The 144,179-nt window shown below is 40.9% G+C and overlaps 1 pseudogene; it reads left to right on the top strand.

Annotated features, from left to right (window-relative positions):
- The first annotated feature begins 114,965 nt into the window (after positions 1-114,965).
- LOC126485816 (5S ribosomal RNA) lies at positions 114,966-115,083 on the top strand (annotated as a pseudogene).
- Positions 115,084-144,179: the final 29,096 nt, after the last annotated feature.

Raw genomic sequence — 144,179 nt, 5'->3', positions numbered from 1 at the left:
ATTCAAGTATTGCTTTTGCTGTACATGGTATGCCGTGTTTGAACAATATTCCCGTTCCACATTCATTGCCTATGTTTAAGATCGCCTCATATCCGTACACATCCGCTATTTTGGTCGTAACTACCTCTTGTAACATCGCTATGTCAATGTCGGCGGCATATAAGTAGTACTTCACAGATTGTAACTTTACTTCCGAAACTATTCTGTTTACATTGAGCGTGGCGATTTTATACGCCTGCGTCATTCGGTAGTCCAACTACGCGCATTCAGTGTCGTCAGACCATGCTGTCCCCGTATCAGTTCCACAGCGGTCAACAGTGTCCATTGGTTCTTCAATTGGAGGGGCGAGGTTCATCTGTACACCCTCATTCGGGTTGGGGATGTCTGGTTTTCCGATGTCTGCCACGCCTTGCTTTCCGCTTCGATCTGTTTTAAGGATTTTTTTGGCACGGGAGAGTTTTTTTTCCAATTCTTGAATCTCTTCAGGGCTCTGTTTCGTGTTTGCCGTTTAGGTTTCACCGGCTGCTGTCTGATGTTGTCTTCCTCAGCATTCTTCATATCTTCTAAGCGGGTGGTGTTTCGAGCCAAATTGTCGACCGTGCTTTTGGTGGATGACGGTGTCAATAGAGAATTCGGTTCACTAAGAGGTTGCTTATTCCGGGATGGTTCTTGCATGTCATTCTCAACGGCGGAGGAATCGGAGAATTTGTTGTGGCTACCAATATCTTTCGGTGTCTGTTTTGTTGAAACCGTTACAGTTGTCGCGATATCCTTAGGTTCGGGTGGTCTAGCTTCTGTTGTGTCAGTAGTGGCAATCTGGGCTTCTTCTCGGGGTGGATGGTTCTCCGTGTTCACATCAGGGCTTGGGGTCAGGACTTGGCCGGGGCAGCCGTAGCGTAAGTCGCCGGCAGCGCAGTCATAGCCGGCGGTCGCGGCGCCTCGCCAGCCGGCAGCTGCACCACTCGCCGCTGTAAACACTCCGCGCGGACGTGGCCGGGAGAGTTGCACGCCGCGCACGTCCTCGGCTGGCCGTCGTGTATAACGATACCTCGGTATCCACACACACTGATGTATGACGGTACATGTTTGTGCAAATCGACCTTTAATTGCCTCACTCTGTTGAGAACTTGGAATTTGCGTGCGTTGGACCACCGTTCGGCAACATTGCTGAGAACTTTACTGTACGGCGCTATCACTGCGTTTATTTGTTCCGCCGGTACTTCGAATGGTAGTTCGAATATCCTGATCGTTCGTGGTCCAAACCCAGCATGTGTTACGGTGACTTCGCCTACGTTTCCATCACAATGTTTAAACTTCACAATTCCTCCGCAAGACTCAACTATTTTGTCACATAAGTTTGCGTTCTTCAATTTCACAAATACAACACTGCTCACTATCGAAAGGTGCATTCCAATGACATCCTCTGAATCAACTCTCACTTCAAATTCCAACAAATCTTCGATTTCGTGTAGTTTAGATCGGGCGTAATTACGATCAAACGAGAATTTCAAAGTATCTTGTCTGTTCAAGTGGGCCATCACGAATTCATATTTCAAATTTCAATATGCGTAGAATTTCTGCAACGATGCAAGAAGCACTGCGACTTACCACGCCGAAACACAGCAGACCGCGGCGCACGAAACTTAGCACACGTCCGCACAGCACGGCTGACGCGGCGAGACTATCCTTTGCTCATTACGCTCTAGCGCCACACTACATCATAATTCTGTCACACAGGCTCCCTGTAGTGGTTTGCAGCATGTTCAGTACATTCATTTACTTGGTTGAGCGAATCGCCATGAACTAGCTGCCTCAGTTACCCAGTTCGACTCTACTTTGTAATCCCCGAAAAAAAATCACGTAACTGCCTCCTACACAGAGCTGCCAAGAGTTTAGGATGGAGATATTTAAATAGGAAGTGTTCCATTCCACTTGAGCCACCCTACTGCGCTATCTGTTTGTTGAAAACGTCGTGCAGTGCAAAAGAAAAGCTGTAACCGTCTGTCTATCAGATGTCTAGATCCGGTCATATGCATTATCTCACAGCACTGTGGAATGCGGAAGGACTGGAGGACTTGTTATTCACTTCTGGAGGAGCTGTACCAACGTGTCAGATAGTAGCGTAATGGTAAGCGCCGTGCACTGTGGATGAGCTGTCGCGAGTACAGTTACATTCACTGCTGCATTTTTTAATACGCAATTCTGTTGTCTGCTGAAGTTATCAATCAAATGGAACTTTGAACATAATTCCCTTCACTTCTCAACCCAAAACAGTCGCATGTGGAAAAAGGGCTAATTTCTGCGACATTTTGTTCTTTTGAGGTTTAATAGAGGCCAGGCAGTAGATGCATCTCGAAACTTTTATATTTTGCATGGAGAGAGCGCATCGTGCCAAAATACGTCACAAAAGTATTTTGTACATTAGCTGTCGTGTGGTAGTGGCATTTTATACTTCTTGAAACCTTGTTTGACAGCTTTAACTCAGAACTAGTTTCTACGTGCATGTAATCAATAAACTGCATATGCATTGTCAGACTGTTATAGATAATACCAGAGAATTCGCATATATCGTTGATGATTAATTTCTCTCTCATCTTTACTATTGTTTTAACAACACTAAAAGGAACCTTACGCAAACTGTGCACTGTACTATAAAAAATGAAATAAAACTACCCATGATAACCCTACGACGAAAGTCTGTTTTAATAAAACTGAGTATTTGTACATAAGCGTGCCTCTATTGGCACGAATTAGTAAGACACTGCTCACTTGGATTTCGATTGTGTGTGTGCTTAATCGGTATGCTGTATCATACTCAAGAGGTATGCACATGTGGCACTTCATAAATAAAGTTATGTATTCCTAGAAACCCTAAATTTCCTTGTCAGCAGCGGAAAGAGGCGTTGCCTGTAAGTTTTTCACCATTTCACTATGAGCCGAAAGTATTTTCTTGTGATTTCCTTATCGATGTTTGATCTGACTACTTGTAGCTCTTTCACAGAGGGGATAAAAACGTTACTGTCAGCGAGACTGGAACCGCGAACCATAACAAACGCTTCTTCATGGATTAGCCCGTAACCACACAGCTAGGGAAAAGATTTGTGCTTTGGTTTCCTATTACATGGCCTATAGTGACTAAAACTTGTAAACAGCTAATTAAATGACGAGATTGGGTGCGACTTCCAAGTGCTACCACTCTGTTGGGCCGAAAACCTTAATATTTCAATCATCTGTTACACTTCAAGCGATAGTAACTCAGACTATTCAATGGAAATGACAGGAAAAAATCAAGTGAACTTTGAGGCTTAATTCCGTGCATACCAGGAAGTAACTAGTCGATCACAGAGTTGCCAAACATACCTTGCCGTGTTACCAAATCTCAGTTACAGTACCAGCAGGAAGAAGACCAAACGATGTGAACCTTCAGCGGGCAGGGAAGTGACCATAGCTGGCGTCTCAAAAACGCAGCTGCTATGGCCTGGAATACGTAATGCGTCTGATTCGCATTTCTGTAACTAGGTTTAGGGACTGGAGCGTAGTTACTAATAATACTCAGAACTGAGTGCAAACTAAGCATCATAAATCAGTAACTCTCATACTTGTTTTTATACTTCTTTCGTAAGAGTAGTCAAAACTAAGAAAATCATTCACAGACGTTTTTGTGCCTCACCAATAGTCGAGCACAAGAAACAAATAAAAAAAAAATACGACGTCAAAAAAAACCAAAAAACAAAAAAAATAAAGGGTTTCGGTGGGTCTGTTGGGTTGATAATAAGTGCATATATATATGGTCTGGGTTCGATTCCAACTTCTCCTGATGATTTTTGATAGGGAGATTCTATTCTCTTCTGGCTACGCCAAGTGAAGAAGGTGTAATGGCATTGTGGCCTGAAATTCACATTAATCATGATATTCCTTCACTACCAAGTAGACGTTATGTTGAACTACAATGAAGTCAGGAATGGCGACATGTAGACTTTCTATCACCAATTACCTTTATTATACTAGTTATTTATTTCTAGTGACGAAACAAACGCTATGTAGGGTGCAGGTCGCTTATTCCATCTCCTATTTGAGCTTCTGTATTTCGATAAAATTGGTTCTGAACTGGGAATGCAACTCAGACCGCCCTTAACGCGGAATTTGATCCCTTCGTGACAATACACCTCGACTACAATTTGTTGTTTGTTCAAAACTGCAGATTCTTCAACAGCTCCACGTTTGGCGCGTGATTGGGTTCGAATCCTGACCCACCACAAAAGTTTTCATTACGTATTATCAAGCTCAAACATGAGAACACCTATCTGCTGGTGGATAATGATTTTGATTATTAATGTATTTTCATTCGTTGTCAACACTAACGGTATCTGACGTTTTTGACTCCCAGTGAGACACAGAACTATTTGCGAGGTCACTGTAAGTTCAAGGATACTGGTGGAGAAAAATTCGGTAGCTGACGTCTCTTTGTGTGTAGTCATCAACGATATGTGTGGCGTTCGATTCCCAGTCAGCACTGAACTCTTCGTCATATTATTTCTAGTTCAAACATGCGCACATGTCGCTGCAGGTGTAACAAATCCACATTTAACGTTCGTTTTCTCTAGAATATAACAGCGATAGGTGTCGGGTTGGAGTCCTGGGAAGGAAAAAATTAATGTTTCGTCTCGTCATTTCAGTTAAAAGTCTAGCTACTGCCGAGAAAATCCGATATGCACAGTTGATTGTGCTTCGATAAAAAGTCCGATTAGGTTCTGTGTTCGAATCCCTGTCCAACACAAAGCCTTACCTCACGGCATTCCAAGTAAGTTACTTGTGAAGAAGCAATATTTAACATCTCTCGTAGTTCGTTAACAGGGACAATAAATGTAGGTTAGGAATTCCTGTCCGTTAAAAATGGTCACGTTGTGCAATTTAAAGTTGATATTTGCTAACTGATACTGCCTAAAACCGTGGTATATCACTCTTTGTATGCATAGTCAGGAATGACTGTTAGTTTCCGTCAGTCACGAAATCTTTGCTTAATCTGCATGACCTGGGTTTGAATCCATATGGAGAACGAGACGGTTCGTCGTTTCATTTGAAGTTCATACATATTCTCAACTAGCTGCTCGTGAATAACAAATTTTAATGCCATTTTGTGTTAAATTATAAGTACGGTATGTTACTTTGAAGAGGAAATCATGAATACGACGAACTTACTACGTGCATTACTTATCTGGCGCAATAATGAGAGTGGTAACATTTCAGGTATGTCATTTATTGTAATAAATGTTAGCTTACAAGCCTTAAGGACAGTCTTATCTGTGTAAGGTGTTCCCTGATATTTGTGGTATCGTGGTGTAGTTTTACATCTTGAGTTATTGTGATACAGAGAAGTGTTTTCTAGTGGTGACTTGTTGGAACCATTTTCAATAGTCAAACGACTGTACCGAGGAGTGATTAGAGGACCTGCTAGACAGCTGCGTTATGCGTTTTGCCTGCGAATCAGGCGAAATGCAATTCAGGTCGTTCGGATACTTTTGAGCACAACTGTCCCATGAAATACTACATTTAGCTTTTGTACATAGATTGCAAAAAGCCAAAGCAACAAGAAATATAAAACCATTATAAAGCCACCACTCGATGGTAAAAACAACAACAGCAGCAACGCTGACGACATTGTCAGCCATCATAAAGCAGTGAACAATCGAATCCTGCAGTATACAGTCTCTATTACGACGACCCCAATGAGCTAATAGATGAACTACATCTGCTCCTGGCACCAGCTGTGGCAGATAATACATCTCATTCGAATGAGGCTGTGTTAGAAATCTCCAAGCTTAGACAGAGAGGTATATCCTATAAGTATGGAGACAGTAGTTTGAGAACTGCGCAAACCAGCACTCAATACATGCCCTCGTAGGCATATTATGATTAAAGGTTTGGATGACTTATGGCAGGCTGATCTTGTAGACATCAGGGAATATTTGCATGAGAATAATGAATTAAAATACATTTAAATGGTCACTGATACCTACTCTAAATTTACCTAGGCATTACCTGTTAAAACAAAGTTGGAGAGAAATGACTCAGAAGTGTTTCAGCCTTTGTTGCAGATGGGGATGAATCGATGCCTGGACAACCTCCAAACTGGTTGTGGTGGAGAGTTTTACAACAGGCATTTTAAGACCATGATGGAGCGGTATGGAATACATCACTACTCAACATTCATCCACCTGAAGTCGAGTAACATGGCGCCTCTGAACAGAAGAATTAAAGGTAAACATGAGGATGCTTTTCAATCTTCACAGGTCATACAAATGGACAGATATTCTCCCAAAAATAATTGCACAGTATAATCTAACAAAACATATCACAATCAAAGAGAGACTAATCGATGTTCATGATAATGGACTCACGGATGCGGTATACTATCGTATTAAAATGCTGGATCCACATAAACAGAAATTTAATGTAGGTGATTTGGTACATATCTCAAAACGCAAGACAGCGTTTGAGAAATCATAGCTACCAAACTGGTCAACAGAGATATTTATAGTTTCAGATGTGCAAAGAACGAATCTACATCTACATCTACATTGATACTCCGCAAGCCACCCAACGGTGTGTGGCGGAGGGCACTTTACGTGCCACTGTCATTACCTCCCTTTCCTGTTCCAGTCGCGTATGGTTCGCGGGAAGAACGACTGTCTGAAAGCCTCCGTGCGCGCTCTAATCTCTCTAATTTTACATTCGTGATCTCCTCGGGAAGTATAAGTAGGGGGAAGCAATATATTCGATACCTCATCCAGAAACGCACCCTCTCGAAACCTGGCGAGCAAGCTACACCGCGATGCAGAGCGCCTCTCTTGCAGAGTCTGCCACTTGAGTTTATTAAACATCTCCGTAACGCTATCACGGTTACCAAATAACCCAGTGACGAAACGCGCCGCTCTTCTTTGGATCTTCTCTATCTCCTCCGTCAACCCGACCTGGTACGGATCCCACACTGATGAGCAATACTCAAGTATAGGTCGAACGAGTGTTTTGTAAGCCACCTCCTTTGTTGATGGACCACATTTTCTAAGCACTCTCCCAATGAATCTCAACCTGGTACCCGCCTTACCAACAATTAGTTTTATATGATCATTCCACTTCAAATCGTTCCGTACGCATACTCCCAGATATTTTACAGAAGTAACTGCTACCAGTGTTTGTTCCGCTATCATATAATCATACAATAAAGGATCCTTCTTTCTATGTATTTGCAATACATTACATTTGTCTATGTTAAGGGTCAGTTGCCACTCCCTGCACCAAGTGCCTATCCGCTGCAGATCTTCCTGTATTTCGCTACAATTTTCTAATGCTGCAACTTCTCTGTATACTACAGCATCATCCGCGAAAAGCCGCATGGAACTTCCGACACTATCTACTAAGTCATTTATATATATTGTGAAAAGCAATGGTCCCATAACACTCCCCTGTGGCACGCCAGAGGTTACTTTAACGTCTGTAGACGTCTCTCCATTGATAACAACATGCTGTGTTCTGTTTGCTAAAAACTCTTCAATCCAGCCACACAGCTGGTCTGATATTCCGTAGGATCTTACTTTGTTTATCAGGCGACTGTGCGGAACTGTATCGAACGCCTTCCGGAAGTCAAGAAAAATAGCATCTACCTGGGAGCCTGTATCTAATATTTTCTGGGTCTCATGAACAAATAAGGCGAGTTGGGTCTCACAAGATCGCTGTTTCCGGAATCCATGTTGATTCCTACATAGTAGATTCTGGGTTTCCAGAAATGACATGATACGCGAGCAAAAAACATGTTCTAAAATTCTACAAGAGATCGACGTAAGAGATATAGGTCTATAGTTTTGCGCATCTGCTCGACGACCCTTCTTGAAGACTGGGACTATCTGTGCTCTTTTCCAATCATTTGGAACCCTCCGTTCCTCTAGAGACTTGCGGTACACGGTTGTTAGAAGGGGGGCAAGTTATTTCGCGTACTCTGTGTAGAATCGAATTGGTATCCCGTCAGGTCCAGTGGACTTTCCTCTATTGAGTGATTCCAGTTGCTTTTCTATTCCTTGGACACTTATTTCGATGTCAGCCAGAGTTTATATCTTGGAGGATACTAAAGGTGAAGAAAGTTCGGGTCGCTTCTAGACTTAAGAATTTCACAAAAGCTCAGAACCATATGCGTATCTCGCGGAGAGAGATAAAACGTCTAGGAAGTAGAACACTAGTCAAACGGCTTGATTTTCCTGGAGCACAAAACAGTTGAATTAATGCCAACGATTTGCTATATAATGGGGTGCGGAGTCCACAGCAACTGCAGTAACATGACATGCATGCTAGGAGATGCATCAGAGGAGGTGGTGGTACACTAGACAAACTGCCAATGCAATTACACTTTCCAGGATATAGCTACTGTGGACCTGGAACAAAACTTCAAAAACTCTTGGCGTGAGGTGATCAGGGGATTAATCTGATCGGCAAAGCATGTATGGAACAAGACATTGCATATGCTGCAAATAAATATCTTCCAAGTTATCACACTGCAGACAGGATTTTAGCTGATAAGACTAAGGCGAAGCGTAGAAGAAAGGATATTGGTATAGGTCAGCGCACTGCAGCATTTGTAGTCGATAAAAGCAAGTGTGGAAAAGTTAAGTTGGGTTTAGGAGTTATCAATTTCAAGAGAGTTAAGAATGCTACACGTTGGCACTATAGAAGAAGAAGAACAGGAAGAAAAGGTGTTTGAAGAACAGTATCCTGACAGTGATGTACGCAGATAAAAACGCTCTGAAGCAGAAAGGACCTTAAATTCTACAAGTACCCAAGACATCTGGTGGTTTCCTTCCATTCCTCATCTCTGCCGTTTCCACTCTCTCGTTGGTGGGGTGTCATGCTGGTGATGCTGCAAGTATTGCTCGAACAGTAAAGAATTCGCAGAATTCCCAAGCGCAGTTACAAGAAGGATGGAAACTGCACCCATCGGAACGGACTATACTTCAAATCGTACAGGGAAGGGCTTGCTCTATTCATAAATAAGAAACCCATGAGCAGTCCTAGCACATTGGGCACTCACAAATACTGATCTACCTACGTGTGTCAGAAACGGGGGATACGTTACTGAAGACTAGTGATCGTGGTACTGTGAATTTAGACGTTTCTGGCGGTCTCGACAACCACTGGGCGTCATACGTTATGAAAATGCAAATATCGTCTACAGTTTCGACTCATTTGGTGACCTGCAGCCGCCAGAAGAATTGCGATGTCACTTCATTCGCAGAAGACGTGTGTTCTGCAATTGTCTACACTACCAGAACTATAATACTCATTTCTGCGGGCATCTATGCATCGTGTTTCTCTTGACGTTTACAAAGAAAAAGAATATATAAGGAAGGTTTCTTTAAAAGAAAGATCATCTGTACTACATGCAAATTACTTGCCACCAACGATTTGAACATTGATGAATAGAGTGTTGCATTTATTGGACTAGAGACGTACAACTGCATCTCAGATATCACGGATGCTGATAACGAACTGCATCTCGATATTAATGGTGAAAAAGGCGTTGTGGAAACAGAACCTGGTGCATACGGTATCGACGATTTAAAAGTAGCCTTAGAACAGTCTGGAAAAAGTATTAAGCTATGTCAAAACATCAGTACACATTAATCAGCGATAAGGACTGTGAGTGCAACGACTGGCTTTAACGAGAAAGGTTCAATAGGCTGCCTTCTGGGTTTCACAAAACGACAGGTTTTGAAGAACGGTTGTTGTAAATTGTACAGGTCGGATCAGACCGTGGAGATATTGCTTGTCGGAGCAATGTGAATCGAGTGTAACTTTGCAACTAACTCCTATCTCAACGACAGTCTGATTCATACACTTTTTGGGTTCCTCCCCTTATTTGCAACAGGGTATAATACTGTTGAGACTCGCACTAATGGAATACACTTCCCAGTGAGAGTTTAGACATTGGACTATTTGGAGTTGCATATTGAGGACCAGAATAATAAGATTGTTGACTTTTGCAGTGCGTAAAGTATTATTTCTAAGGCAGGAGGGTTCTAAGGTACAAAACCAATCAACAGCATGCCACTTCACTGCCGAATTGCAAAGTGATAACACGTGTGAACTACGAGTTTCTTAAATCAGTTGGCTTGAAACCTCGTTCTGACGTCCTCGCTCAATATAAACAGTCCAGCAGAGTATGATGAGCGAATTGTAGGTCAGGAATATGTCTCGCATTAACCTTATGCTTGAACCACACTTAACAAGAATGATGAAATTAGGACTGCCGCCCAGCACAAAGACGCGCCGACCCTTCCATGTAAGAGTTTCATACATTTGGTAATCATTCAAGAAAACCGACAGCAGCGCTACAGTGGGATACAAGCTTACATGTAATGCTTTAGCATTCCTGTTTCCTATAAACACAATGGGTCTGTGATTGACCGTACGTGTAACGTTGGCATAGCGTCAACTTTTAAGGACGTCTTTGCACACCCTTGGTTCTGACTGGTTCAGAAAATGCAGGATGGTTCATAGACGATCCTGTGGATACAACAGTTGCAGAGCACAAACGATTTACTGCATGCATATGAATGCCAACAGGAGTTCATTCTGGTATGGAGGGCGAGGATAATAACTTCACATTCAAGGAGCTGAAGAGGAGACTATGATCACAATCAGCGGATAATATGGAAAATGTCACACATCACGTATCAGACGAGGAACGATTGAAGCTTTTCAAAGTTCTGACTTCCAGCACATACCCAGCACTAACATTTCGCTCTTGGGAGGTTTTCAAGTACCCAGTGCCACCGACCGCAAGCAGACAAACATGGACTATTAAAACCTCCTCTCAGATAGAGACACCTTGATTCAAAATATTTGCGTTTCAGACAGACAGAAGAGGGAATATAGCAAATGATTCCACTGTATTCGACAACTGCTAGTTAACTAACGCCAGAATGTACTAGGGAAATAATTTGACTATCACACGGTACGTGTGCACCCCTAAGGAGGATAACAAAAAAGGCTGCCGCTTGTTACCTTGAATTTTGTAGGCGGCGAGATGGAATCCAAATTGGCGTGACCACTCCTTCCAGCTTTCCAGTGCAGCATCAAAAGGACGAAATGTTGGTGCAACTGCGTGTTGTGGCTGCGTTAGCGGTGGAGCGGCGGCTGCCGCATCGTTTTGCATTGCACGTTGACCCTGGACAAGCTGTCCAAGGGCATCCAGTAAGGCCTGCATCTGCTGATTCTGTAAGCGATAAAATTCGGACAGTACATCTGGAGATGGTGGCGAAGGCACGACACAAGTAAATCAGGGCAGTATAGTTACGAACGCGATCCCATCCTTGTCGTCAAATGTTGTGGATTGCCAGGAGAGCCAACACCGGGTACTAGAGGAAGCCAAAAGGCACGTGTTTTAGCTCACGCAGGCTGGCGTGAGGTCTGGAACAGGACAAGGAATTTAGACTTTACAAAAACGGATGTAGCTGGTGGAATACTTGACTTTAATCCATCATTGATCAGCGTCACTCTTGACTGTACATGACTCAGTATCAATGGTAACTGGTAATGGCGCCTTGCTAGGTCGTAGCAAATGATGTAGCTGAAGGCTATGCTAACTATCGTCTCGGCAAATGAGAGCGTATTTTGTCAGTGAACCATCGCTAGCAAAGTCGGCTGTACAACTGGGGCGAGTGCTAGGAAGAATCTCTAGACCTGCCGTGTGGCGGCGCTCAGTCTGCAACCACTGATAGTGGTGACACGCAGGTCCGACGTATACTAACGGACCGCGGCCGATTTAAAGGCTACCATCTAGCAAGTGTGGTGTCTGGCGGTGACACCACACTACCCATACGACAATTAACACCTGAGATTAAAATGTACACAGTCTAGCCACACGGGATTAGCCGAGCGGTCTTGGGGCGCTGCAGTCATGGATTGTGCAGTTGGTCCCGGTGAAGGTTCGAGTCCTCCCTCGGGCATGGATGTGTGTGTTTTTCCTCAGGATAAGTTAGATTAAGTAGTGTGTAAGCTTAGGGACTGATGACCTTAGCAGTTAAGTCCCATATGATTTCACAACATTTTTTCCACAGTATAGTGTAAGACATTATTGTGAAGTTCTATGCTGCTTACGACGAAACTACTGAAGAAAAAGAAGGAGGATGTCCACACAGCCCATGGAAATTCCAGGAGCTGGGTCCAGTCATCGAAACAGACTGCTCAAAACAGAACGAAATAATTAGGTCTGTAGCTATAGATGTAGGAATTGAAGTTGAATCTTCGGCAAATTTCACGCAATACACTGCAGTATATGTTCTCGTTCTACATGACTATGTGATTAACTACTAACCACTCGCCAGTGTTGTGGAACGAGCTATATAAATGAACAGGTGCTGAGCCATACCAAGAGCATTCCAGAATGGTATCTCGAAGTGTGAACAGATTTGCAGGCGATAAGGGTTTCTATGATGATGAGGATAGACAATTCATATTTAAAGATGTTGCATTCATAGCGTACACAGAAGATGTCAGAATAATAGAGACATTCTCAGCAAACATTGCATCACCGAGGTCTTTCAAGGATATGAAGTGTGCTAAAACGGGAAAAAGTGAAAAGTGGTTAACACATTGGGACATAACATCGGAGGCCATCAGTCCCCTAGAACATAGAACTACTTAAACCTAACTAATCTAAGGACATCACACACATCCATGTCCGAGGCAGGATTCGAACCAGCGACCGTAGCGGTCGCGCTTTCCAGAATGAAGCGCCTAGAACCGTTCGGCCACTGCAGTGGGTATCGAATCTTCGAATTTGGTGCTATTCAAGACCTGGAATTCTACGGTGTCCTGCTCTCCATTGACTCAAAATGTGTGAAAATGTTGTTGCTGCGTCTGATTATGAAAAATGTAAAATTACTTTTAAGTTGTCTGAGAAATAAAAGCATTTTTACTTAATAGTAATAATATTTATGAACTTTTTACTGATTGCACGCTAATGCGTGTAGTTTACCCTAGACCCTGTGCCTGTGATTTTCCTCAGGTACTGGCAATATAACTTTAGACATCTTTCCTGTACGTCTTTATTAGTGGACACAGTCACGTGCTATTTGATCCCTTAACCAAATACAGACACCGCGATGGCAAAGTCCCACGTCACCATTTCACGTATTTTTGTTCTCCTCCAACCTAACAGTCACCCTCATGACGTTCTAAACTAGTTCCTTGTGCGTCTTGCACAGCCTTTAAATGCATTTGTGAGTGTAGGGATTTGTGAAATAACAACAGAGACGTATGGTAGCGAGTAATTTTTTTTATTCAGCCATAAATATTCAAAACAGTAATACTGCTTTACGTTCACATATCTTGTTTCTAGAATACACGAATTAACACACACACACACACACACACACACACACACACACACATAAAAGCGTGACCACACACACATACACGCACGCTCACACATACACAAAATGGTTCAAATGGCTCTGAGCACAATGGGCCTTTACATCTATGGTCATCAGTGCCCTAGAACTTAGAACTACTTAAACCTAACTAACCTGAGGACATCACACAACACCCAGTCATCACGAGGCAGAGAAAACCCCTGACCCCGCCGGGAATCGAACCGGGGAACCCGGGCGCGGGAAGCGAGAACGCTTCCGCACGACCACGAGCTGCGGACACACATACACACACTCACACACATACATTCACAGTTCTTGGTTATGCTAATAATAGCTAAAAAAAATTTGCATTACGTTGCAGCACTGATTGAATATTCCTACATCACTGACGGACTGGGTGAAAATTTCTACATTACTTCCTAGCACTGATTACCGCTATTGCAGAGGTACAGTTTCTCTTACACTAACGCTATTACAATTACTAGCGAAATTCCACCCAAACATAAGACTTCATTTATACGTTGAAGTAGGTGGTTCTATACATTAACCATCTCAAGCAGTTGAAATAATTTGACAACATAATGAAGTGGGGTGGCTCTAAAATGACCGTGCCAAACAGCTGCACTAAAATGAACTGGGAGTATCTCACATTTAAAACTGGTATGACTGTAACAGCTAGCGGTAGGGGAAATTTAAAAGCTATTCTATTTACACATGCACTCACACAATCACACATGCACATGAACTGCAAAAGAGAGAATTACTGTAACATTATATCTTTTCTTCATTTACAATTTTTTAACTTTTCTAAAGATTTTCTACAATTTGTAATATTTTATATGTACTTTCCACACACTCTTTAAATATTTTATAATTTTAATAATTTTTTTAAAACTTTTACAGCACATGGTGTTTCATAGTATTCTACTTAATATGAAAAAATATGAGCTGAAATTATTTACATGCCGGCGTACGAGACGTGTATGCCAGAGAAAAAATTTTTTTTATTCAGACATACATACTCACATAGTAATATTGCTTTACATACACACAGACATATGAGCAATCACACATGCAGGCACACATCACAGTCATACAATCTTTATGATACAGGAGCCATAGTATTCGGCGCAAGCTCTCACACAGCCGGTCACTCACTCCCACTCTCTCTCTCTCTCTCTCTCTCTCTCTCTCTCTCTCTTTCGCACCGTCGCAGCTCCCATCACCTCTTGCGCTTTAAGTAATTAGTGTGAGTCCGACAGTGTTTCGATCCCGTTATCACAAATGCCTCTTTTATCATCATGAGGTGACAACCCAAATTTAAACTGCAGCACAGTATACACCTCACGATCTGATACTAGTTTGCAGTGCCATATGTGGAGATTCCGTGGAGCACCATGAACACCACCGTACAGGCGCTGAAAGTAGTCTCCTCCCATGAAGTCACGTGATCCCGTATGTCACACACCCTTAGCCTCTCTCGGTAGACCATCTATTGTACAATAGGCATACATTTTGGATTTTAGACCCACAAATTCCACAATCGACAATCAATTTGACTCATCTCCCTTTAAGCCAACAACCTTTTTCTTCTGAAGCACAATACGATAAGGATTAGCAGCTGTGTATCCAGATGCGTCGAATTCATTACCGTGACACCTCATAACGTTATATGAATCACAGTTCTTCACCCAATAGATGAAGCTATCTGTATCCACATAAAGAAACTTTGGTTCGGCGAAATGAGTTTTAGAAAGAAAATAGATTAGTTTCGCAAACTCAACTAAAATCTTCGATATATCCACAGAAACTTTAAAGTTATTATTGAAAATAGTGGCCCACTAAAATTTGGTCTGGTTACGGAATTTCGTAGGCCATAACGCCCCTCTCATTCGGTCCTAATCAAATTATCGCGTTAATTTCCCATATTCTGCGTGGTTTTACCGAAAGTGGAATTATTCATTAATATACAAAATTTTTATGCGAAAACACTAGTCGCGCCCGAACTCTTTTCGTTGGTTTATTTATTATACTCGTTCAACCAGGGGACTGATTCAAGGAGGTAACCTGGTGATTTTACCTAACCCTATCCCTAAGCTGAGGCACTGCTGGAAGTTACGATAGTGAATTATATACGTCTCCTTGTGTCCAAAAATGGTTATCAGTTTAGTTACAGTGCTGCCTCGTGGAACTTGTTGCTCTGGACATAACGGCCAGTCGCTTGTTCTTTCATGCATAATAAGTCTACATGAAATTTTAAGAGGCCTGTGCTCTCAGGCAGAACACTTGATCTTTCTTCATACCGAAATTAGACAGCTGTTCAGCTAGAAAGTGAGCGCCATACCCGCTTAAATTATGGAAGAAAATGAGTACGCGTCATGGTAACTCAAACTTGATATTGCATGCACCTACATCTACATCTACATCTACATGATTACTCTACAATTCACATTTAAGTGCTTGGCAGAGGGTTCATCGAACCACGATCATACTATCTCTCTACCATTCCACTCCCGAACAGCGCGCGGGAAAAACGAAAACCTAAACCTTTCTGTTCGAGCTCTGATTTCTCTTATTTTATTTTGATGATCATTCCTACCTATGTAGGTTGGGCTCAACAAAATATTTTCACATTCGGAAGAGAAAGTTGGTGACTGAAATTTCGTAAACAGATCTCGCCGCGACGAAAATCGTCTTTGCTTTAATGACTTCCATCCCAACTCGCGTATCATATCTGCCACACTCTCACCCCTATTACGTGATAATACAAAACGAGCTGCCCTTTTTTGCACCCTTTCGATGTCCTCCGTCAATCCCACCTGGTAAGGATCCCACAGCGCGCAGCAGTATTCTAACAGAGGACGAACGAGTGTAGTGTAAGCTGTCTCTTTAGTGGACTTGTTGCATCTTCTAAGTGTCCTGCCAATGAAACGCAACCTTTGGCTCACCTTCCCCACAATATTATCTATGTGGTCTTTCCAACTGAAATTGTTCGTTATTTTAACACCCAGGTACTTAATTGAATTGACAGCCTTGAGAATTGTATTATTTATCGAGTAATCGAATTCCTACCGATTTCTTTTGGAACTCATGTGGATAACCTCACAGTTTTCGTTATTTAGCGTCAACTGCCACCTGCCACACCATACAGCAATCTTTTCTAAATCGCTTTGCAACTGATACTGTTCTTCGGATGACCTTACTAGACGGTAAATTACAGCATCATCTGCGAACAACCTAAGAGAACTGCTCAGATTGTCACCCAGGTCATTTATATATATCAGGAACAGCAGAGGGCCCAGGACGCTTCCCAGGGGAACACCTGATATCACTTCAGTTTTACTCGATGATTTGCCGTCTATTACTACGGACTGCGACCTTCCTGACAGGATATCACGAATCCAGTCGCACAACTGAGACGATACCCCATAGGCCCGCAGCTTGATTAGAAGTCGCTTGTGAGGAACGGTGTCAAAAGCTTTCCGGAAATCTAGAAATACGGAATCAACTTGAGATCCCCTGTTGATTGCATTCCCTGCATTGTGAGATGCACTGCGAAACAACTTCATAAGATGATAATGATCTCTTCAGGGAGTTTCAACTTTTGTTTCTAGTGGCAGCCCACAAACATGACAGATAACAGTTTCATTGTATAAATTTTCATTCTCTTCCGATTCAGTCATGGGGATGTTGGTGTTGTAAAACCTGTCCACATCCCAATGAGAATTTTTAAAGTTCAGTGTGCAACCAAATCGCAGGAATGTTGCTGACATAAGATTCATAGTGGTTAAGACTGGAATCACAAGAGCATACAATTTGGTATGTACCCGCATACGGTACATGTTTTTGTGTGAAGGTGGTATGTGAACTAGTGGGTTTTCCTTCACCGAGGGTGGTACTTAACAAGGAGACAGTCAAAGTCAGCGTATACAACCAACGGACATTGCTCCTAATGGTGCGTATTCTTGTTTTCTGCTGAAGAAATAACAACATGTACTGATTCCTTGGCTTCACAATCTTTCTGATGCCTTTTCAGATACTTTAAACATAAAGATCATGCTCATCTACTTAGATCCAGCTACAGTATTTTGTCCTGTTCATCTTGCTTGCATTTCTTCTCCAGGTCATAAACATCAACTGATTACCGGGGTTACGTATCTCAAATTTTGATATGACATAAATCTTCACAGGGAACTTCATACCATCAAAGTTGTAACATCCATGAATGAAGACCTCTTCCATATCGAGATGAGCGCTGCAGATGGTTTGCATAAATTCTTTCGCAAGCCAGGATTGACTGCGCAAAAAAGCGTGATCTTTCTCGTGTCATTCCATGCCTTCTTCTCAGCTACATCCTTACGGAGCTTGGTATAACTGGACTGGTATTTGACTGAGTGCTTTAGCTGGCCCTTTAAGTTCCATTTTAGTAAACCAGGCCAGTACAGTGCCCAAGGTGGATTCATGGTACCACTCAGTGATTGATGTGCTCCGAGATATAATGCCATTTTACCCCAGATGATGTGCAGGATTTTCTCTTCAGCACCACCGTGCTATTGGTGTGGTTGAGTCAAATGTGTTCAAACGTTCAAATGTGTGTGAAATCTTATGGGACTTAACTCCTAAGGTCTTCAGTTCCTAAGCTTACACACTACATATCCTAAATTATCCTAAGGACAAACACACACACCCATGCCCGAAGGAGGACTCGAACCTCCGCCGGGACCAGCCGCATGGGTGAGTCAGCTTGCAGCAGAATACTACATTACATTTAATGACACTGTATCTTGGATCGTCTAGGGCTTTGAAGATTTCCATCTCCAGCACCGGGACGCATGCTCCTAGAAACCTGACTAGGCCACGATATCCCCCACTAGGATTCTCATTTCTAGTGATTGAGATACACTCCTCAAAGGCACTAGCAACCACTGACTATTCTAGAGAGATCATGATGCCACTGATCTGATCTCCTTCATTAAAATGATGGGGAGAGCACTACCACTGGCCACAGGTTCAATATCATTAACTCTATAACTAGAAGATGACTGTGTCCAACCGATGGATGATGGCGTTAGGGAGGAGGTGCCTGCTGGGGCGAAGGCTATGTGCCAAGGCAATCATACATTCTGTTGCTAGTGATGGCGAACATTTGGACCTGGAGTAGGATGAGGTGATGGTGGTCCAGTGAGAACACCCTGGTTGTGGTGACGGTGTTCGGCAAAGCTACTGCTGCTACATGCTGGAGCCTTCATCACCGCCAGCCTGGTGTTTTGCTCAGCAGCGGCAGCCCATTCTGCAGCCTTTGGCACAGCCACAAGTCGTGCTTTGCACAGATGTGCATGTCACTCAGGCGCATGTTTCGTTCCTGTCGCCACAACCACCACTCCAGGAGCTTGTGCCACATGTAGGTATTGTGGTGCTGTTGACGAATTTGGTGTCTCTGTAACAGCTGAGCAAAGAAACAATTAAGTACAAGATTTTTAAAAAAATGTATGCTGTAAACAAATAATGGCATCATAGAATAATAATAATAGTTGTATGCTGTAAGGATGGCGGTTGCATTATAATCACTTGTTCCACTCTGGGTCCAAGAATTGAGCAGTTCAGTTGGACCTTCTCGTAGTTCTCCCATGTAACCCAGTATTTAGTCATCCTCCTCCAAAAGGGCGAGCTTCCTCAGTAGCCACCAACTCAGGCATCCACCCTGGCATTTCAGCCTCGATTTGGGGCTATCTGTCTTGCTCACTGACACTACCTAGTACCATAAGATACTGAGCGTAATTATTTCTTGTAATGTTAGAGACATACACACAGAAAATCGAATTCCTTAGCTCACTGAAATATAAACTGGAAATCGTACTCTCTAGTTCACTGAAATTACTTATACATGAAACACACTGAATTTGAAAATCATATTCTGCTACTTACAAGACTGAATCGATGGTTCCTGTCTCTCATCTCGACATATACCCCTGTATCTCCTTTCTCGTCCATAGAAGCACCTAGAAAAGCAAACCAGTATTTCTTAAGCAAGTGAATGTACCAGATTACGAAAAGTAAATGTGTGTACATTCCACAGCCCTCATCATTAGAACCACAGTACATTACGTGAATTAAAAAAAATTCGCTAACAGCAACATATTACTAAAGCAAATGCACTTACCTTCTTGTTGCGCCGACTCGATTACTATTGCTGGAGGCTGTAGCTGCAGTAGTCTCAGTCTCCAGCTGCCGACCTAGATTGGCCATCTCAGGGATGAAGACTACAATGACAAGAAAAAGAAGAGCACAGTAGTACGAGCTCGAGGATAAAATCTCGTTACACACTAATAAAAATACAGCAGCAAACTGTTCAAAAACCCGGTAGTAGAGGTATGACTCTGTCGTCTATGACTTAAACAGGTGCTGTGAGGAATATTAAAATTATGTGGCACCCAGGTACACTGAATGATTAAAATAGTTAACTTAAGTGGCAGACTGTCCTAGCGAAGGCGTTTGCTGCTGCTATTGTTGCTGATGCTGTCGCTGTAAACTGTGCACGTCATTTTTTTCCAATTGGGACAAGAACACACAAGCAACCAACAGGTGAACTGACGTTGTCAGAATGAGAATAACTGCACCACTATGATGGTTTATGTAACCTTTACCCCCTCCATCCACCAATTTACCCAGGGAGCCAAAAGGAGTGCAGCATTTCTACCCATCTGCTGATGAATGTTGATCTGAGCTTGCAGGGCAGTTTGGTGTTGGTCTGCTGGCCAAACAGCTCGCGTGCTTTTGTTTGCAGGTTCTGGCGCACTCTGGACAATACCTAATTGTTCCACTGATCCATTCTTTGTGCTGGACACACGCGTCCATTGGGCCAGAGAGCCCACTTGCAGTCGACTCTTCACTCTGTGGGGAGCTGCAGCTACTGACAGATGGACTGCTTTGCAGGTCCCAGCTCACAGCCGTGCCTCGTGTAGCAAACTACTGTGATAGTGTATTTAACAACATTTTTACATGATGCAGGGTCATCTTCAGTTTTTCGATACATTTTATTTATGCTCATCTATTTTAGTTTCAATTTATAAACAATATTCCCTCACAATGTACTTTCGAGTGTATTTGCATTCATTTATTTTTACACATGTATTTCTGTACCAAATGCACCTGGGTAAAAAGTGCAGTGTTTTGTGTGCGTCAGTATTTGAAATAAGTTGTCTAAAGCAACATTGTCACATGTATTGAGGCGTCAACCACTTTACTTAATTTGTTGAAATATTCCAAAGCAGTGTCGATCTCTCGTTTTAATTAATGTTTCCTACTGTACAAGAGTATATTCAATTTGTGGAATCCATCCCTCCAAACTATTTACCGATTCATTTATGACACACTTTGAAGAAAACTACTGAGCAGCGATCTTTTTGAAATTGTATTTAGAGACATATTCAATTGATTTCAATAACTTCCGAAGCAGCTTATGCTCAAAGACAAGGAAAGATCGTGGTATTTCTCATAAAAGCGTGCAAAGTGTCTCGGGGAGGAAGGCTGGATGAAGACCTGGAGGTTTCATTTGTGTGCCGGAACCGGCCACACAGTCTTTGTTCGCCGGCCAGAGTGGCCGAGCGGTTCTAGGCGCTACAGACTGGAACCGCGCGACCGCTTTGGTCGCAGGTTCGAATCCTGCCTCGGGCATGGGTGTGTGTGTGCTGTCCTTAGTTTAGTTAGGTTTAAGTAGTTCTAAGTTCTAGGGGACTGATGACCTCAGAAGTTAAGTCCCATAGTGCTCAGAGCCATTTGAACCATCAGAACAGTCAGTGTTCAAGTGTGACAATATTGCTCGGAATAAAAAGTGTAATTATGTCGTAAATTGTTTAAATGAACTTGCATCATCTGTAAAGCTCTCTCTCTCTCTCTCTCTTAGTGCAGTGTTACATTTAGTTCCTGTGACATCTTCAGTTTATAAACTGTGTGAAATATCCCACACACTACCCGAATTGCTTAAATAATATACAATATCACCACAAGTTGTTTAAATACTCAATCTCCAGCTCTCATACTGTTTTTTGTGCAACTGTATTTCGAGTAATTCTGTGATATATATTCAGTTTACAGCTAACAGTCAGCTGGCACCCGCATTCACCCGCTGTGGGCTGCCTCTGCGACACCCTTCTCGATGCTGTCATGGTCGCGATTGGACTCTTCATTAGCTATAATGTCGCTACAGTATCTATCTTTACTACGTTGGTATTGTACTTCAGTTTTGCCGTAAAATCATAACCTGCCTTATTTTAAATTTTTTGTGGTCGCTCACGTCCTATTTTACTTTGTCCCACGTGCCGATTATCCACTGATCACAATACCTGGTTTCAATAATAGTTTCTGTTGGACTGATTGTTCTCATTTGGCTAGCATTTTTAGGCAACCACCCGACTGGTTTTGATCTGTGTACCACTAACAAAATGTTGCTCATTTAGAAATGGATCCTTTGTTTCGACGTAGGTGTGGGAACAAGATTAAGTTTTCGATGGAGTTAGCAATAAAAATTATCTTTAAATAAATATAACACTTTCTTTCTAAAATCAAAGGCAAAATTTAATTTACAGTTCCGTGATTGCAAGACACCGAAATTTTTATGATAAAATGGGTTTATTCATCGAGTCGTTGTGGAATAGCGAAATTTGGGAAGATCTTACATATGAAAACACTAAATCTACTCTCCTTCTTTTACAGTGGTGAATATGTGTGTTAATAATTAACGTGGATGTGAAAATTAACGCGAGACTCTCTCAACGCTAATAAGTGAATGTGTTTTCTAATAATCGATTCCCATGCGTACTGGAAATAAGCGATGACATCGCACTATCCAGAAATTCGCACAGTTCTTTATCTTCTTCTCTGGCACTACAGTCTTCCTCAACTGTCGGCCACAACACATCTCTTCTCTGCTTTCCTCTTTCATTCTAGGATCCACATCTTGATGAGGTCAGGCAATACATTGTCCTCACATCAACTTCTTGGTCGGCCCTCTCTTCTGGTGGGATACAACCTGGCTTTCATTATTCGTATGGGCATACTGTCATCCGTCACCCTCTCCACGTGTCCTGACTAGCGTGTTCTTTGACATTTAAGCCATTTCGCTATCTCTTTCTATTGTATTACCTATTGTATTACCTATTGTATTTCGTGGATGCGCCTTAGTCTCGCACCTACTTTCTCATTCACGGCCTCAAAAATTTTTCGGAGAGGTTTCCTTACAACAGGCTTTATGTTGTTTATATCTGCTTCTGTCATCGTCCATATATAACAAGCGATCGCCCTCAAGGCAATAATACTCTGGTAACTTAATTATTCTGTCAGTCAGAGGATTCATGAATACCTGTAAGTCTGCAACATAGGCTCCGTTTCCTGCTAGTATTCTTCCTCCAATACATTACGTATTATTTGATGGTTAAGTTGGCAGCTAAATAAAGGAAGTAGCTGACAGCTTTAAAACGTTTATGAGAGACCTCAGGGTCAAGTGGTGTTCTTCTAGCCTTAAAATTGGACATTACCATGTATCTGGCTTGCTGTAAGTCCTAGGTTTGCTCATTCTGCTTTCATTAGTTCGTTGATTTCCTTATGGCTGTTTACACCCCTTGCCACAATTGGAGTTTCATCTGGATACGCACATATTTGGATTTAACCATTACTGTTCCTCTCTTATTTATTTTGGTATCATCCTCTGCATAGCTAAGTTGAACAGGGATACCAAAAGTCCATGACCTTGTTTCATCCCATCTGCAAAGTTGAAGCTCTTGGTAATTATTTACTTAACTTTCACTTTTGCCTTTGCGTCCTTCATTGCTTTATTTTAAGAAAGTCTTTTCATTTTTTTAAAACTCATGCCGAAGTCAATTGAAATATATTATGAATGAAAACAAAAGCGACATCGGTGTTGTGTGTCATTTCATTCACATGCTAAAAACGTTCTACCAAGAACAGACAGTTGCTAAGTATTTACAACCACACAGGGAACTCGGTTTCTTTACAAAGTACTCATGAAATCTGCTATGAAGATAGGAAAAGACAGAGAGACGTGTTAAAAGTACTAATATTCTCGAGTGAGAAAAATGCAGATAATATGATGAATGATAAGCCAAAAAAACACGAACAGAATATTTAGTCTGGGGAAGTACCATATTTTCATGTGAAATGTCTCCAAAACTTCGCAACCTCAAAGGCATGTCATCCTTTATGCAAGGCTGGACCCAAAATGCATTAAACAATATCTTTCATAAATATTAAAATCCCATTACTGAGTCCACCAAGTCCGTATTGTGGCCTGTTTGAGAACTTCCAGCTTGCATTCTGCCCGGGAGCCACCTGCTCATATGCTGTCCCCGATCAGCGGAGTTGAGATTTTCTCTCCTTCCACATTTCCAGCGTCGCCCTCTCGGAGATTCAGCAAGCTTCTCAGATGATCGGAGGAAGCTCTTCCTGGAACTCCGCCGCTGAGAAGCAGAGAATTGGCACACACAACGGGCGAGCGCTATCCGCCCCTACTTTCCAGTTTCTGATTATCAGGAGCCGCATGGTGGCGCTATTTCCAGGTAGGAAATAAAGTTTCTCTTTTGGTACTGGTTTGACGCTACCTGTGATTCGCCTACTGTTTCATTGAGCGCTGTCTGATATACGAAGGTCTATGCCACAACGAAGAGGCATATTCGCCAGCAGTAAAACACAGTGCAATTTCAGATGCACGGATTGCTGAAGAGCATAAGACCAATTTTGAACCTGACTCTTCACGCATTAGATTGTTTCATATGGAAATTTTCAATTTGTTGTTCTGACAGTGATTTTTGAATGTAATAGTTCTGTCAGGCGTTAGTCTCAGAATTAATACGAGTGAAAAGCACGAAGCTTCTGAGTTGAGTTTGCTGATGGAGAATTTCTAAAGCAGAACGAGTTTCCCCTAGTTGTGAAGCACACAGCGTGGCTTGATAGGGTCCCTTTACGGCGTCAGTACGCTCCCGCGTTGACCTTGGCGAGGCATTGAACCTCTGGTAGTAATTGCCTGCTGCCAGTCGGGAAGAAACGCCCGTTCCAGACCCTGCCGCTGTCCATTAAGGCGATGGCGGGGAGGTGCATACCAAGCACTTTCAGTCCACCAGCTTAGGGGAAATGTCAACGGGTGGTGAACTGTTCTGTGGTTAACTCATGTATGTCACCTTCATATGTTAATGGTGTAAGCTTTCTATGAAAAATATTGTCTGAGTGTGAAAAAATAAATACAAAGATTTAAAAAGCTGCCCCTTCATGTATGTGTACTTTAGGTATTGTATAAAATTTGTGATCAAAACTGACTGTACGTTGGCCCTGTATTGTGCATGTGAGCATTTTTGTGAAATAAAACTTCAAACTTCATAAAATGAAATTTTTTTAATAAAGACAATGAATCTGTTTAAATGCAAAAAGAAACTAGTTGCGTGTTCACAGTCATTGAAAACTGTGTAACGAAAACTAAGAACCGAATTACGTTATGATCACTCATGATATGAAGTACAATTTGAAATATCCCCAAAAATAAATTACTCCTCCACTCGGAAGAAAAATCTGTTTGAAATTATCGAAACTGATCACTGAAAATAACATAAGTAGTTATCAAATTGAGATTCTGGCATTTGTAACATTTTTTAAATGCATAATTTAAGATTTATCGCTTTATGTCAAGAAAAAAGTTTAAAACTCTGGTCTTTCAGTTTAATAAATTTTTTGAATAGTTTTTATTTATGCTTATCAATTTTAAAAAATTTCCCAGTCGACTACCAAAAATTAAAAGATGCTTTTTTTAAAAAAAATCTGATAGTATTCTGTGTTGTAAGGCATATGTCAAATTGTTTTTACCATACATAACTGCATAAGCAAGAGTGCCATTTGGAATTTTATTTTTAAAAGTAGCACGTAATTTCATCATTTTTTATGTAGTAAAAGCATATTTATAACATAGATTGGATAATTTTCTATAAAGCTGAGTTGCTCTACATTAACATCGTTATTTAATTACATTACCTTTTAAAATTTCGAAAAGCATCATAAGCTCTTAGGAATTTATTTGGTGGATCAAGCAACCATTCTCCATATAGTTGTTTTGTAATTTAACATGATCGATAATGAAGAATCAGTTAGCTGATTATTATTTGGTTTGTTTGGAAAAGAAGAAAATGAAGAAAGTACATTAGATTTTGCAGAGTTACAATAATTAGTGATATCCGGTTCGAAGTTTCGCTTTGCACTTCATTTTGCATGGTTCAAATAAAGATACGGCAAATTTCAACTTCACATTTAACCACTGGAACACGAATTTCCATCGATTCTTCAACAAGTGTACCTTCTTTTGGAAGTGTATCTTTTACTTCAAGTCCATCATCGTTTTTATTCGACCATCTATGTAGAGAATATCCAGGACGACCTCCAAGTAAAGTTAATATTAAATCTCCTTCCCAAATTATTTCTTTAAAATTTTTCAAAATCTGTAAAAATTAAATCACTAATTTGAGAAAGGCACAAAGGCCAGTCACCTCTGTTTAAATAAAACTAAAAAATACTTGTTAACTCTTACGATATTGTTGCTACAGTTTTGTGATCCATTACAAACTTGTAGAACTAGGTTATCAGCACACAGTAATGAGTCGTTCCAGGGTATTTGATAAATATTTTTTATGCTATCCTCTGTGGATGTCGGTGGACGTTCATCCCTCTTCCAGTAAATGATATTCTCGTGGGATCTTGGCCAAGAATGTCACAGTAACATAGGTTTACACAGCTATTTATTTTTATTTATGCTACTAAGCATTTAAAAAAACTGATATTTATTTAGTAAAATCTCTTAAGAATAACAATGTACTGCAATACAATACAAAAAATTTTAGTTTAAAGTGTTCTTTAACACTTTTTAATCTTCATCAGGTTTTACTATATTGTCTTCTTGGAAGTCCTAATGTTCTCTATCGGTCTGGAAATCATTATTTCCTGTGGGCCACTGAACAATGTTGTTAAAAACTCTTGATCCTTTAATGGAATACGCTTCACTATTTTATTAAGCTCTTGCAGCTTCTTCGTATTTATAGGAATTCTATTTTTGTATACCCTAGCTCTGGTATAACCAGGTATTTGTTTTCATTTAAAAAGCCTGTATGTATTGCGAGGCAGTCCATCTGTCCATCCTGAACAAACAACATCCCCTTGATTATGATTGTTGTAGATCATGTGCCTAATTTTAACAACCGAAAATTTTTCCTTTGCTTGAGAATAATTTTTGGCTAGTGAAGATTTTTAAAATGGTGTGGCCACCATTCCTTATATTCAGTAATATCTTTACGTTCAATAATCTTGACTTGAGACAAAGTCAATGGTTTTCTTGAATTAAGTTTCATCTTAACATTCTGTTTGACAGAGTATATTCTATCTTGTTGTCGTATGACTCTTTACTATGAAACAATCTCTATCACAAGGGAGGAAGGATTGGCTTCCAACAGGAAAATAATGCTCAATTATCTGAAATTTCCCAGTCAGTGCGAGATACATCAGGTACCGTACAACACTGTTGTTTTTATTTTCCCCGCCACAAGAATCACTGAACACATGTAGTTCTTTCACTGAGCCAGGTAGGCCACTTATGTAGTCACTGAGAAATGTGTATACTTCATTTGGACCTCGATATCCTTGTCCTTCAAGGTAGCAGTAAAACTGTGCTGCATTGTCTTTCGGATTATGGATTCCAAATACCAAAAGCCACAGTTTTCTTAAGTTGAACATTTCCCATACACGAAGACGAGGAAGGGGAACATTTTGCATATAATCATACACCAGGCAGACTACATCATTCCTTTCAGCACACAGTTGTATCACCTCTTGTTCTTTTTTGTAAAACTTACTTGCTCCTCGCTTGTGAACCATCAGTTCTGCGACAGCCACTCGTTTTGCAACTTCATTCAGAAACTGAGATTAATAAACTATTGTAGTTGAATCTCCCAGGGCACTAAACAAACCTACAGTTGTGGCCAAATTATCGCAGTTTCGTCTCGTCACAACAATTACTGTTTGTTTTTGTTCTTTAATTAATCCTATTGTATGTTTTAGACTTTGTGCTATCAGACTACCATTGCTATTGCAGCACAGGTATTCGGTATTTATGAAGTTACATATCTTCATCCGCACATGCAGACAGACCTGATTGTAGATTTGCGGTGCAGTGTAGGAGATTTTGACGTAAGAGCAATTCAAACCTAAGGCATTTCATTCAAATACTTATTCATTTTGTATGGGTTATCCAGATCCCCTTAAATTATTACCATTTAATTGTTAGAGACATCATAGATGCCATACACCTGAAACGTCCCCTTTGAACAATTATACATGACTGTGCTTAAACTGACACACAATATTTTGTTAGCGCAACGCAATCTGACTTTCAAAATTCCCTACAAAAGAATGGCCCTGACTAACATTAAACTACACCTTTCACAAATCACTTACCTCACAAAAATCTTCGCTGCTCAAGCTACTGCAATACAGCGAGCGCCACTACTGCCAGCTAAATAAAAGATTCAAACTATGGAAGGCACTAACTACTGATAAGGATAATTAGCAAATGAAAGATATTAATAGAGAACAAACAATGTATTTACCTTGATATCATCATATATAAATATAGCTGTTCATGACAAATTTCAAAACTCCGCCATCTCTCTCCCCACATCCACCACTGCTGGCGGCTCACCTCCAACTGCGCAACGCTACGCGCTGTTCACAGCCAGCTGCCTAACACTACAATGGTAAGTATTACAACAATGCAAAGCAGCCACAGACTGCACACAGCACAGCCAGTGATTTTCATACAGAGGTGGCGTTACCAATAAAAAAACCTAAACAGCCTACTTACATAGCCCCCACGCTCCCCACAAAAAATTTTACAAATTGGTTTGGGCAGTGGCCAACACAGATTTGAAAAAAATTTTCATAATTACAATAACAAAGAAATCAAATGCACACACTTATTGATACAATGTTGGTCAAAAGCTCAAATTTTCTCACAGTCCATAAAGACAGTCCTGATCATTCATCATAATAGTAATTACAGTTTTTTTCGCAAAGTCTCATTAGTAAAAGAAATTGCACACAGAAGTAGTGGATTTCCATGCAGTCTTGAAGAAGTAGTGTTGTCCTTCCAAAGGAAAGGCAGCGCTGACTCTCGACATGCACACAGGTAATGGGCTACAACAGAGTAAACCCACAGCAGAGTCATTCGACGTTTTGAAGAATATTGGTAGGTAGGTCATCACAGACCAGACCCACTGTAGTCCTGGTAGAGATTACGGTATTGGTGGGCCACCAGAGGTGCAGACCCACTGCAGTCCTTGTAGAAATAATGGTATTGATGGATCATCAAAGATGTAGACCCACTGTAGTCTTTGTAGAGATAATGGTATTGGTGGGCCATCGAAGGTGCAGACCCACTGTAGTCCTTGTAGAAATAATGGTATTGGTGGGCCACCAGAGGTGCAGACCCACTGTAGTCCTTGTAGAAATGTCCAGCAGCCATCTGTTGCGATTGTGCAGGTGCACATTCACCATCGAAGAGTCTTGCGGAGAATATAGCAAGTCCATAAACCAGAAACGTCCCCTTTGAACAATTATACATGACTGTGCTTAAACTGACACACAATATTTTGTTAGCGCAACGCAATCTGACTTTCAAAATTCCCTACAAAAGAATGGCCCTGACTAACATTAAACTATACCTTTCACAAATCACTTACCTCACAAAAATCTTCGCTGCTCAAGCTACATCTACATCTATACTCCGCGAACCACCTTACGGTGTGTGGCGGAGGCTACTTATTGTACCACTATCTGATCCCCCCTTCCCTGTTCCATTCACGAATCGTGCGTGGGAAGAACGACTGCTTGTAAGTCTCCGTATTTGCTCTAATTTCTCGGATCTTTTCGTTGTGATCATTACGCGAGATATATGTGGGCGGTAGTAATATGTTGCCCATCTCTTCCCGGAATGTGCTCTCTCGTAATTTCGATAATAAACCTCTCCGTATTGCGTAACGCCTTTCTTGAAGTGCCCGCCACTGGAGCTTGTTCAGCATCTCCGTAACGCTCTCGCGCTGACTAAATGTCCCCATGACGAATCGCGCTGCTTTTCGCTGGATCATGTCTATCTCTTCTATTAATCCAACCTGGTAAGGGTCCCATACTGATGAGCAATACTCAAGAATCGGACGAACAAGCGTTTTGTAAGCTACTTCTTTCGTCGATGAGTCACATTTTCTTAGAATTCTTCCTATGAATCTCAACCTGGCGCCTGCTTTTCCCACTATTTGTTTTATGTGATCATTCCACTTCAGATCGCTCCGGATAGTAACTCCTAAGTATTTTACGGTCGTTACCGCTTCCAATGATTTACCACCTATGGCATAATCGTACTGGAATGGATTTCTGCCCCTATGTATGCGCATTATATTACATTTATCTACGTTTAGGGAAAGCTGCCAGCTGTCGCACCATGCATTAATCCTCTGCAGGTCCTCCTGGAGTACGTACGAGTCTTCTGATGTTGCTACTTTCTTGTAGACAACCGTGTCATCTGCAAATAGCCTCACGAAGCTACCGATGTTGTCAACTAAGTCATTTATGTATATTGTAAACAATAAAGGTCCTATCACGCTTCCCTGCGGTACTCCCGAAATTACCTCTACATCTGCAGATTTTGACCGTTAAGAATGACATGTTGTGTTCTTTCTTCTAGGAAATCCTGAATCCAATCACGAACCTGGTCCGATATTCCGTAAGCTCGTATTTTTTTCACTAAACGTAAGTGCGGAACCGTATCAAATGCCTTCCTGAAGTCCAGGAATACGGCATCAATCTGGTCGCCAGTGTCTACGGCACTGTGAATTTCTTGGGCAAATAGGGCGAGCTGACTTTCACATGATCTCTGTTTGCGGAATCCATGTTGGTTATGATGAAGGAGATTTGTATTATCTAAGAACGTCATAATACGAGAACACAAAACATGTTCCATTATTCTACAACAGATTGACGTAAGCGAAATAGGCCTATAATTATTCGCATCTGATTTATGACCCTTCTTGAAAATGGGAACGACCTGCGCTTTCTTCCAGTCGCTAGGTACTTTACGTTCTTCCAGCGATCTACGATAAATTGCTGATAGAAAGGGGGCAAGTTCTTTAGCATAATCACTGTAGAATCTTAAGGGTATCTCGTCTGGTCCGGATGCTTTTCCGCTACTAAGTGATAGCAGTTGTTTTTCAATTCCGATATCGTTTATTTCAATATTTTCCATTTTGGCGTCCGTGCGACGGCTGAAGTCAGGGACCGTGTTACGATTTTCCGCAGTGAAACAGTTTCGGAACACTGAATTCAGTATATCTGCCTTTCTTCGGTCGTCCTCTGTTTCGGTGCCATCGTGGTCAACGAGTGACTGAATAGGGGATTTAGATCCGCTTACCGATTTTACATATGACCAAAACTTTTTAGGGTTCTTGTTTAGATTGTTTGTCAATGTTTTATGTTCGAATTCGTTGAATGCTTCTCTCATTGCTCTCTTTACGCTCTTTTTCGCTTCGTTCAGCTTTTCCTTATCAGCTATGATTCGACTACTCTTAAACCTATGATGAAGCTTTCTTTGTTTCCGTAGTACCTTTCGTACATGATTGTTATACCACGGTGGATCTTTCCCCTCGCTTTGGACCTTAGTCGGTACGAACTTATCTAAGGCGTACTGGACGATGTTTCTGAATTTTTTCCATTTTGTTCCACATCCTCTTCCTCAGAAATGAACGTTTGATGGTGGTCACTCAGATATTCTGCGATTTGTGCCCTATCACTCTTGTTAAGCAAATATATTTTCCTTCCTTTCTTGGCATTTCTTATTACACTTGTAGTCATTGATGCAACCACTGACTTATGATCACTGATACCCTCTTCTACATTCACGGAGTCGAAAAGTTCCGGTCTATTTGTTGCTATGAGGTCTAAAACGTTAGCTTCACGAGTTGGTTCTCTAACTATCTGCTCGAAGTAATTCTCGGACAAGGCAGTCAGGATAATGTCACAAGAGTATCTGTCCCTGGCTCCAGTTCTGATTGTGTGACTATCCCATTCTATACCTGGTAGATTGAAGTCTCCCCCTATTACAATAGTATGATCACGAAACTTCTTCACGACGTTCTGCAGGTTCTCTCTGAGGCGCTCAACTACTACGGTTGCTGATGCAGGTGGTCTATAGAAGCATCCGACTATCATATCTGACCCACCTTTGATACTTAACTTAACCCAGATTATTTCACATTCGCATTCGCTAATAACTTCACTGGATATTATTGAATTCTTTACTGCTATAAATACTCCTCCACCATTGGCGTTTATCCTATCCTTGCGGTATATATTCCATTCTGTGTCTAGGATTTCGTTACTGTTCACTTCCGGTTTTAACCAACTTTCCGTTCCTAATACTATATGCGCACTATTTCCTTCAATAAGAGATACTAATTCAGGAACCTTGCCCTGGATACTCCTGCAGTTTACCAATATTACGTTAACTTTTCCTGTTTTTGGTCTCTGAGGACGGACGTTCTTTATCAACGATGATAATGTCCTCTCTGGTAAGCCGTCAGGTATTTTATCGTTTCGCCCAAGGGGGGGTCCCTCTAACCTAAAAAACCCCCTTGTGCACGCCACACGTACTCTGCTACCCTAGTAGCTGCTTCCGGTGTGTAGTGCACGCCTGACCTGTCTAGGGGGGCCCTACAGTTCTCCACCCAATAACGGAGGTCGATGAATTTGCAACCATTATCGTCGCAGAGTCGTCTGAGCCTCTGGTTTAGACCCTCCACACGGCTCCAAACCAGAGGACCGCGATCGACTCTGGGCACTATGCTGCAGATATTAAGCTCAGCTTGCACTCCGCGTGCGATGCTGGTTGTCTTCACCAAATCAGCCAGCCGCCGGAAGGAACCAAGGATGGCCTCAGAACCCAAGCGGCAGGCGTCATTCGTTCCGACATGTGCTACTATCTGCAGCCGGTCACACCCAGTGCGTTCAATAGCTGCCGGAAGGGCCTCCTCCACATTACGGACGAGACCCCCCGGCAAGCACACCGAGTGCACACTGGCATTCTTCCCCGACCTACCCGCTATTTTCCTGAGGGGCTCCATAACCCGCCTAACGTTGGAGCTCCCTATAACTAATAGGCCCGCCCTCTGTGACTGTCGGGACCTTGCCGGAGAATTCGGCCACTGGCCCAACAGGCGAGGCATCCTGTGGTGGCTCGGAAACGATGTCATCACCACTAGGAAGCACCCCGTACCTGTTGGAAAGGGGTAAGGCAGCTGCCACGCGGCCAGATCCCACCTTCGCCTTTCGGCCAGGCACGCGCGAGCCCACCACTGTCCGCCATTCACCCTGGACTGATGGCTGACCGGTAAGATGCTCACTGCCGGAAGACGCAGCGACATCAGGGGTTCCATGTGATTCCAAGGCCACCGAAGTAGGCACAGGTCTCACCACAGTTGCCCCAACGCCACTACGAGCCGACGCCTGCGCCTCGAGCTCGATGAGCCTAACAGACAAAGCCTCCACCTGCCCCCGAAGAGTGGCCAATTCTCCTAGCGTCCGCTCACAACAACCACAGTCCCTACACATGACTATGTTTACCCTACTCTATACGGTGACAAATTCCCAAGATAATCTTCTGATGAGCTATTCTGATAATCAAGAAACACTCACTGAAATACGAGACGCGAAAACTACGCTAGGTTTTCCCAGAAAAACTATTTAAAAGCTAAGCGCAGCAAATAAGTACAAAAACGCTTTATACAAACAGTACTCGCTGCTGCTGGTGCTCTCGCTCTGGCTGTCACAAGACAACTGCTGATTCAAGTGACTAGTGGCTAACGGCCGCGAAACAAACAAAAGACGGTTTTAGGGCGCTTTCTGTTCTAAACGATCAAGAAAACACTAAGAAATCTAACACGAAAACTACGTAAAGTTTTATCAAGAACTGTTAGTTACTATGCAGAGCATATAAACACAAATAGAATCCCTTCCTTAGTGGAAGGTCGTAAACAAAATGCAAAATAAACGCTTTATACAAACAGTACTCGCTGCTGCTGGTGCTCTCGCTCTGGCTGTCACAAGACAACTGCTGATTCAAGTGACTAGTGGCTAACGGCCGCGAAACAAACAAAAGACGGTTTTAGGGCGCTTTCTCTTCTAAACGATCGAGAAAACACTAAGAAATCTAACACGAAAACTACGTAAAGTTTTATCAAGAACTGTTAGTTACTATGCAGAGCAGATAAACACAAATAGAATCCCTTCCTTAGTGGAAGGTCGTAAACAAAATGCAAAATAAACGCTTTATACAAACAGTACTCGCTGCTGCTGGAACTCTCGCTCTGGCTGTCACAAGACAACTGCAATACAGCGAGCGCCACTACTGCCAGCTAAATAAAAGATTCAAACTATGGAAGGCACTAACTACTGATAGGGATAATTAGCAAATGAAAGATATTAATAGAGAACAAACAATGTATTTACCTTGATATCATCATATATAAATATAGCAGTTCATGACAAATTTCAAAACTCCGCCATCTCTCTCCCCACATCCACCACTGCTGGCGGCTCACCTCCAACTGCGCAACGCTACGCGCTGTTCACAGCCAGCTGCCTAACACTACAATGGCAAGTATTACAACAATGCAAAGCAGCCACAGACTGCACACAGCACAGACAGTGATTTTCATACAGAGGTGGCGTTACCAATAAAAAAACCTAAACAGCCTACTTACACAACCTTTTGTTTTTTATCTTTCTTTTACTTTCTTGGTATGTCTAAAGACGTTTTCCGTCTTATAATAGGCCAACGCTTCCTCAGTGTAATCCTTAACCTTGATAATAAACTGCAGAAAACTTCCACATTTGGCGACCGTTATTCTTGATTGGTACTGGCTCTTGGAATTTTTTTGTCTTGGATGACTGTTGGATTCCTTACGGGGATATCGATCAGTGTATGTAGCTTTCCTGTGTAGCTTGGGTGAAAGTCTCGTCTACCCATCTGATCCCTGACACATTGGGAAACTCAAGTTCCCCTTTGCTCTGTTTCACCATTCTGGACTGACCACGAAGACGTCTACATCATCTACATCTTGCTTTCATACTACAGACGTTTCACACAATTCGCGTTGCCATTTAGCTGGTGTTTCATTGCCACTCTGCAGATTCCAATGTTCGAAAATTTACACAAATTAATTGGTAACAGATGGACTAAGGTGGCAGCGCTGGCCACAACGTTAGTAGACTCTTGATATTCATTGCTATACTGGAAATAAGTTGCAGCAAGGCAGTGTCTAAATAAAGCTGCTATATATGCTAGAATATTAAGCTACGTTCAGAAGAATCAGCGTAAATAAGCTGGTAAGAAATCACACAGTCCCCACGTTAATGTCATGTTCCTGTGTTAAAAACTCAGCACATTTGATTTAAAATCTAAGTGACATGAATTTGGACTCCAGAAATATTGTTGCTTGATGGAAATACTAGCTTTCAGTTTAGAAGTAAACATTGTGGTTGTTTGAGCACAACCCTTTGATGAAAATTAGCCACGTACGAAGTATGCTGGAAACGGAAGTGCTACAACGAATTGTCGAACATATTCTCAGTTCGAATATAATGAATTTCCTTGAGACAGAGAAGTTGCTGTCCATGCATCAGCACGGCTCTAGAAAGCATCGCTCCTGCGAAACGCAACTCGGCCTTTTTTCACATGAAGGGTGTCAGACAGATGCCATATTCCTTGACTTCCGGAAAGCGTTTGACTCGGTGCCCCACTGAAGACTCCTAACTAAGGTACAAGAATATGGGATTGGTTCCCAAGTATGCGAATGGCTCGAACACTTCTTAAGTAATAGAACCCAGTACATTGTCCTTGATGGTGAGTGTTCATCGGAGGTGAGGTATCATCTGGAGTGCCCAGTGAAGTGTGGTAGTTCCGCTGTTGTTTTCTATCTACATAAATGATCTTTTGGATAGGGTGGATAGCAATGTGTGGCTGCTTGCTGATGATGCTGTGGTGTACGGGAAGGTGTGGTCGTTGAGTGACTGTAGGAGGATACAAGATGACTTGGACAGGATTTGTGATTGGTGTAAAGAATGGCAGCTAACTCTAAATATAGATAAATGTAAATTAATGCAGATGAACAGGAAAAAGAATCCTGTAATGGTTGAATACTCCATTGGTAGTGTAGCGCTTGACACAGGCACGTCGATTAAATATTTGGGCGTAACATTGCAGAGCGATATGTAGCGGAACAAGCATGTAATGGCAGTTGTGGGGAAGGCGCATAGTCGTCTTCGGTTTATTTGTAGAATTTTGGGAAGATGTGGTTCATCTGTAAAGGACACCGCTTATAAAACACTAATACGACCTATTCTTGAGTACTGCTCGAGCGTTTGGGATCCCTATCAGGCCGTATTGAGGGAGGCCATAGAAGCAATTCAGAGGCGGGCTGCTAGATTTGTTACTCGTAGGTTTGATCATCACGCGAGTGTTACGGAAATGCTTCAGGCACTCGGGTGGGAGTCGCTAGAGGAAAGGTGGCGGTCTTCTCGTGAATCGCTACTGAGGAAATTTAGAGAACCAGCATTTGCGGCTGACTGCAGTACAATTTTACCGCCGCCAACTTACATTTCGTGGAAAGACCGCAAAGATAAGATAATAGAGATTAGGGCTCGTACAGAGGCATATGGGCAGTCATTTTTCCCTCGTACTGTTTGCGAGTGGAACAGCGAGAGAAGATGGTAGTTGTGGTACGAGGTACCCTGCACCACGCACCGTATGGTGGATTGCGGAGTATGTTGTAACCTCCCCACAAAATTCTTTCACATTTAGTATAACCTCAAAACAGAAAATTTCCTAAACTTCTCAACAGTAAAAATTATAATTATGTCGTTCACATTCAGTGTAACGACCCAACAGAAAATAAATTCAATAACCTGGTAATAACAAAATGTAACTAATCTCTCAATTAAATTGTCTCACTTACAATTTTTCAATAATTGACTGTGAATTTAACCTGATAAATTTTGGACGTCATCAGTGCTGCGTCATGGCCCTGAAAGATCATTCTGAACAAAAAGAAAAATTCTTACCTCAATGAATTCGCCGGATAACGCATGTATATCTGCTCTTACAATAAATTTTTCTCGCACAGCCGTGTGCAATGCCGGCCGCTAGATTTGTCATTTATGAAAGGAAACAACAGATTTTTCTTTCGCAATAATCGGGATGATCATGGATTGGAGAAATTAGTAAATTCCTTAAATTGAAATGAATGGCTGTTAAAAGTTATATATGCACTGAGTACAAAACACATTAAGAAATGACAAAAAGTATACGCAATGAGTACAAAAGATATTAACAAATGACAAAGTGCACATGCACTGTATAAGTCTTTTGTATTTTTACATAACATATCATGAAGTGAAATAAAGTGCACATGCACTGTATAAGTCTTTAGTATTTTTAGGACAACTGATCTTATTAACAAATGAAATAAAGTGCAAACGCACTGTAAAAATCTTTAGCATTTTACAAGACCTGATTACCCTATAAATGAAATAAAGTGCACACGCACTGTAGAAGTCTTTAGCATATTTACAACATATCATGGAATGAAAATAAGTGCACATGCACTGTAGAACTCTTTAGCATATTTAGGACGACTGATCATATTAACAAATGAAATGAAGTGCACACACACTGTAAAAGTCTTCAGCATATTTCAAGAGCTAGGAAAGGAATGGGAAGGATTGCATCATGGTTGTAGCACAGTAGATTGCACGTAGCTGTACTGAAAGTCCATATCTTTCTACAGAAGCACAACACCAAGTGACACAATCTGAAGTTCTCTTCCCTGAAGTATTAATCAGTGTAGTCAAGACACTGAAATGTTGTATTAATATTCAATGTTATCATTTTGGTATACATTAGGTACACCAAACAGTAGGACCATAATAACATCTCCATCGTTCAAGGTGGTGGACAGATTGATATGTCAACACCACATTCTTGTAGAATCCATTCTGTCACATCAACGTAGAATTAGCGCAGAAATCAAATATAGTGCTCCGTGATCATGAGGTTGGACAGGACAAACGGATATTGCAGTAATTTCTGGTAATTAGGTCAGAAGGTGAAGGACATTAAGTCTTATGCTAGTCATCATTGAGAATTACACTAGTCTATCAACCGATCTGAACAATTATTGGCATTCATTGGCTGTTTACACAGCATTTAAGTAGTACGTATAGAGTATTCCATTATTCATAAGTCATCTCAATATAGTAATTATTGGCACTCATTGGCCAGTTACAAAGCATTGTTTTATGCATTATTCAGAAATCATCATTCAAAATGAGTTAATTATTGGCATAGCATTTGTACATAATTCATCTAACTATAGTAATGATTGGCATTCATTGGCCAGTTACTAAACATGTAGCAAGTATTGAATATTACAAAACACTATTCATAACTCATCCGATTGCGGTAATTATTGGTACTCATTGGCCAGTTACAAAGTATTCATATAGTTTTACGAAACATTATTCACTATTATTCACAAGTCATCATTCAAAACAAGAGTTAATTATTGGCATAGCATTTATAGTTACAAAGTATTCATATAGTTTTACAAAACATTATTCAGTATTATTCAGAAGTCATCATTCAAAACAAGAGTTAATTATTGGCATAGCATTTATAGAGTATAACAAAAATATTATTTATAGAAATTATTGCCATAGCATTTATGCATTATTACAAAACATCATTCAGTATTACTCAGAACTCATCATTCAAGTGACATAGGACATATTTAAAATGTAACTCACTGTAACTATTACTCAAGGTCTGTGGTCCAATAATATATAGATATAATGGATTCAATACATCTGAGAAATTTGCATTATATTTAGAACTAGTAATATATCTTAAACTGGTAGCATTATTTTGGTTGTATACTGGTAATAGTTGGGACTGGTAATATTTTTTGTTTTTTTGCTAACAATGCATTGCGTTTGGATCGATAATTAATTGCTGGGGCATGAAAATATCTGCTTTTGACTTATTACTGGAAATAAGGATTAATAACATCATTCGTCATGAGTCAGCTGTAGCAAGGTTATGAAACAAGTAGAGTATATGTGATCACATTCATGAATGATACACACAAATGGGTAAAAAAATGCAAGTACTAGAACAGGTTTAATGACTAACTGCTTATAGCACATTAATTTCATGAATAACTTCTCCTGGAACAAATACAAAATGAATTATTGAGCTGAAAGAAGAAACGCATATAATGCTGAAAAGTAGTGAACTTCGAATTAACAGGTTATGAAACGTGTACTCAGTATGTATGTACTCTAGCTGTCCTTTCCAAAACATTCAGTCATTATACCATGTGACATAAGACATACTGTCAAAACGAACTGCAACAAATACTTAAATAACTACATAGCATCTCTTAACTAATAGTAAATATATAAACGTCATCATTATCATCATCTGCAGAGAAAAACTTCATTATTCATATTAGCATATTCTTCATATAATTATTCATCATCATTTATTATCATCTGCAAAAAATAGACACTTCATTATTCATATTCATATTACCATTTACTTCATACAGCTATTCATTATCGTTCATTACTTCCTATAGTAAAGAGTTTCTTACTTCTAGCATATTTCATCACTAAAATTAACATGTGTAGTTCTGTCTGACAGCCTGCATCAATCGCCTCGTATTCCGAAAGAAAAATAATTAGTCAAAACTGCTATCATACGATGTGTATAGTATATTCTGGTTAATGCTTGTTAATTCTGATCCATTTACTCTTCATGACAAGATACTGCATTTTCTTTCATTCATTCCGATGGTAAAATTTCCATTTCAGAGTAAACCACTGTGGTTTGTTTAATTTATTTCTTGTACACGTTATTGGTTTCTGAACATGATGAATATGGATTAATAACTTGCATTTAAATCACTTACTCATTAAAAGAAAACTTGTTTCTAGTGATATAATTAAACATACAGCATAGCATGACAGAAAACGTATTATGTCAAAATCATAGACAGTTTTCAAGTGGAAAAATGTACACACAGTATCATAATGTAGTGGCAAAAAGTGTGGAATAGTCAAGATATTGAAATATCATAAAAAAATTTCAAAGTCAACTGGTGTTTGTTATATCTTAAACATTACGTAGTGCATACAGACAAAATTTCTACTTTCGATAGGAAAACAATCGTACATACACAATAAACGGAAAATGTGCAAGGTCTGATATACACTCCTGGAAATTGAAATAAGAACACCGTGAATTCATTGTCCCAGGAAGGGGAAACTTTATTGACACATTCATGGGGTCAGATACATCACATGATCACACTGACAGAACCACAGGCACATAGACACAGGCAACAGAGCATGCACAATGTCGGCACTAGTACAGTGTATATCCACCTTTCGCAGCAATGCAGGCTGCTATTCTCCCATGGAGACGATCGTAGAGATGCTGGATGTAGTCCTGTGGAACGGCTTGCCATGCCATTTCCACCTGGCGCCTCAGTTGGACCAGCGTTCGTGCTGGACGTGCAGACCGCGTGAGACGACGCTTCATCCAGTCCCAAACATGCTCAATGGGGGACAGATCCGGAGATCTTGCTGGCCAGGGTAGTTGACTTACACCTTCTAGAGCACGTTGGGTGGCACGGGATACATGCGGACGTGCATTGTCCTGTTGGAACAGCAAGTTCCCTTGCCGGTCTAGGAATGGTAGAACGATGGGTTCGATGACGGTTTGGATGTACCGTGCACTATTCAGTGTCCCCTCGACGATCACCAGTGGTGTACGGCCAGTGTAGGAGATCGCTCCCCACACCATGATGCCGGGTGTTGGCCCTGTGTGCCTCGGTCGTATGCAGTCCTGATTGTGGCGCTCACCTGCACGGCGCCAAACACGCATACGACCATCATTGGCACCAAGGCAGAAGCGACTCTCATCGCTGAAGACGACACGTCTCCATTCGTCCCTCCATTCACGCCTGTCGCGACACCACTGGAGGCGGGCTGCACGATGTGGAAGACGGCCTAACGGTGTGCGGGACCGTAGCCCAGCTTCATGGAGACGGTTGCGAATGGTCCTCGCCGATACCCCAGGAGCAACAGTGTCCCTAATTTGCTGGGAAGTGGCGGTGCGGTCCCCTACGGCACTGCGTAGGGTCCTACGGTCTTGGCGTGCATCCGTGCGTCGCTGCGGTCCGGTCCCAGGTCGACGGGCACGTTCACCTTCCGCCGACCACTGGCGACAACATCGATGTACTGTGGAGACCTCACGCCCCACGTGTTGAGCAATTCGGCGGTACGTCCACCCGGCCTCCCGCATGCCCACTATACGCCCTCGCTCAAAGTCCGTCAACTGCACATACGGTTCACGTCCACGCTGTCGCGGCATGCTACCAGTGTTAAAGACTGCGATGGAGCTCCGTATGCCACGGCAAACTGGCTGACACTGACGGCGGCGGTGCACAAATGCTGCGCAGCTAGCGCCATTCGACGGCCAACACCGCGGTTCCTGGTGTGTCCGCTGTGCCGTGCGTGTGATCATTGCTTGTACAGCCCTCTCGCAGTGTCCGGAGCAAGTATGGTGGGTCTGACACACCAGTGTCAATGTGTTCTTTTTTCCATTTCCAGGAGTGTATAACGACAAGAAAAGCGACCTGCTAACCTTACCTTGAGAGGCACTTGCCGAGAAAAAATATGATAATCATCAGTAAGTTGTCACATAGATAGAATTGCATAAGTGGTCATAAAATATGTAAGTTTATCTGGAAAAATGTGGACGGTCTGATGTGTAACGACAAGAAAAGCGACCTGCTAACCTTACCTTGCCGGGCACTTGCCGGGAAAAAATATGATAATCGTCAGTAAGTTGTCACATAGATAGAATTGCATAAGTGGTCATAAAATATGTAAGTTTATCTGGAAAAATGTGCACGGTCTGATGTGTAACGACAAGAAAAGCGACCTGCTAACCTTACTTTGCCGGGCACTTGCCAAGAACAAATATGATAATCATCAGTAAGTATTCATATAAATATCTGCAAATGGCATTACATTGTGATAAATCGTAAAGTATATTCATTCAATACGGGGTTTAATATTGGAAATATGGTGACTGCCTTTGGTTTTTCTGGTTCTCAAAGTTTCGACGTGTACTACTTTGGGGTGAGGAATGCTGAGAATTCGATATGGACCTGCGTATAGAGGCTCAAATTTACTGCATCTACTCTTTCCTCTGTTGGATAAACAGTGTGTACGTACTAATATCTTCTGTCCAACATGAAAGTCACGGCATGTACAAACCTGTTTTTGCTGTCTTCTCCGGCACTCTGCGGCACATTTGATGTTTTTGAGTGCAATGTCAATTATTTCATGGTGGCGTAGTCGACGAGATGTAGGGAAGGATACTAATTCTTTAATTTTGTTAGGTGGTTCAACATTTTTCAATATAACAGTCGGAGATAGCATAGTAGATTCATTTGGTATGGAGTTAATTACATCCTGGAATGAGAGTGTGTGTGTGTCCCAATCAATATGTTTTTTATGGCAGTATATTCTACATAGTTTACCAATTTCTTTCATTAGACGTTCACAAGGATTCGAAAAAGCGTCATACTTGGATATATAGATCGGAGAAATGTTTCTAGCTTGTAACATACGGGTCCATAATGCAGATCGAAATTGCGGTCCATTGTTGGAAATTGCTTTCAATACATGTCCTACATGGAATAAAAATCTTTTACAAATGCATTCGAAATAGTTTTAGCAGTAGCTTTGCGTAATGGAGTGAAGGTAACAAATTTCGAAGTGAGTTCAACAGCGACAAAGATGTAGCAAGAACCTCTATCAGTTCTGGGAATCGGTCCAAAAATGTCTACAGCGGCCATGTGGCTCAATTTCACGGGTACAATGGAGTGTAACGGAGGAATATGTGAAGTTGTGTCTGATTTAGCTTTCTGGCAGAGTTTACATGACGCTAAAACTCGTCGAATACGTTTCTCCATGTTGGCAAAATAACAGTTCTGTCTCAGTATAAGAAAACATTTTCTGGCTCCATAATGTGTGTAACTTAAATGAGTATACCAAATTAATTTGTTAACAAGCTCGTCAGGAATACATAATAACCAATTGTTGCTGTCAGGGTGAGAGTGGGGTAACAGAATGTTATTGCGTACAGTGTAATGGTTTCTGATGGTAACATTATTCTTATCTTGCCAAACGTGTTTAATTTCTTTCCATACGTTGTCTTTGCTCTGCTCTTGTGCTATGTCTCGTAATGATGCCGAAATAAAATTTTCGAATGCGACTTGTTGAATATACATGACGCTAAAATTTGCTTTGCAGAAGTTGGTTGCTATGTCATGCTGATTGTTGCTGAGAGAACGGGATAGTGCGTTTGCTACAATATTTTGTGTACCGGGAATGTGAACAACTGTAAAATTAAATTCCTGTAAATAAAGTTTCCATTTGCTTAACCTATCGTGTGTAGATTTAGCGGAAAGTAAAAACTGAATAGCTCTGTGGTCTGTGTAAACGGTAGTATGTCTTCCATAAAGAAAATGCCTAAATCTCGTAAATGCCCATACAACACATAATGTTTCAAGTTCTGTAACAGAATAATTGCGTTCAGCAGGTGACAGAATGCGACTTGCAAAGGCGATGTTTTTAATTACTGTAGTACCGTCTTCTTGAATTTCCTGAAAAATGTGTACGCCTTAAGCTGTGTTAGAATTGTCGGTGGCAATGGAAAAATTTCTGGTAGGATCTGGGTGTAATAAAAGAGGTGCATTCAACAAAGCATGTTTCAGATTAGCAAATTCAGACTGTGCTTGGCTATCCCAGGACCAAATAGTGTTTTTACCCGTCAACTGGCATAATCTAGGGGTGTCTAAAGCAGCGTAATGAATACATTTACGGAAAAAGTTAATTATACCCTAAAAGCTGCGTAGTTGTTTCTTCGTCGTTGGAACAGTAATGTCACGTAAAGCTTGAAGTTTTTCCGGGTCAGGCGTAATGCCTTCTGCTAAAATTACTTGTCCAAGAAATTTTATGGAAGTTTTACCAAAGTGCGATTTGCTAAGATTAACTGTCAGTCCTTGTGCACGAAAAGTTTGCAACAGTTGTTCCAGAATCAGATTATGTTCAGACCAGTTAGCTTTTGCAATAAGAATGTCGTCTACATACGTTCTGATTCTGTCTTTTAGTTCTGTCTGAAGTATAGTATTCAAACCGCGAATAAATGCTGCTGAAGAAATAGTTAAACCGGACGGTAATTAAACTTTGGATGATCCAAACTTTACTTCAATGACAGGGTGGGAAATGGTTTTTTGAATAACTGGTTTTTCATGCAAAGTGTGTCTCGGATGTCGTCAAAAGTAATAACATTTTCGTGAACAAGATTCTCTGTGTCAAAAGAATTGCTTGCGTTGCTGGAAGATGCAACCTGTACTGCATCTAGTCAAATTCTATCCGACGTGCTATTATTTGCGGGAGGATGCTGTGGCATTTCGACTATTTGTACTGTTCTGTTATTTCTTCCTGACGTATTAGTTTCGGAATGATACCGACCGTCTGGTTCATTCATGATAATCTGTTGTTGCGGATAATTCTGCTGCTGGTAAGACCGAATGTTACACTGAAAACTGTGCTCATTACCTTTACGTCTGTCATAATAATCGTTGCTATACGGCGCGTTGCGATAGGAATTGAAATGATGTGTCTTCTGTATTTCCTTGTTGCTGTGCATTGCTATTTGGTGTGGCTGACGCTATACGTGTAGGGTGCGAAACATTAAAGCTTGGTTGACCTTGCAAACCACATTGTCGGTTAGGTATGCTAACCGGCTGGTTTTATTGCTAATGTGGAGAAAACCCTCTTTTGTTACCAAAATGCGTTTGCTGTTGCTGATAATTTTACACATACTGATGATAAAATATTTTGTTTGTTATTAAAATTATGCTGGTAGTGCTTGCCATTTCGGGAGTGTCTAATGAAAAACAGCCACTTTCAGGTAAAACTCGTCGTATCAGGATTTCTTTACTCATACTTAGTCCTAGATAGATCGATAGTTGAAGAGCTGTTTTGATAGACGTAAAGGATAGTAAAAGAGAAGGCAGCAGTGCAGAAAACTAAAGATGAAATAACACTACTACGGCTCGGGGCCCTGTGCACGCTACGGCACATATTCATCGAAGCGTAATGAATCCTCTGAGGTCCCTTAAGCGCAGCAAATAAATTTCAGTTTCTGCGCTACAGGCAATGCCGATGAAAATTCAAAAACAAATTGTCGTATTCAGTCCAATTCTAGTTTCTGCATTACAGGCCAAGCTGATGAAAATACAAAAGCAAATTTTCGGATCCAGTCCAAAGGGTGTATTTGTGTTCTGTCATTCCTAAATGCCTAAAATTTTCTCACTGATAGAAAATGCTTATAACCAATATTATTGTCTCTGAATGTCTGAGTAGGTTCAGGATTGTATGATAATCTGTTTGTCTGTGACTGTTCGTAATCTAAGTCATGTACTCTCTGTAAATTATCTAAATTATACTGGCTGTGTGATTGTGAGAAATAGTTGGAATATGGCATATGCTGTGCCGTGTTAGAGGCTGAAATATTTTTCATCTCCGTCACTTCTTGCTGTAAAGATGACAATTTTCTACTTAATGTATTATTGGATGAACCTATCTCACTGATCGTCTACTATAAATTTTGGAATTCGGGTCTTTGATTAAACGAAACTGGTGAAGTATCGTCTGATTTGGTGTCATTATTAATTTCGATAACATCAATACAGCTGGCCAATTCATCATATTTTTCAGTCAGTGCTTTTACCTGATCATCGTTTTTAGTATCACAAGCATTAATTTGTTTTTGTATTTTACGTGTGGTTTTGTTCAATTTCTTAACGTCTGCTTTGATGGCATTGGGATCCTGTATTAGTTACAACTTTTCAAGTCTGCTGGTCATTGTCTGAAAGTCTAATGTGAGTGTGTCTGTTTTTGTTTTCATCATGCAATTCGGTGTTCAACTGTTTGATTTCGTCTGATACTATAGCAATATTGTTGTCTACGTATGTTTTTGCTTTCGTAAACAATTTACGCTTATCTTCCTGTCTCTGTGCAGTAATTGTTTCCATGACTTGTTGCTTTACTTTATTCTGCTCCTGTATAAATTTACGGTAACGCGTTTCACTGTTTTGTAAGTGGTGATTAAAACGTTCGTCAATTTGGCTGTTCTGTTGGTCAAATTTCGTGTCTACTTTCGCATCCAGTGTGCGTGAAAGTTCTGCTTACATTAACTTAAACTCGTCGGGTAACTTTGTTGCGTTTTCTGAACATTGTTTAGCAACTGCACTAATTTCATCTCTAAGTAATTTTGTTGTGGCTGCTTGCGTACTACTTAATTCTTGTGCAACTGATCCAATTTCTTCACTACTGTTCCTAGCACAAGCCTTAATTTCCTCGCGTAATTGTTCTTTAGTATCATGACATTGCACGGCAATGGCTGTAATCTGTTCACTAAGCTGTTTGAAATTGTTATCTTATTTTTCATTAAGTTGTTTGTCGATTGATTAAGGTTGCCCTGTTTTTCATTCAACTGTTTGAAATTTTCATTAAGGTTGTCTTGTTTTTGATTAAGTTGCTTAATCCATTCATTAAGTTGTTTGAAATTTTCATTAAGTTGTCGCAATACTGCCATAACTTCATCCATGCCAAAATTAGCGACTCTATTTTCTATGTTGTGTGTTGGTGTATCTGCATTTGTCACGTTTTGTGTAACCATTTGGTCATTCTCTGATTCTTGAGAAGGTTCGCCAATTGGATATGCACTGTTGGTCACTACACCGGAATCAAATAAATCTGACATATTTTGAGTACATTGTTCACCTTCGTTAGAAACAATTATCTGTTCGCTACGTAAATTTTGCGAATTATTTGTGTCAAACTGGGCAGCATCCATGGTAACGGAACGTGCCGCATCATCATTTGCCGTTAAATTAAGTGTGGACATAAATGAATTTGTTTGCTCATCATCTGGAATAAAATCATTACTAGTGATCGGCACGCACTGATTGTCTGTAAATGGAGGACTATCATTAAGACACTGAGTGTCGATAGTATTATCGGTCAAATTATTCGAGTTGGCCTTTTCACTCATTGCACATCGCGATGTACTGTTAACAGTTTTTCGCGGCATTTTTCACAAATCAAAATTAAGCAAAAAATGAAACATACGAAGCAAAAATGGAACAAACACAATTACAACAAAGAGCAATAAACTGCCTATGATCTGTGAAAGAAAGAGTGACAAATTAGTAAATGCGTTGCGCCAGATGCAAACTACATTTAAGTAAATAAGAGCAGATATATAACTGACTACTTTTCAGAAATTCACAAAGAAATACGATCCTGGCCGGTTGACGCCAAGTGTAACCTCCCCACAAAATTCTTTCACATTTAGTGTAACCTCAAAACAGAAAATTTCCTAAACTTCTCAACAGTAAAAATTATAATTATGTCGTTCACATTCAGTGTAACGTCCCAACAAAAAATAAATTCAGTAACCTGGTAATAATACATTGTAAGTAACCTCTCAATTAAATTGTCGCTCACTTATAATTTTTAAATAATTGACTGTGAATTTAACCTGGTAAATTTTGGACGTCAGCAGTGCTGCGTCATGGCCCTGAAAGATCATTCTGAACAAAAAGAAAAATTCTTACCTCAATGTAGTCGCCGGATAACGCATATATATCTGCTCTTAACAATAAATTTTTCTGGCAAAGCCGTGTACAATGCTGGCCGATGGATTTGTCATTATGAAAGGAAACAACTGATTTTTCTTTCGCAATAATCGGGATGATCATGGATTGGAGAAATTAGTAAATTCTTTAAATTGAAATGAATTGTTGTTAAAAGTTATTTTTTTATGAGAAAGATTATTATTAGGACATGTTTAAAACATTTACATGGGAGTTGAGATAACAATACTACATATGCGCAAAGCTGCTTTTTACCTTATACAATAATGCTCACGCTCCGGCATTGCTGCACCACGACCGGCACAGCCAACACGATACACCAGATCTGACTAGATTGCTCGCTAGCACTATCTTACTGCCACAGCTACACAGTTCCTACTGCAGTCAACACTGCTCTCTGGTCTAAGATTCTCTTATACCTTACATATCGCAGGCAGCGCGTGAGCAATACATCGAAATTGCATCTGCTCGGACCTCTTACAATGTATGTAGATGTAGATGTAGTTGAATGATCCAGGTAACAGTGACAGTTAGACAACCAGAAATGTGGGTGAAAATTATACTCGGGAATGATTTCTCAACTATCATAGTGACAAAACGAGATGTGATCAAGACACGTAGGAGTGAGTAGTTTCATTTGAAACATGTAAACGAAGGGAATTAGGAGATATAAAGAGTTACTTTGAAGAAGAAATAGTCTAGTAACTGGAGGTGAATGAATGTGTTAATTAATCACAGCAACGAAAATTATTGTAGCTTCTAACTATCTCACGCCATTACAACGGGGAAACGTCCGCCCCAGTAGCTGAGTGGTCAGCGTGACGGATTGCCGTCCTCTGGGCCCGGGTTCGATTCCCGGCTGGGTCGGAGATTTTCTCCGCTCAGGGACTGGGTGTTGTGTTGTGTTCATCATCATTTCATCCCCATCCGGCGTGCAGGTCGCCCAATGTGGCGCCGAATGTAATAAGACCTGCGATATGGCGGCCGGACCTGCCCCGCGAGGGGCCTCCCGGCCATTGACGCCAAACGCTCATTTCCATTTCAACGGGGAAACAACCATTAGACAGTGTGTGAGCAGCGAGAATCGATCAAACAGACTTTTTCGTTTACAAAATATAATTTAAGCAGGAGTAGAAACGCCTGTTCTGCTCAGAGATTAAGTACACAGAACTCATCTGTCTAAATAATGTAGATAAGGTGAAGTTGGCGGAGTTGTTTTCCTAGACGGTCCAATCGGGACCGACCGACCGCCTTGTCATCCTCTGCCAATGGCGCCGCTGGAGGGGCTGCGGAGGGATGTGTGGCCAGCACACCGCTCTCCCGGTTACTGTCGAGTGTCGTCACCTTGGAAACGTCTACTAACCGGTCGAGTAGTCCCTCGGCCTCGAAAAGTTGTGTGTGCCACTTCCACCCGTTCCTCACCTGCAATGCGTTATTAATCATATGACAAAATTTATCCTTACTCTCCTGTAGGCACATAACTTGCTTCAAGCGTAAGCTGGTTACTCGAAATTATGTACACAATAGTAACTTAATGATTTCCAACACCAGTGAGTCCCAGCCAAAAACAAAAAACCTCAAAGAGTTACTGGGCAAAAAGTCTATATTCATCTTGTATACAAGAGTTAGCAGCAGATTTTAGTACAGGTTCTTTTTGGGGAAAAGCAAGAAAAAGCAGTGGATGAAATTCGCAATTAATGTTTCCCAACTAACTGTTATGGAAAAATCCTATGATGAAAGGAATCGTCTCGTAATCTTGCGTGATTAGGTGTAATTACATGTTAGGTTAGATTACCTTTATGGAAAGCAGAATACATGAATTACTGGTGGCGACGTACTGTATGAAAGTGCTGGTGAATATTCGGCATAGCTGGCGCACGTTGAAATCAATGCAATAAATGCAGAAGAGACAAGAAAGATTTCTGTCTTTATAATTCCTTCATCCTTTACACTCAGTCGGAGTTACAGTTGGAAAGGTATAATAGATCTACAAAAATATATTAAATAATGGAATGTAGGCTAACTAAGATACAGGGCCGTTCGAAGGAAAAGAACATACACGACAGCTCAATATTGAACGGAAAATAAATTTGGTTCTTCCTCCAATAACTACCATCTACTACTAGTGCAGGAGTTTTTACGTTTTTAACAAAGTAATATATTTGGTTCTCCCGGAGGCGACAACCTTTACCGAGAAGTGTGTATTACAGCATGAGAGCACGGGAATCAAACGCTCTCGCCACCCTTGTAATGCCTTTAGAGACCCTTAACGAAAGAGTTCGGGGAAATAATCTTCACAGGGCTTTTGCCGTGGTGTGGACCCGAACGTATATAGCGGTACATCAATCCTAACTCATTACCCGAGGGAACCGCAGAGCTTTGATTGGATCAGATTTGCCTGGCGTACTCCGTGTTATTCAACACAAAGCTGCTGACGTCCATGTAACGTACAAATAAAACACGGTAGCGATCAAAGGTGAAACTCTGGCTTTCAGAGAAATCTATGCCCGTGTATAGCATGAAAGAATTTTAATACTACAGCAAAATTTCTGTAAAAGGAGCCCGTAAATGATGTTCTTAGCGACCGTTAACTACGTTCATGCAAGAGCTCGGTCGACTGAAAACATACTCTGTGTGGCCAGCGCCAGGACGTAATTCAATGAAAGAACAGCGATTCGCAGGGAATGTATAAAATCGTCGATGTTATGAAGTGCATTTGGTCTGTCTGCTTTACTGCTAGGAAAAAAATTTATGGCGTTACAAAAGTATGGTTTTGTCTCAACAATGTGCGTTTCGACGGCAGACTTAAAAGATTTATACTCTGCCTAAAAATTCTGTTAAATGTGCGTCATGTTTATTTATTTTAGTTCACCAAACTGAGATTATTAGGCAAACTAGATAGTTCGGGAATCTATAACTTGTAGTCGTGAAAGTCACTGTTGCTTGGAACTACGTCAACAAGATTGTCCACATTTAACATTTATCTTACAGAATAGCTGTCAAGCATCCATAATCAAATAATGTTCTTAACTCTAATTTAAGATTTCCTTTTCGGTGTGTAAGATTTGATTGGAAATAACATGGTAAATTCGTTTGTATTTGGTGTTTTGTTTGTGGCTGTCGCGATTATTGTCAAACCGGAATGAATGTTCCTAGAAACTAGAACGACAGAATAGAAAAGTTATTCCGTAAATGCTGACAGGAGGCGACGACAATCGACTCATTTCGATGAATAGTTAAAAAAGACTTATGACCAATGTTCCGTTTTCTTTATACCATCTTATAAGTACTGTTTGTGCCTACGAATCTATGCATTATTTGTAAAATGAGCTACACCTTATAACTAATATCACAAAGCGGGATAGAGACCAGCGTATAAACGTATGTAAGAAAAGTTGCATCAACATTTTCTTGATACCTGCTCCTTGCTATATGAGTCGTGATTCTGTAATTTCTATAGGTATATAGCCTATGGTCATCTATATTGTTGAATATTGTCTAGACGAACACTACATGCACCTGAGCAGCTACACACCACGCTGCATTCGAGGATATTAAAGAACAATAGAAATTGTACCACTCATATTTAAAACATGATTTTTGTCTTGGAAGCTACCAGTTAGGGGCTCATGCCTACCAACTGGTGCAAGGAACAGCACTCAGGAACTGCATTTGCCATCAGAGTCCTTTCCAGTTAGGAAGGAAAATACAGCGTTAAACAGCGTGAAGCCGTGGCAGGTATATGGGGTTTCGGAAAATTCCGGTGTCTCCTACTTCGACAGAATACCGTAAAGAGAACGGATCGCCAAGCCTTATAATTTCTATTGACATGTAGAGTGATACATAACCGACTTATTCGACGTCCTTTCAGTACAAGAATTAAATTTTCAGATACACTAGATTTACAATAAAGCAATGTTATTCCCACTCTAATCGTTACAAACCGATTTAACAACAGTTGTATAGAAACACTGGGACTTTGTGAAGACATCGTGCCTTTTAGCAGAGAAGTCGAGGAAGGGGTGCCGATTCGAAGTTCGTTGGTAATATTTGATCTGATTTAGATACAGGTTACCTTATTAATGTGGTCAACACTTTATACTTGGATGAACACGACGGAAAAAAATTAAAAAATATTACCAGATCCATACCAACATTTTGTATCAGTGAAAAAATGTAAATACAGAGTTATTGAATCTCTATGTAATCAGTAGCGGATTTAAAAATTTTGCGGTCCTAGGCACACCATCTTATAAGCCCCCTTCCCTCTCGAAAAAAAACACATTTTAAATAATAACTATTACCCGATCACGTCATAATTGCCATTTTGGGTGGGAGCGCTGTGAGCTGTTTCCGTACTCTGCTATTTGTTGTTCTGAAGAACGCGTCAGTTGTGTAGTCGTGCTCCATGAAAATGTAATATGGTTCCTGAACTGTACTTGGTGTACGGGAGCGAATAAAACAAACTTAAAACTGCATTGTGTTAAAACATTCTTCGGTCGAAAGGCAACAGAAACGAAGACAAGGAAAATAACTTTTCTTTTATGGCCTAAAAATTCAGCAGAGTGTGCAGGAGACAACGGATTTTTATTATACATTCACTTTTAATATGTTATTTTACACGAAACCGTTGAAAATGAAAATAGAAAAGTTGTGTTACGATCTAAAAATTGAAGCAGACATGTCATAAATTAGAAAGTAAAGCGTACTTTTACAGAGATGCGTTCAAAATTAAACTGTCATTTTACTATCTAGTAACTTGATGGTGTAGCACATAAAAAAACACATTCGCTATTAATACGTGAATTCATAGGAAAGCGTAAGAAATATAAATGAAATATAGATTTCGGTAGACGAAGTAATAACTAAATACAGACGAAAAAACACAGAACTGGATTTGCTATGACATAATTTTACAGAATAGTGTGGAAAAATCAGATTTGTTTTATAATCTAATTGTTAACGCGTAAAGCATTAGGGTAGCTAGATGCTACATAATAAGTGTACACAATACCTTTAATCCATGTAAGGGCTGAACAGTTCTGGATTGCAGCTACTGCTCTCACCATAGCTCTTTCTAACGGTATTAGCAAAGCTTTTAAGTATTTATTGACAGAACTGAGCAATGTTATATATTAACACTTTTTCATCTGAGCGTACTCTCCGCTAACGTATATTTCCGCAATAACTATACATTTCATTAGACGCCTAGAATACGCATCAGCTGTAACATACATACCACAGTATTAGTATGACTTGACTGTACAGCGCCGAGCGGCCTTGGTCATTCGGGTATTGTTTAGTGTTGCCGGGTGCCTTCGGTCACGTCTGCACGTAAACGAGGTTTAGTTCCGCCTTCTGCCATCGGCAATTGTAAAATAAACATGTAATACGTAGTTGGTAAATCCATTGAATGTGCTTTAAGTTATAATAAAAATCACATTATAATTTTAAATTTTGAAAACTAATCTGCATAAATAAACAAACTCACCAGTCGGCAAAGTTTGCGTCTGAATTCGACGGCAGAAAAATAGTTGATTGTATCTTCATAGTCCACACGATTATCAGTTGGGGGGTCGGCTTCGATGTGAGGAATGGACAAGGCGTTCAATCTCTCCTCAGACAACTTAGAACGTAGGTACCATTTCAGTCTTTTAAGAGCCGAAAACGAGCGTTGTGCTGAACAATTTGTTAAGTACTATAGATATAAATATTTTAAGAGCAATGTTAACATTCGGAAACACGTATTGTAACCCCTCTTTTCGTAAAAATTTACTCATTTCGACTGGTTTATTACTAATCTCATAAGGTTTCAAAAATTCCGCGAAATGTATACATTCAATAGGGAAGGAAGGCTCTAAAACTGTGTCATATGACACTTGGAGTTTTGCTACACGTTCAGCAATATCGGCAGGTGAGTTGTTCTTAAGGTTACTGAAAAAACTGAAGGAGTCCAACAGTGTTCTATAGCTTTCCTTCTTCCTCACTAATTCAGCGTACAAGTTGTCGAGTACTGGGAGAAATCTTTCGACTCTAAATGTTTCCCTTCCAGTCAGAAAAACTTCTTCAGAATCCGCTTCTTCGTCATCATGAAGTTTGCGTTTTCGTGATCTTTTATAGGGCGTTCATTGTCTATATCAGTCAAAATCTCCAGGGATTTATTTTCATAATACTCGAATATTCCACAAACGTATGCAATAAATCCTACATGTGATTCATATAATTCATGCACTATTTTAGTATCAATATTTACTATGTGGTGCTACAGAAGAATGATGAAGATTAGATGGGTAGATCACATAACTAACGAGGAGGTATTGAATAGAATTGGGGATAAGAGGAGCTTGTGGGACAAATTGACTAGAAGAAGGGATCGGTTGGTAGGACATGTTCTGAGACATCGAGGGATCACCAATTTACTATTGGAGGCAGCGTGGAGGGTACAAAAAGAAGAAGGAGACCAAGAGATGAATACACTAAGCAGATTCAGAAGGATGTAGGCTGAAGTAGGTACTGGGAGATGAAGAAGCTTGCACAGAATAGAGTAGCATGGAGAGCTGCATCAAACCAGTCTCAGGACTGAAGACCACAACAACAACAACATTTACTCTTTGCAATTTCAGATTTATATTATTAATCTTTGGAGTATGTCCTTCCAAACTGTCATCATGAATACTGTTTCTAGTCTACTGAGTTGATTCAATAAAGCTGAAGCCTCATTTCGCAAAGTGGTTTTTCAAACACATTATTGGCAATATGTGTGAGGTCACTGATAACGCTCTCTCAGTTTTCATGTAGACTTACACATGCTTCCTCTCTTGCTGACCAACGTGTTTTTGATAAACTTTTTACCGTTTTGCTTCCTGGTTTCATGGAAGAAAGAAGTTTATCCCAGCGCTGTGAAGAAACTGAGAAAAAATTATAAAGCTTTTGCATTACATTGAAAAATGAACATGCTTCCCGACAACAGCTTGCACCACTAGTGCCGACTAAATTCAAAGAATGTGCTGCACAAGCCTCATGATGCGCTTCCGGATTTTGTTCTTTAACGCGTGCCTGCAAACCTGTGTAGGTTCTTGACATATTGCTTGCTTTGTCATATTACTGGCCTCTACAGTCAGTAATATCAATGGAATTCGTAGACAGGACTTACAGTGTAGCGCCAGCTACGTTTTCGGACTTGTGTCCCGAGTTTGTTCAAAACGGAAGAATACGTTCAACAGGTTCAACATTCTCTTTCACGTATCTTAATATTAAAGATAATTGATCAATATGTGAAATATCCAGCAGAATCTACTATTGTAGAGAAATATTTGGTCTGTTTTATTTCACTTATGATAATTCTTTATATTTGTTCAGAAAGAAGCTCTATTATATCATCACAGATTGCTGAAGAAAGATAACTTGTATGTTCCTGCCCTGGATTTTAATATCGTTCATTGTGCTCTGTGGGAAAGGGATCAGACTCCGCTATAAGTTCAAGAGACACCATAAGTTGACCATTATGTAATTGATGGAATCTTTCAGTGCGTCCACGTAGGGGAAATCCACGACTTGTTAGCTTCTTCACTACTGCAAACACCCTTTTCAACACACTGCGCCAGTATATTTTTTACGTTTCATCATATGACTCGAAACGGTTATCTACTGTTCCAAGCGACTTTTTTCATGTTAAGAGTGATAACTCAGAATTTTTGTGTTCAAGTGAATTCTCATGACGAGAGAATATATTAGAAATATTTTTCCCATCTGCAATACCATTACTAGCAATCGTGGCCTTACCTCCAAACAATTTACATGGTGCTCAAAAAACAGTAGGCCTACCGATGCTACAGCAGTATACCAGAAAATCTCGTAAAGTTGATTAACCATTTAAACGCTTACAGGAAAATACAGTTTTGTTCAAATATCTGGTTTTATCGCCTATTGATCTTCTTCAATGAGAAAAATCACCCTTACAGGTTTGATTAATGCCGCATTGTAAGAGAATGTCGATTGTTAATTCACTGACACACAATTCTGCAGGATTTCGTTTTGTAATGTCTGACTCGAAACTCGACATCACGAACAACTTGCTTTTCTTAATTTTGAACTTTTGTTTCGTCTCTGTTTACTTCTTTTACAACAGCTGTAGTGCCAGAAATATCATCCATACTACTTGAACTCGAAGTCGAAACAGCAACATTTTTTGAAATTTATCTACTCTGCATGGTGGTTTTAGAACATTGCCTTCTCGTTCTCGCCTTTTCTTCGACGATTTCCGAATTGCAGCCCCACTTAATTTTGCACGTTTAGTTTTTTCAGTGTTATTCACGTTAAGGCACTTATGAAATTGTCAACCAAAAGTCAAAATAAAAGCAGAAATTTGTAAAAGGAAAGAAAGAAAGAAAGACTGTATCCAGTTCCAGTCTTACCACACCGCACATGAGCGCAAAGCTTTTCACGTTACGCACGATACACGAGCACAAAGATTTTTCCTTTAAACACGGATCGATGAACTGAGCAACTCAGATTACTCGACGTAACTTTGCTATGAAAGAACGACAATGCAGAACAATGTAATTTCATTGTCGCCTGTTTCACTGTTTTCAGTGAACAGTAGAAGCACACCTTCCGGCTGAAACTCGTCTCGTAAAGAAAACGGGGCAGTCCCTTTGTTTGCTTCTGTTTCCCGCGTCGCCGGAATTTTAGCTGGGACGCAAATATGTTCTGATTGTTCCTGACACTGTCTTTCTAATTTAAAAAGCAAATAATTTTTGCGATTTCATACAGTCAGGTGAGCTAGATCGACTCTTATCCCACTTATTCTTATAACATATTAGCGGTTTCTGTGGGCAGAGAAGACAGATGACAAAGTTCAAGTAGTCTTGTTGGCAGCTGATATGGTGTGTTGTCATTTGTGTGAACACTGCTGTTATGTCTACATGCAAATGTACCTTTGTTCCAACACAAAATAAAAATAACCTTTCCACGAAAAAAAGGCTTAGTTAAGATGGTTAATATAAAATTTGCAATGCCACGTACTTTGCGATTGTACAGAGTGAGAACTCTGATATCGTGCAGGCTGCAGCACAATAAATGAGACAAACTAAAGTTGGTTTCTCCTTTTTCGCCAAAGTACCTAAATAAATAATTAAATAAATGTATTTCATACATTATTAGATATTCTGCTTATGTTCTTTTCGTATAAACACGTGTTTAAATGGGTAAAAAATTCCCAGCATCAACATGTTTTGTTAAACGGTTGTCATTAAATCAAGCTCAGATATTGAACACCACAGCCGGCCTGCCGGCAGAGCGGTTCTAGGCGCTACAGTCTGGAACCGCGGGACCACTACGGTCGCAGGTTCGAATCCTGCCTCGTGTGATCTCCTTAGGTTTAAGCAGTTCTAAGTTCTAGAGGACTGATGACCTCAGCAGTTAAGTCCCATAGTGCTCAAAGCCATTTGAACCATTTTTTTAAGACCACAGAGCTTTCATAGTAATTACGGTAATGAATATTTGACTTGACATTTCTCCGTAATTTCTACAAGAAATTTAAGCAGGGTCGCTTTTTACATACTGAGGCCCACACATTTACAGTATTTAAGAAACTGCTGATTAGTTTATCACAGCTTTCCAGGGGTCCCGGTATTTTCACGGGGAGGATATGGTAGTATTAAGCAGAAGCCAACAACATTCTTGGAATATTAACGTTTCAAACATTGTATTGTAGATTGCCGTCCTGACAGCTTACTTCAAAAGATTTTGAACAATCATGAAGATGATACCAGACAAAAACACAATCTTAAATTTCCATTCAGTAAAAAAGCAAAGTACGTATATTTCGTTGTTAAGGCTTATTAAAATTAGCAAGTTGTTTAACAATATTAAAAAATTGTCGTTTGTAAACGCAGTTATTTATAACATAAAAGGTTAAAATTAGCCCAGAGAAAAATACACCGCCACATTAAGATGCTGCCCTAGGTTTCTGCGTAATGGGCATATATGTAAATCCATCACTGTATGTAATGGTAGAATGACTTAACTGCTTAATTAGATGCGTCCATATTAGTCAGCCTCATTTTGGTAAAAAAACATCCCTTTATAAACTTCACCAACACGTAATTTTAGATAACTTGTTATAGTGGGTCAAAGCTCTTTTTCAAAATTGCGTCTTATGCCAATGCACCAAAGCCTCAACGGTTCAGCAACCAGGCGCCACATTACACCACAAAATATTAACAAATTATCAGCTGTGGACCTTTTGGAGCTCTTTGAAGCTCGAAGGAAACTTTTCTCAGATGAGTGGCATTGTCTTTCACATTATGTCCTTCTTTCTCTTTTGAGTTACAGCCAGTAGCAGCGAGATCAGAAAGAAATTTAAGGACAGCTACTTCATTAGCGTGGTACTTAAAAAGGTACTTTTGTATGGTAATGGTCCGCAATTTCGATAGAAGGTCTGGAATTGTAATCCGGAACACCAAATATTAGTCATACGCATATGCCTAATACTCGGCCAGATTCAGATCCAGCGCAAAAAACTATGAGAGAGCTTTGAAAGCCTTTTAGAGTTTTCTGTCAGAAGACACGTAAAACTGGATGATTACAGTATGAGATATCAAGAATAATTACGATCTAGAACATTGCTCAAGAAAGAACTGGATCACTTCCTTGTACGTTACTATTTGGTATGGAACGGGAGAACATGTTTGAGTAATTGATAAGGTTTCCTTAGTTTCGAAAAATGGCGCAAGATGGAAGGCAAGAAACGGCCTTACAACTGATGCAAGCATAGACACTGGCGATGGCGCTTGCGCAAGAGTCGGCTGGTGGTGATCTAGTCTAGTTAACAATGGCATTTAAGGAACTGGATATTATGCCCTCATCCTTTCACACACAAGAGGATCAGGTTACAAGTTTCTACCACTATCATGCAGGGCCATTCCGAATCATCCACATTACACATTCAAATTCCGTCGAATAAGAGAAGTTAAATGGTGAGAAGTACTGTGGGATACACAGCTGCCAATATCTGCCGTTAAGATCCAAGCTACTCGACTATTTTGTGCCATTGAACTTTTTCAGATATTCCTAGTTACTTTCTTACTGATTCTGTTGTGGTAAGATCACTTGGTTAATTGCATGAGCATCAAGAGCGAATCTAACCGTTCTGTCTTCGTAACTGCAGCTACATGATGGCAGAACCCACTCTCAGATCTTTCTATTGTACCATTATGTATCATTCTCTTAATCTCTTGCTCAGTAGTAACCATCCTAAAATGTGGTGTTATTTCCCATGTTATTTCACATTAGTTTTCCATTTGATCCCTTTCATTACCTCGGGTGTGTTGGAAACAATATCAAAGTACATTTTTAAGACTTCAAACAGTTCTGTTTTATGAGAATGTGACCAATACGTCTACTAAGAGACCTTATCTTAAATATCTTAAACAGCATCTACAGTTCTATTTTCCTTAATTCTATTTTCCTTAAGCACAGATTCTGCATCCATGAAATATAAAAGAGCGCCTCCCTCCTCGTCAGTCTTCTTACATATTACTCGAAGCTATATTTACTAAATCAATACTGCTATCAAGCCGTTGATGATAATCACAGGATGGCAGACATGACCGAGACGGCAGACACTGGAGTATTGGTCTCGTAATGATAAGTGGTAAATCTCGAAACAGCTATTAATTTTATTAAGATTACATGGTAAATAAGTCAATTAGTGCCTACTCTAGCTTATGTATTGAATGAAATGAAAATTGAATCGAAGCCCTTAGCTGCCAAGAGGTTTGTTAATATACATCAGTGGGGGCAGCTGAAAATGTGTGCCCCAACTGGGACTCGAACTCGGGATCTCCTGCTTGTAAGCTGTAAGCAGGAGATATATGTATTGAATATCTCGCTTTTCCAAACGCATTTTTCTAGAAAAGAATATAGTTCATAAGCGGTGGTTTTCGCGGTTTCCAAACGTAGTTTTTTTCGAACTTGAGATGTTTGTGTAAGTATTAAAAGCAGAATTCGTTTCCGTTCCACATATGCAAGGTAGAGCCTCATCTGCTCGGGGGACTAAAGGTTTAAAGTTCGATCTTTTATTTCTTTTCAAAACGCAAAAAGTCCGTACAGAGCTTACGCGATTTTCGGCCTGACTTTCTGAGTGTACAAGTTTAGCGTTTAAACGTAAGTATAAGCTCATTACGTTTCTATGTTAGTAGTATACAAATACATTAGTGTCCTACATAGGATTAGTGTCTTCTGGGAGCTGTAGATAACATAACATTGTCGTTAATTTTTTAGCTAAATTTCGTAAATAAAATTGTAAATGACCATGAGTGCGAAGTGTATGAGCTGCCAGGGTATGAGCAATGGAGTTCTAAGCAGCTGTTGTGACAGTTTCACTGGAGGAAATGTAGTGGCATGGGAATTGGTGAATCCACGAAATTTTAAAATATGTTCAAGGGGAAGGAAAGGCTGAACTGGATAATGCTAGGGTGGAACTTATGATGTTAAGGGAGGACAAGGTTGAAGACAGGTGGGAAGTTGTAGCGAGGAACAGGGCTCACAGAAAGCGAACTGTACCTGACAATTTCATCATTGGCACAAACGTATACTCCCGCCGGAGGTTCGAGTCCTCTGTCGGGCATGGGTGTGTGTGTTGTTAGTAGCATAAGGTTAGTTTACGTTAGTTTCAGTAGTGTGTAAGTTAGGGACCAATGGCATAAGCAGTTTGGTCCCTTAGGAACTCACACAAATTTGAACATTTTCAACAAAGAAAAGTAGATTTACCTTGCTACGTTAGTTAAGTAAGGGATAGGTTCTTGTACGCATCAATGCAATGGATACACAACAGACTTTCATTAGGGAACCAGCTGTTCAAAAAAAAAAAAAGTTCTGTTGCTATGATGTAGCTGTGGAAGAGGTATGGGCCAGATTTTGCAAGAAAAATGAACAAACTTTATGAAGTCCAGAACAGATTTTTTCCAAGTGATAGAGTATGTAGGATCCTTGTGCAAGGTATTTATAAAGCAGGATCATGAAGCGATAGTGGTTGGAGCAGGAAACAGCATTGATGGGCATCAAGGCTACGATAGTAGAGTGACCTGGTAAAAGCAGCTGCTGCAGTGAACCATAAAAATATTAGATTGGTGCCTGGTTTCATGCAGTGTTATCAGTCCCAGTGGAACAGCTCTGCATGGAGAGTCAATGTATAGTTGGTGGTTACTGGATGAGATAAGGGTTTAGTTCCTGTTGAAGTTTTGTTAGATGGGATTTCACTATGAATGACCTGCATCTCAAGAAGATTGGGATGGGTAAATTGGCTGGGTTAATAGCAAAATCCTTAAGGGGAGGGGGGGCACTAAAACTCATGGGAGTACCACCTATTTAGTCTATGATCAGGGTCCAGTGATAAAACATTAAAAGGAATCAAGCATAATGATAAACTGAGACAGTCAGGTACTAAAGATGTTAAAGTATCACAAGTTTCTTATAAAGTACTCTGAAAAAGAATGTTAATTATTGCATCAAAATCGTAGGGGATTATAAAACAGAGTAGATGAACTTCTTATTTGTTTGGAAGATTTAGAAACAGAGAATGCAACAGATGTACCATGCCTGTAAATGTAAGTGGACAGATGGTTTCAGCACATGTAGGTAGAGACAGCATAGAAAAAAGGAGGAGTAGCCACATAAGTTAAAATTTATCACTGTGTGAAAAATTTAGAAACCGAAAATTTTTTGTATAGAGAAATATATAGAAGCTTGTGCCTGCGAGTTTAAACTAAATAATGGTAATCTTAGAACTACTACTGTGTGTATGCTCCCATTGGGAAATTTTCAACTATGTCTGAAAAGCTGGGTCTCCTTGTTGTGCTGTGCATCAGGCAGTGGGAAGGAAATTATTAATTGTGCGGATTTCAATGTAGATCTTTTGAGACCAGAAAGGAAGAATGGTCCTGAAGTATTACTCAATTCTTTTGGTTTGACATCAGTTATTGATTTTCCTACTCAAGTTGCACAAGAAATCAGCAAACAAAAAAAAAAAAAAAAAAAAACTGAAACAAGTAAACATTTAACATTTTAAAAATTGTCCTTCTGATCATGATGCACAGCTAGTTACAGTATATGACATGGCTCCATACACTAATGTAAAACAACCTCGAAAATGGTACATTCAATTAACAATTTAACGATTGAAAATTTTCGAAGAAGCATGCAGCAGTTAGACTAGGATGAGATGTGCAGGGAAACTGATATTTATTTAAAATGTAACTTATTTCATGATATATAATTGTGAGGAACCATATAAAAACCATGGCTTACTAAAGGGACAAAAATTTCTTGTAGGTAGAAAATCTAAATTCATCTAAAAGAAAGAAAGGGTAATGACCCATAATCAGTAAAATATTATATAAATGACTGTACTATATTAAGGAAAGTTATTAAAAAGTCGAGAATTATGTGCATTATGTCTGAGATTAGCAAGTCTGGTAACAAAAGTAAAACAATTTGAAATATTGTTGAAATGGATACAGGACAGCCAGGACTAGAGGAAGACTTTATTACCACCAGACTAAATGAAAACTTTATTAACAAAATGTCAGAAGTCGAAAATATTTTAATAAGCATTTTTTAAATATTCTGGAGAAGATAAGTCATAGATCTTCATAAAAAAGGCAATGTTATATAAGGTAGAGGTTATACCTATGCAGTTTGATAAAACTGAAATTCAACCCACAGCTTCTGATGTTATGAAAATAAAAAACTCTCTCAAAAATAAAGGGTCACATTGAAATAATGGCATCTCCAGGAAAGTACTAAAACCTTGTTCCCAACATATAACTACGATCTCAGCCACATGCATAATAGTGCACTGAAATAGGACATTTTTCCTGTTACACTGAAATATGATGTAAAAACATCACGTAAAAGGGTGATAGGTCTGATGCCAACGGCTACTGTCCAATCTCACTGCTGACAGCTTTCTCCAAAATTCTTGAAAATGTAATGTATCCAAGAGTAACTTCACATATTTGCTAAAATAAAGTACTAACAAAATGCCAGTTTGGTTTTCAGAAGACTTTTCGAGTGAAAATGATAAATATGCTTTCACTGATCAAATATTAAATGCTCTAAATAACCAAACATCACAAACAGGGATTTTCTGTGATCTCTCAAAGGCTTTTGATTGTATAGATAATGAAATTCTTCTAGATAAGCTTAAGCATTGTGGTATGAGTTAGAAAATGTGCAAATGGTTTAATTCATATTTAACTAGAAGAGTACAGAAGTACTCTTCCAGTGTATTAAATGTTTCAGCAAAGTCTGCAACTGTGTCATTCATGATTTAGATAACGAAAAATGCACCAGTTACTTGTGTTTTGATTCTTAGCAAAACACGTTTCGAGAATTTTTTCTCATTTTCAAGTGCATCTCTGCATTCGTTCACATGAATATGTTTGGTGATGCTTGCCTGTATGATTTTCTGCCTCTCTTGCATCTTATTGCAGTTAGACTACAGTCAGAAAATCTGATAAAATGAATGTTTTTAAATACAAATGTTAGAAATCGTGTTTATGTTTGTCTCTTTCCTTATGCAATGTATCACGTATTTACAAATCATCACTTATACCGTGATTACATGTTACAAAGGTATTGAGACACAGTGATTTATGAGACTGTACAGAGTCTTAGTTGTTACAGTGTTTTTGGATGGATTATGTATTTATATAGTTTTCCAATTATAAACTGTAATTATACCACTACTGACTACTAAATTATCGCTTACAACTTTTTTTTAATGATGAGGAAATGGACATGCTTATGAAAATCGATTGGTTGTTATACGCAGGAGAAACATTTGAAGAAATCAACTAATTTACTGTCTATTTCGTCAATGAGAATTTTTTTATCCAAACTTTTTCGTGGTCTACAAAAATTTCGAACCCCTCCATTAAATCCATTGTATGAGACTTCTCAAAGTGCTGAAGTATCTTAAGTTTTTCTTCTTTGTTTTCGAATGAGCGTCAAGCGTCTTTTATGTGCATATCTATTGCTGATTTTGTAAACTGGTTATGTATATAATAGCTGCTGTTTCCAGTGTATTTACATCTTCAACTTTTATAGTCCTGTCTTCCTCAGTTGCGTGTAATATTACGGTATATTAATAATTTTTACTTATGGACCGTCTGACAGCAACTGACAGTTGCTGTCAGATGGTCCATAAGTAAAAATTATTAATATACCAGTGTATTTAGTTTGAAAATTACTGCCAGTTTGTCCCATATAGTAGCATGAGCAAGGTCTAAATGTTATTTTGTATACTCCTAAATCTGAGAATTTATCTCTTTTCTTATTGATTAAGGCGGTAGTAGCTGACAGAGACAGGCGCAGCAACAGGGAAGTACTGGCTCTTGTCACATTTAAAAGTTCCTAACCAGGAGCGAATTTTATTATATCATCTGTGTGCTTTACTAATTTAGTTTCTCGAGTTTCTGCGTGTAAATACAATATCTGATAGCCACAGTCCTCGAGTTTCCGTTTGCGCCTGAAACTGAACCGATTTTGCGACATATTATAAGTTCCTAATTAGGGGCGAATTATTTAGTTTCACCTGAGTAATTCAGTAGTTAGGTTTTTGAATATCTGCGTATTATTAGACACATGTCCTGAGTTTTCATCAGATTCTACAGTAGAGTTGTGCAGAACATGCCGATAGGGCGTTTATCTGCATAGTTTGGTTTTCCACTGTCTTTAGTATGGACAGGGACTGCAATTGTTGTGTGCAGATGCGAGCTGAGTTGGTGACACTTCGCTCTCAGCTTCAGGCTGTGATGGCTTCGGTTATACAGCTTGAGGCTGCAGTGGATGGGCACCGCTGTTGTGGGCCGGCTATAGAGATCCAACGAACGTCCAGCACGTCCGAGTCCTACAACTGGTCCTCACCGGTGCCCAACCCAGTTACTGCTCGCACTGAGGCTGATCCCTCACCTGTGGTTGAGTGGGAGGTTGAGTGGGAGGTCGCCATGGGGCGAAGCAGGCGGCGAAATACTTACCAGGCGGCCGCATGTAAGGCCTCCCCAGGTTGTCTGACAAGAAGGTTCCAGATGCTGGCTCTGGCTGACACTGTCGCTGAGCCTGATGCTGTCACCCGTAATTTTTCAGAGGAAATCACTCAGCCTGCAAGATCTGGACAATCACAGAGGGTGGGATTATTGGTAGTTTGGAGCTCCAACGTTAGGCGCGTTACGGGACTCCTTAGGGACTTGGCTAACAAGAAGGTAAGAAAACCAATGTGCACTCTGTGTGCATACTGGATGGAGTTATCCCAGATGTGGAAAGGGTCCTCCCGGATGCCATGAAGAGCGCAGGGTGCACCCAACTGCACGTGGTTGCTCACGTCGGTACCAATGATGTGTGTACTTTGGATCAGGCGAGATTCTCTCTGGTTTCGAGCGGCTAACGGAAATGGTAAAGGCTACCAGTCTTGCTTGCAAGATGATCGCAGAGCTGACCATTTGCAACATAGTCGACAGGACCGATTGGGACCTCTGGTACAAAGCCGAGCGGAGGGTTTGAATGAGAGGCTCAGACGGTTCTACGACCATGTAGGCTGCAGATTCCTCGACCTGCGCCAAAGGGTAGAAGGGTGGTTGGGTTTCGGGTTCCACTGAATAGGTCATGTGTCAACTATACGCAAGTGGCGGCTACACGGGTAGAAGGGCCTGTGTGGCGTCGACTAGGCGGTTTTTTAAATTAGAGGGTCTCGGGAAAACACAAGAAGGACTTCAGTCACAAAAGGTGAATTCTGAACACAGGAAGGACGTAGATACAGGAACCATTGGTATAACAGTCGTAAATCGTCGTATCTTTGTTGGAAAAGTATCAGAGCTCCAAGCGTTCATAGGAAGCACTGATGCCCAAATCGTTGTAGGCACTGAAAGCTGGCTGAAGCCGGATTTAAGCTCAGCCGAAATTTTTGCGAAGAACCTAACGGTATTCCGAAAGGATAGGCTAAACACAGTTGGCGGTGGCATGTTTGTTGCTGTCAGAAGTAGTTTAACTTGTCGCGAAATTGAAGTAGATACTTTCTGTGAGTTAGTATGGACAGAGGAATAAAATAATAATTGGATCCTTTTACCGACCTCCCAATTCAGATGATACAGTTGCTGAAAGGTTCAAAGAAAACTTGAGTTTGATTTCAAGCACGTACGCGACTCATACGATAACAGTTCGTGTTGACTTTAATTTACCCTCGATATGTTGGCGAAAATAGATGTTCAGTTCCGGAGGTACCCATAAAATATCATCCGAAATTGTGCTAAACGCATTCTCTGAAAATTATTTCGAGCAGATAGTTCATGAGGCCACACGAATAGTAAAAGTTTGTGAAAACGCACTTGACCTCTTAGCAACAAATAATCATAGGTTAATAACAAGCATCAAAACCGAATCAGGGACCAGCGAACACAGGGTTATCGTAGCGAGATAGAATATTGTAATTCCCAAATCCTCGAAAAATAAGCGAAAAATATACCCATTCAAAAAAGCAGATAGAAATCCACTTGACGCCTTGTTAAGAGAAAATCTCCACTCATTCTCAGTTAATAGTATAAGTGGAGACCAGATATGCCTTAAATTCAGAGAAATAGTATCGGCAGCAATTAAGAGATTTATACCAAATAAATTAACAATCGATGTAGCTGATCCTCCTTGGTACACAAAACGGGTTAGAATATTGTTGCAGAAACAACGAAACAAACATGCCAAATTTAAACAGACGCAAAATCCTAAAGACTGGCGATCTTTTACAAAAGTTCGAAATTTTGCGCGGACCTGAGTTGCTTATAACAGTTTCCACAACGAAACTTTGTCTCGAAACCTGGCAGAAAATCCCAAGAAATTCTGATCGTATGTGAAGTATGTTACGGGCAAGAAGCAATCAATGCCTTGTGTGATCGACGGCAATGGAGATACTATCGAAAACAGTGCTACCAAAGCAGATCTACTAAACACAGCCTTCCGAAATGCCTTCACAAAAGAAGACGAAGTAAATATTCCTGAATTCGAATCAAGAACAGCTTATAACATGAGTAACGTAGAAGTAAATATCCTCAGAGTAGTGAAGCAATTTGAATCTTCTGGCCCAGACTGTATACCATTTAGGTTCCTTTCGGAGTATACTGATGCATTAGCTCCACGATCATATACAACCGTTCGCTCGATGAATGATCCGTACCCAAAGACTGGAAAGCTGCACAAGTCACACCAATATCCAAGAAAGGAAGTAGGAGTAATCCACTAAATTACAGGCCCATATCTTTAACGTCGATATTGCTCGAACGTTATGAATTACCTCGACGAAAACGGTCTATTGACACACAGTCAACATGGGTTTAGAAAACATCGTTCTCGTGAAACACAACTAGCTCTTTTTTCGCATGGGTGTTGAGTCCTATTGACAAGGGATTCCAGATCGATTCCGTATTTCTGGATTTCCGGATGGCTTTTGACACGGTACCGTACAAGCGGCTCGTAGTGAAATTGCGTGCTTATGGAATATCGTCTGAGTTATGTGACTGGATTTGTGATTCCCTGCCAGAGAGGTTACAGTTCGTAGTAATTGACGGAAACTCATCGAGTAAAATACAAGTGATCTCTGGCGTTCCTCAAGTTAGTGATACAGCCTCTTTGCTTTTCCTTACCTATATAAACGATTTGGGAGACAATATGAGCAGCTCTTCGGTTGTTTGCAGATGACGCTGTCGTTTATCGACTAAAAACGTCATCAGAAGATCAAAACAAACTGCAAAACGATTTGGAAAAGATATCTGAATGGTGCGAGAAGTAGCAGTTGACCCTAAATAATGAAAAGTGTGATGTCATCCACATGATTGCTAAAAGGAACTCGTTAAACTTCAGTTACACGATAAATCAGTCTAATCTAAACCCGTAAATTCAACTAAATACCTAAATATTTCAGTTACGAACAACTTAAATTGGAAGGAACCCATGGAAAATGTGGGGAAGGCTAACAAAAGACTGCGTTTTATTGGCAGGACACTTAGAAAATGTAACAGATCTACTAAGGAAACTGCCTACATTACGCTTGTCCGTCATCTTTTAGAATACTGCTGCACAGTGTGGGATCCTTACCACATAGAACTGACAGAGTACACCGAAAAAGTTCAAACAAAGGCAGCACGTTTTGTATTATCGCGAAATATGGGAGGGTGTCACAGTAATGATACAGGATTTGGGCTGGACGTCATTAAAACAAAGGGGTTTTCGTTGTGACGGAATATTCTCACCAAGTATCAATCACCAGCTTTCTCCTCCGAATGCGAAAATATTTTGTTGACACCGACCTACATAGGGAGTGTAAGTAGGCTGTTTAGGTTTTTATATTGGTAACGCCACGTAGCGCTCTGTATTAAAATCACTGGCTGTGCTGTGTGCAGTCTCTGGATGGTTGGCATTGTTGTAATATTCGCTATTGTAGTGTTGGGCAGTTGGCTGCTAACAGCGCGTAGCGTTGCCCAGTTGGAGGTGAGCCGCCAGCAGTGGTGGATGTGGGGATTGAGATGGCGGAGTTTTGAGAGCTGATGATCCGGACAGAGACAGTAAATTTGTAAGACTGGATGTCATGAACTTATATATATATATATATATATATATATATATATATATATATATATATATATATATATATATATATATATATGTATATATATATATATATATAATGACTTTTGAACACTATTAAGGTAAATGCATTGTTTGTTCTCTATCAAAATATTTCATTTGCTAACTATGCCTATCGGTAGTTAGTACCTTCAGTAGTTAGAATCTGTTATTTAGCTGGCAGTATTGGCGCTCGCTGTAATGCAATAGTTCGAGTAAAGAAGATTTTTGTGATGTAAGAATTCATGAAAGGTATAGGTCATTGTTAGTCAGGGCCATTCTTTTGTAGGGATTACTGAAAGTCAGATTGCGTTGCGCTAAGAATATTGTGTGTCACTTTAGTGAATGTCTCAGTACGTTCAGTTTTGTTCAACTGTTTGAAATTCAAATAATGTATGAAGTATATCAGCATAGTAATTCATTAATTTTTCTAAGATGACGTTTAATATGCGGCCCTTAGCCGAGGATACCTCACTGGAATCTTCTGATGTTTTCTTGTTGTTTGTGTAATTAGTGTAGCTAATGTTTATTGCTAGTGCGTAATTATAGAGAGAATTTCCCTTGTAGTTGTAGTTTTTCATTGTTGTACAGTAAAACAGTTGTGTCATGCACGTAGAATTGCACCAAGTATTTCGCAGCTGCGCTTGCAATTAACGAGATATTATTTGCAAAGCTATATTAATGTGTTTTCTTATTTTGCTCTTCAAATTGTGCTTTTCTGTGTTATCGTGTGAAATATTGTGACAATAATGGCGTGTGAAAAACGTAATACTAGGCTCCAAAGTAAACTGAGAAATGACAGTGAAGACGAAAGCAGTGCGTTAGCGCCACCGTGTAATGAATTAACTAATGTTCAAAGTAGTAATTTGGTAATTGTGCATAGGGAAATGGAGCGGGCGGCAAATAATGGTGTAGACAATGAAACAATTAGTGAACAGGGAAGCATTATCGATCGATCGGTCGGCAACAGCTCCCCTCAGGAATCCGAAATGACAGGACACAATATCGCAAATACTGTAGATTCAGGTTTTGGGTCCTCATCGTTTTCTCAAGTAAGTCAAGACACATTTTCTGCTTGTCAAAATGTGAATGTTGCCGGTGCAAATGCACTGCCAAAACGCACTGAGGAACATGTTTCAGACACCAGTGTATTGTTATAACAATTAATACAACAAATGAGACAAACTCTTCAAAAGTTAGACACAATGGAACAAAATCACAGACAAACACAGCAAATGCTTCAAAAGTTAGACACAATGGAACAAAATCTTCGAAAGTTAGACACCACACTTGAACAAACACGTGAAGATTTAACTACTGAGTTACATAACTCCGAATCGAAATGCCAAAAAGTCTGTAATGACGTGAAAATACAAATTTGTGAGCATTTTCAACCTATTTTTTCGCGGCATGAAAATGCGTTACAGAATCACGAAGCAGCCATAAAAGAACTGCAAACTATTGTTCATGAAAATCACGAGACCTTGCGGGCTAAAATTGTCTCAGTTGCATCTACCGACTCGGTTAAGCTACTTGGAAAAACTCAGGAAAACTTAAAGGACACAGTAGATACTCTGAAAATTGGTTCAGAAAGACACATGGAGGAAATTAGTTCATTATCAGAGAAAGTAGTCGAACTTTCGGATCAGCTAAATAATTTATCTACGAAGGTAGATGATAATCTGAATGACTTATAACCGGTAGTCTTTAATGACACAGAAGAGTTCGAACAAATTAAGAAATTCAAACAAAATGAGAATCAAATTAAAATACAACACAAAAGAGAAATCCGGGAAGTACAAGATCAGTTGGCAGAGGTAATACAAGAATTACATATTTCAGAGGACACTCGCGCTCCAATACGAGACGAGTGACATAGAAATACGGAACATCCACAAAATAATAACACAGGGCACTTCGGATATTATGAAAGAAAATGGCAAGGTACACCGAATTTTGAAATGGAACCGCCGAAACAACGTAAGAATGACCGACATGCGACTCGCCGACATGATGATTTTGACAATAAGCTGTTTATTACTACACGTAAATTCAAAACATTTAAGAATTCCGGCAACGACATTTATCCACAAGCGTGGCTTCATCAATTCTCTCATTGTTTTCCTCCCAACTGGTCATTAGAGCACAGATTAGAATTTATGTGTGGCTATTTAGAGAATGAACCAGCTGTAAGAATGCGATCGGTCACTCACGATTGTCACAGTGAAGGAGAATTTTATCATGCCTTCCTCTCAGAATATTGGTGTCAAGCTACACAAGATCGAGTAAAACATAGCATCATAATGATGAAACATTTTGAACAATCTGAATTTTCCAGTCTTGTGAAATATTTTGAAGACATGTTGCACAAGAATCAGTACCTGTCAAACACATACAGCCCCTCAGAACTCATCCACATTTGCTTAATCAAATTGCCTGAACATTTACGACATATTACTTTGGCAGGACGTTGCAAAGACGACATTGAAGCTTTTCAGGGACCGTTACAAGAATTGGGAATTGACACTGACAATCGCGGGACGTGAAAACAGGAACACAACAATTACAGCTCACATCCGTCACAATTCTGAGATGAAAGCAATAATAACTGGACACGACAAGGCTAGTCTTACAACGCAAATCGTGACCAAAACAGACACCACCCATATGACAACCACTGGCAGAGTAATAGTTACAGAGTAAGATTGCATTTCCATAGTAATGAATATGATGGAGACAATCATAGAAACAGACAATATGGCAACCAAAACTATTATTATCATGGGAGACAGAATAACTTCAGACGCAACGGTCCACCGTGCAGTGATACTTCAGGGAGAAATTCTCTACCACTTAACCGACAAGAAAGAAACCACAGGAGCTACCGACATGATGACAGACGATATAATCGTAACGACAGACCCGAATTTCATCAGAACTGGCGGGATTCAAACAGGGCTGGGCCCTCTCGGCCAGTTGAATTTGTAGATGTTAGGTATCCTAATCCCAATAACGACGCACGCCAACAAAGAGATAGCAGACAATGGCTAGCACAGCAGACAGCCACGTGCGCTGGCTCAGAGAAATATAACATAGACGCTAACCTTGAGAAAAATTTGAACAATCCTTACCAATGTACCATATACCACATGATAATTACGTTGAAGCTGGAGCTCTGCATAGTAGGAAGAGTAAAGGCTTGCACCACATTTCACATGTAAAACCGTTTATTGAAAGATAATCTGCTTTTTAACTTAGTTTGTGCCATAAAATTTTTCACTTCATGTTACTAGTACAATTTGTCACACTGAGAAACTGTTAACATGCAACAATGTTTTAAAGTTAACTATCGAGTCTAGAACCTGGGCAACTTATTTAGACAGTAATTACGGACTCATTGCTATAGTGAACATACGACCCAGTGTTATTGTGTGTGTACATTCTTGCTTGTTAGTTGTACGATTATGTAATGACTACAAGGCTCACATACTTAGAACATATACTGGTATTGCTAATGACATTGTAATGCAACATTTTGATTTACTTGAAAATATATTCTGGATTGAAAATAAGTTCTGAGAGATACCAGATCACACAGTGGTTAGTTTATTTGACAGCTACACGATTGTACCACGACACTACTAATGAGTGACACAATTTATATTATTGCTTTTGCGCTGTATCTGTTTTACATCTTCACAGTTTTTCTGTATTATTCTGGAAAGGAAAACATGTTTCAGTAGTAACTTTTGTAGTATACCTACAATGAGACAGCCTTTTTCGTAGCACAACAATACATTACAGTATAGTACTTTCTTGATCACGGTACTGTATGTAATAACTACGATATCTATACACAGCATTTCACTTTTGTTTACTACGAGGAAAGTGCATTGACGTCTACAGAACCTTGCTTATGGACGATGATAATTACGACACTTAGCGTATTTTTACCCTTTAGTAATGACAAAGATTATCTTACAACAACACGCACAGTTTAGCGCTACAGTACACGTATTTGAGTGATTAGCTTTGAACTTAAAACATTTATTTTTAAAGATTTTTGAATTACAAAGGTACAAAGGTTTTCCGTGATACATTTCATTCCATTGCTGTAATCTGTAGCACCTGAGGGTATCATTACATTAATCCTCAGGAGGGTACACACCTACTTTGTGTACCATGTGTATAGCAAGCACAAGGAGCCCTAGCTAATATGGTATTTAATTATACAACTTTACACATCGGTACCATATTTCTCTAACACAGAATTACACAGCTATCTGATCATTTAACTGAGAGAGACAAATATTTATTTTACTGCATCAGTGGCAGATGTTTAGGTAATTACACAGTTGGATAACTTCATACTTATGAAATTGTATTTTGTATATACTTTGTGAACTGTTCATGTATTTTTCGGAACCATTGTGATACTATGAGAACTTTGAATGATGTGTTTGGTATGGGATCATGATTTTTAAAGTACGTTTGAGGTAGATGACACTATTGAAATGAGCAGAGAATTTATTTTAGGTTTTGAAATTATTGCAGAAAGCTACGACGTTTTTGAGATTAGACTGAGGTGTTTTGATGTTATTATTACGACGATGATGTGTATTATGCAGTTGAGGTATGTCTATGATCAATAAGCTGATGTTATATAAGGAATTTGATTATGCTACATATTTACTATGATGAAATATTGAAGAAGTGTCGACGAATATGTATATGTGTAATAAGGCAAGGAATAATGAATAGTGGTTAGGGACTCTGATTTGTTAAAACGGATGTTGGAAACCAAGATTCGTACTTTAAGAGTTATGAAATGCGTGTATATGCGTGAATGTATCACAATGCTGGCGAAAATATTTTGGACACTGTTGTATTTACAGGATTTTGTTTCTACACATTTGTAATGCAGATTCTCGACCTGTGAAATTTTTATATGAGACTGTCACTGCTGTCGTAAATATTTCAGTAAGAGAGTTTAGTGCCCTTCACTTAATGCATCGTAGGCGCCCAGATGTGCCACCTGCCTGGAGAAAAAGCAATTAGGTGGAGAAAAAAAGAGACCATTAACCTCGCTATTGACATTCCTTTGTAGAAAGCATCGCAGATAAGACACACTCATTACTTGGAAACATATCGTACTTTGTGCTACTTACTGAAATGCTTATGAATTGATGGGAAATATTCTTACATCTGCACACCTGATTATAACAAGTGCCTTTCTATGAGAGTTGAGAGAATTTCTACTGATTTATGAAATGCCACATGGCTGTTGAATAATGTTTTTATGGTTTGCTTTACATAGTTGCTTATTTCATTTGATATCTGTTTTCCAGCTGTGTTGCAGCAGCCGTGTACTGCAAGTCTCTAGAGGAATGGGGGGTTCCAAATGATTGGAAAAGAGCACAGATAGTCCCAGTCTTCAAGAAGGGTCGTCGAGCAGATGCGCAAAACTATAGACCTATATCTCTGACGTCGATCTGTTGTAGAATTTCCGAACAAGTTTTCTGCTCGAGTATTATGTCGTTTTTGGAAACCCAGAATCTACTATGTAGGAATCAACATGGATTCCGGAAACAGCGATCGTGTGAGACCCAACTCGCTTTATTTGTTCATGAGACCCAGAAAATATTAGATACAGGCTCCCAGGTAGATGCTATTTTTCTTGACTTCCGGAAGGCGTTCGATACAGTTCCGCACTGTCGCCTGATAAACAAAGTAAGAGCCTACGGAATATCAGACCAGCTGTGTGGCTCGATTGAAGAGTTTTTAGCAAACAGAACACAGCATGTTGTTATCAATGGAGAGACGTCTACAGACGTTAAAGTAACCTCTGGCGTGCCATAGGGGAGTGTTATGGGACCATTGCTTTTCACAATATATATAAATGACCTAGTAGATAGTGTCGGAAGTCCCATGCGGCTTTTCGCGGATGATGCTGTAGTATACAGAGAAGTTGCAGCATTAGAAAATTGTAGCGAAATGCAGGAAGATCTGCAGCGGATAGGCACTTGGTGCAGGGAGAGGCAACTGACCCTTAACATAGACAAATGTAATGTATTGCGAATACATAGAAAGAAGGATCCTTTATTGTATGATTATATGATAGCGGAACAAACACTGGTAGCAGTTACTTCTCTAAAATATCTGGGAGTATGCGTGCAGAACGATTTGAAGTGGAATGATCATATAAAATTAATTGTTGGTAAGGCGAGTACCAGGTTGAGATTCATTGGGAGAGTGCTTAGAAAATGTAGTCCATCAACAAAGGAGGTGGCTTACAAAACACTCGTTCGACCTATACTTGAGTATTGCTCATCAGTGTGGGATCCGTACCAGATCGGTTTGACGGAGGAGATAGAGAAGATCCAAAGCAGAGCGGCGCGTTTCGTCACAGGGTTATTTGGTAACCATGATAGCGTTACGGAGATGTTTAATAAACTCAAGTGGCAGACTCTGCAAGAGAGGCGCTCTGCATCGCGGTGTAGCTTGCTCGCCAGGTTTCGAGAGGGTGCGTTTCTGCATGAGGTATCGAATATATTGCTTCCCCCTACTTATACCTCCCGAGGAGATCACGAACGTAAAATTAGAGAGATTAGAGCGCGCACGGAGGCTTTCAGACAGTCGTTCTTCCCACGAACCATACGTGACTGGAACAGGAAAGGGAGGCAATGACAGTGGCACGTAAAGTGCCCTCCGCCACACACCGTTGGGTGGCTTGCGGAGTATAAATGTAGATGTAGATGTAGATGTAGATTGGTTTTATAAAATAAAATTAAATGCATTTGCTAATGTGAACACTTTATGTCAACAGATCTACTAAATAATAATTTTATGATCCACATTCTTCGAAAAAGGAGCACTTGGAAAGGAAAGAACAATAAGAAGGGATTGATAACAGTAACTGCATACATAATTTTCTTTTCAACTAATTGGTAATTTTTTTGATAGAATAACTTGTTGTGGTACACCATTTTAATGACATAGACACTAAGATGTGAATAGACGTTTCCCTTACCTGCATTGCTGTCTTTAGTGTACTATTTTTTCTGATTGAGCTATGTCGTATTTAGGTATAAGTTATTGCATTTGCTGCTGCTGTTTGCCAGGCATAGTGCTACTGAATGTCACTTTGTATTACTCTGTTAAGCCAGTTTTACTACTGATCTATTTTTCTTGTTGCTGCACATTGACTCATATTAGTTGTAATGTTGCAATTGGTTTGCTAATTTAGATATATTGTTGTTTGCTTTGCCAATTTCCATTTTTTGTCATTGCTGTTTGTGTTAATTGTTTTATGCTGCTGCATTGCCTCGTCCCTTAGTTTAGACTATAAAGAGAGTGAGTTGTGAGGAATTGGAAGAAATGCATTGACAAGGTATTAAAAAAAGTTGAAATTAGAGGAAACATCTATGAAATGAAGTTTTGGGTTGGACTGCAGTACCAAACCTGTCCTTTGTGTTATTCCACTATGTGTCTGTGTACCTTGTGTATTTGTGTTCTTCCTGTCTTTATGTGTATATCTGATAAGACTTATGTTGTAGAATTTTTCTAATACTCAGCTACATTCAATATAATGAGGAATACTGTTATCCTAAAACATAATTTGCATTTATAACATGTTATTTACTCTGTAAAGATGTTTAGACATTATTTATTCTGTTTTGATTCAATGCTGACGAGTGAAGTTGATGTTTCGAAAGTTATTCAGACCTTTTATGTATTGACTTACGTCACAATTCCTGTAACACTGATGTATATGTTTATTTCTATTCTTTTGTAAAGTCCCTATTACTACAAATGTTATCTGTATTGTTACGTTCTTTAATGATGTATTTTAGCCGGCCGAAGTGGCCGTGCGGTTAAAGGCGCTGCAGTCTGGAACCGCAAGACCGCTACGGTCGCAGGTTCGAATCCTGCCTCGGGCATGGATGTTTGTGATGTCCTTAGGATAGTTAGGTTTAACTAGTTCTAAGTTCTAGGGGACTGATGACCTCAGCAGTTGAGTCCCATAGTGCTCTGAGCCATTTGAACCATTTGAACCATTTTTGAACCATTTTTTTTTAATGATGTATTTTGTACCTTTGTCATTGTATTCTCACATTTTAAAATTGTAATTGACACCAGTTCATCAAATTAAGTAACTTGTAAGCATTCATTTCACTGCACACGTTTCTGTTGGTCATAGTACACACAGAATATGCGAGAAAAAAATGGGGACTGTTAGCATTTGCACATGTGTTAGTAGTTCAGCAAGGGACTGGTTAACAGCATTGTTGGTTCTAAGGACGTTTCCAAAAAAAAATTTTTGTTGAGTGCAGAAGTTGTGGTTCATGGACTTCCTATATTGTCCGCAAGACTATTCAATGGTGATTGTGCACCTGCACAGTCTCAACAGATGGCTGCTGGCCGTCTCTACAAGGACTGCAAAGGGTCTGCACCTCTGGTGGCCCACCAATACCGTAATCTCTACCAGGACTACAGTGGGTCTACTCTGTGATGACCTACGTACCAATATTCATGAACTTTGACTGACTCTGCTGTGGGTTTGCTCTGTTGTGGCCCGTTACCTGTGTGCATGTCAAGAGTCAGCACTGTCTTTCTGTTGGAAAGACAACACTACTTCTTCAAGACTGCATGGAAATCCACTACTTCTGTGTGCATTTTCTTTTACTGCTCAGACTTTGTGCATAAAATTGCAATTCTACTGTGATGAATAATCAGGACTGTCTTTATGGACTGTGAGAAAATTTTAGCTTTTGACCAAAATTGTATCAGTAAGTGTGTGCATTTCATATCTTTCTTATTGTAATTATGAAAAAATATTTCAAATCTGTATTGGCCACTACCCAAAACAACTTGTAAAATTTTTTGTGGGGAGAATGGGAGCTATGTAAGTAGGCTGTTTAAGTTTCTATTTTGGTAACGCCACGTAGCGCTCTGTATGAAAGTCACTGGCAGTGTTGTGTGCAGTCTGTGGCTGGGTGGCATTGTCGTAATATTCGTTATTGTAGTGTTGGGCAGTTGGCTTTTAACAGCACGTAGCGTTGCGCAGACAGTAAATTTGTAAGACTGGATGTCATGAACTTATATATATATATATATATATATATATATATATATATATATATATATATATATATAATGACTTTTGAACACTATTAAGATGAATACATTGTCTGTTCTCTATCAAAATCTTTCATTTGATAACTATGCCTATCGGTAGTTAATGCCCTCCATAGTTAGAATCTTTTATTTAGCTGGCAGCATTGGCGCTCCCTGTATTGCAGTAGTTCGAGTAATGAAGATTTGTATAAGAATTCATGAAAGGTATAGGTTATTGTTAGTCAGGGCCATTCTTTTGTAGGAATTACTGAAAGTCAGATTGCGTTGCACTAAAAATATTGTGTGTCACTTTAGTGAATTTCTGAGTACGTTCAGTTTTGCTCATCTGTTTGAAAATCAAATAATGTAAGAGGTTTAACAGCACAGTAATTCATTAATTTTTCTAAGGGGACGTTTCAGGAGGAACGATCACGAAGATAAAATAAGGGAAATTAGAGCTCGTACAGAAAGATATAGGTCTTCATTCTTTCTGCGAGCTTTATGAGATTAGAATAATAGTAAATTGTGAAGGAGGTTCGATGAACCCTCGGCCAGGCACTTGCATGTAATTTGTAGAGTATCCATGTACGAGTAAATGTAGACGTAGATGTAGAAGTTATGCATTAGTTACTGTTGGAGTTTGTTTTCTGTGGAGAAAGCTACTTTCACTTTGTTACCTACATAATTTTGGTATTTTTTGAGAAATGTTACCTATGTAAGTTATGTTAGCCAGATATTCGACTGTATTATTGGTTTCTTCTAAACAACGAGAAATGTCTCTCCTTTCTGTTATTTTTTTCTGCATTCTCTTTATCACTGAGCTGGAGAAGCGGCCAACAACAACAAAAATAAGGAGAAAACTTTTCAGTGACAAAATAGACAGTGGATTAGAATCTCCTGCAGGTGGTAACTATACCAATTTTCATAAGTATGTCGATTACCTGATTATTAAAAAAGTTACAATCGAAAATTTAGCAATAAATATTGAGAGAAGTACAATTGACAACCTATCAAAAGCACTATGTACAAACTTTTTAGAAACCATTGTGGCTTAATATCTTTGTTGAATGTTTTGTAAACAGAGAGTATAAGTGATAATTTAAATATATGTGATATTCTGCATAATGGAGAAGGTAGAAAACCTGTAAGCAGTCAAACAAATCTACCATTCCTAACATTAGTATCTTCAGAGATCTGTTTTCTCTAATTTTCCCATGGGAGTCTAACTGGAAAAAGACACAAGAGAGGCAGAAAATGGCACATGCAAGCATCATTAAACATATTCATATAACAAACGTACAAATGCACTTACAAATAAGAATAAACATGTCGCACTAAGGATCAAAACATAAGTAAATGGTGCAGTTATTAATTAAAACTAGAGTGCTGTAAGTGGATATAAACAGAAATCAGTAGATTCCTCTAACTGAGGAAGTATCAAGAATGGGGTCCGACAAGGTTCAATCTTGGGTCCATTACTTTCTTAATATATTTTTATGACTGGTCGCTCTGTATTCACAAAGACGCAAAGCTAGTTTCTTTTGCTGATGAAACAAGGAAATTAATCACCCCAACCAACAAGAATTAGATGGGGAAACTGTAAATAATGTTTTTCAGAAAATTATTAAGTGGTCCCCTGCCAATAGACACATTAAATTTTGATAAAGCACATTGTATACATTTCTACACAGTAAATGGCTCAACACCATTAATAAGCATAGAATCTGAATAGAAGTCTGTAGTTAAGGCAATTCCAAATTTTTGGGTGTACTGACAGGAAACTGAATTGGAAGAAACACATTGATAATCTGTTGAAAAGTTTGAATTCAGCTAATGATGCAATTAGGGAAAATTTTGGCGATAAACATATAAGTAAATTAAATTACTGTGGCTATTTTTATTCCCTGATTTTGTGTGGAGTCATATTTTGAAGTAATTCATAATTGAAGGAAAAGTGTTCATTGCACAAAAGTGTGTAATCAAAATAATAGCTGGCGCTGAACCAAGATCACCTAGAAAACACGTATTTCATGTATTTGAGGAACTATGGTATATTCACACTAGCTTCGAAATATATATATATATATATATATATATATATATATATATATATATATATAAGTAATGACACACTCCAATTAAAAGGCGATAACATTAGTTTGAACACAAGGAGAATGGCTGGTCTTCACTACTTTGGGTTATATGTAACTTTGGCACAGAAAGGGGTGAATTATGATGCCAGAATAATCTCTTGGAGGTTACCAACCAACAACATATTAAAACTGACTGAAAAAATTACTGAATGAGAAATACTTCAACTTATTAGATGAATTTTTTGATATAAATTAGTGATCTTAAAACTAAAAAGTCCTTGAATCTAACCTAATGTAACTACAGAACCCTGCCTTACTTTCATGTCTTCTTTACTGTTTTACAACGTTAAACATCCATCACCGAAACCAAGTTCACAATGTTTCTCAAATAACAAGCCACATACTAGAACTGATGGCACCACTATATGCACAGATTGAAACAGAAGAAAATTATGATGTCTCCTACAGTCGTAAACTGTTCGAATTATTCCTGGATATGGAATTTAGTTCCTGAATGAATTAGGTCTTATACTTATATCCCACAATTCAGATGTAAATCAACGTCGTTAATACATCATCTTTTCTTGATAACTCTGAATTCCACCTTCATAGCGCCTAGCTTGAACTCTTTTTTTTCTGATTCACTGCCATACGTTTGGGTTAGGGAGTTGGTTCGTTCGGAAACTACTTACGCTATTGGTTTAAGAGACGGCTATTTATGGCCCGGTTTTCTTTTTCTAGATTTCTGTTTACTGAGTACTCACGATCTCTTTTCTCCTGAAAATGACAGCTATCTCAGGGAGTACCGATGCTGAGGATTTCATTTAGTGTCATCGTTAATGCCATAAGCGTCAAGACGTTGTTATACGTTGATTCCTTCCCACTCCGTATTCCGACGGCTGAAATATTTATTTTGCCCCTGTTGCCATGACAGACAATAATTCGAACATTCCTCCCTTTTTCGAGCTCTTCCAAGTGTACACGCTACATAACAATTCGTCAAAATTGTCAAATTTTCTGGAAGTCAGTTCGTCACAAATAGTCTAGAGTAGTGGTTTGGCTAAAATGACTACTGAATCGCCATCTTTAACTAGGTTATCCAAATACGAAGTCATGTCCCAGTATTTCATCAAAATGTCTCGCATACCTCCCCTTGTCCCAGTCACGAGTGTGGGACCAAACAATATTTCTTCTGCAACGAAGCATAATATCCCACGTGACCACTACTTCCTTCAAGAAGATTCTTCAAACTTGGAATTGACCACTAATATTCTAACACTTCTCCTGATCTGCGTATTGTTTGTGTATGTTATATGCCTCTTAACTCTCGAGGTATGGAGGCAGACAAACCAATAGTGTGTAAAATCGCGATATGAAGAGTGGGCCTGTCACTGATAAATACCCCCTGGAGGGCGGAGGAACCACCATCACTAAACATATGACATGTGGGATTTGCTAGTCCCCCATCGGGCGCTTCCCCAGGTGGCGGATAGGGGAATGTCTCTCAGATGTGGGTGATACTGGTAAAATGAGATAGCCAGGGTGGACCAAAACTAGTAACCGGCAGCGTCTGTCTCAGAATGAGGGTCTGTAAACAGGGTCTGACCCAGAATGGGCGGCTGAATTTCACACACTGTGGGGTTCACTACCTCATTAGTCAAAACCCCGTTATCCTTTGGGATGACGCAGAATTTACTTATTTTTATTTTTATTCTCTTTTCATGATGGAAACACAACCTCATGGATTACATACCCCAGGTGGTAACCATTCCACTCCCATGCATGGGACAAGTAGACCTGTGGATTCTGGGGAGTCTACAATATCATGTCATAAGGAACCTAAGTCTATCTTGGCAACCGTAAATATAAACTCTCTTCTCCAAGCTCGAAAATTGAAACAAACGCTAGACATACTAAGAGAAAAATGTAATGATATCAGCTGTACAGGAGACTAGATTCACAGTCGAATGTTGTTTTGAACCAGAAGCCTTTAGAATATTCAAAGGAAAACCTGGCAAAAGAGTAAAAAAAAAAAAACCACATCTAGGCACTTGCTTTATTGTCAACAAGAAAATGATCGATTAAGTCTTGGATTTCTCTTCAAGTTTTGGAAGAATGTCAACACTGTATTTCAAATCTATGAATAAAGCTTATACAACAGTAAATTTCCATGCTCCCACAAAGGAATCAAACAAAAATAAATCAGAATCAGTTGAAAAAATTTGGGAAAAACATGAAGAAAAAATTTACAAAGTTCCAAAACGCCATTCCATAATTTTGATGCGTGATTTCAATGCACAAATTGGTAGAGATAAAAAGTATAAACAAATTGTTGGTGACTACCCTGCACATAAAAGAACAAATAAAAATGGTGAGCGACTAATCGCTATTTGTGAAGAACTGTGATCTTCTTTTAAAATCCACAGCCTTCAAGCGTCTACCTCGAAAAGCCAAAACTTGGAAACACCCTAACGCAATGTTTGGAGAATTCCAGCCAGACCATGTCGCTATTTCTAAAAAATCCCCCAGGGAAATTTTCAATTCTAAAGTTTTGAACGATTCCAACATTAATTCTGATCATTACTTGTCTCTGGTAAAAATGAATATCCTCCCAGATAGCCCAAAGAACCTTTCCAATATTTCAAGAAAAAACAGACCTCCAAAATTTGATATAAGTAAACTGAATGATGTCAACAACAAATTTATAGAAACTCTACACAGCAAACCAAACAAAACAGACTGGAACAGAATTAAAGAAGCCATGGTACAATCAGCCAGTGAAACTATACTAACCACCAGTGGTGGAACAAAGAGTGTAATGAAGCAATTGAAAAGCGAAGACAGGCTTGGATAAAATGGAATAGCAAGAAAACCTCCGAAAATTACGAAAATTTCTTGAAGGTTAGGAAAGATACATCGAAAGTATTGAGAACAACTAAGAGACTCTTCAACAAAAACGAAATCTATGATATAGAAGCAGATTTTAGAAGACATTACACTAGGGAATTTTATAAGGGCTATAAATCACAACAATCGAGTTTGAACCTCCTACGTTACATATAAGAGGACTCGATGGAAAACTAAATTTGAATGATAAATTACGTGCTGCAGCTTTTGGAAATTACTTTTCATCCCTACTGAATGCTGAAAATCCAAATGAAAAGCTTGATCTCAATCGCACTGTTCCTCCTGCAGGTAGTCCCCCTCCCACATTAGATGAAATCATAAAAACTGTAAAAGGCTTGGAAAGAAACAAACCTGGAGATGAGGATCGCATCTTGGCTGAAATGTGGAAATACGCAGATCATGATACAGTAAAACGTCTCCGTGATATCGTAGTGAAGATTTGGGAAACTGAAACTTTACCTTCAGATTGGACCGTAGAAATTATTCACCCGCTTCAAAAAGGCGATAAGAGTGGTCTGAATAATTACCGAGGAATCTCTTTGCTAATAACGACGTGCAAGATCTTTTCCAGGCCGTTGTTAATGAGAGCTGAATCACTCTTAGATCAACAACTGGGCGAATATCAAGCTGGTTTCAGGACATCAAGATCCTGTGCAGAGCAGATGCATAATCTGAAATCTGTTATATCATATGCCAAATCAAGATCAAAAACGTTTGTTGTGACCTTTGTCGACTTTCAAAAATGACTCAGTTGATCGAGAAACAATAAAGAACACCCTTGCCGAATTTGGTCTGGATAGGAAAACAATCAATCTGATAAGCGCCACTTTAAATAACACAGTGTGAAAGGTAAAGTTTAGAGGCCAACTGTCAGAACCATTTGCAATCTGTACAGGGGTGAGACAAGGTGACCTGCTCTCTCCATAGCTTTTTAACTGTGTCCTGGAAAAGATAGTCAGAGAGCAGAAAATAACCGTACCGCTAGGTTATGGGATCCAAATTGGACACAAAAGAAATGGCCTCAGTGGAAATTGTTTGGCCTTTGCTGATGAACTGGCACTCATTTCAAATAATATTGACGAAGCTAAGGTTCAAGTGTCCAGCCTACAATCAATTGCTGCTAAGACTGGCGTAAAAATAGCATTTAACAAAACTGAATTCATCACAACCATCAAACACGCTCCTCTTCATATTGAAGTACAACAAGAGAATATCAAGCAGTCGAAGAAATTTAAATATCTTGGAGAAATAATTACACGTGTCAGTTCAGAAAATGCAGCTGTAGAAAGAAGGTGTTCTGAACTCGAAGGCGCTTTTCATCTGTGCGAAGACTTACACAAAAGCAAAAGCCTGTCTTTAAACCTAAAACTTTGTCATTATAACACCGTAATTACACCTTCAGCTTTGTATGCATCAGAATGTTTAAACATGACGAAGAAAGGACCACTACGAAAACATGAAATAAAAGACCGTAAAATTTTGAGAAAAATCCTTAGCCCTATCAAAGAAAACGCAGAATTCCGCCGAAGACACAACTGTGAATTATACGAACATACATAAGACATTGTTACCAGCATGAGGAAACGGAGAATGACGGTTTTTGGTCATCTGGAAAGAATGAACCCGCAAAGACTTACTCATTGCGTACATTCATCAATTTCAAAAACAAAATTGTATTCAAAATATGCAAGCCAAGTTAAAAAGGATTTACAGGAAGCTGAAATTTCTTTTGATGATATTCAGTATAGAGAAGTTTTCATAGAAAAAGTAGAAATTACTAAAAACCTTATTTTGTTTACTACGCCATATCCACGTCCTGCCTGCAAATAGTCAAAACAGAGAAAAGAGGCACAGTCAGCCAAAATGAAAATCTATTGGCAAAAGAGGAAAATACAATCAGAGAAGAGATAAAAATCTTCGTGGACGACAGCAGGCCGAAACGATAATAAAGAAAAACCCTGGAGGTAATGATTAGAAAAAATACCTGACCGACAGCAAGAAACCGTTACATCACATACCCTACAACTATAGCTTATCCCATGGACTGTTCAGTATTTTTCTGGATATTCAGTCTATATTCTCGCCCCAAAACTCATCCAAATTAACTACTCATTTGTACATTATTAATAAAAACAGCGCAAAACAAAAAATCAATTATCGAGGGAAGGTAGTCTCTACAGGAAGAGAAGAATTCTGCATTATACCAATTTATTGTAAGCCAGCATCCGTTTAAATCAAAAGAATGACATAATCGTCGAACGGATATATGAAACAAAATGAAAGCCAATCTAAACTAATACTAGTAATCTGCTCATTTTTTGATACGTGATCTGTTAAAGAAAGCACTAGAAACTACTCGCAAAACAATTGGTGTGGAACCTCAATGGACGTAAGAAATACCTCAATAGTGATCACAGCTAATTACTTTTATAGCCCTACAATGCCGGAGTGAATAGCAGTATCACCATGCATACCGCGTGGTGGCGAAACAGAGTGACATTTTTCGAAGAAATCTGCGCCGTCAGTGAAGTTGTATCCCTTCAGTATATTCTGAAAGCTAAAATACAAAAGTGTGGACAGCAGACCGCAGTCCTCGCACAGCTAAATGTGAATGGTGTCTTCTATCTTCTCTGCACACTACAGACGAGACACATGAGCTTCCAGCCAGAATGGCGGAATTCAGAAATGGCTAACGTTAGAGAGTAACAGGAGAAACTCTCTCAGGATCATCGTACACTGCGTAATAAACGAGAACTACCAGTAATGAAGGTGAAGTTCTGAACTGTCTGTTCAGAATAAGTACAGGGACCTGACTGCTCGCTGGAACTCAAGTTAGTCTGAGAGCAAAAGACAGCAAGTCCGTCCGTCGTCAACAAGAGCTGACACGGAAGACATCCGTTCCTCGTTGGACGTCAGACCCCACCTCAAAACAGCTGGCTCTCCAGAAAACCTGTGATTTCGTCCGCCCTAGGTGTGGCCGGCGTCACATAATCGCAGTACTTCCTGTACGTCCTCCCTCTCGGCTCATTATTCCGATTGCCGACCAACCACCGACTTTAGTTTGGTGTTTCAATCTATTCCTAATTTGTCCACCAAACTAAATTGCACCAACTGGAGACCACTCAGTGAAAACCTTACACGTAGCAACCCGGTGTATGTGACCACCGAGCTAACGGCTGCTGACGGTGCCGTGTGGTTTAGGACATTCCAAACTTGGTCTGTATTGTTCAACTGGAATTCTTGACGTGACTGCAAGACAATGACAGAGGTCACGTGCACATAGTATCTGCTCTACTGCGATACAGTCTGAAACCCTGTGCCACCTATCATGTCCCTGTGTCAAGTCCCTCATTAAGCTGGACTGTGCAGCTGTCTTTGAAAGATGTGCCGCCGTGCCCCCGCAGCACTTGTCGCTTGCGGGCTGGCGAGGGCTGCCCACATAGACACTGTGAGACCTACGTACCGTTTCTGTCTCATATTACACTGAGCTCACAGTTTTTGGTATTGAAACCAGTTACATATCAGGTAGTGTGTTGTGGACTGGCAAGACAGCCAATCCACTATGACAGGAAGCCGAAAGGAACGCATTTAAGCTCACTCAGGCTGCCGTGAGGTCTGGAACAGGACAAGGTAATTAATATAGCCAATAACGTACGTAGCTGCTGGAATACTTAACTTTTGAAACGTCCCCTTTGAACAATTATACAAGACTGTGCTTAAACAGACACACAATATTTTGTTAGCGCAACGCAATCTGACTTTCAAAATTCCCTCCAAAAGAATGGCCCTGACTAACATTAAACTATACCTTTCACAAATCACTTACCTCACAAAAATCTTCGCTGCTCAAGCTACTGCAATACAGCGAGCGCTACTACTGCCAGCTAAATAAAAGATTCAAACTATGGAAGGCACTAACTACTGATAGGGATAGTTAGCAAATGAAAGATATTAATAGAGAACAAACAATGTATTTACCTTGATATCATCATATGTAAATATAGCAGTTCATGACAAATTTCAAAACTCCGCCATCTCTCTCCCCACATCCACCACTGCTGGCGGCTCACCTCCAACTGCGCAACGCTACAAGCTTTTCACAGCCAGCTGCCTAACACTACAATGGCGAGTATTACAACAATGCAAAGCAGCCACAGACTGCACACAGCACAGCCAGTGATTTTCATACAGAGGTGGCGTTACCATAAAAAAACCTAAACAGCCTACTTACATAGAGAAAACATAAACAGCCTACTTACATAGAGAAAACATAAACAGCCTACTTACACTTTAATTCATCATTGGTGAACATCGCTCTTGACGGTACATGTTTTACAGCATCAATAGTAACTGGTAATGGCGCCTTGCTAGGTCGTAGCAAATGACGTAGCTGAAGGCTATGCTAACTATCGTCTCGGCAAATGAGAGCGTATTTATTAGTGAACCATCGCTAGCAAAGTCGGCTGTACAACTGGGGCGAGTGCTAGGAAGTCTCTCTAGACCTGCCGTATGGCGGCGCTCGGTCTGCAATCACTGATAGTGGCGACACGCGGGTCCGACGTATACTAACGGACCGCGGCCGATTTAAAGGCTACCACCTAGCAAGTGTGGTGTCTGGCGGTGACACCACATAGTGAACATCAAGAATGAGTAAAGAAGTGTACCTCACGATGTCAGCCACATTCAAATGTCGCATAAACAATACGGAACCTATCAAATATTTCCTAAATTCTACGAATCACGCGGCAAGGGGTGGAAAGTGAATCACTGTAAGCTACAAAGTACTGTTGTCTTACAAGACCCTCTCCTCACCAACAATTTTGGCACGCCCATGAGGTGACTCTCTTAGTCTCATCTCATGCAGTACAAAGTGACTGAAATATCAAATATTGGCGGAACTGATCTTACAAAATATCGGTGGCAGATGGACAATTGAATACCAATATGTGTCTGCACATTCATTCTACACTCATCTATGGGTCACTGTCTCCATGCATTTAAGACGCAGTTATTGTCTTTTTTTAATTTTTCGGCTCTTTGTATATCGAATATCGTGTCTAGAGACACGAAAATTCCAAGAAAACAATCATATGCAAAATAACACACGTAAGAAAACCAAAAGTTTGAAATAACCGTACGATATATTTTTCATTTCTTTCATCAAACCGTAACTCCAAGCCGGCCGCTGGTGGCCGAGCAGTACTAGGCGCTTCAATCTGAAACCGCGCGGCCGCTACGGTCGCAGGTTCGAATCCTACCTCGGGCATGGATGTGTGTGATGTCCTTAGGTTAGTTAGGTTTAAGTAGTTCTAAGTTCTAGGGGACTGATGACCTGAGATGTCAAGTCCCATAGTGCTCAGAGCCATTTTCGTAACTCCAATACTCGGACTTAATGTCTACACTCCTTCACTGATCCTTCCCTCAGTACATTCTAAATTTAAAGTGACATAGGTTGAGGAAAACAAATATGGAGAGTTAATACCTTCGGAATAGTCGTCCATTAATTTATGTAATTTGATTCATTTACAAAAATTATAAGGCAAAACAAGTAGATACGTCACTTACTGCATTAGACACGTGATTGTGATCAAATATTTATCCATAAAGTTCACAAAAAGTCGCTGTCTAGCTGTATCTGGACCTTCTCTTGTTTCTGGTGTTCAAAATGGTTCACATGGCTCTGAGCACTATGGGACTTAACTTTCGAGGTAATCAGTCCCCTAGAACTACTTAAACCTAACTAACCTAAGGACATCACACACATCCATGCCCGAGGCAGGATTCGAACCTGAGACCGTAGCGGTGGCGAGGTTCCAGACTGTAGCGCCTAGAACCGCTCGGCCACTCCGGCCAGCGTTCCTGGTGTGTGAGTTGGCTTAATATAACATCAATTTTTAACTGTCTGTGCAAGCCATTGCTTACATACATCATACAATTTTAATAATGCTATATAGATAAAACAAACATACGCTATGGAAAACTGCATTTACATTTAAATTATCAAGCTAATTTTTCATTGACATTTCAATGTAATGAGAATTAGGATCGACAATTTAACTATCATTTTAAATGTACGAAGGGTATTTGGAAAGCAAATTCTTATGGGTCACGAAATGTAAACCACTTTGAAAGCCAAAAATTTTTTGCAACACTTTTTTGCTACACTTTCCAGCTACTTCTCTACATAGGCGCCACTCCGGGCTAGACAATTGTTGTAGCGTTGTGACAACTTGAAAATACTCTTCTCATTGAAGGCAGCTGCCTGTGCTTGCCGCCAGTGCTCTGCGCTGGTCTACAGCTCGTTGACTATGCCAAAAGGTTCAAGTGAACAAAGATGAAACTGAGGGACAGACAGTTATGGGCTATATTGTGGGTGATCAAACATTTCCCTTCGAAAACATTGCAGGAGCATCTTCATTGCCCCTGCAGCGTGTTGCTGAGAATTGTCACGTACAGCATGACAGTTGTGTTATGGGGGCTGCATGACATCAGGTGAAGTCTCTATCCTGGCCCTCATACTTGGCAACAGACGCAATTTCCTAGTCATCTTTACGAGCTTTCTGTCCACCCAGAACTCAAAAGAGCGACATGACGCGATTGAGGGGCATAATAGACGCACTGCCCAGCACACCTGTGCAAAGCGTCATCGGATTTTCACAGTGGTTTCCATTTTGCGACCGATCGGAACTTACTTTACTAATAGTCCTCGTATTTATGACTGTACAAATGATACTAATGAACGTAAAATGCATAAGTAATTGACATATATAGAAAACATACAAAATATAAAACGTACACAGGAAAATAAATGTCACACAGAATAACAGACCGAAAAAACACACAGAAAAAATCAATGAATCTTTACAAAATGACTCTGTGTATCGCAACAAAAGGTGTTTGGCCACATGGGTGTGGAAGTGTTCGCTGATAACATTAGACTACACATTTTTCACTCAGTACGTATGTTGTACATTTACAGTGACATTTCACACACACTTGTGGATGCAGTTTGTGGACGGGAACAGACTAGATCGTTTGTATATGATTATACAGGTAGTGAAGACTGACACAACAATGTTGTCGAGATCAGCTGTGGTACTACTGGCGGTTCGCCCATGGGTCTTGAGCTTGTTGTCGATGCAGGCAATTTACAAGGCTCGTACAGTGGGGAGGATGTGGAAGGACGCTTAGAATATAAGTGAGTATGCTGCTTGTCCTAGTGTCAGTATTCTTTCCAAGTCAGACAAAGTTTCATATAGGCTCTGTATGCTGATTTAAGTGGTATAGTAAGATAGGATATTGGTCAACCCACAAGCTCTTTTGCGTCGATTAAGGACAAGTGTGAAAGCGTCCAGTGTTCTTCTGTTCTTGCAGCTATGTTTATGGAACTAATCTTCTTTTCTTTGTATTCTTCTTTTCTCGATTCGATCTCTTATGATTTTTGATTAAGGTATAGATGGTTGCAGAAGGATAGGTTTGTTTCTTGTTTCAGTAACATAATTTTTTGGCACCCAAGCCCTTGTTTGTCTTTCTGATCCTTCAGAAGTCAGTGCCAGGCGACACTGAATGGTCCACCTTATAACAATAATTTCATTCCCAACCAACAAAGAAATTTCCAGAAGAAGATGAAAGGTGTTCTCTGCTCCGTATGGCCATTAGCAGCTTAGTTGTGGTCCAGTGTCATTACGTTTCTAAGTGTAAATGGGATTTTCTTGCCTCAGTTTAGTTGTACAGCGATTGAGATGAGTTCTTAACGGCCATCTCAATAAACCCCTGTGTCAGCCTGCCAATGTAGCCTATCGCTCACTTCGGTCAACCCACTGATGATCCACTCTCATTATGCCTGTTGTCGGCGAGCGCCTCAGGTAACTGGGACAAGGTGGCCGCTGAGCCAAGCTCTTTTACCCCCTCCGCTGCAGGAATCCACTACACAGTGGTACCGCCCGGCTGGTAGTCTCACATCCAATGCCCCTTCTGCCCATGTGTGTGCAAGCCACAGCTACTTCAAGTGTGTGTTCCGTCAGAACCTGTCTACAGCGACTTGGACCCATTGACACAGACATTTTCAGACTCCGACACGCTTGCAGAAAATATTAGAAATATACATATGAACAACAAAAAAAGTTACATCCCTACACATAGTTATTTCATTTTGCTGCTTTACAGATTTTAATAGACAAAAAACAGTGAAGTCATTTATCCTTCTTTTATTAGCCACAAACTGCTCCATAAATACACAACCAAGCAAGACTCTTACTTGAATTTACCTTTAATTTTAAAACAACGAATTTATAAATTCCTGTGTTATGATAAATATTACTAAGTACAAAATCTATTGAGTAGTTACAATTGATCTGTTTAATACAGAAAGGGTAGAAAACACATTGATTAGGCATTCAGACAAAATTTAAAATTATATATTATCTGACATCCAAATTAACGTTAGAAGATTTTCTATGGCTTTATGTGTTAGTGACTATACTGGCCAGTATTTTATACGTCACTGTTACTGTGTTATGTCAGACACCATCCCCTTCCGTCCTATCAATGTCGCTGTATGGAACCACAAGATCGCCTAATCTTGCGGCATCTCAGTTGGCTATGAATGTCGTCATGATTGTATCCGTGAACAATAAAGAGTGCCCAACTGCGCAAAGCAAACACAAATGTATGATCGTGGGTGTCCTTTCCCATTATTTTATATCCTTTGGACTGATACTGGTTGGCAGTTCCTAAGTATAGCACAGAAAATTTTAATAAATATTATTAATTAACATATATATTTTATTGATTTCTACGGTGCATTCAATAATACCCATATTCGAGATGTCCTTTCTCTGGTGCTGCTGCTGTCTCAACTTTCTGTCCTTATATGTCTCTACTGTGACACTACATGCTTACTGTCTTAGTGGAACCTGCACGATACAAGGATTTTAGTACAGGAGATAACATAACAATTGTTCATTATCTCGACTGACATGATCACTAAATATTACAACTTCATGCATTTAGGTTTCAACACTTCTCGGAATGTCCTTCGTCACTTCACTCATGAGAACCCCACGGCTCTCTCCTCCGTAGCGTTTTTACATCAACAAAATTGTACTTGACGCCCTGTCGCCAAGCCACACCGTCAATAATATAGTGGCGCACTCCTACGGCATCACATAAAGATTTTCGCTCTGAAAAAATCTCCTGTATCTCTGATCGGAGGCGAAATAAATTCGTAGCAGTATGCACATATAACGGTGCATTCTTTTGTCGCCACTTGCAGCAGGTCATAGCACAACGTCTCTCACCATCTTTGACGCAGACAAATACAATAGCTGTCGACACACTTGCATGTCGCCACAATCAACAAACAGCAAATCACGTTCTGGTGAGACCATCTAGATTTATGTAAAACTCATATTAAATCAGCTCTATGAAGGAGAAAGTCCGAAATCTGTCTTTCCAAATGCAAGAACAATTACTACTGTCATACAGTTTCACAGTGGCATTCACATCTTTTACGTCTACATTTTATTTGATTTATGGTTACATTCAGTATTGCGTAGGTACCAAATTTAATCAGCACAAACATACTCTCTGTAAATTACTGTGGCAGTAAACGTTTCACGTTCCATGCTTTTCCTTGTTAGACAGAGTCGCAAAAATTTTGAAGCTCTAGATAGACTTTTAAACTGTACGAGAAATGCGCTGTGTATTTCGTTATAGAAAACAAAAATATTACTATGTAATTATATATCTGCTCGCAACATCCTGCCATACGTCATCTTGGTGTTCGTTGATTTCCAACACCATTATGTAAACCCAGCAAATATGACCTTAATTCTTATGCCATCTTTGTTAATAAATACAAGAAACTATTTACTGTTTCTTTTCAACCCACATGTTCCTCATACCTCTCGGCTCGTTCTTCGAAGGGCTTGATGTGGCTCACATGGTGTTCCCCAAGCGATTTTTGTGTTATCAAGGATTCCATCTCAATAGCATTCAAGTGCACAACTCTTCGTACTCGCACAGGGCGATCACATGCTGCAGAGAATCTGTGGCACAATTTCTTCTTCTTGTTGGACAAGTGGGGGGATTTAAACGATACATTTTGTCCAACCAACCAGCCAGGTTAGCCGAGGGCGCTAATGCGCTGCTTCCTGGACTCGGGCAGGCGCGTCGGCGCCGGATCCAATCCGTCCGGCGGATTAACGACAAGGGCTGATGTGCCGGCCAACCGGGATGTGGTTTTAGGCGATTTTACCAATCCCATTAGGTGAATACTGGGCTGGTCCCAATTTCCCGCCTCAGTTACACGATCCACAGACATTTGAAAACGTGTGAACTATTTCACTGCTTACACTAGATGTACACAGCTGGGGTACACTAATTCCATCCAGAGGGTTACAGGGAGGTGATAGGAAGGGCATCTGGCCACCCTCTGGCACTAACATCGCCAGCTCCATAGTAATAGGGCCGATCCCCCTTTTAAGTGGGACAAAGGCCCAAGGAAATGATGACGACCTTCTTCCCAACCACCAACTCTCGCACATGCACCTCCTGATCTACATGTGCCTTGCGCTTTTCTTCCACTAGTCGAATACTGCACAACGCCTCTGTCACAAAGGCCTTACGCTGTCAGCATGTCCTCAAGGGAAAGTCGACTAGTTCGTGGATTTTCCCTGGCACGTGTTTGTTCCATAGTGCAGTAATGGGCGGCAGTACTATGTGGACGATGATTAATGACATCTTGGCATTCTTTCTGGAAGACATCCCGGGTGTCATGTTTCCTCTCACAGTATAACTGGCACAGGTTCCACAAATCTTTCGTCGCCACCACTGGGGTATTACGAATACGAACTTCGAAATCATGAAGGTATTAGGGATAAAATACAAGGAGCTAAAGTTTATCTGAAACTGGTACAGAAACTGGGAGGGAAAGTCATAGGGTCTGATAGTGACGCAGTTGTTCCTCAGTTCCTCCTCTCTGAAATCGGATAACATACAAATGTGTGACCTGAAGCGTATCCTGAATAAGAATGCCATCTTCTATTTAAATATTAGTCTCAGGAATTGATATTTTAACTCTGTCTGACTGTGACAGTTAAAAATAAATAAAATCATAGTAAAATAGGAGTAACTTACTCTGTACAAAACAATAATAGAAGATAGAAAGCACGCTGTGCTGAAAGAAAAAAGACTTCAACATGCCGATAGAAACTGGTTGATCTCAAGGTTATAAATAGGGGTCGCCGTTCTGAATCTAAATCAGTCACACACGAGCAGTCAGTCCGTTACTTTGCAGTCGCTTGTCAGTAATATCTGGTAAATGTTCAACATAAATGTTAACGATGAACTTGTACGAACAGCGGACGAAACAGTGAAAATTAGCGATTCATTGTTACTAGGCTGTAGATAAATTGCGCTTACATGGTTTGTGGATTTGTTCGATATTGGAGCGCCTGTGTCATTGTTAATTACAATGCAAAGTTCCCTGGGAGATGCGGAGATGCATGCAGGCACTGCGGCGTCTGCAGCCGTTATTAAAGACAAACGGTAAGCGGGAAGACCGGGTTCGAGTCCCGATCCAGCACGAATTTTCATTGTCGTCATTCCACTATACAGCTGACAGTAGTCCATATTTGCACCTGGAATACATTTCGTTTGTAGATTTGTAACGTTGCTAGCGAATCTGGCAGTGCTTCGCAGTCGCTAAATATGTATGTAAGTTGGATATGCATCCTAATTTCATGTTCTCCTCTCTCTGTGTCCATCTCCTCCTCCACTCCGTCTCTCTGTACATCACATCCTGCTCCCTCTCATTGCAAATCTACTCCTCCCCCTCTCTTTCTGTTTCCTTATCCCCCTTCTCCCCTTCCATCTCCTACCTCCCATTTCCATGTATATTTCCTTCCTTCCTCTCCGTCCACCACGTTTTTCCCCAATCTCTGTAACCTTGCGCCTTGTTTATTGTTATTGAAAATTCAGTTTCCGTAATACTATTCTAATACTAAATTGATGATCCATAAATACAATTTATTGAACTACATAGCGACCGATCAGAGATAATACTCTGCTAATATATTCAAAAAGTTTTTCTCACAGGGCACAGGTAATGCGAGCATGTTCTGGCTTGTCCTCCGGCGAGAAGCTTAACAAATTAATCAGTTGCACTTACAACTTTTATTTATTAACTTTCATTCTCTCAAGTCGTGTAAAATTTCAGGGACTCCGCAAGCATCCCATCCGCCGCAATGAAAATGCTGTCTCAAAATCTTTATGCAGTGAATCACATAAACTTAACAGTATAGAGAAGCAGTTAAAATTTTACACTAATTCTTACAAGCAGAGGAAAGGCCGTTGCAGTAATATGGAATTAAAATAGCCCGGAGGCTTGAGACATCACGACACACGAACTCACAAGTCAGTCTTGTGAAATGAGTGAGAACGCAGCTGCAACATATTGAGAAAGAGGAGGGAGTAGATTAACACCTCTTGACTGGGCTCGGTTCCCGAGATTTACGTTGTCCGAGGTTATCTAAGCTGAAATCCCTCTCCATCCCTTCCAAAGGGCGTACGTTGCTCCGCATTGCATAATTCTTACAGTGACGGACTTGCAGATCGGAGCAGCCGGCGTCGGCCTGAGACTCCCGTTGGCCTCACACGGCGGAGCCAAAAGCGATTTATCTGCTTCCATTGACAGGCGAAGGCCTCCACGACAAGCTGGATCGAGATTGCAACACTCAGTAGGACCTCTACCAAAACTCTTGACAGAATGCCTTTCAGTCCAAGACTGCTACTCTCCACCTAGTCTAGGTGCCGCGGCCCCTCGCTTTGCCCTCGATCAATCGCTGGGCACACGCAAGACGCAACTCCAAAGAAATTTACATAAAATTTAAGCTCGCATGCTCGTGTCCAAGAGGAAAGAGCCAATCAGAACCGTTCTCATCTAAAGCAGAACCAGCGGGCGTGAACTACACCTCAAGCGACACGCCGGCGTCGATCTGCCTTACCCCCAAGCATTTCGACGAATATCGATAATGGTTTTCCGTGCTGCTTAACTGATCGCTGGAGTCCGGCAAATATTTTATCGGACCTTGAAAGCTCAGTCACTTCCATTTTCCGTTCCCAGCCAGACTCACAAACAGCATTAAGGGGGAACGACAGGGAGTCGGACGAAAATATTGCTCAAAATAAGGAGTTTTTCAACATATAACCCTGATCCTTACGGACGTAATTTTGTTCATCATAACGATTTGCAAAAGAAAGTAAAAAAAAAATTTGTGAAATTATAGATATTTGAAAAAAAATCTTGGGCCCTCTTTCATTACCGAAAGAATGCCAAATATAAAAAATCGGCTACGATGAACTAAAGAGAATTCCATTTGCTTCGAGGAAGGCTAAAAATCATTACAATCGGATGGAAATTGTAGCGTGGGTGACGACAACCATGTCGAAAATCATGGTTTTAAGAAAAACGCGTTTCAAGTTTGACAGGTATTTATCATATAACAGTAAGGGTCAAAGCTTTAAAGTTACGGAATATCACTGATGCCTGGTCTTTAAAAAGTGTCGTCCCGGTTAGTGGATGGCTGCTTTCTGCTGCTTTGGCCTGATAAGCCATATCAGTTTTCAAAGCCCTTTTCGTAGCTAAGGGCATCGCAGCTGGCATCACTGTCTTCACAGAATCTGCGCATTTCATCGCCGATTTTGATTTGGAGGGCATTTTCCACGTGAATTAATGCAGTATGATCTGCACTGAATAGATTTACGGCCAAATCTGAAGCAATGTTGACAATTTCGCTTCAGCTGGATATTACGTTTGCGGCGTATCTCCAAATGAGACTATTGACACTGTGATCCCACTGCAAAGTCTGCAACCGGTTGTCGCACTACTCGATATATTTCGCAATCCATGTACACGAATATTCTTTTCCGCTGAATGTATAGCGCTATCATAATTTTCTGTTTGGTAACGATTCATGATTTTCCGTCGTTTAAAACCATCACTTTGTCTAGATTTCGCTGTACTTCGAGATCCCATCCGATCCATTTTTGATGATTTGCATGTAAAAAACATCCAAACAAAGTTGATTCTCATTTTACGCCGAACAACAAAAACACTCGTCTCCGAGTGACGCCGACTGACGTTAACTCACCATGAAGCAGTTGACTGAACGGCTACCAGGAGGCTAACATGGTAGAAATGAAAGTCTACTATCTGTTCGAGACATTGGTAAGCGTTTTCACCATTACAATCAGCCCTAAACAAATCACGGACGCAAGGGAGGGTGCGTGAGTGCAGAACCGGTTTTCTAGTGCCGAGGCGTTTCGTGCACGCTCGGCTTCAAACGCTCACAGAATCGAAACTTTTCGTAGTTAGCGCATGATATTTTGGGGAATAATTCTTCACTGTATATACATTATGTGATCAAAAGTAGCCGGATACCCCAGAAAATATACATTCTTCATATTAGGGGCATTTTGCTGCCACCAACTGCCAGTTACTTCTCATCAGCGACCTCAGTAGGCATTTGAGATCGTGGGAGAGCAGAATGGGGCACTGCGCGGAACTCACGGACTTCGAACGTGATCAGATGATTGGGTATCACTTGTGTCATACGTCTGTACGCGCGAATTTCCACACTCTTGAACATCCCTAGGTCCACTGCTTCCGATCTGATAGTCAAGAGGAAACGTAAAGGGACACGTATAGCACAAAAGCGTACAGGCCGACCTCGTCTGTTGACCGACAGAGACCACCGACAGTCTAAGAGGGTCGTAATGTGTAAATAGGCAGGCATCTATCCAAACTGCATAAGGATCCACTGCAAGTACTATGACAGTTAGGTGGGAGGTAAGAAAACTTGGATTTCATGGTCGACCGCCTGCTCATAAGCCATGCATTACGCCAGTAAATGCCCAATGACGCCTCGCTTGGTGTAAGGAGCGTAAATACTAGACGATTGAGCAGTGGAAAAACGTTGCGTGGAGTGACTTATCACGGTACACAATATGACGACCCGTTGGCAGAGTGTGGTATGGCGAATGCCCTGTGAACGTCATCAGTCAGCGTTTGGAGTGCCAACAGTAAAATTCGGGCGCGGTGTGGTCGAAGTTTTCACGGAGGAGGCTTGCACCCCTTGTTGTTTTGCGTGGCACTATCACAGCACAGGCCTACATCGATGTTTTAAGCACCTTCTTGATTCCCACTGCTGAAGAGTAATTCGGGGATGGCGATTGCATCTATCAACACGACTGAGCACCTGTTAATAATGCGCGGCATGTGGCAGAGTGGTTACACGACAGTATCATACCTGTAATGGACTGGTCTGGACATAGTCCTGACCTGAATGCTATAGAGCACCTCTGGGATGTTTTGGAGCGCCGACTTCGTGCCAGGCCTCACCGACCGACATCGATACCTCTCCCCAGTGCATCACTCCGTGAAGAATGGGCTACCATTCCCAAAGAAACCTTCCAGCACCTGATTGTACGTATGGTTGCGATAGTGTAAGCTGTCTTCAAGTCCATACAGAATTCAGTATTAGCGATGGAGCGAACTTGTAAGTCATTTTCAGCCAGGTGTCCAGATACTTTTGATCACATAGTGTACATTCTAATCCGTAATCAAAAAATCTCCAGTTTTTTGGACCGTCATCTGGTCGTTCACCCTTCATGGGCGCTTGCTCGTCCAGCTTCCGCAACTAAAGCTAAAGCTAATTTCCTAGCTCCACCCTTCAGTACTTTCCGCCCTTACCACTGAGAGAAAGGCTGGACAACCAGCACAGCCTAACACAAACGTAAAGATGACACCCTGCTGCCCGTAAGCTCTCGGCAGCTGTTATATAATTTTATTTGTTGTGGTTTTTAATGTTGCTTTATGATGTGTTGGAATATTATTTGGACGACGTTTTGGTGTGTACTGTTGCCTTCAACTGATGTACTGATAACTAAACTCGTCGTCTGCGTAATACGTTGGGTGACGAAATCTTGATAAAGTGCTGTTAACGCTATTTATTGCGAGGTCTTGAGTCTGGAAAGAATCGCCGTGTCTTATCAGGTTCATTTGCCACCTCTCCACAATCTCTCCAAATGCACGTCAACGTAGATATCTGGAACCCTCTAAATATTTATGAGAATGTAATTGTAAAAGAATAATTAATTTCGAGTCTAACCTATTAATCAGCTGAGATGAGCTCTTCTATTTCTTCTGATATGATATAATATGTTTATGGAGCCGTAGTAGTTAACGATAACAATCGTCAGAAGAACAATAGTTAGAATAACTAACATTCCCTGTAACAACACTCATTACAGAGAAATCAGAGAATTTCCACACACATCGTGCAGTGTCAAACAGTCATTTCACAAATAAAATTGTTCACATTAAACTGTGACATTTCACAGCTATCCATGCAGCACCTGAAATCGACTGCGTGTCTTCTAGGTGCATATCCGGCTGGCGTCGCCCGTGCGGCCACTTGCTAGATTCACTTGCCAATTTCGTCCCTCATATCAGAGGCGAGGGAACCGAAATGCTGGCTCAGATTAGCATATGCACTGCCCGAGTCTTAACGTAATGAAAACAGATTACTAGAGGTCCATTATACCTGAGCCTCATAGCCACTTACTTATTCGTAGAAAACAAAATTGAAGCTAAATTGGAAACGAAGTCGCATATACTCGAGTGTGTTTTATGTCAATATGGAACTGAACTGGAGGAAGTTGGCCGACTAGGCCGTCACCTTACAATACAGCCGTATTGTACACATTTACTTGTTTTCTGCGTGTGCTTGTGGTGTCATCTGTTGGTCCACATGTCTCTTGTGTCGCTCAGTTGTTGCTGGCATATTTCCTCCATTACTTTCCAACATATTGATACGTCCAAAGTACATAAAATAAGTACTGTCACCATCTTCCTGGAAATACGAAATTAAAATAATATTAATTACATAAATATTTAAAATTAAAATAATATTAATTACTCAAATCTTCAATAATCTAGACACAATAGTTTGAGTATACATTGTGGAATATTCAATTAACGCTTCGACTTTCTTTACATCTGGGTCTAAAGTCTTCTTCTGTGGATCAACATTCTGTGTAATAGCACCTGCGTCACTCCTTAAACGCTGTAGTCTCTTTCGTATTCTGTTTCAACGTGTGTATCATCGTATTAAAATCTCATGCCTTCTCATCTACCTTCTTCGTGAGTCGTTTATGTACCTCAGTAACCTCGTTATTAATCTTTTTCCTAATGATTTAACTTACTCCTCGGATTTCTTCACAAGATCGCCGAGTTTCTTACTTAGTGCCCCAACTTATTCTTCTATCTTTTTGTTCAGATTTTCATACTGTTTCCGTTTCTCCACAAATGATATGAATATTTTTTCCTTGCTTTCCCTGAATCATTTGTCATTCATTATCACACTTATCCTGAACCATTCTTCAGTTTTCTTGAACTGAAGTCATTTTTTAGCTTTTTGCTTTCGTTTAATATTTCGTCATTTTTCTTCAACTGTCCAGTCATAAAACTCTACAGATCAAATACTGCCGGTTGTGAGGTATGGGCTCATCAGTGGCTTCACTTTGTCCTGTGTTTTTGTGGCCTGTTACTTCAGATGCCCCTGCGCTAGTGAAATTTCTCTATCGTCTTTTCTCCTAAATTCAACTTCTGAAAATTCCTCCAGATCCTGTGCGTAACTTAGTTTTTTCCCCATAATATTTTTACTTTCTGATTATTCACCCCACGGCACACTAAAACCTACATGCTGTTGCTCTGCTTCCATATCTTATTCACTGCCTCCTATTCTTGAATGAACTGCAAGTTCTCTTCATATTTGCTCATTCACACTACACTCCTAGCTCACGCTCTTGCGAATTTTAGCATGCCGTAGCAAAAAATCTCAGGCCTCAGTAGTCCTAACTATTAAACAAAAATTTCTAACCTGCAAGAAATGCTTAAATTCCATACACACACTATAATTCAATACACCGCTGACACAAATTACGGGAAGTACACATAAATAGAAAAATGATAAAAGCCTCATCCCGAACGGTAACGATGGGTGTATATTAAGCTTTACTTTTTATGAAATAATACACATGAAATGGTAAAATGGTAGCAACTTAAAAGTAATTTATATTAGTTTGTGGGTTATTGAGATGACTATGCAAACGTTCCTTGAAAAATAAGTTTTAATTTTGTAAAATTTTCGCCCATATCTAGCTGCTGTTTCCGGAATTCGCACGTAAATGTATCCAGAGTATAGTTGAAATTTGTAAATTTATAGTTTGTATGCTGTGCACAGCCTCACGTGTGTGTGGGAAGGGAGAAATATAACTGGAATCGTTAATTATGTATATTAATTTGGCGCTGTAATATCTGATACAAGTAAATCATCGCCCATCCAATCAATGGTATAGAAATTCATCTGACTATGAAGTTAAAAAGTGATCTCGTTGCACTCAGTTTATTATACAGATAAAATCTAATTCATAGTTCGTAAACTGAATGATCATTTAAATGAGTAACTAATGCCTAAGCAAACTGGGACAGGAGATTTGAAATGTGATTGAAGTGAAAGCGTTTGTGAACGAAACGTTTACATTGGCAGGTGTCGTACTGTGACACCATTGGTTAATGTACAGAGAATACACTTGTGCACCAGTGAAGTTACTTAACATGGTTAAAAATGATTCGCCTTTCGCTACAGTTCACTTTTCTGTTGCGGATGGATGCCACTGTACTCATGGTAGTCATGTGCAACTGGAAGCCGGAGTGCCTGGAAAACGAGTCACCGGCTCTGAACCAACAATTTCTCTCTGTCTGCGTCTACGCTTAACTCAGACGGAAGATGGTGTCTCGTCCCAGATGAGACTGGGTGTGGAAAAGTCATCCAGAAGCGAAGTCTGCCCGTGGAGAGGTCTGCCCTGTAGAGCACTGATGACAAGGAAAACTCTGCGCTCTGGGTTTCTCTGCATCACTTAATTTTCATTGGCTGAGTACTAATTTTTGTGAGTACCAGTTAGTAAAATGTTGTCTTGCAAGATGCTGATCTCTCCCTCTTACTTGTATTCCATGCATTTTTATATTTGAATTATCTGTCTTCTGACTAGTTTGACCCCGCCAAGAATTCCTCTCCTGTGCCAACCTCTTCATCTCTCAGAAGTACTTGCACCCTACATCCTCAATTATTTGCTGGATGTATTCCAATCTCTGTATTCCTCTACTGTTTCTGCCCTCTGCAGCTCCCTCTAGTACCATGGAATTCATTCCCTCATGTCTTAACAGATGTCCTATCATCCTGTCTCTTCTCCTTGCCAGTGTTTTCCACATACTCCTTTCCTCTCCGATTCTGCGAGAAATCTCCTCATTCCTTACCTTATCAGTCCACCTAACTTTCAATATATGTCTGTACCACCATATCGCAAATGCTTCGATTCTTTTCTGTTCAGGTTTTCCCACAGACCATGTTTAAATATCATACAATGCTGTGCTCCAAACATACATTATCACAAATTTCTTCCTCAAATTAAGGTTTTTATTTTATACTAGTAGACTTCTCTCAGCCAGGAACACCTTTTTTGTCAGTGCTAGCCATTGGTTACTTTACCGCCTAAGTAGCAGAATTCCATAACTTCATCTTCTTCGTGACCATCAATTCTGATATTAAGTTTCTTGCTTTTCTCATTTCTGCTACTTCTCATTACCTTCGCCTTCCTTCGATTTACTCTCAACCCATATTCTTTACTAATTAGACAGTTCATTCCATTCAGCAGATCATGTAATTCTTCTTCACTTTCACTCAGGATAGCAATGTCATCAACAAACCGTATGATTGATATCCTATCACCTTGAATTTTAATTCCTCTCCTGATACTTTCTTTTATTACCTTCATAGCTTCTCGATGTACAGACTGAACAGTAGCGACGAAAGGCTACATCCCTGTCTTATATCCTTTTTAATCCGAGCACTCCGTTCTTGGTCATTCACTCTTATTGTTCCCTCTTGGCTCCTGTAAATATTGTATATGTATACTCTTCCTATAGCTTACACCTATTTTTCTCAGAATGTAGAACTTCTTGCACCATTTTACATTGTCGAACACTTTTTCCAGATCGACAAATTCTAGGAAAGTGTAAAATGATTTATGCTTAGTCTTGCTTCCATTATCAAATGCAACGTCAGAATTGCCTTTCGGGTGTCCTTACCTTTCCTAAAGTTAACTTATCGTCATCTAAAACATTCTCAATTTCCTTTTCCATTCTTCTACATGTTACTCTAGTCAGCAACTTGGATGCATAAGCTGTTAATCCGATTGTGTGCCTATACTCGCACTCGTAGCTCTTGCAGTCTTCGGAATTGTGTGGATGATATTTTTCCAAAAGTCAGATGATATGTCGCCAGACTCATACATTCTACACACTAACGTGAACAGTTCTTCCGTTGTCACTTCCCCCAACGATTTTAGAAATTCTGATAGAATGTTATCTCTCCCTTCTGCCATATTTAATCTTAAGTCGTTTAAAACTCTTTTAAATTCTGATTCTAATACTGGATCCCTTATTTCTTCTAAATCCAGTCCAGTTCCTTCTTTCATCACATCAGACAAATCTTCCTCCTTAAAGCTGCCTTTAATGTACCCTTTGTACATATCCACTCTCCCTTCAGCATTTAAAAGTGTAATTCCAGCTGCACGCTTAATGTTGGCACCCTTGCTATGAATTTCACCGAAGTTTATTTTGACTTTCCTGTATACTGAGGACCTCCTCCCACTAATCATTTCTTTTTACATTTCTTCTCGTTTTTCCTGCAGTCATTTCGTCTTAGCTTCCCTGCACTTCCTATTTATTTCATTCCTCAACGACTTGTACTTCTGTATTCCTGAATTTCCCTGAACATTTTTGTACCTCCTTCTTTCATCAATGAATTGAAGTCCTAGTTTTGTTACCCATGGTTTCTTCGCAGTTACCGTCTTTGTGCCTATTCTTTCCAACTTCTGTAATTGCTCTACTGAGCTATTCCTTATTGCTGTATCTATAGCCTTATAGAACTTCAAGCGTATCTCGTCATTCCTTAATTAAAACACAGGAAAAGTTATTAGTTTGGCAACCCAAAATATGTCGGACCACCTCTCCTTCTTAGGCTGCTTTTGCGCACTGGCCTCACGGTAGGGCTTCTGTAAGCGCAGTAGCACTCATTGTTTCCATTCTTAAATTATTTATGTGAACTGTCTGGCAGCACCTGGATATGTTTCTCGGTGAAATTTGATTGTGCACTGATTCCCTCTACAATGGATGGTCTTCCGGGATTCTGCCATTAAAGCAACATGCACACTGTGGCCACATAGCTCATGAAAAACAGGCTCTACTGCTTTGGTGTGCAGAACATCCTGTAGATGTACAGTGTGAGTATAATTAAAGTTAAATTTTCACAACGCTGAAGAAATAACACCACTGGTCAAAATTACGTCAAATTACATCGGAATATTATCGGAGAAGGGGGAAAACCTATGCCAGAACAAAAAAATAGTGTGAAAACTGCCCAACAGTTAATGCTCTATGTGTCAGAATACATAAATGAAAACACCTGTCATGCACACGACCCACTGAAGTTGCTATAAACACGCCGTGTACACGACTTTTCCTCCCTTCACGTCTACGACGTTCGCCATGAGTGTTGCAATGCAGGATGGCGCTCTGCTTGTAAAGCTGTATTACAAGAATGATGACTGTGCACACGTCGCTCTGAAGAAGTTCTCGACACTGAATGGTTTGACAAAAGGCGTTGGCCCGATGACTGCCATAGGTCTGGAGAAAGTGATTCGGAAATTCGGAAAGACGGAATTTTTTGGGGTGCAACCTGGAAGAGGGAGGAAACGTATTGATGTGACGTCAGTGGAAGCAGTGGCCACAGCAACGCAGGAGGAGACGAGTGGTGGTATTCCAACGCATAGTCCACGCAGAATTGCCTGAACATTGGATATATCCGTGAGAACAGTGCGTAGAACGCTACGAATGATCCTTCTTTGCCATCCATTCAAAATTGCCCATGTTCACGTGTTGCTTCCTGTTGACGTGCCAACAAGAGAGACCTTTGCTTTAGAATTTCTTGCTCGCATGGAAGTGGACAATGATTGGCCATGGAAAATATCGTGGACAGACGATGCCCATTTCCATCTGACAGCAAATATCAATACAAAGAATTGTCTAATATGGGCAACGGAAAATCCACACGCAAGTCAACCAGTACCACTTTATCCTGAAAATTTCATTGTGTGGTGCGGGTTTACGGCATTATTTATCATAGGGCCGTATTTTTTCGAAGAGACAGGTGCTTCCGCTCCTGTCACCTGGTAAGTGCTATGAGTGTCTTTCGCTCAACCACATCATTCCAGCTCTGCAACAGTGTGAATGTGTGGAGATGCAGTTAAACAGCTGCAGAAGCGCCATTTCGGAAATACCCCAAGTATCAGCCGCCATTTCCCTGCAGCCTGGCCATCCCGATCACCTGTTGTGTTCAGTGTTCCGATTGCACACTTAGCCGTATTGAAGGCACGCATTACGCAACAAATTCTGAACGTGAACCCGGAAACACTTCGATCAGTTGTGTTTCTCGATTTCAAGTTGTTGCAGAAAATGGTGGATCCTACCGCTGTGGCCGAGCGTTTCTAGGCGCTTCAGTCCGGAACCGTGTTGCTGCCACAGTCGTAGGTTCGAATCCTGCCTCGTGCATCGACGTGTGTGATGTCCTTCGGTTAGTTAGGTTTAAGTAGTTCTAAGTTTATGGGACTGATGATCTCAGATGTTAAGTCCTATAACGCTTAGAGCCATTTGAATCATTTGGAAACGGTGGACAGCATATTGAACACGTTTTTCGCCAGTCACACGGAAACTAATAATTCGATTTGATTTTGATTGATTCTTTTTATGCGGTTTTTGCTTTCTGGACAGTTAAAGACCGATGTGAGTGATGCTTTTAATACGGTTTTTGACCTCAGGACAATTAAAAACCAATTTTTCCCTTCCGATGTGATATGACCTTGCCGTGGCGGATGTAACTAACAGTATCACAACTGCACACCAATGCACACTGAGTAGTACAGTTTGTTTAACGTCAAACGTACACGTTAGGTATTGTTGTATGAGTCATTTGTCATTTGTAGTCGTTCACTATCAAATTCCTATGCTTACAGCGCCATCTATTGCTATACGTTGTGACTATTTATTTTTCTTCTGCCGTAGGTTTTCCCCCTTCTCCTATAACATTCCGTTGTAATTTGAAGTCATTCCGACCAGTGGTGTTACTTCTACAGCGTTTTGGAAGTTTAACTTTGATTACTATCACCCTGTAATCTGCATTGTCTGACTTCCTACTCTTGGTACCAGGATGTATTTCTTTCTGACTCTCTTCCCATAAAACGCAGTCTTGCCCAAGATTACCCTTATCTGGCGATTTGTGTTGTACGAGGAGTTTTATGGCGATTCTGTACTTATGGGTGGGGGATGATTTCCTGCTATGTGTATGGCCCTATTGCGTTTCCCTCGTTTGCCGCGTAGTACATCCAGTTTTCAGAGGTGCTTCTCAATTAGCTATGGGTCCAAATTAACGTTGGAAACCGTAAACTAAGTAGTGAAATGTTGTTAGCCACTGGTACTAATTCATATTTCATTATATGGTGGACATTATTTTATTCTGGCAACGGCCTTGCCGCAGTGGATACATCGGTTCCTGTCAGATGCCCGAGCCGGCCTAAGTGGCCGTGCGGTTAAAGGCGCTGCAGTCTGGAACCGCAAGACCGCTACGGTCGCAGGTTCGAATCCTGCCTCGGGCATGGATGTTTGTGATGTCCTTAGGTTAGTTAGGTTTAACTAGTTCTAAGTTCTAGGGGACTAATGACCTCAGCAGTTGAGTCCCATAGTGCTCAGAGCCATTTGAACCAATCAGATGCCCGAAGTTAAGGGCTGTCGGGAGTGGCCGGCACTTGGATGGGTGACCATCCTGGTCGCCACGCGCTGTTGCCATTTTTCGGGGTGCACTAAGCCTCGTGATGCCAATTGAGGAGCTACTCGACCGAACAGTAGCGGCTCCGGTCAAAGAGAACCATCATAACGACCTGGAGAGCGTGGTGCTGACCACACGCCCCATGTAGTGTAACGACGTAAGTTTTGTATAAATGAACTTTTTTGACATATGACCATGTGCAGACTTCGTCACCTACGTCAGTTACAACACACCACATTGAATAAACTTTCAGGAATCACACTCGTGATGAACGTTGTCAAAAATTAATAATCTTGTCAAATAAATTACGTAACATAATTCTTCATAAATAAACTCTCGGAACACGTATTTAAACTTTAGTAGCATCCACTAGTTTATTATCTTCCTACATATAGACGTGAACCTGAGCCTTGACAAGATAGGACTGAACATTTACAACACGATTAACTTTCTGTGACGTCATTGTTGTACAAACATTACAAATTCTTAATTTTTCAGTTTTTAGAAGCACGACGCTACAACTCGGTTTCAGGATCTTCTGTTGCTCTCTGGCTGTCGACCCGCGACGTATAGTGGCCAGCAATTTTCTCTCTGGCCCCGCCAGTGAAGATGCTGTCTCCGATCGTTGCGCCGCCCTCTCCGTACATGAAACATAAAAAACAAATACAAAACTTTAGATAATTCACAACAATTACAAATATTACAAAAATAAATAAACAAAAACAGTAAATTAAACTTATATTCACCTGCAAACTGGGCTGACACTAGTGGATGGGTGACGCCTCAATTTCGCGTCCCACTACATACCCCACCCACAAGCTCAGTTTGTCAGGTTTTAACCGAAAATAAAACTTCTTCTATATACAATATTTAACTGTTAATATTATACATTTTTCTCACATTTTCCGTATCTAAAGTCCTTGCTCTTAGATAGATTTAATCCTTTTACGACGATATTGTTGTGACTACTTGTCATTTGCTTTTAATTGTGCTATTATGGGAATTTATAACCGAATATATGGAGATTACTCCCTTTTTTTTAATATTTGCTAGTAAATAATAATTTAGTACGTTCTTTAACGTTGTTACATTAGGACAGAGCGTTTAAATTGTCATAGGTTAGTTTCAGTTTTATTCATTTACTAGAGTTATTCTTTCCAAAATGTATATTACTAATAAGTTTCTCACAATGACTAATAGCACTATTTGCTTTACGTCGTTCTTTTCCCTAACGCTTTATTTATGCCTGAGGTCAAGAAGAAATCAAGCAAAACTTTCTTTAGAATCTCGGCACGGCTTTATTTACCTTCGGCACTTTGTTGGGTAATGGCAATTTATTTAGGAGAAACAAGCGAGAGAGCCCCGTTTGGTGTATTCTACATTAACACTAATACAAATCTCTATTAAAGGCACTCTGCTATGTTCTCGTGAGCCATATAGCTCTGGACGCCTATGGTCCCTAAAATTATTAACCATCCCCTTTGGTTCCTACTATCCGAGTAAATATAAAATATACAAAATTCCTTCTGACCTAATAACAAAACGTTCTTCCATATAAATTCCCTTTTAGTTATATTTCCCTTTTTGAAGTACCGGTAGATTATTGTAGAACACTTGTTTAAACTTCCTGTCATTTCTTTAAAACAACACGTAACTATCACGAAAAACTTCACATGAATAAACTATGAACGCTCGTCCATATGTAACATATACTAAATATTAACTTATTTAGGAATGAAGGGTTTAATTTGATCGACACTATATAATCCTTTATTTACACCTGATGAAGGTTCCATAAGAAGTAACGTTTTGGGGTGTACAGTCTTATGTACAACATATGGACCTTCAAAGATAAAGAAGAATTTTCTACATTCCTTATTGATCTTAGAACTTTTAGGATGAGATCGTGCTAATACAAGATCTCCTACCTGAAATGAGGGTTCTATAGCATGTTGATTATAACTTTTAATTCTCCGTTCAGCATTTTTAACAATCTGTTCGCAAATTTTTTCGTTTGGAATGCATTGTTGGATCTCATTTACTGGTGGCGTGGCCAAGGTAGAGCAGCTAGTAAAGGCTCACCTATTATTCGTTTGCCTAAAATTTCTATAGATGATAATCCTGTCGTTAGATGAGGCAATTCATTTAATATCTTTTCGAATTCAGGCAATAGTTTGGCCCACCGAGTATGTTTATATGCACAATAAGTTCTTTGAATTGTACTGGAATAGGATAAGGTTTCTTAAAGAATAGTTTTTGATCTTTAGTCTTAAATTTACAAACGTAATTTTAGATTCTCCCCGGTTCACCTGAGAAGACGGCTCTAAATTATAACAATAAGGATTCCAACTCTTCCTTTTCCTGTTCGGAAAGACAATTTGTAGAATAGAATTTTTCTTTCCTTTACATAATACAGTAACCTACTAATTAGGACTCGTATTAGATGACTTTCAATAATTGGTTCTTCAATTAATTTAGCACGGTTTAAATGCCATTCGAAATAATTCCTATAAGCTCCCGACCGTTTAGAATATGGAGGAGGGTCTAACAGGAATCACACTCGTGGTGAACGCTGTCAAAAATTAATAATCTTGTCAAATAAATTACGTAACATAATTCTTCATAAATAAACTCTCGGAACACGTATTTAAACTTTAGTAGCATCCACTAGTATATTATCTTCCTACATATAGACGTGAACCTAAGCCTTGACATGATGGGACTGAATTTTTACAACATGATTAACTTTCTATGACGTCAGTGCTGTACAAACATTACAAATTCTTAATTTTTCAGTTTTTAGAAGCATGACGCATCAACTCGGTTTCAGGATCTTCTGTTGCTCTCTGGCTGTCGACCCGCGACGTATAGTGGCCAGCAATTTTCTCTCTGGCCCCAGCAGTGAAGATGCTGTCTCCGTTCGTTGCGCCGCCCTCTCCGTACATGAAAAATAAAAAACAAATACAAAACTTTAGATAATTCACAACAACTACAAATATTACAAAAATACATAAACAAAAACACTAAATTAAACTTATATTCACCTGCTAACTGGGCTGACACTAGTGGATGGGTGACGCTTCAATTTCGCGTCCCACTACATCCTTCTATCTGCATCCTCAGGTGAGGATGACACGGCGTTGGGATGGACCCGATGGGCCACTTGTGGCCTGAAGATAGAGTGCATTAATTTATTCTGATTTGATTTGACTCTTTCCTGAGGATTTTACCTGTTATAGGACAATTTGGAAAAAAATAGTCACGAATTCTAACCATGTGTCTAGCTTTGTGTTAACCTACTGAAATTCACAGTTTGATTATGGTAACATGTTGTCTGTCAGAGGAAATGGCGCCAACTCTACCTGAAACAAGGAGCAGTAGCAGCGCATAAGGGATAGTTAGTTACGATGGAAAATTTTTGCCTGTTTGGGTTTCTAATACGAATCAATTGTTTTCGTGGACAATATCTTACCCTCAGACTATGTGCGCACGCTTCCAAGCGTGGTTCGAACGCTTATCTGCAGTGGTGTCTCCACCCAGTAGCTAAAATTTTTGGAAGGGTTGTGTGCATGTGGAGGCGGTGGGGGAGGGAACGAAATCGGTGAAACGCCATCGCTTATTCTTCCTGAACGAGAGTAAAAATTGAATTAAATGTACGTAAATGGAGCGAATGGACTATTGTGATGAAGCAGACGAAAATACAACGACATGAAACGGTATCGGTGTAAATCGTTCATAAATAGGTGTGCAAAGACCCTTGCCAGTACTGTTCGGCGGCACCTGCCTCAATGAAATGAAATCATGAGTAGGAATATTCGTATAGCTGCGCGCTTAGTCAAGGGTACAACATCGTCAAAGTCATACCAATTCCACGAGACATCCCCAATTAAATACTTGCTGCCGCTTGTTGCTTCATAAGCGAAGGAAATATATACAAACCTCGATTTCAGTCACAATGCGTACCCTCCAGAATTTATGTTAGCACATCAGTAACCCTGTATCATCAATGTATAGCGATATTTATGAACAGTATCATAAAAAAAATTAAAAATACACAGAACGCATTATGCTGGAATATAATATCATCCTTGGCAGTGAGAAACTGATATCCTGAAACTTCCTCGCAGATTAAATCTGTGTGCCGGACCGAGACTCGAACTCGGGAACTTTGCCTTTCGCGGGCAAGTACTCTACCAACTGAGCTACCCAAGCACGGCTCATACCCCGTCCTCACAGCTTTACTTCTGCCGGTACCTCGTCTCCTACCTTCCAAACTTAACAGAAGTTCTCCTACGAACCTTGCCGAACTAGCACTTCTGAAAGAAAGGATATGCGGAGACATGGCTTAGCCACAGCCTGGGGGATGTTTACAGAATGAGATTTTCACTCTGCAGAAGGAAAGCTGTGAGAACGGGATGTGAGTCGTGCTTGGGTAGCTTAGTTGGTACAGCACTTGCCCGCGAAAGGAAAAGGTCCCAATTTCGAGTCTCGGTCCGGCACACAGTTTTTATCTGCCAGGAAGTTTCATATCAGCGTACACTCCGCTGCAGAGTGAAAATCTCATTCTGGGAACAACCCCCAGGCTGTGGCTAAGCCATGTCTCTGCATATCCTTCCTTTCAGGAGTGCTAGTTCTGCAAGGTTCGCAGCTGAGCTTCTGTTAAGTTTCGAAGGTAGGAGACGAGATACTGGCAGAAGTAAAGCTGTGAGGACGGGGGCGTGAGTCGTGCTTGGGTAGATCAGGTGGTAGAGCACTTGCCCGAGAAAGGCAAAGGTCCCGATATCGAGTCTCGGTCCGGCACACAGTTTTAATCTGCCAGGAAGTTTCATATCAGCGCACACTCCGCTGCAGAGTGAAAATCTCATTCTGGAAACAGATATCCTGTCATCAATGCAGTTCATACAGTCGCAAGACCTGAAAATGTCTGAAAACTTTTTATGGAACATACCTACATCAAAATAACCTGTCGGGTAACTCGACAGCAAAATTTGTACTAATTTAGCGTAAATTACACCACGAACCCGAACAAAACAGAAATATTGTCTCAAAAAGTTAGGGAAACCTTATGCGAAATGTATAAACTCAACTGCTCACCTCTTAGCTGCGTGCCGTCTGGTATGGTATAGTCAGCGAAAAGGATCTAATCGCAATGAAGATCAACAAAATGAAATTACGCTCACCGTTCTTCAGCAACACAATTTCCATTATGTTAAATGGATTAGCCTGTACTTCCGTTTGTGAAGGCGAACATTTCATACATAAAACGACCTATCTGCAAAGAAATGTTCACACTCGTGGTGGGAATGGCAGTTTAACTAGTAAGCACTCAACCACCAGTTCTCCAAGCTCCAGGACTATCTAGATTGCTTGAGCATTTGCAAAGCGAAAAGCATCTAAAATACAACGGAATTTCCTCCTCTAGCTCAAGCGTATCTGGAACTCAGGTTGTAGCCACTGGACTGCTTTAGTACCTACGATTTTTGAAGTACCCATCAATAAAGTTGTCAAAAGCAATGAGAAATTTACCAAAGGAAATTTTTAAAATGTGCAGATGTTAGACCAGAGGATTATATTAATTTGGTAACGTAACATTTCTTTTAATTTCTTTACGTTTCTCCTTAACCGTAAAGAAGATGATTTTTATAATGAATTTATTTCTTTTCCAGTGCTAGGCAAGTGAAACTAAGAAGAACAAAGTCTTCAGTTTTCCCTTCCATTTAAACATTCAATTTTTTCTGAGAACCATTAGTGGAAACAAGAAGCCTTACTTCCGTGTACAGGAAGGCAAAATTCAATGGCTAAATAGTCAGTGGAGGCGATCTCCCTTACGGTGATCATACAAATGGACTGAATAAAGATAGGTGAAAAGAAAGGGTAGGTAGGGTAACGGGGTTTGAGTCACAATCTGGCTAATCTTTTAATAGTCATTACACTGCAGGTTCAGCGTACCCGAATGGCTTCTGGTGACTTAATTTCACGCCTTTCTACCCTGATTTCATGTCATCACAGGGCATCTGATTAATTTCATAAACATTCCCTAGGACCCACCAATTCTAATTATTCTACAATGAACCAGATGTAAAGAACTGCAGCAAACCCACTGATGAGCCAAAACGTTTCGAGCACCTGCTTAATAGCGTGTTGTTCCACTTTTGAAACACAGTTCAACAGAGATTCTGCTTGGCATGGGCTCTACATATCATTGACATAATTACAGAAGTATGTGGCACCAGATGCCCTCGCACAAGTCAGCAATTGCCTGAAATTATTGGATGGTCGTTTATGGGCACGCAGCTGGTTCCCTACAATGGGTACATATCAGGCTCATTTGGTGGCCAAGGCATCAATGTGGGTTCACTATAATGCCCCTCGAACCACTGTAGCATCATTATGACCTTGTAAGACAGTTATCCCGGTGGAAGATGTCATCGGCGTAAGGGGAGGCTTCAGGCATTAAGCGACCGATGCATGTGGTTCGCAGTTCACTGCTATCATGATGCCTTCGATTACCACCACAGGTGCCACGGGAGCCCAACTCACGGTACCCCACAGCATAATTCTGCCCTCACCGTCCGGCATCTGCGGCGCGGTGAATTTTTCTTGCAGCCGTTAGCCTGGATGACGGCGTGTAAAGCCCAACCATCGAGCTGGCGTAACAAGAAATGCCATTCATTCAACAAGCGGCACCGTTTCTATTGATCCACGGTGAACACTCAGTGATACTTTACCCACGGCAATCATAACTGATGATGACCGAGCGAGGTGGCGCAGTGGTTAGACACTGGACTCGCATTCGGGAGGACGACGGTTCAATCCCGTGTCCGGCCATCCTGATTTAGGTTTTCCGTGATTTTCCTAAATCACTCCATGCAAATGCCGGGATGGTTCCTCTGAAAGGGCACGGCCGACTTCCTTCCCCATCCTTTCCTAATCCGATGAGACCAATGACCACGCTGTCTGGTCTCCTTCCCCAAGTAACCAACCAACCATAACTGATGATGACGTTGGGTTAACACAAGAGCGCATAAGGGTCGTGTGATGTGGAGCTCCGTGTTCAATAATGGCGTTTCAACGGTGTGCACCAAAAAAAATTGTGCCTGCACCACTTTATACTCTGTCATCAGATCTACCACTGATCGCTGCCTATCCAAGATTACAGAGTGGGGGAACCTCCGACCTGCAAGTTTTGTGATGACATGTGGTGGTCCAGTACCGTACGGACTACTCCTTATTTCACCGTTCTTCAAGCACATTCCATATCTGCTCATGACAGTAGTACGCTAAAAGCCGACCAACATTTTAGAGAATCTCATTTCCAGCAACAAGGCCACAACAATGCGCTCTGTGTCAGACCCCTTATATCAGTGAATTTCCGAATTTTTGGTGAGGGTCTTCGCTATAATGAGTGACTGACCGTTCGTCTCTGTTCCGCTTACAATCTTTCCTTGCGGCATCAAGTGCCCGCTACACCACCAGGAGGTGTCCAACCCCGCGGTGTGCAAGGGTCATAACGTTTTGGCTCATTAGTGTATGCATCTTTGTCTTCTAACAGAAGAGGACAATCGGTGATTTATGATCAGAAATGAAATGCTGGATGTATGATGGCTGCATATTTTACTGTTTGGTCTGCCAACTTTAAGAAAACGAAGCAGTGTTCGGCATCCAAGTGAAAAGTACAGGAGAAACCAATGAAAGCTGATGAGATTCAACACAGCAGTCCCCAGAAAGCGTGACCAGCATGCCTTACCCCTATTCTGTTCAAATGTGAATAACGTGTTGCAGTACAGCTCTATGTTGCGCGCGACAATGCTAAACCTGAAAATTACTATTGATCTACACAGCTACACTCGTTAGGTGCAATGAGTTCAAGGTTATTAGTAAATCGAAGTATTTTCCGAAAACACCTGGCTACTTTTCCATTTTGAAAAATGGTCAATTAAAGATTGTAAGACAAAGCTAGGGGAAAAATGAAATATAGGCAGAAATGACAACAGTAAGTTTTTTTGGATACTGTGAAAAAGTGCTCATGGCTGATTTTCAATTTAATGAACGTCTTAACATCTAAATAATACACTTTCCTCTCAAACCTAGCAATTCTCACTACAATAACCAAGTTAGTCCGATGGCGCTGCAATAGGGAAAAAAAGTAAGATTATTATTTACCCCTGCCAGTCTACTTCTGGTATACATTCAGTTCCATTAAACTTCCTCCTTCACAGATCACGAGTACACAGGTAATAATAAAAATATGCATGACAGAAAATAAGTACAAATTATTGCTAACATATTGTTACAAGTTTAGTATTTAATAAATATTAGGGCACACTGACAGTAATGCACACTCCATTACATGTGTAGACTTTTAGTACAGAGAGCTTACAGAACACATATATGTACTGCACATAGTAGTGTCCTAAGTACAAAGAAAATGTTTATCACCACCCTAGGTTTCAACATACACGTGAACTAAATGGCACAAAAAATGTCCTCAGAGCAGTAAAACTTGTAATTAACTGCCAACCATAAGCGAATGGGGAATGTATATGACACTTTGAGGGAGAATCTTGCAGTCCCACTGACAATGACAGTTTAAATATTATTTGAAAAGCAAAGTGAGACAATCTTGCAGAGACACTTGCACTGTCATCAGAAATATTTGATATAATTGACCTGTGCAGGATAATCTAGCAGTCCCACTGACAGCCTTCAGAAGTGTTTGGTATAACTGAACAGTGCACAACTACCTTGCGGTCTCACTTGCACTGCCATCAGAAAAATTTGAAATTGATAGTAACGAGGGGCAATGGCCTTGCTGCAGTGGTTACACCGGTTCCCGTGAGATCACTGAAGTTAAGCGCTGTCGGGCGTGGTCTGCACTTGGATGGGTGACCATCTGGGTCGCCATGCGCTGTTACCATTTTTCGGGGTGCACTCAGCCTCGTGAGGCCAATAGAGGAGCTACTCGACCGAACAGTAGCGGCTTCGGTCAAGAATACCATCATAACGACCAGGAGAGCAGTGTGCTGACCCTACGCCCCTCCTATTCACATCCTCCACTGAGGATGACACGGCGGTTGGATGGTCCCGGTAGGCCACTCGAGGCCTGACGACGGAGTAGTAATGTGGAGGTAGCAAGCTCAAAATGCGCTGAAGAACAATAGTCCATCCGCAATGTAGCAAGAACCTAACCACTCATCACAAACATGTCTCCACGAGACATCCACAGAATGTACAACCTTAAGTGCTGTGCAGGCTAATCACAAGCCGGGGTATAAGAGTCTACAGTCCCTGATCAAATAAAACATGAGTGCTAACAGTTGATACCAATAAAAATATTGTAGTATCTGTGCAGAGCGCAAATAAAGTGCAATACATCATATGAAAACAGGTGTGTATGCCCATTCAATGAAATACAATGGTGAAAAAAGCATACATATTACACAGAAACAAAATGATAAAGGTGTTACGTTGAAGAACAAAAATTACCAGTATGCAGTACATCCTAACATTAAAGAAGTGGCTTAGAACTAAGCAAATAACCAACGTAGCAACATTAGCAAGAAAAGAGTGTACATAAAGTCCAATATGTCTCAGTACAAACAAATGGCACGGCAACACCCTGTTTCATTCAATGTAATTTGCAAACTTAGTCGCAGCATGACCAGAACCGTTGCATACAAAGCTATGGTGGTAGCATCTGAAAAAAAAGTTATCAAGAGCAAAGCGTGTCACATTCAGTAACATGAGTGCAGCTATGTGAAAAAGAAGTTGCTGTATACATTCACAAAAGTTAAAGTGTGCAAACGTAGTTGCTTTATGACAAGACACTTTTCACATGATTGCAAGAAAATCGCCATGTTAACATAGGCTAACTATCTGTGCAGAGTAAACATACAATGGAAATATAGGAGCTCCATTAACTATGGGAACTGTGGTGTCACCGCCAGACACCACACTTGCTAGGTGGTAGCTTTAAATCGGCCGCGGTCCATTAGTACATGTAGGACCCGCGTGTCGCCACTGTGTGATCGCTGATCGAGCGCCACCACAAGGCAGGTCTCGAGATACGGAATAGCACTCGCCCATTTGTACAGACGACGTAGCTAGCGATGCACACTGTCGAAGCCTCGCTCATTTTGCAGAGCAGATAGTTAGAATAGCCTTCAGCTAAGTCAATGGCTACGACCTAGCAAGGCGCCATTAGTAACATTGCATGTATCTACAGAGTCTCACTTGTATCGTCAAGAGCGATGTACCACAAGTATGGATTAAAGTTAAGTATTCCAGAAGCTACGTACTTTTCTTTATAGCATTCATTACGTATCCTGTTTCAGACCTCACGCCCATCTGCGTGAGCTTAGCGCGTGCCTTTCGGCTACTTCCGTGGCGTGGCTGTCTTGCTACGCCACAACAGTTGGCGACGACGATTAAAACGATTTTCTTCTTTATCCTTACTTGATTTACTTGTGTCATGGCTTCGCCAGATGTACTGTCCACATTTTATCGCTTGCAGAATCAGCAGACGCAGGCGTTATTGGATGCCCTTGGACAGCCACAATATGCAGTTGCACCCCCATTTCGTCCCTATGAACCAGCTAGGGAATCATGGACGGAGTGGTCACGCCAGTTTGGATTTCATCTCGCCGCCTACAGAATTCAAGGTAACGAGCGGCAGCCTCATTTATTGTCGTGTGTAGGGGTGCAAACGTACCGTGTGATAGTGAAATTATTTCCCCGTAGCGACGTAGCAACTCTGTCCTACGAAGAAATTTTGTCTGCTTTAGATGCCTATTTCAAGGAAACAGTTAATGTAGTTGCAAAAAGGTATACTTTCTTTCGTACGAAACGTACGGCCGGTCAGACTAATAGGGAGTGGGTTGCAACATTGCAAGGCCTTACTCGGGATTGTGCTTTTGAGTGTGAATGTGGACTCCCTTATTCCGATACTATGGTACGTGATGCAATAGCACAGAACGTTTCTGATGTTCGTATACGGGAACAGATTTTGAAACTAGTTAATCCCTCCCTTCAACAAGTGATAGACATATTGGATAGATAGACAAGACACACTTGACTTTGCTCTGGAATCATTTGCAACTTCGCCAGCTGTGTGTAACATTAACCGGCCCGCCGGGCGCGCTGCACCGACTGGTAAACTGCCCCCGCGCACGTCCACGCAGCTGCCGCCACACTCTAAACCAGGTGTGCCGCGCCAGCATACAAATGCAGTGAAATCATGCCCACGGTGTGCAACTAGACATTTGCGTGACAATTGCCCATCACGCCAAGCTATTTGTTTTTACTGTAATAAGAAAGGACATGTTCAAAGTGTTTGCCAGAAAAAGCTCAGATCAGACACTCTTAATCATTCCAGGCCCTTTGCTTCGCGCCAGAATCGAACCAAGAATACTCAGGCTCGTGAACCTTCGCCCTTGGATATTCATGTAGTTAATTCCACTTCGTCCAGTGCCACTGTCTCTAACAGTGACTGTGTTCGTCCCACACAAAGTGTGCGTCGACGTCGCCGGAAATCACGTCAATTAGCAAGTGCTTCTGTACCAGTGTCTGTTCAAATTGCACGAGACAGTCGCTCTTGTCGTCAGTAGGACAATAAACTTTTTGTAGATTTGGACTTTAATGGCAAGGTCATACCATTCCAGCTCGATACCGGAGCTGCAGTTTCATTGCTCAATCACGACACGTACCAACAACTGGGCAAACCTCCATTGCGTGCCGCAAATGTTCAGCTCACTAGTTATTCAGGACAGCATATCCCTGTGTTAGGACAGTGCACTCTTCTTGCAACATACAAGGGACAAACAAAACTTGTGTCATTTTACGTTCTTCATTCTTCTTCTGCAGTGAACTTGTTTGGTTTAGATTTATTTCAGTTGTTTAACATGTCTTTAGTAAATCAGGTCCTATCAGTGAATCAGACTGTGCCTTCAGACAGTGTCTTTCGTCTGTATGAAGAATTTGCAGACATTTTTGCGCCGGGCTTAGGTTGCGCTAAAAACTATGAAGCACATTTGGAACTGAAAGTCAATGCGTAACCGAAATTTTTCAGAGCGCGCAATGTTCCTCACGCATTGCGTGATGATGTCGTAAGAACATTACACGAGTTAGAATCACAAGGTGTAATTGAACGTGTGCAGGCTTCTCCCTGGGCCTCACCCTAAGTAATTTTGCCAAAACCTTCCGGAAAAATTGAGACTTTGTGTGGACTTCAAGGCCACTGTGAATCCACAACTAGTGACTGCAACTTTTCCTTTACCCCGCCCGGAAGATCTTTTTGATAAACTGTGCCCAGGTAAATACTTTTCGAAGTTGGACCTCGCAGATGCGTACTTGCAAATACCGGTGGACAAAGAATCCCAGCGCGTCTTGGTGGTTAACACGTATCTTGGTTTGTACCGATTCGAAAGACTGCCATTCGGGTGTGCATCCGCCCCTGCATTGTTTCGGCAATATTTACAAACTGTTCGTGCGTCGGTCCCTACTGCTGCGAACTATCTGGACGATATTGTGATCTCCGGAAAGACAGCAGATGAACATTTAGCGAATCTACGAACATTATTTCAGGTGTTGCGACAAAATGGTCTTCGCTTGCGGAAGGACAAATGTGTGTTTTTTGCTCGTGACTTACCATACCTGGGACATGTCATAAATGCACAAAGCATACATCCCAGTCCAGAGCACCTCCGTGCCATACAAGACTTGCTTCGCCGCAGAATTTGAAGCAGCTACAGAGCGTGTTGGGTAAAATTAACTATTATCATCGCTTTCTGCGCAATGCCTCTTCCATTTCAGCTCCGCTTCATCGCTTACGCCGTAAAGGTGTTCCGTTCGTCTGGACGACGGAATGCGAACGCGCCTTTCGCCAGTTGAAATCGGCGATGCTTTCTAATACTTGCCTTACGCCATTCGATCCCCAGAAACCCCTTTTGTTGATGGTAGATGCATCGGATTTCGGGATCGGTGCTGTGCTTGCGCACAAAGATGGATCGCATGATCGCCCTATTGCCTTTGCGTCCAAATTGCTCTCGTCTGCGAAAAGAAATTACTCGCAAATAGAGAAAGAAGCTGTGGCTCTCGTCTTTGGTGTTACAAAGTTTCATGATTTCTTGTATGGTCGTCACTTTACCGTCATCACAGACCACAAACCTTTGACATCGCTTTTTCATCCGAACAAGCCTGTACGTCCACGTACAGCGCAGAAATTCATTCGCTGGTCTATTTTCCTCTCGCAGTACCGCTACGATATCTTGTATCGGTCCACTGCTAAGCATGGCAACGCCTATGCGTTGTCCCGTTTGCCTGTTGCTGAGGATAAAGCATTCGATTCTTCCGAACTTGCTTGCATGTTCATTGATTCGGAAACCGATGACGTGGTCGACTCATTTCCGATTGATTTTCGTCGTGTAGCTGCAGCCACAGCTGCTGACCCTGTCCTTGCTACCGTTTTGCGTTTTGTTGCTACGCAATGGCCCTTGTCAAAGTCACGGATCGAGGATCTGTTGGTTCGCAGATTTTTTGCTCACAAGGAGAGACTTTTTGTTCGACGTGGTGTTTTGTTGTTGCGCTCTGATAATGATCAGTCCAGAGTCGTGGTACCACGTTCGTTACAGTCCTCTGTTTTACGGCTTCTCCACCAAGGACATTGGGGTATGATGCGAACGAAACAACTTGCTCGTCAGCACTGTACTTGTTTCGGAATCGATGCTGCGATTACAAATATGTGCTCTTCTTGCATGGCGTGAGCCTAACAACAATCCGCACCACCGCGGACATTCTTTGCATGGCCAAAAGCCACTTCCCCTTGGCAACGCTTACACATCGATTTTGCTGGTCCATTCTGGCATGCTAGATGGTTGGTTGTGGTAGATGCCTTCAGTAATTTTCCTTTTGTTGTCCGGATGTCTTCCACGACGTCATCTACCACCATCCACGCGTTGTCTGGTATCTTTTGCATTGAAGGTCTTCCACAGACTATTGTTGCCGACAATGGCCCACAATTCATGTCTGCAGAATTTCAGTCTTTCTGCAAGGCCAATGGTATTCAACATCTGACATCCGCGCCGTTTTCGCCTCAGTCCAACGGTGCCGCTTAACGATTGGTCCGGACTTTCAAGTCACAGATGTTGAAGTTGAAAGAGTAGCCTTCTCGGGAGGACGCGTTGTTGCTCTTTTTGTCTTCGTATCGCTCTCAGCCCCGAGATGGTCGCTCGCCGGCTGAGTTGCTCCACGGTCGTCCTCATCGAACCCTGCATCCGCCGCATCAGGTTCCTGTGCAGCGGCAGACTCCTGCTTTTGCTCCAGGCGACGTTGTATTCTATCGCAGCTATCGCGGTTCACGGCGTTGGCTCGCAGGGCGCATTCTTCGCTGCCTCGGCCGCGCGATGTATTTGCTTTTGGGGGCCTCTGGTGAGGTGCGTCGGCATCTCAATCAGCTGCGCCTCTGTCGGCGCCTGGGTTCTGCCGCTCCCCGTCTGGTTTCAGCGACGGTGCCGTCCGGTCAGCGCCCTGGGGACCCATCTACTGGCTCGCCTCATCCCCAGGTGTTACCGACGCTGCCTTCCATTTTGCCCCATGGCGACGCGCCGCCGCCGCCGCCGCCGCCTGTTCTCCCGCCGGCGCCGCCCGCAGTGGACGCTTCGCTGCAGCCGCCAAGCGCCTCCCTGGGTCACGCGCCGCCGATCGCTTCCCGTGACCAGCTGTCCTCCGCCATGGAACTCTTGCCCGCTCCGGACCACATGACGTCATCGCGCGTCGGATACCCCGACGCAATGGAGGTCGACCCTTCGGCCCCTCCTGTCTCTTTACGGGCGCATACACCAGATGTTGACGTGCACCCTGGACTAAGTTTTCAGGCGTTTCCTAGATCTCCTCGGACCGAGTGGCCGGGTGCGGATGGCACAGCCTCGCCTGTTGTTAGGCTCCACACCTCATCGCATACGTCAACATGGGGTCCTCCCCACGGCGGGCGGAAGCCTTATAACACGACCGTTCGCCGATTTGCGGGGGAGGAATGTGGTGTCACCGCCAGACACCACACTTGCTAGGTGGTAGCTTTAAATCGGCCGCGGTCCATTAGTACATGTAGGACCCGCGTGTCGCCACTGTGTGATCGCTGATCGAGCGCCACCACAAGGCAGGTCTCGAGATACGGAATAGCACTCGCCCCAGTTGTACAGACGACGTAGCTAGCGATGCACACTGTCGAAGCCTCGCTCATTTTGCAGAGCAGATAGTTAGAATAGCCTTCAGCTAAGTCAATGGCTATGACCTAGCAAGGCGCCATTAGTAACATTGCATGTATCTACAGAGTCTCACTTGTATCGTCAAGAGCGATGTACCACAAGTATGGATTATAGTTAAGTATTCCAGAAGCTACGTACTTTTCTTTATAGCATTCATTACGTATCCTGTTTCAGACCTCACGCGCATCTGCGTGAGCTTAGCGTGGCGTGGCGTGGCGTGGCTGTCTTGCTACGCCACAACAGGAACAAATAGGACATGAGTAGTAAATGGAATGTTTGTACAGTACACGAGACCTATTGTACCAGTGGAAAGAGATAATATTACGTCATTCGTCATGCATCAATCAACATAACAAAAAGGAGAATCCCTCCAAATAATTAATATCTGTCACAATTGACAAGATAAATATCGTCACATAGCAGAAAAAGAGTAATCACCAGGCAACAAGAATTTAGATATCAAATCACAAATGACCATAAAGAAAAAGAAATCAAGTCTAGAAAAGCAGCAAATCACTTAAAAGTAACCTTAATCTCACACCTTCTATACCAGGAAAAAAATATCATCATGAAATCCCCAAAAAATATCATCATATGTACAAAAAGTGTCTCCTTAATATAATATCTTCAAAAGAAATACATCATAAAGACTCACCATGATACTAGAAATATGTACAAATTATTATAAAAATCATACCATAAGCTGACAGGGGCTGAGCCTGACCTGTTCTCAACCAGTAAGACCTGTTAAAAATGGATTTGTACAAACTTTGAAAATTCATCAGGTGCGATACATGGTTAGCCATGGTGTCTGCCATGAAACCATTATCTGAACGCTTACCATTTACTTCTGTATGTACTAAGCTGACTGTACTACTATGATGAAGTAACTAGATCTTTCACTCCTTAACATAATTATGATAAAACTATGGCAAAAATGGAAACATTTAAAAGCACGTGGTGGCTCAGTAACACTTAAGTACATAGGATTACAATATGCTAGTGATAAAAAAATTACAAGACTAAGGTTCACCATAAACGTCAACCAAAATATATGCCATGGTCTATCATACCTATAGGTAATGAAACAAAAGCAAAGCACTCTACAATCTATCAAAAATATAATACAAATAAAGTATAGTATGACCTGTGTACCACCTTTTGAAAAGACAAAGCATGAGTTTCCAAAAGGATAAGACACAAATTAGCTGTAGTAGTATCGGTTGTGTGTGTTGTTTGTTCAGCTGTGTATGTATTTCCTAATTCAATCAGTACAGAAAAGAAAATCATAGTTTCCACGATTACAAATAGTCAGGATAATGCAGTAGATTATTGTTAGGCATGAAAAAAGTCATAGTATACAGTAGCAATTAAACCAGAAATGTACATTGCTGTAATAGGTAGCATGGCTCTAGCCTGTTGTGTTGCTCTCATAGAGTAAAGAAAATAGATTTAACAAGTATATACAGGCTTGCATAATATCTCAAGAAAGTGCAACTGCATATCATACAAAAGAAACTTTAGTGTAGTAGCAAACAGCTGTAGAACAGTTACTATTGTCAACCTGCCACGACCGATCCAAACTCATCTTTTACACTTATAAACCAGAAATACAATCACGTGAAATGAAAGTCAAATTCGACAAAAACAGGGTCCCTTAGCCTTAACCATTACCTCAATATTATTGATCATCAGCATTATTATCTTCTCATTAGTAATTTAACATAACACATCAAATAAGTAAGCCACATAAATAATAAACATATACCTCATTAAATATCATCAGTAATCATCATCATCGTATACGCAAATATGCACTACACTTCATAACACAACTCATCTGAAATATATCAAAATAAAATTCCCTGTTCTGTCTACATCAGTTGTCTCCCACACGAACAACACCATACAGCCATAAGTATGAAACATCCAGTACTAAACAAAATATTTGAAACTACAATAGATCATGAGAAAAGGAAATTGTACCTCTGCACAAATGTTCCTTTTGACCGTAGAGAAAAAAATTTCGAAAGCAACAAGCTGTAGATAGCATCTGATAAATGGTAAGAAATCATTCTGAGTAACAGCATTGTAAATCCAAATATAAGTGCCAGTCCAACGTTATAAGATAAGAAAAGACAAATATGTTGTAGTGATCAGTCTAGTAGCAATCCAGATCACAGTGTAAGTGTGTTTGTAAAGCTGTGTACGTGTATCCTGTTCATAGAACTCTTTGGTCATAGCATCAGGGAAATTCGAACATTATAAATCAATAAATTCTCAGTGTAGGTAAGTTGTCTGTAAATCTGTGGGAGTGTGTCCTATTCGTGAAATTCTTTGACTTTGTTAATATGGTGTAGTGTCGTCCAACAAAATTTACTGTATGGCTTAACTGGAAATTCGTAAAAAATGTCAGAGGTGGCTTTACAATTGTCATCTTTGTTCTGAATTGTATCGAAAATGTCACAGTGTCGTCATCGTTGCGCTCATAGTAATGATAAGCTGAATTATATTGTGTGGTGCACCAGTCGATATTTTTGTTTGAGGAAAAATGATGCAGGCGGTTGAAATCTTGTTCGTCGATAGAGAAGCTCTGATCAAAATTTAAGGTTATTACACTGTCGTCGTTTTGTGATGTAATACAAGAGTTGCTGGAATCTATCACTGATTTATGTCTGTTTAATAATAGAACGATTAGAAAGTTGACGAAAAATGCATGACCTTTAGCAGAAAATTGTAAATGAGTTTCAGATTTGACTTCAACGCTTCTGCCAGGTACAGCACATTTATTTTGATTTTATTGAGAGGTAACATCGGAGAAGAATCGTCAGAATTGTTTCGAAGGCTGTTCAGTTTCACGTAGCAGTCAATCACTGATGTCTTCTAAGGGCATCATATGCTCTATAATGAGTGCAGAATGCGATGTACCCCGTGTTGGCACGGAAGATGTTTTATGACCTAGAACCGGTCCCTGGCCAACAAAGAAAGCAGGTCAGTTATAAGGAATCACAGATGTCTCCTAGAGTTCCAGCTGTTTCTTTTACAGCTGTTATACTGCTCCAAAATGGCTGTTTTTTTTTGTATACTATGCAGTGCCCTTTAGACATGCATGCCTGTCTGAAGGAAGAGGCATTGTTACCATCTACAGCTGTATGAAACAGAACAAATGTATCCACACTTGTGTATACGACTACACTTGAGCTGCACAATTTACTAGTGACACACGAAAATTTGTAGTGGACTGGGACTCAAACCTGGATTTCCTACTCCACGTGAGTGGTTCCCTTAATAACTTCGGCTCTCTGGGAACTCCTCCCAGGCCGACCTAAGTGTCCCTATGTGACTGTGTAGCGACGTACAGTTGCTGTGACTCCCGCACAGGTTCAAAAATGGTTCAAATGGCTCTCAGCACAATGGGACTTAACATCTGAGGTCATCAGTCCTCTAGAACTTAGAACTACTTAAACCTAACTAACCTAAGGACATCACACACCTCCATACCCGAGGCAGGATTCGAACCTGCGACCGTAGCGGTCGCGCGGTTACAGACTGAAGCGCCTAGAACTGCTCGGCCACTCCGGCCGGCCCCGCGTAGGTTCAAATGGTCCAAATGGCTCTGAGCACTACGGGACTTAGCCGGCCGTTGTGACCGAGCGGTTCTAGGCGCTACAGTCTGGAACCGCGCGACCGTTACGGTCGCAGGTTCGAATCCTGCCTCGGGCATGGATGTGTGTGATGTCCTTAGGTTAATTAGGTTTAAGTAGATCTTAGTTCTAGGGGACTGATGACCTCAGAAGTTAAGTCCCACAGTGCTCAGAACCATTTTTCAACTATGGAACTTAACTTCTGAGGTCATCGGTCCCCTAGAACTTAGAACTACTTAAACCTAACTAACCTAAGGACATCACAATCCATGCCCGAGGAAGGATTCGAAACTGCGACCGTAGCGGTCGCGCGTTTCCAGACTGTAGCGCCTAGAACCGCTCGGCCAACCCGGCCAGCTTCCGCACAGGGAGATACTTATTTGTACTAGTGTCGTGGCCTGGGCACCCATATAATACTGTTTTGTACTACCTGTGTTTGACGAACTACTTTGCAGCGACCTTAAGACATTCATACATGTGTGAAGGATTAGATATTGCTACAATCTACAACTGTGTGAAATGGAAGAAATGTATTTGCAGTTGCGTATACCTTTCTTCTATTTATTTGCTGCTACACCACTACTAGTCGTCAGGTACAGCACGTCTACCAGTCGCTGTCCGTATTTTGTGAATAGGTCAATGTCCGTTGGTAGCGAGTGGCGCCCAGCCCACAATAGCCTGTGAGCGGTCAGCAACGACCGGGAAAGTGCACCACAGGGGGTGGGGAACTAGCCGCTTGTGGCACGACATTCAGAAATCCAGGTAAGCATCCCTCGGGAACCCTGGCTCATCAGGACACCAAGAAACGCTCGGTTGCAATTGCTTCGCCGAGACTCAGCTAACACACCAGCCATATACCAATTGCAAACCCAATACGTTAAATAATAGAATATATGAGGGGCTATCAGCAAATAAAGCAACGTATTTTTTTCCCAGTGAATTTTCGTTGATAATGCTGAATTTTTTGCGGTACAGCGTGGAATACTCGCGCTCCAGTATCCATATTTCATGAGGTTCTGATAAGTGGCGTATGTAACGGAGGTGTGTTCCAAGCAGAGAGCTGTCATTGAGTCTCTTTTGGTGGAAAGCCAGAGCATCGCAGATCCTCACAGGCACTTGCAGAATGTCTTCTGAGGCCTGGCAGTGAAAAAAAGCATTATGAGTCGTTGGGTGAGACGTCTATCAACATCGCAACAAATCTGTCCGACCTACCATCTGCCGGCCATACACAGCCGTGACTCCTGCAATGTTGGAACGTGCGGACACTCTCATTCAAAGTGATCGACGGAAGATAAGTAAGTATGTCGTTGCTGAACTGGAGTCTCTGTGGGTAGTGCTGAGACACTTGTCCATCAGTTGAGGTACTCAAACGTGTGTGCCCGCTGGGTTCCCCGCCGAAGGAATCTCTTGGGCATTGCAAGCTTTCTCGTGGAATTTTTTTGTCGCACACCGTACATGCGATGAAACATGGGTTGCCCCGCGGAGTGGCCGCGATCTTTAAGGCGTCATGTCACGAGTTGCGCAGCTACTCCCGCCGGTGGTTCGAGTCCTACCTCGGGCATGAATGCGTGTGTTGTTCTTAGCTTAAGGTATTTTAAGTAGGGTGTAAGTATAGAGACCAATGATCTCAGCAGTTTGCTCCCTTAGGAATTGACAAACATTTGAACAGTTGAAACACGGGTTCTTCTCTTCGAACCGGAAGTTAAATTCAAATCCGTGGAGGTGCGCCGTATCACATCTCCTCTGAAGTAAACGTTCAAAGTCGCTAAAGTCATGACGAAGGTTTTCAGGGTCTCTTAATGGGTTATTCTGTTAGATGAGCTCTCTCATGGCGCAACGATCAACTCTGAAGTCTATTGTACTACCTTCAGGAAATTGAAGTAACGACTTCAACGTGTTCGTCGTGAGGAAAAAGCAAATGCACTTCTCCCTCTCCAAGACAATGCAAGTCCTCACACAGTCCTGTGCATCCGAGAAGAGCTCACAAAACTTCATTGCACTGTTTTTCCTCTTCTAACTGACAACCCCCATTTCGCACCTTACGACTTGCATCCGTTTGGCCCAATGGAGGATGTACTTCGTGGGATACACTACGCAGGTGATGGTAACATTATTGCCTCCGAAGTCGACTAATAGAATGGTACCATGCGAGAACACAGGCCGTTCTAGTAAGGTGGCGTAAGGCCGTCACATCGAACGGAGATTATGGTGAAAAGCAAAGTTTTGCATCAAAAAGAATACTGAATAAAGTCAACCTGATTTCAGAATAAAGTGTTGTATTACTTACTCATCGCCCCTCATACTTTATTAGAGGGAAGTTTTAAGGTCTTCCGTCATCACGTATGTTTCATTTTAACATCAAATTCTGCATTATACAAACTACGAAAAGGAGATACAGTCCAGCTATCAATTGACTGAGTAACTTGCAAACATAATTAACATAAAAACAGGAAGCTGGCTCAAGCCTGACGCATAGCATTACATGAAAGCATCGCACCGTCACACGGCGCACACATTCGACTGCAGTGCAATAAAGCAGTATGAGTAACGATGACATTGACTCAGGATTGCAGTGTGGAAGATTAATGGGCGCACACACACACACACACACACACACACACACTCACACACACACACACACACACACACACACACACACACACATATATATATATATATATATATATATATATATATATATATATATATATATATATTGTATCGAATGAATATTCAATTAGCCGGCCGAAGTGGCCGTGCGGTTAAAGGCGCTGCAGTCTGGAACCGCAAGACCGCTCCGGTCGCAGGTTCGAATCCTGCCTCGGGCATGGATGTTTGTGATGTCCTTAGGTTTAACTAGTTCTAAGTTCTAGGGGACTAATGACCTCAGCAGTTGAGTCCCATAGTGCTCAGAGCCATTTGAATATTCAATTGGTGATGAAGCATTGATTTCACGACTTAATGTAATCCATGTAGATTGTCATATATTGCATTGTTGTTCTATGAAGGCGGACGCGTCGGACGCGTCTGATATGGAGATTATGGTATATATATATATATATATATATATATATATATATATGTGTGTGTGTGTGTGTGTGTGTGTGTGGGTTAGGGGTTCTCAACGAAGAGGCTATCCAAACAACAACTAATATCTATGTATAATTTACAAAGTCTCAGTCTCTGGACAAATCTTCGATGACAGATTCCAGGAACTTGCGTTGTTTACTGCTACCACTATAAAACAGAGCTGAATGGTTTAGAACCAAAGTGATTAGGGTCAATCAGTAGCATTCTGTGGTGTTGAAAAATGAATGTCGGATTCCTTTTGGCAGTCAGAACAATGCCAACAAGTTCCTACGCGACCTGATGGAGGGTGGAGGAAGTACCAGTTCTCGAGACTGACAGTTGTTCAAGTCATGGAGTCATTATGTATTGGGCCGGCCGGTGTGGCCGTGAGGTTCTAGGCGCTTCAGTCTGGAACCGCGTGACCGCTACGGTCGCAGGTTCGAATCCTGCCTCGGGCATGGATGTGTGTGATGTCCTTAGGTTAGTTCGGTTTAGGTAGTTCTATGTTCTAGGGGACTGATGACCACAGACGTTAAATCCCATAGTGCTCAGAGCCATTTGAACCATTATGTATTGGACATGGCTACACAACTAGTTTGCTAATTTCTGAAGGGAAATGCACATCACTATCTATCAAGAGTGACAGACCCTTTCTTTTCCCTTATCCTTCACGCCCAGGGTACTAAATGTCGTATTTCAGTAAGATAATGCAAGACCTCACATTAAAGTTAACTCTGCACACACTGTGAGGGATGAATGGGTCATAGACTATGGGACTTAACATCAGTTCCCTAGATCGTAGAACTACTTCAACCTAACTAACCTAAGGACATCACACACGTCCATGTCTGAGGCAGGATTCGAACCTGCGACCGTAGCGGTCGCGCGGTTCCAGACTGAAGCGCCTAGAACCGCTCGGTCACACCGGCCGCCGAATGGGTCATAGACTGACCTGTCCAGTCTCCTGGTAAGTCACCAAAGAGCATGCCTCAGATGCGATGGTAAAAAGTTATCTTTTAATCAGACTCCACCCAGATGTGTTCTGTCAACTGATGCGGTATGTGCGTCGACCTTGGACAGAAATTCTGCAAGATGACATTTAAAAGCTGTCTGTTTCCAGTCCGCAACGAAAACAGGAATGTAGGAAACATTACATACTAATATTAACAGAATCTTCCGTCGGTTCTTGGTAGAACAACATTATAATAATAAATGAAAAGCACCAGTTTGCTTCTGTTCTACAAACACCTCAATTTTCCTGCATTTATTAATTTCTGTTTATCGTATTGATATAGCTTAAGTTCTTCGTGTATTCTGTATTTACATTGACAACTGTCTCTTCTTTTTAATTGGTTGTGTATCACTCTCCATGTTTCATACCTCTTGATGCAGCCTTGCCTAGTACTAAGTTTATCTTATTTCAATAGTTTTGTTTATCAATAGATACCGTTATGTAGGCATGTTATTCTTATATTGTGCTAAATGTTTTCCTGTCAACTCCATTGTTATTTATGTACTGTTCAGTTTTTACTATTTCATTGCAAAGATGTTACTCACTGTATGTTTCTACTTCACTCTAGATGTTTTACTTCTCTTCCAGTGTTGTCTGCTAACATTTAAGTTCTGTGGTGATAATACTCAGTAAATTCCTGAAGATGGCCTTGTAAGCCGAAAACCGGTTAGCAATAAAAATAATATTGTAGAACGAAAGCAAACTGGTGCTTTTCATTTATTATTACATACTAATGTTGATGACATACACTTGACAGCAAAAACAGTGAACCACTGGTAAGTGTGTACCTTGTGGGAGTCGTTTGGGTTGGGTTGGGTTGTTTGGGGAAGGAGACCAGACAGCGAGGTCATCGGTCTCATCGGATTGGGGAAGGATGGGGAAGGAAGTCGGCCATGCCCATTCAAAGGAACCATCCCGGCATTTGCCTGGAGCGGTTTAGGGAAATCACGGAAAACCTAAATCAGGATGGCCGGACGCGGGATTGAACCGTCGTCCTCGCGAATGCCAGTCCAGTGAAAAGTCGTTTGACTATACAAAATGGTTACCACAAGAGACCATTACCCAACACTGCTCATTGTGGCCTGTAAGTCAGAATGTAAGCTAATCCTGTGACACAACTAATACTAGAAAACACTTTATTAGAGGTAAGACAGTCCTTAACGCTTTTAAATTAAACTTCATTACAATAACTAACGCTGCTGAAGTCTTATCACACTCATTAAATTACATGAGGAATTGTTGTTCGTAATCAGACATTGAGCACACTGTTAACCAAAGAAAGCTTGCGTGTCTGATTGAGACTCCTTTAGGTGTAAAGAGACATAAAATATCGAAATGTTCACCAGTATCAGTTTACAAAATCGAAGGCCCGAACCTGGACATAAATGAAGATACGTTTAGCACTTCGCAGGGAAGCCTATGAAACTCATATTGCCTCTGAGAAGTAACCACAAAGGGTATGTAAGAAAGTGCAACGCACTAGTGAGAAAAGCCATGAAGTAAATTTTTAGTGATGGAGGAGTGACTACAAAGTACCTGTATGAATAGTTAACTAAGGACAACCATATATTAAATATGTTCACAAAAATCGTGATACTGGAACCTGAAACAACGATACAAATGATTTTTGCCTAGGGGGAATAGAAACACAGCAAATTTCACTATTGCTTTATAGCCTCGAATAGACATGAATTATTTATTGTTTTTTTCACCAGTTGCGAGATGTACACAAGTTTGGCTGGAGATAATGCAACGAATAGTTCTGTGCTGTCTGTCTGGGACTCTAACCCCTGGCATATCGTCATTGTTGACCCACAAAATGAGGTGTCAGTGTCATCTGTCAAGTTCTTTTCCACTAGTAGTTAAAATCACGCCGTTCATAGAGAGCTGGAGGAGTTAGGCATCGTGAGGAAACAACGAAATGAAGGGACAGTATCATCTCGAAGAATTCAAATAGCGTGTGGCGAATGGATAAGTTTAATGTCGATTTGGAACTGCGGCACAGTCCTCTTTCTTTACGTGGCGCTACTGGAGGTGAAGAGGGTTTTTTTCTGGCAGTTAAAAACTGGCATCCCGAACGAGAATCGAACCATCACCTTAGCCATTACAAGATAGCCTCTGTCCAACCGACCACCGAATTTCACATGTGTTAGCATAATGTTTCAGCCCACGGTACTAGAAGTGGTGACTTCCACTTGAGCTGTTGTTGTGAGTAACCTATTCGTGGTCTAGTATTTAACTTCATGAAGTGCGAACACACAAGCCGTGATCTCAAACACGTTACTTTCCTTTCTTTTTCAAGCTGTATTCTATCTCTCTGCTAAGAGCATCAATACTACAGAAGGTTAGAGACAGTTTCGTTCATTTTCTAACCAGCCAGTAATAGAAAAATCTTGCTGAAAAATGTTTGTGGAAGGGCTCGTGGCTGTCTGCATAGTAAGACCAATTTCAGCGCTATCAGTCAGCGGCCGCTTGACACAGACCGGCGTCAGTCCAACTGATCGTGATGCATAGGGTGTAAAGCGTATGATCTCCAGTTTACTTTTCTGCGCTCAAATTAGTAAGTATAACAGTATGTACCGTTGCATATGATATAAAACTGCGTTCTCCTTGGCGGTTTGGTGTTGCATGTTACTACAACTGTGGTGAAGTATGGTCTTATGTTAATCAAGTGTGTAGTGGCTCATGCCATGAAAAGTGTAATCGTTTTTGACGCACTGAGGAATGTCGTTTACACATTAGATAACGAATCTAAAACGGAGTAAAGTCTAACATTTGTGACATTGTGTTCAGCGTGTATTTAAAATGAGGTGAAAGAAGTGGAGACAATTTGGAAGACCTGTGCCCTGTATTGGGGTGAGTGTTATCTAGGAAGTCAAGTTGTACGTTTCAAGAACGATCGTTTTGAGATAAATTAATCGCAACATTCCGGAAGACAGACGGGTGTTGACGACGTTTCTACGGTTTACTACAGTTGTCAATGAATGTGTATCCGGTAAGTGGCTAGTATGATGACGAACGATGGGCGGTATTCATCCACAAATATATACAGTGTGAGTCACCTAACGTTACCGCTGGATATATTTCGTAAACCACATAAAATACTGACGAACCGATTCCACAGACCGAACGTGTGTCCGCATGTAGCGCTTGCTGCTATTGTTATTCTGCATTCGTCTCCGCACGCAGACCAACTGTAGTACACCGTGTTACCAGACGTCTGTGATAGTGTAGTGTTGTAGGAACTGTCACCATGGTGTACTCGAACTCTGAAAAGGCGGAGATGATACTCATCTATGGCGAGTGTCGACGAAATGCAGCTGAAGCCTGCAGGGTGTATGCAGAACGGTACCCGGACAGAGAGTATCCAACGTGCCGCACATTGCAAAACATCTACCTCCAACTGTATGCAACAGGTATGGTCGTAGCACGCAAACGGGTCCGTAACAGGCCCGTCACAGGAGAAGCTTGTGCAGTTAGTGTGTTAGCTGCTGTTGCCATGAACCTACACATGAGTACACGGGACATTACGAGAGCCGGTGGACTGAGTCAAAGTAGTGTCATGCGCATACTGCATCGTCACCGCTTTCACCCGTTTCATGTGTCACTACATCAGCAATTACATGGTGATGTCTTTAATCATCGAGTGCAATCCTGTCAATGTGCATTAACAGAGAATGCGTTGCAGTTCTACCTGTTTACCGATGAAGCGGGATTCACAAACCACGGGGCAGTGAATCTACGGAATATGCATTACTGGTCCGTGGACAATCCTCGCTGGCTCAGACAGGTAGAGCGACAGCGACCGTGGACTGTAAATGTATGGTGCGGAATCATTGGCGACCACCTCATTGCTCCTCACTTCATTGCAGGGGCCCAAACAGCTGCAACATACATCGCGTTTCTACAGAATGATCTGCCAACGTTGCTCGAAAATGTCCCACTGGAAACGCGTCGACGTATGTGGTATCAGCATGATGGTGCACCTGCACATTCCGCAATTAACACTAGGCTGACCCTTGACAGGATGTTCGACGGGCGTTCCATAGGACGTGGAGAACGAATACATTGGCCAGCCCGTTCTCCTGATCTTACACCTCTGGACTTCTTTCTGTGGGGTACGTTAAAGGAGAATGTGAACGTTGATGTGTCTACAACCCCAGAGGATATGAAACAACGTATTGTGGCAGCCTGCGGCGACATTACACCAGATGTATTGCGGCGTGTACGACATTCATTACGCCAGAGATTGCAATTGTGTGCAGCAAATGATGGCCACCAAATTGAACATCTATTGGCCTGACATCTCAGGACACACTCTATTCCACTCCGTAATTGAAAACGGAAACCACGTGTGTACGTGTACCTCACCCCTCATGGTGATGTACATGTGCGTCAGTGAAAAAGACCAATAAAAAGGTGTTAGCATGTGGACGTAATGTGCTGTTCCAGTCTCTTCTGTACCTAAGGTCCATCACCGTTCCCTTTGGATCCCTACGTAATTCGGTGCTCTCCGATACACACGATCGAACAGCGGAGGAGTGGTACTCAAGCGTCAACTTTAGGTTACAATAACTCCGGATGTAATTAACATTTTACAATGCAACAAACGGCACTGGTTACGTATTTGTTTATATGTTCAGTCGTGCTAACAAAACTAACGGGGTTCCATTTAAAAAAACGTAGGTTTGTGTTAAAAAACATACTTCCGTGCATTTTTTTTATAGTTTGTATTAACCAGTTACACTAGCCCCTCTCCTCACCTTCGGTGCGTGGAATCGATTCGTCAGTATTTGATATGGTTTACGAAATATATCCAGCGGTAATGTTAGGTGACTCACACTGTATATATTTGTGGAAGAATACCGCCCATCGTTCGTCATCATACTAGCCACTTATCGGATACACATTCATTGACAACTGTAGTAAACCGTAGAAACGTCGTCAACACCCGTCTGTCTTCCGGAATGTTGCGATTAATTTATATATATATATAGGGTGAGTCACCTAACATTACCGCTGGATATATATATATATATATATATATATATATATATATATATATATACCGATTACGACTTGCTTCACAGGAAAGTGACTGACGCAGCTGACATTCGTTTGTTGCCAGCAAATGATATGCCTTGTGGTCGCAGAGTAACAAATGCGACCTGGAGGACATTACTAAGGAGCTTTGTTGGCAAACACGTCTGCCACAAGTCTTCTTATCTGGCATGTGTTTACCTTTCTCGCCCCCTTATCGCTCAACCAGGAAGAGAGTTTGTTTTTCGTTTCTTTTGCTTGATTTTGTTGGTTTTGTTTTGGCTGTGAGAGTAGTTGCTGAATGAAACACAATTCACAGAGTATTCAGTGATACGACTTCAGTGACAGATTTATGTATTTTCAGCAACAGTTCTGCAGTATTTTATGCTTCTTACCTCTAGATCTCTTGGTTACTGAATGTGGCGAAACGTCTTATGATGACAAAATTTCTGAGTTCGACGGAGCTCTTTGTAACTCTATCACAGAAGAGGTAAAATGCTATTCTCCCGCTAGTTAGAAACTGAGATTACGGTCGCAGGTTCGAATCCTTCCTCTGGCATGGATGTCTGTGATGTCCTTAGGTTAGTTAGGTTCACGTAGTTCTATGTCTAGTGGACTGATGACCTCAGATGTCCCATAGTGCTTGGAGACATTTGAACCATTTTGAAACTGAGAGCTGCTGCTTATTACTCTTTACAATGCGTCGATATTTTCAAGGAGCAAGCTACAATATGTGGCTTTCATCGCCTCCTCATTGACCTTGTGATGGCTGATGTAGACAATTCGCAATTTAGACAACGAGATTAGTTGTAATTGCTGCGTGAAAGTAATTTCCTATGTCTGTAAACATACATTTGATACGTCGATGACACACCAAAGTGGAAGTTACTCGGTATCTTTTAATGACATAACATGAATATATCAAGTGAATAATACAGGATAATTCTCTGTTATTTCTGAAAGTAAGAAAACTATGACAGCATTATTAGGCACGTTGCGCTTTATGGTCATGGCCGTGTGATACTCGTTGCTGGACGATTATGTTTCCACAGGCAATGTCTTTCTTGAGTAGGCTAGCGTTTTAGAACTGCATCTTGTGCATCAACGACTCAGCGGCTTAATTACTTTTCCTATGATTCATGAGGACTACTCTAGTATTTATGGTGAGGGAGAAGAACGGATAGTCTCATAGACCACCGAATACTTACGAAAGAGACCGCAATCCACTCAGTTACAGATCCATTTCATTGACATCGACTAATACTTTGTTCCAACGTTATGAAATACCACGAAATACATTACCTATTGACATCAAACCGGCATCTATGTGGAAAGCATCACTCTTGTGAGACACAGCTGCTACTTTTTTCACTTTACATACTACGTACAGAGGCTCTCAAATTGATGCCATAATTATAGAGTTCGAGAAAGGTTTTTAATATCATTTCTGATAAGCAGCTTCCAACAACACTGCTTTCCTACTAACTATCATCTCAGTTGTGCGGCTGGATTCGTGAGTTTCGGTCTAAAAGGCCACAGTTCGCAGTAACTGACGAAAGTCACATAGTGAAATGAAAGTCATGAGTGGGATTCCACAAGTAGAGTGATGTAGACCTCCTGATATGTCTAATCTATATGAACTATTTAGCAGACAATCAGAACATCTCTCATAGATTTTTGGCAGGTGATAGTGCCGTATAGTTAACTTAGAGCAAAGATAATTGCAAAATGATGTTGAAAATATATCTTCGCGATGCAAAATGTGACAACTACACTAAAAAAATAAAATGATTGGGGTTCCCCCCACATCACTAAGAAGGTTTCATCACGCTTCGAGAAAGTGATAAGTAAAACGAATTTGAGTATTATAGCGCCAGCAAAAGTCCTAGGGTTTACAAATATAAACAACGTACCTGGGGAGACTTCACATGTTATGGCGAAGGCGACAGGAATGTTGGTTTATTGACACAACCCTTGGAAGACGCAAGAAGTCTACTAAGGAGACTGCCAGCACTACGGTTGTTCGACATCTTCTGGAGTACTGTTGGGCGCGTGCCATAATCACAGGACATCAGAAACGCTGAAAGAAGCCAGGTGATTTTAAAGTATAGCGAATTAGGGGAGAGAGTGTGTGCCGGATGTTGTTTCTTTCCGTAAGGTTGGACGTGCGAGGAATGAGAGGGACGATTTGGGGACGCAATACTAAAACAGACGCTTTTTCACGATTAATAATATGTTCCAGGCTATTATGCCCTGGTTGAATTTACCCTTAATAATAAACGTTTCGTCCCCATCTGCAGAGGACATTTTTAAGGCGGATCGTAACTTCTTTGAAAGTCCGATTCACAACCTGCCTTGTCAGTAGCGAGCCAGGATGTAAATTGGACATTCAAAGAAGCTTCGATCCCTTTTAAAAAGGGGGACGAAACGTTGTGTTTTAATGTCATATCTATTCGACCACATCACGATAGTTGGAACATTTTATTAATTGGGGAGGAAGAGGAGATTAGTGTTTAACGTTCCGTCGATAACGAGGTCATTAGAGGCGGAGCGCAAGCTCGGGTGAGGGAAGGATGAGGAAGGAAATCGGCCGTGCCCTTTCAAAGGATCCATCCCGGCATTTGCCTGAAGCGATTTAGGGAAATTACGGAAAACCTAAATCAGGATGGCCGGAGACGGGATTGAACCGTCGTCCTTCCGAATGCGAGTCCAGTGTGCTAACCACTGCGCCACCTCGCTCGGTTATTAATTGGGACATTTTCGGCCGTGGAAGTTTACATTTGGCTTTCTTTCTGCGGCACGTTATTTCCACGATATTTGAACCACTATCTTTCTTCTACGCCTGCAAACAGTCTTTGTTGCCACCGCCATACAGAGGATGCTCTTAAAACTGGTATAACATAAGAAAAAATTGAACTCACACATAAAGGTTTGGTTTCATTTTTTTCAAGCTGCGTACATAAGTGGAACAATTGAGAAATTTAAGTGATTTTGTGAACCCTTTATGAAACACTTAACTGTGAATTGCACAGTAATCATTACGATATAAAAGAAAGTCTTTCAATAGAACGTAATTTCCGTCCTGCGGCACTTATTGTTTCTGAGACAATGAGTACACTTTATAAGTGCCCAAAAAGTGAATGATACAAGTATTTGGCAAGGTTGCCACCAGTATTGTTACCTTTATAGTCTGCTTAGTTGTCTTGGTAGAATACGTATTTTCTTAAGGCCAGATTTAATGCAGAGCGATTACAAGAAAGGATAGTTTCCTGCGTCTTGTGATTCCTAGCTAGTTGCAATGGACACATCAAAAAATGTTTTGCATCACCTAGGTTCCGAGAGTTCCGGAACCTGTATTGAAAATTGGAATAGAGGTCAATATAAACATCATTTCCGTCATTTTTATTGCTCATGAAAACCACACATTGCATGTTGTACCACCATGCAGCGAGACCTTCAGAGGTGATGTTCCAGATTGCTATGCACACAGGTATCTCTGATACCCAGTAGCATCTTGTACTGATGCATGCCTGTATTCGTCGTGGCATACTATTCACATGTTCACCAAGGCACTGTTGGTCCACTCCTCAGCGGCGATTCTTCAACCTCAAAGAGGTTGGTAGGTCAGGTCGCCCATAAACAGCCCTTTTCAATCTATCCCAGGCATGGTCGATAGGCTTCATGTCTGGAGAACATGCTGGCCACTCTAGTCGAAAGATGTCGTTATCCTGAAGGGAGTCATTCACAAGATGTGCAAGATGAGGACGTGAATTGTCGTCCATGAAGATGGATGCCTCGCCAGGATGCTGCCGATATGGCTAAACTATCGGTCGGAGAATGGGATTCACGTATCATACAGTCGTTACGGGGCCTTCCATGACCACCAGCGGCGTACGTTGGCCCCACATAAGCCCACCCCAAACAGCAGGGAATCTCCACCTTGCTCCACGCACTCGACAGTGTGTCTAAGGCGTTCAGCCTGATCGGGTTGCCTCAAAACACGTCTCCGACGATTGTCTGGTTGAAGACATATGCGAAACTCATCGGTGAAGGGAACGTGATGCCAATCCTGAGCTGTCCATTCGGCATTTTGTGGGGCCCATCTGTACCGCGCTGCATGATGTCGTGGTTGGCCGGGCGGTGTGGCCATGCAATTCTAGGCACTTCAGTCTGGAACCGCGTGACCGCTACGGTCGCAGATTCGAATCGTGCCTCGGGCATGGATGTGTGTTATGTCCTTAGGTTAGTTAGGTTTACTTATATCTAAGTTCTAGGCGACTGATGACCTCAGAAGTTAAGTTGCATAGTGCTCAGAGTCATTTGAACCATTTGTCGTGGTTGCAAAGATGAATCTCGCCATGGACATCGGGAGTGAAGCTGCGCATCATGCAGCCTACTGCGCACAGTTTGAGTCGTAACACGACGTCCTGTGGCTGCACGAAAAGCATTATTGAAGATGGTGGCGTTGCTGTCAGTGTTCCTCCGAGCCATAATCGGTAGGTAGCGGTGATCGACTGCAGTAGCAGCCCTCGGGCGGCCCGAGCGAGGCCTGTCATCGACAGTTCCTGTTTCTCTGTATCCGCCCCCCTCCCCATGTACGAAAAACACACTTTGTTTCACCCTGAGACGCCTGGACACTTCCCTTGTGCCCGCATCTCGTGGTCGTGCGGTAGCGTTCTCGCTTCCCACGCCCGGGTTCCCGGGTTCGATTTCCGGCGGGGTCAGGGATTTTCTCTGCCTCGTGATGGCTGGGTGTTGTGTGATGTCCTTAGGTTAGTTAGGTTTAAGTAGTTCTAAGTTCTAGGGGACTGATGACCATAGATGTTAAGTCCCATAGTGCTCAGAGCCATTTGAAGCAACCACCAACTTCCCTTGTTGAGAGCCCTTCCTGGCACGAAGTAACAATCCGGACGCAATCGACCGCGGTATTGACTCTTTAGGCATGGTTGAACTACAGACAACACGAGCCGCGTACCACCTTCCTGGTTGAATGACTGGAACTGAAAGGCTGTCGGGCCCTTTCCGTCTACAAGGCGCTGCTCATGCATGGTTGTTTACATCTTTGGGCGGGTTTAGTGACATATCTGAACACTCAAAGGGACTGTGTCTGTGATACAATATCCACTGTCAACGTCTGTCTACAGGAATTCTGGGGACCGAGGAGATGCAAAACGTTTTTTGATATTTGTGTATTTTGATATCTATGTTTACTAAGAGTGTTTTGTTTAACTTTATTTTCGTTAAATATTTCAATGAAACCTCAAAAGTAGAGGGGCCCGCTTAAGTTATAGCAAAATATGTCTACCTGCGTTAGGTTATACTGTAGACTTGGTCAAGATCAGTTAAACGTGTGATCCTTCAAGGGGTGGGTTTGTACCGGCCGCGGCTCGCGAACTACGGCAAGCCAGGCAGGGCGGCTGACGGGCTAGCTGGCCAGCTAGTCTGGTGCCGGGGCGAGGCCGAAGCGAGTGAGCCGACGGTGGCGGGCCAACACTCCTCCCCCCCCCCTTCCCCTTCCCCCTCCCCCCTGCCATCACCACCCCCGCTGCTGTGTCTGCAGCGCATGCCTCTGCCTCTGCCACTCCTTTCGACATAAATATGTTTACTTCCTCTCCTGGCTTCAGTATAAGAGTGGCAAGCAGAAATACACATCAGGCAGTCTGTTGCAGTGGCTCACAGCGAGAGATGAACTCGAGGTGGAGTTGTTCTTTTCGAGGAAGGTGGATGTTCCATCAGAGAAACTGGCAGAAGGTGTGGCGTGCCACATACAGCTGCAACTATATGGCGGAGGAGCTGGAATAAAGGCATGAGTTCCTGTTGTAACTAAATTGCTGCCAAGAACAGTCTTCCTCGCAACGTGAGAAAAATACAATACAACGTACCAATACTGAAGTCACACAAACCCTATTTCGCAGCAAACTTAGCGCTCTAATTTTCTGTGGTTGCCGATCTTACAGTCCATCGACTAAATCTTGATGATTAGCACTTATATAGTATTAGATGTGTTGTAGGATGGAACAAATTACTGCCTCTTACGATTGCAGATAAAAGTCATGTTTGGGAAAGAATATTGGCGTAATAAATAAAAATATTCTTGTGTCTATGATAACTCTTAATATATGTATTTTCTGGCGTTTTTATCACACATATCATTTACTACTACATTGTTGACGCACGAGTAAAAATTACACGTAATTTTTGTGTGGTATCTAAAACATAAGTACTCTCAAGTGAGACTGAAACAAAAGTAGTTAAAAAAATTTAATATTCCCCAAACATTTTTATTTTGTTACAAAGATAATTGAAACGGCCTGTCTTTGCCGTCTTCTGCGGCAATGTAGAAGTTTCTTATTACTAATGAGGAAAACAAAATATTCATATAAATTAATACTGGAAGGTAGTTTTTTAGGTACTACATAATATCGCCCCCCTCCTCCTCCCCGACTGTACTCCGGCATTGCGATGATGTGTACAGTGTTAGGCCGTGTCGTACGATTAATCGGTTGCTATCTATTAGCGATGTGGGGAGGGGTCATGGCCCTTTATTTCTCGGTCTTTTAGATAGGCTTACCTCATGTTAATTGGAGATGTCAGCTTTACATTATTATATCTCCATATACCAATACAAAGAAAACGAAAAGAGGTTATAAAAATTTGTAAAAATGTCAAATCCTGCGCATATTCAACAAGGTTTGGTTTAGTGAAGTCTGTTTCATTATTGCGCCCACGCGCGTGGCAAGTAGTCGGCGGCCAGGCACTTGTACTTTGAAAGACAGAACCATTAAAAACACTACACAGCTAACACAAAAAATGAAACATATAAAAAATTCCAGACAGAGCAACACTCCTCTCATTTGATATAGAAAGCGTGTATTCCAACATAGCAGTACCGGAAACAATAGAAATTATCGATAAGAACCAGAAAACTTATAGTCAGCTCCCTGATGAACAGATTAAGGAAATATGCACACTAATAAAGCTCATAACTGAACAAAATTACTCCCAGTTCAATAATGAATCTTATTTATAAGAAGATAGATTACCAATGGGGTCCCCAGTTTCAAGAGCCTTAGCAAAGATTTCTGTAAACCACACTGAACAGATCATTTTCACAAAAAATAGTAGCAAAAGAATACAACATGTTATATTGGTTCAGGTATATGGATGACATCCTTTGCTTAATAGATGAACCACAAACAAAAATTGAAAAACTACATACTGACATCAACAAGATACATAAATGTATAAAATTCACAATTGAAAGAGAAAAGAACAACCAAATAAACTTTCTGGATATAACAATCAAAAAACAGAACAATATGCATATGTTTGAAATTTACCGTAGACCCACAGCAACAGACATTATCATTCCCCAATCCTTGAACCACCCACACGCCCAAAAGCAAGCAGCGCTTCGACACATGCACCATAGACTCAACACAGTACCACTCACTAAAGAAAGCTACCAAAACGAATTGGACATAATAATGCAGATAACACAAAATAATGGTTACAATAATAACACAGTCACAAAGCTAAACAACAAAATTAAAAGTAAAATAAAACCAGAATGCTCCAAACCACAAACAACAACACAACAGAACCAAACACAAACACACAGTCCCAAAACCACTACAGAGGATAATCAGAAAAAGATGAAAGAAAACACAAGATGGTACACAATGACATACAAAAACAAACTCACCCATAAAATAACCAATATTTTCAAAAGACAGGGAATAAACATAGCATACACAACAGACAGTTCTATACAAAAATACACCCCAAAACTGACAAATAACAGACACACATACCAGAAAGCGGGTATATATCAGCTATAGTGTAACACTTGTGAAGGCACATACATAGGGCAGACAGGGAGAACTTTTGATATCACATAGAAATAACACATGAGAGCTTGGAAATTTGGAACAAACCACTCCACATTTGCAGAACATCTAAGAGAAAATGACCATAATCCAAACACTAGAGAAGATGACATGAAAATAATTAGAATCAACAATAAAAAACACCTCCTAACCATGCAAGAAAATTACCAGTTACAGAAAACCAAAGCAGAATCGAAAATCCTGTTGAATCACCAAGCAATTCATTATTTACACTAATAGATAAAATTATAGAAAAATATTTGCAAAAGTATTAATAAAATAATACTGTCTCATATAGTAATAATAGAACCCAACATCTGTACAGTCACTCATCCATGAACCTCTTCACAGAATACTGAAAGGAAAAGTCAAATCAGCTGTCACCAAAGTTTTCAACCACTTGATAACGGCTAGTACACCCCCCCCCCCACCCCACAAAAAAAGTCGTCGGCTCCATCCCCCCCTCTCTCTCCTCTCTCTCTCTCTCATACACACACGGTATAAACTTCATAAATAGAAGTTAGTCTCAAACATGTACTTCGTTAGGTTGGGTAAACATCCCAAAGAAGATGAAACACGTGAAGGAGTCGCAATATTTACGTTGTGAAAAACAGTGAACGACGAAATAGTTGTATCGACTGACAAAAGAACAGTAGTCCACCACAAAAAAGAGTGAGAAACATGGTGAACAGTGTGTGGAAGGCGAGAAGACAAAGATGTGATTATATGGCAGTGATAAAGTGGTAGTGCGACCTCCAGACCAGATGTGAGGAAACGCAAATCAGCATATCGTAAGTAATTACTTTTTTTACCAAAAAAATCGCTAAGTGAACTGTGTAATAATCTAAAACTAACAAAACTGTATCGTTATAGATCCCACTGATGATGCCTTAGAACAGGAGAAGGCGAAACGCGTATGGGATAAATAAAGTAACTAGAAGCAGGAAAAGGCACTTTTATTTACAAAACAAGTATTTACGTGCTTACTGCGGAGGATGGGCACACAAAGAAACTTGTAATTTCTTTAAGTTCGGCTTTCCGCGGTATGATACATGCTTGCTGCAACAGAGAAGTTAGAGTTAGTCATGGAAGACAAACAGAAACTGAGAAGAAAAAAGGAGCTTTATTTGCGCAAAGCAGAAGCATTCAGACAACAAAAGAGAATGTTAAAGGCACAAACACAAAGTAACTGAGGAGACATGCATTAGAATTGACTAAATGCAAAACCTTCCGCTGTCACACATTAAGTCCAATGCTTCATATAACTATCATTCCACTTGGGACCTGTGGAAGGTACATTAGCTTATTTGTTTCAGTTGTAAATATCTGTCATGTATTATTGTTTTTCTGACATGTTCTACATCCTGGAGGACCTCCTCACTATGGATCATATGGAATGAAAGTAAATGTAATCTAAAGTATGTTTTTAGTGTACACTCCCTGGCTGATGACTGCGTTACTGTGTTTACGTAACACGAAACTGGTGGGAAAAATGGAGTCAGTGGTGTTACATCAATGCTATTTACCTACATCAGAATTACGATTTTGACATCTAGTTCTAATAAGTGATGGTGCGTCTGGACAGGACCAGAAATATGTAATGGTATAGATTTTGTGTTTTCTAGTGCATGCCTTGAAAATTTTAAGTGGCTAAAGTACTTATTTTCAATGCGGAGACACAGCTACCTCCTAAATGATCAAGAAAAAGCCCTCATGAAAAAACAGAAGAGGAAACAGAAGCACTCTAAACGTAATGTCATTTTTGAATGTTTCTGGTACATTGTTATACTCATGAATGCCTCATAACAAAGAAAATGTGTTTATGATATCTGTGATTTGAAGCATAAATGACATATTTCCACAGTAGTTTTTGTTCCTTTGTGTGAAATGTAACATTTTATGTATTTGTAAATTCGTATTATGTTTCTTACTGTGTAAACATATCACTATGCAATACCAAATTCCATATATATCTCTGCCTTTATGATACCGGACACTTTCGTGTCGTTTCCCAAAAACTTGATTTTTGTACTAATGCCGTTTCTCCGAGGAGCGTTTCAGTTGCTTTACATAGCCATCACAGGACATTCACGTCATCC

Source organism: Schistocerca serialis, chromosome 6 (assembly GCF_023864345.2).
Source record: "Schistocerca serialis cubense isolate TAMUIC-IGC-003099 chromosome 6, iqSchSeri2.2, whole genome shotgun sequence".
Lineage (NCBI taxonomy): Eukaryota > Metazoa > Arthropoda > Insecta > Orthoptera > Acrididae > Schistocerca > Schistocerca serialis.
Note: the sequence above shows the minus strand (reverse complement) of the source record. Positions and strands in the feature narration are given on the sequence as shown.